Here is a 144,179-nt window from a genome sequence, read left to right on the forward strand (position 1 = left end):
AATACTGCCCCCTAGGTACAACAATATAACTACTATAATACTGTCCCATGTACAAGAATATAACTACTATTATACTTCTCCTATGTACAAGAATATAACTACTATAATACTGCCCCCTATGTACAAGAATAAAATTACAATCACACTGCTCCTATGTACAAGACTATAACTACTATAATACTGCCCCTATGTGCAAGGATATAACTACTATAGTACACATTGGATATGTTATGGTCTTCTTCCTGGAGGTCTTAAACTGGTCAATAAGTTCATCTTCTTTCTTATACCTGCCCATTCCTCCAGATAGAGTGTTGTGCAGGACGTACTGTGGAGCGTTACTGTGATATTATATTTTCTATAACCTCTTATACCACTTTCAGTTTTCACATAAACATCTACATTCCCAGTATAAAAACATTCCTCATCTTCAATGGAGCGGCTCTGCCCCTATGTAGTTGGACTGTCTTATCATCCCCTCTGATCATTACTCCGGGGACCCTCATTGCCCCCTTATCAGCCTTCATCCTATTTGTCTGAACCTTTTTACTTAGTCTATAAAATATGAAAACTTTTCCTGTGTTTACCAAAGACTCAAATACCTCTCCAATTGTAAAGCACAGAAATGACTATTTCTGCAGTATGTTGACCTGTGCGGTATGAAATGTCCTGGGTGGTCTCCTGATAGGGGTCTTACATTGGCTGCAGAAATATTTACAGTGTGAAGAATGCCATGTTATTGGTGTCTCTTTCGGTCATCGGCTCTGCTGGCACCAGAGATGTTTAGTGAGAGTCTGATGAGCGGCCCGCTCTGCCGATGTTCCCTACTCCTCAATGTAGCAATGATTAGACATATAGATACTTCCATCCTGACACTGGCGGCCGTATGTCTGGAGTACAGAGCCCCTGATGACACTTGTTGCGCTGTATTTAGACTTTTACGCAAGACAGTAAAATATGACATTACTAGCTTGGCCCGTGCAAAATTTTCGTACGTTGGTCGTCGGGGGCGCAGGCAATTTCATAAAAAGCAAGCTGGTCAAATGTAAATGTATTTCATGAGCTGATGAACACAGACAGGTATTTATATATGTGGATTGGTAATACAATAAATTGTTTTGATAAGTAGAGGCTAAAAATTGTTTTCCGGCTGAGGTGCCACCTGCAGGTCCTTGTGTCTTTCTGCAGGTTTATGAAAATGAATGTTTAAACTGTATTTAGTGATAAAACCATGAATGTGTGGTTTGTTTGGCTGTTTTCTTGCTGAAGGGAGTAAGTTTACCTTTCAAATGGTGTATCATGTGTGTGTGTGGGGGGCGAAGTAATGAGCGAAAAAGCAGTGCATGTTAACAAATGTGTTGGTAGTGTGCTTTGGGGTACTGTGGTGCCACCTGCAGGTCATTTTTCCTTACTGCAGGTTTATGACAATTAATGTTTAACCCCTTCACTCCCAAGGGTGGTTTGCACATTCATGACCGGGCCAATTTTTACAATTCTGACCACTGTCCATTTATGAGGTCATAACTCTGGAACGCTTCTATGGATCCCGGTGATTCTGACATTGTTTTCTCGTGACATATTGTCCTTCATGATAGTGGTAAAATTTCATTCAAATAACTTGCGTTTATTTGTGAAAAAAATAGAAATTTGGTGAAAATTTTGAAAATTTCGCAATTTTCCAACTTTGAATTTTTATGCCCTTAAATCACAGAGATATGGCACACAAAAAACTTGATAAGTAACATTTCCCACATGTTTACTTTACATCAGCACAATTTTGGAACCAAAATTTTTTTTGTTAAGAAGTTATAAGGGTTAAAAATTGACCAGCGATTTCTCATTTTTGCAACACCATTTTATTTTTACGGACCACATCACATTTGAAGCCACTTTGAGGGGTCTATATGATAGAAAATACCCAAAAGTGACACCATTCTAAAAACTGCACCCCTTAACGTGCTCAAAACCACATTCAAGAAGTTTATTAACCCTTTAGGTGCGTCACAGGAATTTTTTGAATATTTAAAAAAAAAATGAATATCTAACTTTTTTTCACAAAAAAATATTCAGGTTCAATTTTTTTTATTTTACCAAGGGTAACAGGACAAATTGGACTGCAAAAGTTATTGTGCAATTTGTCCTGAGTACGCTGATACCTGATATGTTGGGGGGAACCACTGTTTCGGCGCATGGCAGAGCTCAGAAGGGAAGGAGCGCTGTTTGACTTTTTCAATGCAAAATTGGCTGGAATTCAGATGGGACGCCATGTCACGTTTGGAGAGCCCCCACAAGTGACCCCATTTTGGAAACTAGACCCCCCAATGAACTTATCTAGATATGTAGTGAGAACTTGGAACCCACAAGGGCTTCACAGAAGTTTATAACGTACAGCGGTACAATTAAAAAATCATATCTTTTCCACAAAAATGATCTTTTCACCCCCAATTTTTATTTTCCCAAGGGTAACAGGACCCTAAAAGTTATTGTGCAATTTGTCCTGAGCATGCTGATACCCCACATGTGGGGGTAAACCACTATTTGGGCGCATGGCAGAGCTCGGAAGGGAAGCAGCGCCATTTGACGTTTTTGGCTGGAATTGAGATCGGACACCATGTCGCGATTGGAAAGTCCCTGATGTACCAAAACAGTGGAAACCTCCCACAAATGACACCATTTTGGAAACTAGACCCCCCAAGGAACTTATCTAGATGTGTGGTGAGAACTTTGAACCCCCAAGGGCTTCATAGAAGTTTATAACATACAGCCGTACAATTAAAAAATCATATTTTTTCCACAAAAATGATCTTTTCACCCTCAATTCTTATTTTTCCAAGGGTAACAGGGCCCTAAAAGGTATTGTGCAATTTGTCCTGAGTATGCTGATACCCCACATGTGGGGATAAACCACTATTTGGGCGCATGGCAGAGCTCGGAAGGGAAGCAGCGCCATTTGACGTTTTTGGCTGGAATTGAGATCTGACACCATGTCGCGTTTGGAAAGCCCCTGATGTACCAAAACAGTGGAAACCCCTCACAAATGACACCATTTTGGAAACTAGACCCCCAAGGAACTTATCTAGATGTGTGGTGAGCACTTTGACCCCTCCAGTGCTTCACAGAAGTTTATAACGCCCGGGCGTGAAAATAAAAAATTTGTATTTTTTCCACAAACATGATCTTTTAGTCACCAATTTTTTTATTTTCCCAAGGGTAACAGGAGAAATTGGACCCCAAAAGTTGTTGTCCAATTTGTCCTGAGTACGCTGATACCCCATATGTGGGAGAAAACTACTGTATGGCACATGTCGGGGCTCGGAAGGGAAGTAGTGACATTTTGGAATGCAGACTTTGATGGAATGGTCTGCGGGTGTCATGTTGTCTTTGGAGAGCCCCTAATGTACCTAAACAGTGGAAACCCCCACAAATGACCCCATTTTGGAAACTAGACCCCCTAAGGAACTTATTTAGATGTGTGGTTAGCACTTTGAACCCCCAAGGGCTTCACAGAAGTTTATAGTGCCCGGGCATGAAAATAAAAAAATCGTATTTTTTCCACAAACATGATCAATTAGTCCCCATTTTTTTATTTTCCCAAGGGTAACAGGAGAAATTGGACCCCAAATGTTGTTGTCCAATTTGTCCTGAGTACGCTGACACCCCATTTGTGGGAGAAAACTACTGTATGGGTGTTAGGCGTCGGATTCCTGGCACTGCACAGCGGGAATCCAGAGCCAGACATCCTGCGGTCTCCCATTCCTCTCCGACCGCTCGGACTCGTGCTCAGCAATCTCGGCTGGCCAGGCATCTCCCTCTGACTCGTTCTGTGAGCCTGGATGTTGCAGCCACCTCTGGTGCAGCAATGGTGATGCAACCTGCTTTGCAGGGAACTGCTCCCGAGGCTAAGTCCTCATGCCGTGCTACTAGGCATGCCTACAACTTGTCCTCTCAGTGGAGAGCAGGGGTCACATGTGCAGGTCCTATGTCGGATCTGATTGGTCCTTCCTATAGTACTGGAAGGTCCCGGAAGCGCATGGCTATAAAAAGCCCGCATGGCGGCTCGGCCATGCGCTAGTGTAGCATATTATGCTGTGTGTGTATGGTGATGGATGCATGGACTGGTGACTGACTCATTTGAAACCCCTTCCCTCGGTTATTACGAATGGTGACAGATTGTTGGGTAGTCAGCTCCAGGTTGTGACCAGCTACATGCCACTGTGCCTCCTGCACGACACACTAGCGTCCGACGGTGCTCGGTCGTTCCGGCGCCGTCGCTCAGCAGCGATAGTTATTGCCGCGCTGCGGTTGCAGCGTTCTTGGCGTCTGCGGTTGCAGCGTCATTCGCTGGGTATCCTGTGAAGTAAACAGGGCCAGCGTCCTCATACAACTCTGTTGTTTTAGTGACTCTGTGTGTGAACAGAGCCGTACTTAGCGTTCGGGTGACGTTAACCCGAGCGCAGTACCTCACCTTTCGGTGCATCCGCCATTACTCAGCAGCGGTCTTGTCACCTACCGCACAGTGGACCCCGGGCGGCGAACGCACCTCCTATTATTTATATCTGGTGCGTTCCGCCGACCCTAACATTACACTAGCGCCAGGGTCTGGCTAGTAATGGCGGATGAACAGCGACTGCTGCAGCACATCCGGCAGCTGCAGGGCAGGTTGGCGGCTCTCGAGCGTTCAGCCTCAGCTGCGGATGTTACTGCAGTCGCTGTTCAGGCAGCCACAGAGGCTGTTTCCCGGGTGACCACTGCCATCCCTGCCCCGACTTTGTCCCACCTCCCGCTGCCCGAAAAGTTCTCGGGTGATAGTGCAGCTTGTAGGGGTTTCGTAAGCCAGTGCTCTATACAGCTGGAGCTGCTGGCCTCCCGATTCCCCTTCGAGCGGGCTAAAGTGGGATTTATTATTTCCCTTCTGTCGGGCAGGGCTTTGGAGTGGGCCACACCGCTGTGGGAGCGTGGTGATCATGTGGTGCAGGGTGCTTCGCGGTTCTTAGACACTCTGAAACAGGTCTTCCTGGGACCACGAGTCACCCATGACACCGCGCTCCGGCTGCTGGCACTGTCACAGGGCTCGTCCATGGTCAGTCACTTCGCCATCCAGTTCCGGACGCTGGCCTCAGAATTAGAGTGGCCAGATAAGGTCCTCATTCCGGCATTCTGGAGAGGTTTGGCTGGCCATGTGAGGGACGCTCTGGCCACCAGGGAGATTCCCGCTACACTGGAGGAGCTTATCTCTGTCTCCACCCGAATCGATCTTCGCTTCATCGAGCGAAGGTTGGAACGGGACCAGTGTAGGCAGAGGTTTAGGTTGGCACCTTGTTTTTCTAGACCTCTGGAATCCCCCGATCGGGCGTCCGAGCGTCAGGGGGCTTCCCGTGAGGGATCTAGACTCCGGTCCGCTCGAGCTCCTGTGAGCTGTCATATTTGTAGGCATGCCAGTCACCTCGCCAACCGGTGCCCACAGCAGCAGGGAGAACGCTCGCGCCTAGTGGCCGTAGGAGGCGGCGCACTAAAGCCAGCAACGTTTTCCTCCAAGCTGTCCTTTAAAGGGACTCTTGGGTTTAATTCTTCCACTTTGGCGGTGGAGGTTTGCGTGGATTCCAGGGCGGAGGGCAATTTTATGTCGTCAGCCTTCGCCCAACGGCACGCTATACCTCTGGTTATGATGTCTACACCAGTCACCGTCAGAGTGGTAAACGGCACCACTCTACCCTCGCAGATAACTCACCAGACCGTCCCCTTGGTACTCTCTGTGGCTCCGTCTCATCAGGAGACGATATCCCTCCTCGTCATGCCCGAGGGTATTGACCAGGTTCTTCTAGGGGTTCCCTGGCTGCGGTATCACTCCCCCCATATAGAGTGGTCCTCAGGGAGGATTATTGGGTGGAGTAAGTCATGTGAGGGTAGATGTCTGAGGGAGTGCGTTCAGGTTGCCTCCACCGAGGTTCCCGCTGATCTCTCCTCGCTCCCCAAACACTATCGGCAGTATGCAGTCGTGTTCTCCAAAAAGGCGGCAGAGACCCTTCCACCGCATCGCCCCTATGACTGTCCTATTGACCTCTTGCCTGGTGCTGAGCCTCCCCGGGGTCGAGTCTATCCCCTATCTCTCCCGGAGACTGAGGTCATGTCTCAGTACATCAGGGAGAATCTGGCAAGAGGATTCATTAGGAAGTCAGTGTCACCAGCGGGGGCGGGATTCTTCTTCGTCCAGAAGAAGAGTGGGGAACTACGTCCTTGCATTGATTACAGGGGTCTTAACGCCATCACCGTTAAGAATAAATATCCACTGCCCCTGATATCAGAACTGTTTGATAGGCTACGAGGAGCGAGGGTATTTTCCAAACTTGATCTGCGGGGGGCTTACAACCTGATTCGCATCCGTGATGGGGATGAATGGAAGACGGCATTTAACACCAGGGACGGGCACTATGAATACCTGGTGATGCCCTTCGGGCTCTGTAATGCCCCGGCCGTCTTCCAGGACTTTGTGAACGATATCTTCCGGGATATGCTTACCACCTCGGTTGTAGTCTATCTGGATGATATCCTCATCTACTCTCCAGATATTGACTCCCACCGGAGAGAAGTTTGCAAAGTTTTCGATCGCCTGCGGGCGAACTCCCTCTATGCCAAGTTGGAGAAGTGTGTGTTTCAGCAGGAGTCCTTGCCTTTCCTGGGCTATATCATCTCGGCCCAGGGATTGGCCATGGATCCTGCCAAGCTACAGGCGGTGATGGATTGGCAGGAACCTCATTCTCTCAAACCGGTGCAGCGCTTTATGGGGTTCATAAATTATTATCGCCAATTCATCCCCCCACTTCTCGACTTTGGTAGCACCCTTGGTAGCCCTCACCAAGAAGGGTGCAAATCCCAAGTTGTGGTCGGAACCGGTCTCCAAGGCGTTCTCCACCATTAAGTCCCATTTCGCTAGCGCTCCCATTCTACATCGCTCCGTTGTAGACAAGCCCTTCATTCTGGAAGTGGATGCCTCTTCCGTCGGTGCTGGAGCAGTCCTGTTCCAGAAGGACACGCAAGGTCGGAAGCATCCATGCTTCTTTTTCTCCAAGACCTTCACACCGGCGGAGAGGAATTATGCCATCGGGGACAGGGAGTTGCTAGCGATGAAGTTGGCCTTCTCGGAGTGGAGACACCTCCTGGAGGGGGCTCGTCACCCTTTCCAGGTGTTCACCGACCACAAAAACTTGGTGTATTTACAAACAGCCCAGCGGCTAAACTCTCGCCAGGCTAGATGGTCCTTGTTCTTTTCCCGGTTCCATTTCACCCTCCACTTTCTCTCCGGGGAGAAGAACGTCCGGGCCGATGCTCTCTCCCGCTCCGTGGTGTCATCGGAGGAAGAGGAGGAGGAGCCTCGGCTGATCGTCCCATCCGAAAGCCTGAGGACTGTGGCTCCGGTTGCCCTTGAGTCTGTGCCTCCGGGCAAGACATTTGTCCCTGCCCGTCTGCGACCGGAGGTCCTCTCTTGGGCTCACTCGTCCAGAGTGGGTGGACATTTTGGGACAAAACGGACCTCCGACCTTTTGGCGAGGACGTACTGGTGGCCACATATGGCCCGTGACGTCAAGGACTATATTCAGGCATGCGTCTCTTGCGCCCGGAATAGGTCCTCTCGGCAGCGGCCCACTGGGCTTCTTTTCCCTCTGCCGATAGCAGACAGGCCCTGGGAGATGGTCGGTATGGACTTTGTGGTGGGGATACCCAAGTCCAGCGGCAGCACGGTCATTTGGGTTGTCACCGACCATTTCTCTAAGATGATGCACCTGGTACCTCTCTCCCGGTTACCATCAGCGCGGGGCCTGGCAGTCTTGTTCATCAAGCACGTTTTCCGCCTGCACGGCATGCCGGACAAGATTGTCAGTGACCGAGGTCCTCAGTTTGCTTCCCGGTTTTGGAGAGAGGTCTGTTCTCTACTCAGCATTGAGCTGAATCTCTCCTCAGCCTATCATCCCGAGACGAATGGGTTGGTAGAGAGAGCCAACCAGACCTTGATAACATATCTTCGACATTTTGTTTCAGCCAGGCAGGACGACTGGGCATCCTTGCTGCCGTGGGCAGAGTTCGCGTTGAACAATGCTGTGGCCGACTCTACCGGTCAAACCCCATTCCTCCTAAATTACGGTCAGCATCCGCGCGTTCCTGTGCCCATGCCCGTGTCTTCCACCGACTCCAGGGTGGCAGACTGGGCGGTGGAGGCACGTGACATTTGGGATCGCACCCAGGATGCTATCCGAGCTTCCAAGGAGAGAACGAGGATCTCCGCTGACGCACACCGGCGTCCTGCTCCAAGCTTCTCCCCTGGCGACATGGTATGGCTCTCTACCCGAAACATTAAACTGCGGGTTGAGTCGCCCAAGTTCGCGCCACGATACATTGGCCCATTCAAGGTCCTTGAGCGACTTAGCTCGGTGGTCTACCGTCTGGCTCTTCCCCCACATTTGGCCATCTCGGACGTGTTCCATGTGTCCCTCCTCAAACCAGTTCACATGGCCCGGTTTTCCGAGCCATCTGCCGGGTCATCAGACTTATCGTTTGAGGTTAATGCCATCGTGGGGCGCAAGTTTGTCCGTGGCAAAAATTTTTATTTGGTGGACTGGAAGGGTCATGGTCCCGAGGCTCGGACCTGGGAGCCGGTGGAAAGCATTCACGCACCACTCCTGATCGCGGCTTTTGAGCGCAGTGAGGCTCAGAGGGGAGGGGGCCCTGGGAGGGGGGGTGATGTTAGGCGTCGGATTCCTGGCACTGCACAGCGGGAATCCAGAGCCAGACATCCTGCGGTCTCCCATTCCTCTCCGACCGCTCGGACTCGTGCTCAGCAATCTCGGCTGGCCAGGCATCTCCCTCTGACTCGTTCTGTGAGCCTGGATGTTGCTGCCACCTCTGGTGCAGCAATGGTGACGCAACCTGCTTTGCAGGGAACTGCTCCCGAGGCTAAGTCCTCATACCGTGCTACTAGGCATGCCCACAACTTGTCCTCTCAGTGGAGAGCAGGGGTCACATGTGCAGGTCCTATGTCGGATCTGATTGGTCCTTCCTATAGTACTGGAAGGTCCCGGAAGCGCATGGCTATAAAAAGCCCGCATGGCGGCTCGGCCATGCACTAGTGTAGCATATTATGCTGTGTGTGTATGGTGATGGATGCATGGACTGGTGACTGACTCATCTGAAACCCCTTCCCTCGGTTATTACGAATGGTGACAGATTGTTGGGTAGTCAGCTCCAGGTTGTGGCCAGCTACACGCCACTGTGCCTCCTGCACGACACACTAGCGTCCGACGGTGCTCGGTCGTTCCGGCGCCGTCGCTCAGCAGCGATAGTTATTGCCGCGCTGCGGTTGCAGCGTTCTTGGCGTCTGCGGTTGCAGCGTCATTCGCTGGGTATCCTGTGAAGCAAACAGTGCCAGCGTCCTCATACAACTCTGTTGTTTTAGCGACTCTGTGTGTGAACAGAGCCGTACTTAGCGTTCGGGTGACGTTAACCCGAGCGCAGTACCTCACCTTTCGGTGCATCCGCCATTACTCAGCAGCAGTCTTGTCACCTACCGCACGGTGGACCCCGGGCGGCGAACGCACCTCCTATTATTTATATCTGGTGCGTTCCGCCGACCCTAACAATGGGCACACGTTGGGGCTCGGAATGGAAGTAGTGACGTTTTGGAATGCAGACTTTGATGGAATGGTCTGCGGGTGTCATGTGCATTTGGAGAGCCCCTAATCTACCTAAACTATTGAAACTCCCCACAAGTGACCCCATTTTGGACACTAGACCCCCCATGGAACTTATCTAGATGTGTGGTGAGCACTTTGAACCCCCAAGTGCTTCACAGAAGTTTATAACGCCCGGGCGTGAAAATAAAAAAAATCATTTTTTCCACAAAAATGATATTTTTGCCCCCAATTTTTTATTTTCCTAACGGTAACAAGAGAAATTGGACCCCAAAAGTTGTTTTGCAATTTGTCCTGAGTAGGCTGATACCCTACATGTGGGGGTAAAACACTGTTTGGGCGCATGGCAGAGCTTGGAAGGGAAGGAGCACCATTTGACTTTTTCAACTCAGAATTGGCTGGAATTGAGATCAGACGCCATATTGCATTTGGAAAGCACCTGATGTGCCCAAACAGTGGAAACCCCCAATTCTAACTCCAACCCTAACGCCAACACACCCCTAACCCTAATCTCAGCCCTAACCCTAACCCTAACCCTAGCCCTAACCCTAACCCTAATGGGAAAATGGAAATAAATACATTTTCTTTTAATTTTATTATTTTTCCCTTACTAAGGGGGTGATAAAGGGGGGTTTGATTTACTATTTATGGCGGTATTTATTTTTGGCGGCTGTCGCACGCTAAAAGACGCTTTTTATTGTAAAAATAGTTTTTGCATCACCACATATTGAGAGCTATAATTTTTCCGTATTTTGACTCACTGAGTCATATGAGGTCTTATTTTTTGCGGGACGAGTTGATGTTTTTATTGGTACCATTTTCGGGCACGTGACATTTTTTGATCGCTTTTTATTACGATTTTTGGGACGCAGAATGAACAAAAACCAGCGTTTCATGAATATCTTTTGGGGGGGTGCGTTTACACCATTCCGCGTGCGGTAAAATTGATAAAGCCCTTTTATTCTTCAGGTCAGTACGGTTACAGCGATACCTCATTTAGGTCGTTTTTTTATGTTTTGTCGGTTTTATGCAATGAAAACTATTTTATATAAAAAATAATTATTTTTGTATCGCTTTATTCTGCAAGCTATAACTTTATAACTTTTTTTCGCTGACGATGCTGTATGGCAGCTCGTTTTTTGCGGGACAAGATTACATTTTCAGTGGTACCATGGCCATTTATATGCGTCTTTTTGATCGCGCGTTATTGCACTTTTTGTTTGGCGGTATGATAATAAATCATTATTTTTTGCTTCGTTTTTTATTTTTATTTTTTAAGGGGTTCGCTAAAGGGGTTAACTAATAGGATAGTTTTATAGGGCAGGTCGTTACGGACGCGGCGATACCTAATATGTGTACTTTTATTGTTTTTTTCTTTTTTATTTAAAAAAAAAATGGATTTATTGGGGGAATATTTTTTTTTTTTCTAATTTATTTGGCGATTTTTTTAAAATTATTTTAACACTTTTTTTTAACTTTATTACATAGTCCCAGGTGGAACATCACTGTCCTGTGACAGATTGCTGATCTGTAACATTGCAGATCACTGTTACAGATCAGCAATCTGTCACAAGCAGTTCTGCAGACTTCCTCATGCCTGCGCTTTGCAGGCACTGAGGAAGTCAGCTCCCTACAGGCCCCCGAAGGCCCCCGTCGCCATCTTTGATTCGGGGGCCTGTAGGGAAAGAGACCCCCGCAGCAGCGCTGCACATTGCGCTGCCGTGGGGGGCTCAGGGAAGCACGGAGGGAGCCCCCTCCCTGCCGATGCTTCCCTTTAACCCCCGGTACCCCGCGATCATGTTTGATCGCGGTGTGCAAGGGGTTAACGTGTCGGGGGCGTCCGTGACCGCCCCTGACACATAGTGCCGGGTGTCAGCTGTGATAATCAGCTGACACCCGGCCGCGATCAGCGGCGCTCACCACGTGGGCGCCGCTGATCGCGATAGACGTACTATCCCGTCCATGGGCATAGGGGCCTGGGTCCCATGGACGGGATAGTACGTCTGATGTCAGGAAGGGGTTAAACTGTATATTGTGATCAAATCGTGGATGTGTGATTTGTTTGGCTATTTTCTTGCTGAAGGGGGCAAGTTTACCTTTTAAATGGTGTATCATGTGTGTGTGTGGGTGGAGTTTGAACGGAGATATAAAGGAATCACCGAAAAGCAGTGTTTAGAAATAATAGAATAGATTCTGTATTTAGATAATGATGATTCTGCTCAGAACATAGTACATAGAAGTTAGCAAATGTAGACCATGCCGGTATAACCCGTGTCTCTCCTCTATGTAATTCTATATGTACAGCTGGTTATAACCTGGGAATCTCCTATATATAATAATACATACACAGCTGGTATTTCCTGGGCATCTCCTCTGTGTAATTCTATATGTACAGCTGATATAACCTGTGTATCTGCTGTATATATTTATATATGTACAGCTGGTATAACCTGGTCATCTCCTGTATATAATAATATATGTACAGTTGGTATAACCTGGACATCTCCTGAATATAATTATATATGTACAGCTGGTATAACCTGAGCATCTCCTGTATATAATAATATATGTACAGTTGGTATAACCTGGACATCTCCTGAATATAATTATATATGTACAGCTGGTAAAACCTGGGCATCTCCTGTATATAATTATATATGTACAGTTGGTATAACCTGGGCATCTCCTGTATATAATTATATATGTACAGCTGGTATAACCGGGCTATCTCCTGCATAGAATTATATATGTAAAGCTGGTATAACCTGGGCATCCTCTATATATAATTATATATGTACAGCTGGTATAACCTGGGCATCTCCTGAATATAATTATATATGTAAAGCTGGTATAACCTGGGCATCCCCTGTATATAATTATATATGTACAGCTGGTATAACATGGGCATCTCCTGCATTTAATTATATATGTAAAGCTGGTATAACGTGGGCATCGTCTGTGTTACAGAACCCCCCAACACCCCGAATAGGAGATGCATGTATGATAGGTGCAATGTGAGATGCATACCACTAATGTAGCAACCGACCGGCTGTGACCCCTGGGCAGAGGTAAACGAGATATCCCACTTCTGACCTGCCCCCACCTTTGTAAATCCCACGGTAAATGATCAGGTGGTCGCCGGCCACCTGCGGCTATTGTAATGTACGTCTGGAGTCTTAAGCCTGGAGCCTGTTATCTACTGGCCCGCCACATAGTGATTGTCCTGTCCTCTGTATGTATATATATTCTGAGACCAATGAGTAAAATGTTGTCACACTGGAAATACGTGGAGAAGCAGTGATCTTTTATATGTTCCCATGTTAAAAAGACTTTCGAGCCAGCGTCCTTCATTCAGAAGTGAGGAAAAGCAGAGTGAACCTCCTGAAACACGGGGTGGTAATGTAACAGGTATTACAGCACAGAAGACCCCGTTACAGCCTGTATACAATTATATATGCACAGCTGGTATAACCTGGACATCTCCTGCCTTTAATTATATATGTAAAGCCGGTATAACCTGGGCTTCTCTGTGCATAATTATATATGTACAGCTGGTATAACCTGGACATCTCCTGTACTATGAAGCAATAAACATATACGGTACTTGTATTTGGTCCTACGATAGGGAAATGAGCACTAAATATCTGTAATTAAAAAAAAAAAACAACTCAGTTGACTATAAGGTAATGGTATAGGAAGGACCTGTAAGTTGAGGCAAATGAGGGGAGGAGATATCCCTACGCGTTTCACCAACAAACCTTTGGCTTCCTCAGGTGTAAAGTCTACCCCCGATGAAGCTACGTGTCTAGGTAAGTGGATGTGACTTATATCCTTTATGAAGCAAGTTGGGGTATGCGGAATAGAGCCGATTGTGCTCCACATTCGGCAGATTCAGCCTAAATTAAATAGCCGCCATCTGTGTTAACAGCCATAACCGGGGTTGAGCTTCACTTGCGGCTGTTAACCATTTAAATTCCACTGTCAATCTCTGACATCTGCATTGAAAAGCGCACTGGCTCCCTGTGACGCAACTGCGAGAAACTGATAGATTTCCATGGCGGACGGGTCCTGCTAAGACTCCTGCCACTGCCATTATGGGACACAAATGTAGCTCCCTCATTAAAAAACAAACAAATTAAAAAAAGAAAATATAACCATCTGGTATTGCTGTGTCTGTAAAAGTCCAAACTATCAAAATATAAAATTAGGTAAGGCTGGTTTCACATTCGCGCTTTTGAGCGCAGCGACAGCCTGCGCACGGCCGCCGCTAAGCCCCGCCCCCTGCCCCCGCCTCCACCGGTATCTCCGCCTCCGGGCACATGACGTTGCATGCGTCGTGCGTCCCCTATCTTCATCACAGAGGGCGCAGGCCATGCGCAGTCTGCGCACAGTCTGCGTTTGGCGGCGCATGCGTCCTTTTGACGGTGCGCCGAGCAGCGCCAAACGCAACCTGTTGCATTTTGGTTGTGCTCGGCGCACCGTCAAAAGGACGCATGCGCCGCCAAACGCAGACTGTGCGCAGACTGCGCACGGCCTGCGCCCTCTGTGATGAAGATAGGGGACGCACGACGCATGCAACGTCATGCGCCCGGAGGCGGAGATACCGGTGGAGGCGGGGCAGGGGGCGGGGCTTAGCGGCGGCCGTGCGCAGGCCGTCGCTGCGCTCAAAAGCGCGAATGTGAAACCGGCCTAACCCATACAGTAAAAACTGTGAAGAGAAAAAAAACATAAAACACTAGAATTAAATTTTTTTCGGGCCTTACATTTCCTTAGAAAAATACTAGTCTCTGAAATAACGACTGAAACAACTTTTTTTATACAAATGTCTACATTTTTTTTTGCACCACTTAAATAAAATAAATCTATGCAAGCTCAGTATCACTGCATTTGGGCTGATACTCACTTGCGAGACATACGGACAAGTGCAATCCGATAAAAAATCAGATTGAACTCAGATCAATGTTATTTAATAGGTGATATCTCATTTGCGATTTTTTTTCTCAGCCAAAAACGGACTGAGAAAAAAATCAAACCATGCTGTGTATTGCTGCGATTCTCGGATGAGACTCACCAATGGAAGTCAATGGATGTAAGAAAAAAAAAAAATCGCACAGCACTTGCACCATGCGAGTGCTGTCCGATTTATACGCACCGGTGTCCTTTGAAAAGCTGGCAATTCATGTCTGGCTACTATAAAATCACACTGACAGCTCACAAAACATTACATATACACATAGAATATATATATATTATATATATACGGTGTAAATGTTATATATATAATATACACAACCGTTCAAAAGTTTGGGGTCGCCCAGACAATTTATGTGTTTTCCATGAAAACTCATACTTTTATTAATCAAATGAGTTACCAAATGAATTTAAAATCTAGTCCAGACATTGACAAGGTTCGAAAAAAAGATTTTTATTTGAAATATTAATTTTCTCCTTCAAACTTTGCTTTCATCAAAGAATGCTCCCTTTGCAGCAATTACAGTATTGCAGACCTTTAGCTTTCTAGCAGTTAATTTCCTGAGGTAATCTGGAGAAATTTCACCCCATGCTTCCAGAAGCACATTGGCTTGGCTTGATGGGCACTTGTTGCGTACCATACGATCAAGCTGCTCCCACAACAGCTCAATAGGGTTGAGATCTGGTGACTGCGCTGGTCACTCCATTACAGATAGAATAACAGCTGCCTGCTTCTTCTCTAAATAGTTCTTGCATAATTTGGTGGTGTGCTTTGGGTCATTGTCCTGATGTAGGATGAAATTGGCTCCAATCAAGCGCTGTCCACAGGGTATGGCATGGTGTTGCAAAACAGAGGGATAGACTTCCTTATTCAAAATCCCTTTTATCTTGTACAAATCTCCCACTTTACCAGCACCAAAGCAACCCCAGACCATCACATTACCTCCACCACGCTAGACAGATGGCGTCAAGCACTCTTCCAGCATCTTTTCAGTTGTTCTGCGTCTCACAAATGTTCTTCTGTGTGATCCAAACACCTCAAACTTGGATTTGTCTGTCCATAACACATTTTTCCAATCTTCCTCTGTCCAATGTCTGTGTTCTTTTGCCCATATTTCTTATCCTTTGATTTGCCAGTCTCAGATATGGCTTTTTCTTTGCCACTCTGCCCTGAAGGCCAGCATCCCGGAGTTACCTCTTCACTGTAGACATTGACACTGCTGTTTTGCCAGTACTATTTATTGAAGCTGACAGTTGAGGACCTGTGAGGCGTCGATTTCTCAAACTACAGACTCTAATGTACTTGTCTTGTTTCTCAGTTGTGCAGCAGGGCCTCCCACTTCTCTTTCTACTCTGGTTAGAGCCTGTTTGTGCTCTCCTCTGAAAGGAATAGTACACACCGTAGTAGGAAATCTTCAGTTTCTTGGCAATTTCTCGCATGGAATAGCCGTCATTTCTAAGAACAAGAATAGACTGTCGCATTTTACATGAAAGTTCTTTTTTTCTGTCCATTTTGAGAGTTTAACCCCTTCATGACCCAGCCTAGTTTGACCTTAATGACCTGGCCATTTTTTGCAATTCTGACCAGTGTCCCTTTATGAGATAATAACTCAGGAACGCTTCAACGCATCCTAGCGATTCTGAGAATGTTTTTTCCCAACATATTGGGCTTCATGTTAGTGGTAAATTTAGGTTGTTAATTTCTGTGTTTATTTGTGAAAAAAATGGAAATTTGGCGAAAATTTTGAATATTTTGCAATTTTCAAATGTTGAATTTTTATTCTGTTAAACCAGAGAGTTATATGACACAAAATAGTTAATAAATAACATTTCCCACATGTCTACTTTACATCAGCACAATTTTGGAAACAAAATTTTTTTCTTGTTAGGAAGTTATAAGGGTTAAAAGTTAACCAGCGATTTCTCATTTTTACAACAAAATTTACAAAACCATTTAATTTAGGGACCACCTCACATTTGAAGTCACTTTGAGAGGGTCTATATGGCAGAAAATACCCAATAGTGACATCATTCTAAAAACTGCACCCCTCAAGCTACTCAAAACTACATTCAAGAATATTATTAACCCTTCCGGTGCTTCACAGGAATTAAAGCAACGTGGAAGGAAAAAATGGACATTTTAATTTTTCCAACAAAAACTTTCGTTTAGCATCAGTTTTTTCATTTTCACATGGGTAACAGGATAAAATGGATCCTAAAATTTGTTAGGCATTTTCTCCTGAGTACAACGATACCTCATATGTGGTCATAAACCACTGTTTGGGCGCACGGCATGGCTCAGAAGAGAAGGAGCCCCATTTGATTTTTTGAATGGAAACTATGCTTGAATATTTAACGGTTGCTATGTCGCGTTTGGAGAGCCACTGTGCGCATAAACATTGGAGCTCCCCCACAAGTGACCCCATTTTGGAAACTAGACCCTCCAATGAGTTTATCTAGATGCATAGTGAGCACTTTGAACCCCTAGGTGCTTCACAAATTGATCCGTAAAATAAAAGTACTTTTTTTCATAAAAATTTTATTTAGCCTCAGTTTTTTCCCTTTTGCATGGGCAACAGGATAAAATTGATCCTAAAGTTTGATGGGCAATTTCTCCTGAGTACACCGATACCACATATGTGGTCATAAACCACTGTTTGGGCGCACAGCAGGGCCCGGAAGGGAAGGAGCGCCATTTGACTTCTCGATTGGAAAATTAGCTCCAATCGTTAGCGGACACCATGTCACCATGTCGCGTTTGGAGAGCCCCTGTGTACCTAAACATTGGAACTCCCCCACAAGTGACCCCATTTTGGAAACTAGACCCCCGAAGGAACTTATCTAGATGTGTGGTGAGCACTTTGAACCCCCAAGTGCTTCACAGAAGTTTATAAAGCAGAGCAGTGAAAATAAAAAATCATTTTTTTTTGCTCAAAAATGATTTTTTTAGCCCGCTATTTTTTATTTTCACAAGGCTAACAGGAGAAATTGGACCACAAAAGCTGTTGTCCAATTTGTCCTGAGTACACCGATAACCCATATGTGGGGGGGACCACTGTTTGGGCGCACGGCAGGGATTAGAAGGGAAGGAGCGTCATTTGACTTTTTGAATTGAAAATTAGCTCCAATCGTTATCGGACACCATGTCGTGTTTGGAGAGCCCCTGTGTGCCTAAACTTTGGAGCTCCCCCACAAATGACCCCATTTTGGAAACTAGACCCCCAAGGAACTTATCTAGATGCATAGTGAGCACTTTAAACCCCCAGGTGCTTCACAGAAGTTTATAACGCAGAGCCGTGAAAATAAAAATATTTTTTTTCCCTCAAAAATGATTTTTTAGCCAGCTATTTTTTATTTTCACAATGGTAACAGGATAAATTGGACCCCAAAAGTTGTTGTCCAGTTTGTCCTGAGTACGCTGGTACCCATATTTGGGGGGGACCACTGTTTGGGCACACGTCGGGGCTCGGATAGGAAGTAGTGACGTTTTGAAATGCTAACTTGATGGAGTGGTCTGCGGGCGTCATATTACGTTTGCAGAGCCCCTGATGTACCTAAACAGTGGAAACCCCCCACAAGTGACCCCATTTTGGAAACTAGACCACCCAAGTAACTAATCTAGATGTGTGGTGAGCACTTTGAAACCCCAAGTGCTTCACAAAAGTTTATAAACGCAGAGCCATGAAAATAAAACATTATTTTATTATTTTTTTTACCTGAAAAATGATTTTTTAGCCCACTATTTTTTATTTTCCCAAGGGTAACAGGATAAATTGGACCCCAAAAGTTGTTGTCCAGTTTGTCCTGAGTACGCTAGTACCCCATATATGGGGGGAACCACTGTTTGGGCGCACATCGGGGCTCGAAATGGAGGGAGCATTGTTTGACTTTTTGAACGCAAAATTGGCTGGAATAAATGGTGGCGCCATGTCGCATTTGGAGACCCCTTGATGTGCCTAAACAGTGGAAACCTCTCAATTCTATCTCCAATCCTAACCCCCAACACCCCCTAACCCTAATCCCAACCCTAACCACAACTCTAACCCCAACACACCCCTAACCCTAATCCCAACTCTAACCCTAACCACAAGCCTAACCGTAATCCCAACCCCAACCCACCCCTAACCCTAATCCCAATCCTAATTACAACCCTAACCCTAATCCCAACCCTAATTACAACTCTAACCTTAACCCTAATTCCAAGCCTAACCCTAATCCCAACCCTAACCCTAATTCCAACCCTAACCCTATTTCTAATGCTAACTCTATTTCTAGCCCTAATCCTGTTTCTAACCCTAATTCTAACCCTAACTCTATTTCTAACCCTAACCCTAATTCTAACCCTAGCCATAACCATAACCCTAGCCCTAACCCTAATGGAAAAATAAAAATATTTTCTTTATTTTATTATTTGTCCCTACCTATGGGGGTGATAAGAGGGGCGGTGATTTACTTTTTTTTTTATTTTGATCACTGTGAAAGTTTATCATACTGATCAAAATAAATGAATGAATCTGCAGCGTTGCAGATTCGAGCCGGCGCACTGCGCATGCGCCCGCCATTTTCGAAGATGGCGGCGCCCATGATCCGGGATGGCGGGACACCAGGACGGCCAGAGGGACTTCAGAGGCACCGTGCATGGTGAGAGGGGGTGATCAGAGGGCAGCGGAGGGAAGGCGGGGGGAGCAGATTATGACAGCGGCTGCCGATCGGCGCTGTCAGTTAGTGGCGGCGGCCGATCGGTGCCATCAGTCGGTGTAGGGGGGGGTCGGGTCTCGGTCTCCAGCCATGTCCGATGCTATTTCAGCATCGGCCATGGCTGGATTGTAATATTTCACCAAATTTCATTGGTGAAATATTACAATCGCTCTGATTGGCTGTTTCACTTTTAACAGCCAATCAGAGTGATCGTAGGCATGTGGGGGCTAAGCCACACCCCCTGGGGTTAACTATCAAGTGTCCTGTGTGTGCGGGTCAGGTGACCTTTCAGTGACCCCTGTCACTCGACCCGCAGGAGGGCAATTAATTCATGACGCCACATAGGCGTCATGGGTCGTATTGGCACGACTTTTCATGACGCCTATGTGGCGTCAAAGGTCGGGAAGGGGTTAATGGAACCAACAAATGTAATGCTCCCATTCTGACAGTTACCGCTGATGTCATTTAGGCTGCGCAGACTCCCCGCCTGACCTGAGTTGAACTCGACAGCTTGGGAAAATGTTCAGAAACTTTCCCACGAAAATGAGTTCATGTCCGGACGGGCGGGGAGGCTGCGCAGGCAGCTTTTCATTCATTCCTCCATGGTTTACAGCCGGGACGGTAGCATTAGCACCGCTCTCGGCTGTAAGGCCGGAGTCACACTACAGCGAGATACGGCCGAGTCTCGCAGGTTAAAACCAAGCTCTGGCGCCGGCACTCCGGAGCGGAGTGTGCAGCTGCACAGCAATACATGGAGCTGCACGCTCCGCTCCGGAGTCATGGTGCCAGAGCTTGGTTTTAACCTGCAAGACTCGGCCGTATCTCGCTGTAGTGTGACTCCGGCCTAAACTATTTAACCCCTTGAGATGGATTGCAGCATGGAACATGACTGTACGGCGGTAGGTATGGGATATTGTTGCTTTTTTATTTTGGATTTTATACAAGAGAGCAAGGGCTTTGATTGGATTGGGAGTTTAATAAAGATGGCAAAAATGTGTTTAATTATTTCATTAAAATTCTTTATTCTTAATGTCTGTATGTTTTTTTAACCCTTTCAGACTAGTGGCTTAATAAAGAATAGGTGTCTTATTGACACCTCTCCATTATTAACCATTATTACAATAGCAAGGTGACATTAACCCCTTATTACCTCATATGCCACCCGCTACAGGGCGATGGGAAGAGAGAGGCTAAGTGCTGGAATAGGCGCATCTGTAAGATGCGCCTTTTCTGGGGTGGCTGGGGGCAGATGTTTTTAGTCAGGGGTGGCAATAACCATGGTCCCTCTCTAGGCTATTAATATTTGCCCTCAGTCACTGGCTTTCCCTCGCAGAGAAAATTGCGTGGAAGCCCACGCCAGTTTTTTCCGTGATTTAATTCTTTAATTTAACACCTACAGCTCCAATATTTTACACACACATACATATACACTAATAACATTGCTAGTGAAGGACATATATAAATCTAACGGATATGCAATGGTTTACTGTATGTAAACCATGTCTCATATCCTGTCGGGTTCTACAATGATTTTACAGATGCTAACAATTGAATTATCGGCTATTCTGCTATCTAGCTCTGTATGAAATATATGTACTGCATATATATATATATATAAGTATGTGTCTCACTGACATATATTGTATATATATATATATAGACTGTATATATGTTTCCACGAATATTTGAAGCCATGGATCCATTATATGTCTGTCATGTCGGACACTGTTCACACCAGGGTGTCCGGCAGACAGCGGTTATACCCTGTTGGGTATTCTGTTCCAGTCGGGATAGGGTTAACCAGGTTGTCATGCTGGCTGAGGGCTGGGCCACGCCCTTGGTCTTTAAATAGTTCGTCCTGACTATGGGCGTCACCGACTATAGCTTTAGCCTAGTGCTAGCAATACCGGTCAGCAGTGGTGGTTTTGGAGCGTCTGATATCTGGTGCAGTATATCCCTCAGTGGTTCTTTCTCCAATCTGTTATATATATATTTGGTTGCCCTTGCACATTATTGTATTCCCTTGTGTATTAACTGTGTGGTGTTTCTTTTACCCCTGTCCATACGTATTTGTGGGGTCTGGTGTCTGGTCCCCTCACTGGGTGGAGGGAGGTGGGTTCAGCTTAAGGCTGGACAGGAGACAGGGACAGGGTGGAGGCTCAGGCAGGCACACCTTCAGTGTAAACCCTGGGTAGAGGGACAGACAGGGTTCCCCTAGTCTGAGGGACATCGCAGGGGTCCCGGGGTTTCTGCCTAAAGTAACCTAGGCATACCATGACAATGTCCATTTTGCAAGCCGGTGAGAAAATCTCGCCTTACGAATGGCATACGGATGCCATACGGATGTCACACGGATGCTTAGATGCGAGAAAATTGCATCCTCGCATTGCACATGGATGACATACAGATCACTGTTCAGGGAACATTTCTGTGATTCGCATCCGTATAAACCGGACCGTATTTTTATACGTTGTGTGTGACTCCAGCCTTAGTAGTGTCCTGGACTATCTCGTTTCCGGCTCCTTGTTGCTGTGCAATGAACACTTAGGCAAAATTGCATTTCTTTTCACCTTTTCTTCCCACTTGGGATTTTTTCATTGTTTTACAGTATATTATATGATAAAGTGAATGATGCCAGTAAAAACTACAACTCGTCCTGCACAAAAAACAAAACCATCATATGTCTATGGTGATCGGGAAAATAGCAAAATACCAAAGTTATGGCTCTTGGAAGAATGGGTGGAAAAAAACTAAAGTGCAAAAATTAAAAATCACCCTGGAGTTAAGGGGTTAAAGATGCTGATGAACTGTGCCTTTATGGGGCATTTGTGGAGTGCCTGAGAAAATGCCTGGAAAAACAAACAAACAACTTTTCTGTTTTTACATGCAAAATTCCAGCATTTCTGCACTAAAAAAACATTAAAAAAAACCCTGCTTCAAATTTGCACCAAAACATCTAAAAAATGGGGGAAAAAGTGGTGTTGCCACAATTTTTTTTAAAAAACAGGCTTTTTTTTTTTTTGGAAAAATGAAGGTAAAAAGGAAATCACATCATAGGATCTTAGAGTTAGCATATTGCTATTAGATATTTGTAGTGCGGTCAAAAGTATACGTAGAATAAAACGCAGAGTTTTGCACATGGGAACATGGCCTTACGCTCCATTGGACATATCATAAGTCTTGTATCGGGGGGCTGGATTTCTTGCTCCTCATTTTGCACAGTGAGAAATACCTGCCAGTGGCACAAACAGGATTAGGAGCACCTGCTGCTCGCACCATTGCTGGCAGAGTCACCACCCTCTGCTGATCTTAATTAGAGTCGCGATGGACGGCTGCTCCAGGCCGGGGCAAACAGCGAGTCGTCCATTTTATCCCACCAGTAGGAGATACACATTCTTCTCCTTTTATACAAAGACTTGTGGAATTTCTGGTTTTCGCTTTGTAGATTCTACCTGGTCTGTAATCAGGTTTGAAATAAGAATTATCCATAAAATGTCAAAGTTGCAGTCCTTGGGACAGAAGTCTGTGGTGGTCTGAAAATAAGTATTTCTAAAAGTGTAAACTCCAAAAAAATCTCTGCTTGCTGTCAGCCCTGCAATTGCCCTTAAGACTATAATGGACACATACAGAAGAGGCCCCTGTACAAGAACAATATAGGGGTCCTTTACAGTCCAATAGTTCAGCATAATGCACAATTCCTCCTGCTTTGGAGGTGGATGTGGCCCCCTGACCTCTTGGATTCCCTGTTCGGCTGCACAGGTTGCACCAATGATGGTCTTAAGACCTTATTACAATGTATTAGTGCAGGTAAGTCAGTTATCGCAAGGGGATGACCTGCCCGGATACATTGGAGCAAACACAGCAACTCTCTGAGCATTTTAACCTTAGAACCGATTTCCCTTCTCCGAATAGAAATTGTTTTCCCATTCACTGACAACCAGATGAGATATTGAATATGGTGCAAAATGTAAGATTTTACAATTCTGATGACATAATACATGTACACGAGAGGCGCGCTGATTCCTCACTGGATCAACTAAAATTCATAATTGACATTTATCTATCCTAAAATCTGCAACTACTGATTTATGACAATTTGTACAGTACTAAAACTTCAGTGGACTCGGCCTGCAAATAATGAACTATTGTAAACCTGCAACAATCTTCTTTTAGGATGAGAATGACCCCAGACCATTCTCACACCTGGACATATTCACATTGTAGTCAGGTGTAAACTAATTGCAATCAATGAGAACAGGACAGTGATCTCTATCAGGAGAGCAACATTGGAGCTATGACCTCTTGAAACACCTAGACTTATCTCCTCACCTGAGTTCTTCCAACAGACTAAAAATATAAGTTCAGACGTCCGGATTTCAAGGTTTGTAAGTTCTTGACCTTAACTTATAGCCTCATAACTATATAGAAGGCTGTAAGTTACGGTCAGGAGACCCACAAACAGTTCAGGTTGCAGTTCATTTATTGACCAGGAAATCCAGCTTTCTACACCCAGAAAACTATTTCATATTATGTTTAGGAAGGAATATAAAACTGGGAAGGGATAGGATAAAAGAAGTGAAAGCCGATGGGAAGAAGAAAAGAGGAAGAAAGAATGCAAACTAAGGAGGGTAGAAAATTTAGGAGAAGGTAAAGAGGGGAGAAAGGAAGAACTGCGGAGGAGAAGCAGAAAAGAATAAAAGCAAGAATGGAAAAGAAGTGACGCAAAAGGATAAGAAACAGAAGGGAAAGAAGAATGGAAGACAAAAGGAGAAAAGGGTGAAAAAGAAGTAGAAGGGGAGGAAAAAGGGAATGTAGAGATGGGTAGTTTTGAAAATAGGGAGGAAAAAGGGAAATAAAAGGAAGGTGGGAAGGAAGGAACAAGAGAAGGAAAAGAGGGGAAGGAAAAAGCATCAGAATAAAAGCGTAGAGAGGAGAGGAGTGAAGGAGCAGGCCAGAGCGGAAAAGGAAAGAAGGAAGAAAGGACAAAAAGAGAAAGGGAAGACAAAGCCGAGTTAGAGAGAGAAAGGAAAGAAAAACAAAAAAGAGGCAAAAAGGTTGGGGAGAAGGAAGGATAGATAATAAAGACTGGAAGGAGAGAGAAAAGGTGGGAAGTGGGCAGGAAGAAAAGAGGGAAAAGAAAGAGGAAGGAAAAGGTTGATAGGAAATGGATGATGAGAAGAGAGCAGCAGATAATGTGAAGAGAAGGAGGAATATAGAGAGGACTTTCTTATCATGTCAGTACAAATATCCACAGACGGGTGACCCCTCAGTAATGATCTACAGGCTGATTTATTGCCCCTCTCCGATCTGTGCTGTGCTTCATCACATAATACCACGCCTGCCTGACACCATTACCTGGGCCGGACACATTTCACCAGTTTATGGGTCTGTCTTCCCGATTACTTGCGCCGATGTCCCGGCCGATCCTCACAAAAATGACAGATGACATTTCAGCGTCCATTAATGAGCAGCTGTCAGTCACATCTTCTACCCTCCATCATGAGGCCTGCACGTCTTAATGGCCACCATTTCCCAGAAATTATCCACCTCTTCACCTGGTGTTTTTGGCAACGAAAGAGTGACTGTCATCTTGGACTGTGTCCAGCCTGAACCAATAGTTTGAGCCAGACAAGGATGTGATGGTTTAATAGGATTTAGTTAACATCTGGATGAGTTCCAGTCGGCTTCAAATCCCCCCCAGAAAAGATTCCCTCAGATCTTCTTGTTTTCTCATGGATAAAACCTTATGATAGACGGTCAGTCAACTGAGCAGACTGATATCTCTCATTGTAATCCCTAGGAATAGTGTGTAGCCCTTGTGTCTGCGATATTCCCACTAGTCATCATGTGGTCATCCGAGGGCATGGAAACAAAATCATGGGCATGCCATACTCCATGGAACTGAAATTCAGCTGCTGAATTTGTCGTACAGCACTGGAATTGATCATGGTGGAAATCCAGAATAACATCTAACATAGTAAATGATATATAGAAATAATTCATGAATTGCCTAATCCTTATGACATCACAATTCTGCTAGTGTATATGGAAAACAGTCAGCAAGCTTGTTCACCCACTGCCCACTCATAACCGAGTTTATACCAGGATCCTACATGAGATGAATAAAATGCATGGTGTAAAATCCTTCCTAGAATTCAGATCGTCATAGCAAGCTCTCTGCAGACACTGAACAAGCAGGGAATGCTGAGAGATTTCAACTCTGAGGCTGCAGAATTGTGATTGCCGCTCAGGCATGTAATACAGGCTGGAACTGAAACATTACAGGACAAGCAATGTAAAGTGACTGCGGGTTCAAGCAGATGAATCCTATTTTTACAGTTTTTTTATTTCACAGCACTTTATAGACATTGAAATGTGCAAGCAAAAAATTAGATTAAAAACATTGTATCAACACGTTTCTAGTGCAATAACAAAGCATCATAATTAGGAGTGCTATTGCACTAGAAATGCGTTGAAATGATGCTTTTAATTTTATTTTTTCCTTGCACATTTTAATTGTATCATGTACGTGGCTATTTTTTTCCACTGAATAAACTATCTTGCACCTTCATGGAGCTGAACACATTCTCCTTTTCCATAGAATTACAGTAGTTATATTATTGTACAGGAAGAGCAGTATTATAGAAGTTATATTCTTGTACATAGGGCAGTATTATAGTAGTTATATTCTTATACATAGGGCAGTATTATAGTAGTTATATTCTTGTACATAGAGGGCAGTATTATAGTAGTTATATTCTTGTACATGGGAGCAGTATTATAGTAGTTATATTCTTGCACATAGGGGCAGTATTATAGTAGTTATATTCTTGTACATAGGGGGTAGTATTATAGTAGTTATATTCTTGTACATAGGGGCAGTATTATAGTCATTATATTCTTGTACATAGGGGCAGTATTATAGTAGTTATATTCTTGTACATAGGGGCAGTATTATAGTAGTTATAATCTTGTACATAGGGGCAGTATTATAATAGTTATATTCTTTAGTAGTTATATTCTTGTACATAGGAGCAGTATAATAGTAATTATATTCTTGTATATAGGGGCAGTATTATAGTAGTTATATTCTTGTACATAGGGGCAGTATTATAGTAGTGATATTCTTGTACATAGGGGCAGTATTATAGTAGTTATATTCTTTAGTAGTTATATTCTTGTACATAGGAGCAGTATAATAGTAATTATATTCTTGTATATAGGGGCAGTATTATAGTAGTTATATTCTTGTACATAGGGGCAGTATTAAAGTAGTTATATTCTTGTACATAGGGGCAGTATTATAATAGTTATATTCTTTAGTAGTTATATTCTTGTACATAGGAGCAGTATAATAGTAATTATATTCTTGTTTATAGGGGCAGTATTATAGTAGTTATATTCTTGTACATAGGAGTAGTATTATAGTAGTTATATTCTTGTACACAGGGGCAGTATTATAGTAGTTATATTCTTGTACATAGGGGCAGTATTATAGTAGTTATATTCTTGTACATAGGGGCAGTATTATAGTAGTTATATACTTGTACATAGGGGCAGTATTATAGTAGTTATATTCTTGTACATAGGAGCAGTGTTATAGTAGTTATATTCCTGTACATAGGAGCAGTATTATAGTAGTTATATTCTTGTACATAGGAGCAGTATTATAGTAGTTACAGTTGTGCTCAAAAGTTTACATACAACGGAAGAATTTTTGCTTTCTTGACCTTTTTTTGGAGAATATGATTGATAACACCAAAACTTTTTCTCCACTCATGGTTAGTGGTTGGGCAAAGCTATTTATTGTCAAACTACTGTGTATTCTCTTTTTAAATCCTAATGACAACCCACAGCATCCAAATGACCCTGATCAAAAGTTTACATACCCTGGTGATTTTGGCCTGATAACATGCACAGAAGTAGACACAAATGGGTTTGAATCGCTACAAAAGGTAACATCCCCACCTGTGACCTGTGACAAATGCCAGGACAATTGCTCAGGATGTAAAGAAAAATCCACAACTCTCTGAAAACTAGTGGTGTGGCTGTTTCAAGATGCACAATAAGGAGGCACTTGAAGAAAAATGGGCTGCATTGTCATTATGATTTAAAAAGAGAAAACACAGTAGTCTGACAATAAATGGCTTCACTCGACCACTAACCATGAGTGGAGAAAAAGTTTTGGTGTTATCATTCATATTCTCTGGAAAAAAAAAGGCCATGAAAGCAAAAAATTTGCCAGGGTATTTAAATTTTTGAGCACAAGTGTATATTCTTGTCCATAGGGGGCAGTATTAGGCTGCGTTCACAAGTTCAGGTTTCTTCGCGTTTTCGCGGCGGTTTTTACCGCGCGATTTTGCCGCGAAAACGGGAAAAAAACAGCACCCATGCAATCCTATGGGATTCCGCAATGCTGTGCTAATGCTGCGGATTTTCCCACAGCGGAATCGCACAGCAGAAAAATCCGCAGCATGCTCATTAATTTGCGGAATCGCGGCAATTCCGCCCACATAGGAATGCATTGTTCCGCTTATTTCCCGCATGTGGCTGCGCCCACCATGCGAAAAGTAAGCAGAACATTTGCGGATGGTACCCACGGTCCGGAGGAGAGGAGACTGTCGTCCGGGCTGTGGGTACCATATCCCTGTAAAAAATAGAATTGAAATAAAAAATCGGGTTATATTCACCTTCCGACGTCCCATGCAGCGTCGCCAGGCCTCCGCGTGACACGTGGCAGCTCCATTCCCAGTAATGCATTGCGATGGCCTTTGCTGACGTCGCGTCTCACGATGCTGTAGCGGTCTCGCGAGACCGCGACGTCATCAAAAGTCATTGCCGCAATGCATCACTGGGAACGGGACCTGTCGGAGCATCACGGAGGCCTGGGGACTCTGTGCGGGAGGTCGGAAGATGAATATAACCCGATTTTTTATTTTTTTAATTATTTTTTACATCCTACCTTTTACTACTGATGCTGCATATGCGGCTTCAATAGTAAAAAGTTGGTCACACTCGTCAAACACTATGTTTGACGAGTGTGACCAACCTGTCAATCAGTTCTCCAATTGATGCTACAGATCGCTTGGAAAACGCTAGCATTCTGCAAGCTAATTACGCTTGCAAATCGCTATTTTTTCCGCGGGAAAATCGTGGGAATTTAAAATGCGATTTTCCCGCGGAATGGAATTCCGGAATTCTCGCGGTAACTTTCGCAGGAATTCCGCTACGTGTGAACCCAGCCTTATAGTAGTTCTATTCTTGTACATAGGGGGCAGTTTTTAGTAGTTCTATTCCTGTACATAGGGAGCAGTATTATAGTAGTTATATTTTTTTACATAGAGGCAGTATTATAGTAGTTATATTCTTGTACATGGGGCAGTATTATAGTAGTTATATTCTTGTACATAGGGTCTGTACTATAGTAGTTATATTGTACATTGGGGCAGAATTATAGTAGTTACACTACTGTCCAAACGTTTAGGGTCACTTATAAATTTCCTTATTTTTGAAAGAAAAGCATAGTTTTTTTCCAATGAAGCTAACATTGAATGATTCAGAAATACACTCTATACATTGTTAATGTTGTAAATGTCTATTCTAGCTTAAAACGTCTGGTTTGTAATGCAATATCTTCATAGGTGTATAGAGGCCCATTTCCAACAATCATCACTCCAGTGTTCTTATGGTACTTTGTGTTTGCTAACTGTGTAAGAAGGCTAATGGATGGTTAGAATACCCTTGAAAACAATTGTGCAAGTATGTTAGCACAGCTGAAAACAGTTTGGCTGATTAAAGAAGCTATAAACTTGACCTTCCTTTGAGCTAGTTGAGAATCTGGAGCATTACATTTATTGGTTCAATTAAACTCTCAAAATGGCCAGGAAAATAGAACTTTCATTAGAAACTCGACAGTCTATTCTTGTTCTTAGAAATGAAGACTATTCCACGCGAGAAATTGCCAAGAAACTGAAGATTTCCTACAATGGTGTGTACTACTCCCTTCAGAGGAGAGCACAAACAGGCTCTAACCAGGGTAGAAAGAGAAGTGGGAGGCCCCGCTGCACAACTGAGCAACAAGACAAGTACATTAGAGTCTGTATTTTGAGAAATAGACACCTCACAGGTCCTCAACTGGCAGCTTCATTAAATAGTACACCCAAAACGCCAGTGTCAACATCTACAGTGAAGAGGCAACTCCGGGATGCTGGCCTTCAGGGCAGAGTGGCAAAGAAAAAGCCATATCTGAGACTGGCTAATCAAAGGAAAAAGATTAATATGGGCAACAGAACACAGACATTGGACAGAGGAAGATTGGAAAACAGTGTTATGGACAGATGAATTCAAGTTTGAGGTGTTTGGATCACAGAGGAAGAACATTTGTGAGAAGCAGATCAACTGAAAAGATGCTGGAAGAGTGCCTGACGCCATCTGTCAAGCATGGTGGAGGTAATGAGATGATCTGGGGTTGCTTTGGTGCTAGTAAAGTGGGAGATTTGTACAAGGTAAAAGGGATTTTGAATAAGGAAGGCTATCACTCCATTTGGCAACGCCATGCCATACCCTGTGGACAACGCTTGATTGGAGCCAATTTCATCCAACAACAGGACAATGACCCAAAGCACACCTCCAAATTATGCAAGAACTATTTAGGGAAGAAGCAGGCAGCTTGTATTCTATCTGTAATGGAGTGGCCAGCGCAGTCAGCACATCTCAACCCCATTGAGCTGTTGTGGAGCAGCTTGACCGTATGGTACGCAAAAAGTGCCCATCAAGCCAAACCAACTTGTGGGAGGGGCTTCTGGAAACATAGGGTGAAATTTCTCCAGATTACCTCAGGAAATTAATTGCTAGAATGCCAAAGGTCTGTAATGATGTAATTGCTGCAAAGGAGCATTCTTTGACAAAAGCAAAGTTTGAAGGAGAAAATTATTATTTTAAATAAAAATCTTTTTTTTCGAACCTTGTCAATGTCTGGACTAGATTTTAAATTCATTTGGCAACTCATTTGATTAATAAAAGTATGAGTTTTCATGGAAAACACAAAATTGTCTGAGTGACCCCAAACTTTTGAACGGTAGTGTATATTCTTGTACATAGGAGCAGTATTATAGTAGTTATATTCTTGTACATAGGGAGCAGTATTATAGTAGTTATATTCTTGTACATAGGTGGCAGTATTATAGTAGTTATATTCTTGTACATAGGAGCAGTATTATAGTAGTTATATTCTTGTACATAAGGGCAGTATTATAGTAGTTATATTCTTGTATATAGGAACAGTATTATAGTAGTTATATTCTTGTACATAGGAGCAGTATTATAGTAGTTATATTCTTGTATATAGGAGCAGTATTATAGTAGTTATATTCTTGTACATAGGAGCAGTATTATAGTAGTTATATTCTTGTACATAAGGGCAGTATTATAGTAGTTATATTCTTGTATATAGGAACAGTATTATAGTAGTTATATTCTTGTACATAGGAGCAGTATTATATTAGGTATATTCTTTGCATAGGAGGAGTATTACAGTTTATGATTTGGCAGTGATATTAGTATCTTTTTTTAATAGAATTAGATGTACGGTATTCATTGGATGTTATAATTTCTTTTCCCAGTGAAATCCTCTGCTGATTTTTGCATTTCTGTTGTTTAGGAATGATAATGCAGTTTGGAGGTTTGGGGATGAGCCCTTAGATATCTCAGGTCTCTGGTATTTCTCTGCTGCAGTATTCCCCTTGGGTTGGAGGGATGTGTGGGGGAAGGGAACAAGTATCAGTTCTAAAACTAAAACATATGCAAACATCACAGGAAATACAATGAAAAACTAAGAATTTACCTCAAAGTATAAAAAACCCTTGATACTTAAGCAGACTCAGATTTCATTATTTACAGCGTTTGGATGGAATCCAATAATTGCAATGACATCTGTCCTTAAATGTTCTGCTTTATTACATGTACCGCGTGCGCACCATACGGGCCTAAGCACAGCCGCCGTCTATTGCAGACAGCGTTGTGCCACAAGTCATTTATTCTTTTAGCTTTTAACATGATTTTATTATTCTGTTTGTTTTACCTGATTTATGGGTTGGGTGGGTTCAGACCACGTCCACATTTATAACCACCAAAATGTTTTACTCTTCCCCCTAAGCATATAACATATAATATTAAGTCCTAATAATAAAAAAACACCTTCTACCATATTTTGTATACAGCGGCAACACAAAGCTCTGTTAAAAATTACAGTCTATGACTGCTCTAATCCTGCAGTCAAAATTACAGGAAACTTATCAGGGGAATGATTTATCTCAAACTTCTGTATGTACTGGGGCTTTCATGCTGATTAAATCCATGTATTGATTGTAGGAATCCGTTTTGTCGTTTCTGAGAAATCCAGCATTGACATCATATGCAAATGAGCTGCAAATGCTCCAGGGTGCACATTGCACTTGCCGCTCCCCTGCCCTCCCTCTCCATTTACCTGCATTTAGACCGGGTTCACATTAGCGCAGTGTATACCTTCAAACTGATCCACATGCGTCTTGCGTACATATCTTTAACATTGTGTATGCAGGGACATGCGTTTGCATGCATCATTTCACAGTGTGCTGTGAACGCAACATGTTGCATTTTTGAGGCTTCAATTTCGCGCAGACCTACGCATGCATGGGTCAAAACAACGCATTACTGTCCATGGGAACGCATTAGTACGCAAGGACTTGCGTACGCATGCGTTCGATACGCATGCGTTCTTCACACTAGTCATGTCCAGGAAATTATTTCACCACCTGCAAAATCTTGTGTGTGGCTTTTGCCAAGGAAATTCTCCTGGAACAGCATTTTCCGCATTACAAAATTGGTTGAAAATTTGAATGCATACGCTGAAAAAAAAATCCCGCAAACGCATGCATTAGCAATCACTTGCTGTCAGGGGCGTAAATACCTTGGTCCCAGTGATCGCCATCAAGCCCAGTGGGTGAGGGGCCCACCAACGCCATTTAATACTTCAGCTGCATGTGCAACTGTATTGTATTACGGCGAACAGGCCCTTTGGGTCCATGCGCAGCAAAACACACTGCCGGCCAATCAGAAGCCAGCAGCTGACGTCGACGTGCACATGACTGGGGGCACATAGAAATGACGTCATGTGCTCCCGTCGCTCGCATGCTGATGTCAGCTGCCTACTTCAGAACAGGACGCTGAGAGGTCGGGAATGGATGGAAGATGAGTATAATGGTTTATTTTTCTTTAATTATTTAGTACACAATGGCCATACTACTACAGTGTGTCCGTTAAGTCATGGTGCACTTTTGACCAGTCACAGGAAAGCAACAAAAGACGGCAGAAATGTGAAATCTGCACCAAATAAAAGGAAAGCCCTCCCGTTTCTGTAGGATGATGTGGCAGCATGTGCACATGCGCAGATGATGACGTGACACCATGTATACAGCGGAGCAGCCCAGGCCAGTTGAGATGTGGACGGTACAGAGGAAAGTTCAGTGTGTTCTGTGGCTCGCTAAATTCGAATCCGTGACCAAAGTGCTACATGAATATCGTCACGTTTATAACAAAGCGCCACCACATAGGAATAACATTACGCGGTGGGATAAGCAGTTGAAGGGAACCGGCAGTTTGGTGGAGAAACCCCGCTCTGGTAGGCCATCAGTCAGTGACGAGACTGTAGAGGCTATATGGGATAGCTACCTAAGGAGCCCTAAAAAATCTGTGCGTGCATGTGCTCGACAATTACACCTAAGCAAGACTACAGTTCATAAGGTGTTAAAGAAACGTCTCTGTTTTACAGGGTACAAATTGCGGCTGTTGCACACTATCAAACTGGCGAATAGACCCACACGATGCGCGTTTGCTACAGATATGCTTCATGAGATCGACAATGATGCAAGATTTTTGCAGAAGATTGTGTTTAGCGATGAGGAGACCTTCCATATCTGTGGACATGTTCATAGCCATAACGTCCGAATATGGGCTGCTGAACATCCTCATGCCTATGTTGAGTACGAATGTAACACCCCTAAAGTGAATGTGTGGTGTGGCCTGATGCATGATAAGGTGATAGGCCCATTTTTTTTCGCGGAACAGTCTGTGACGGCAAACATGTATCTTGACATGTTGGAATTATATGCAGTGCCACAATTTCCAGAAGGTATCATCTTTCAACAGGACAGTACTCCTCCACACTACGCCACCATTGTTCATGAGTTTCTGGATAGAACATTCCCCGACGGTGGATAGGCAGGGGTTCTGTCAAGCCATGGCCACCACGATCCCCAGATCTGACGCTCTTAGACTTTTACTTTTGGAGTTATGTGAAGCAACATGTGTACATTGAACGTATCAACGACATTAATCACAGAGAATGACAGACGTTATTCACTCTGTTACACCAGACGTCCTTACCCGTGTGTGGCAAGAACTTCACTATCGTTTGGATGTGTGTAGGGCAACAAATGGAGCCCACATCGAACTGCACTGAATAGGTATGAAACTGGGAGAGTTCTTTTATTTGGAGCAGATTTCACATTTCTATCGTCTTTTGTTGCTTTCTAGTGACTGGTCAAAAGTGCACCATGACTTTACGGACACACTGTATATGGATGACTATGGGTTGTGCATTATGCTGTATGGAGGACTATGGCTGTGCATTATACTATATGGATGACTATGAACTGTGCATTATGCTACATGGAGGACAATGGGCTGTGCATTATACTGTATGGATGACTATGAGCTGTGCATTATGCTACATGGAGGACTATGGGCTGTGCATTATACTGTATGGATGACTTTGGACTGTGCATTATGATACATGATACATGGATTACTATGGGCTGTGCATTATACTACATGGATGACTACAGGCTGTGCATTATAGTAAAATGGATAACTATGGGCTGTGCATTTTACTACATGGATGACTATGGGCTGAGCATTGTAGTACATGGATGACTATGGCCTGTGCATTATACTGCATGGATGACTATGGGCTGTGCATTATACTACATGGATGACTATTGGCTGTGCATTATACTGTATGGATGACTAGGCCCAATTCTCTCAGATGAGAGACTACACGCTCGTCTGCACCTATCCTTACTAGGGTCTTCTCTCATCTGCAGGAGGTGGAGATCAACAAGGCACATTACAGCCAACACCCTGTCCTCCTGACCTTCCTTCATTCACACTCATATTTGACGCATCCAAGCATATTTGTGTTCTAATTTAAAGGAAAAAAGCAGCAAGGTGGCAGTAAGTACAAAGGATCGGTCATGTTGGATTGCAACATGTCCAATCCTTTCTTCTTTCTCCTGATATCTGCTGTTAAATCAGAGTTGGGACCCCCCATGCATATTAGATGGTCTTACAGCCCTGCAATCTGTGTTTGGTCACCTTCATTAAGTTATTTTTAATTACAGGCTTGCAGACCATTGCTGAGCGCTCACACCTTCCCGTCAGAGTGCAGATGACTGTGAGTCATTGGGGTGATTTGAGTGCTCAGCACTTGGGCGCCTCTCGGGCTGCGTAAAAGTCACAAAAAAACTCCACTTAATAAAAAGTTCCAAGTCGTTGAACCTCGTGCACAATTTATGATGCTTTGCTATTGCCTTGTATCAAGCCATGACACAATGTAACACATCATAAATCGCCGGCGGGGGCGTCGGAGTAGAAATTGCGTATCTGTCTGGTTCTCGTTCCCTGGGTGCGTCCAGGCCCGGAGCTCTGTGCACTCATATGGACAGGTGTGCGCCAACACGTCCAAACACCTGGGCTATTGGTTACGGGAATCCGGTTCATTAAGGCAGCCTTTGCTTATCCTGGCACTGCCAATCATCATGACATCAATGGTTTCTGGCCTCTGCGTGTTACGTCATTGGCGCTGGAAGACTATCGCGACTTCTTATTGTCAGGGAGAACCACAACAGGTGAAGGACGGCAATACTTATACAGCCCCTTGGAGACTTGTAAGTAAATGCAGGTTAGGCCGGGTGATTTATGGGCATGGAATTAATGAAAGGCCTTATTTACTAACCCGTCTGGTGCCAGAATATGGGGTCTGAGGCTTAGCCTAAAACTCTAGGGCCTTGGCGCAAAAGCCTCATGTTCTCCACTCCCGCCATGAATACCAGAGGTGATGACGCTGCCGAGTCTAAAGTCATCACATTGTATGGGCGCTAGATACACTGTCATATATGTCAGTTGTGTAATGAAAGCCTCAACAGCTGAGGGTTTGTTGCAATGTATTGTGCATGTGCAGGGAAAAGACTTGTTTGCTTCTTCTCTGATACATTGTAACAAACTGCAGCCCTGTATGACACATGATCAGGATCGCTTTCCAGCCTTCCAATGCATTCAACGTCTGTTTCGGTTCACCAACAGCAAGCAGAGATCTTGAAAAACGTGCCCAGTACTCTGGAATAAGTGCAAATATTTTTTTTTTTTTTTTTGTGATAACAAGTAGAGTTGAGCGACGTTTGGTTTTTTAGGGTCGCGTTTCGTTTCGTGAAACCCGACTTTTCCAAAAGTCGGGTCGAGCAAGATCGTCCGATTATAGGGAAAAGTCGGGGTCATCCCGAAACACGAAACCCAATGTAAGTCAATGGGGAATAAAAGTCGGCAGTGAGAGGAGGACAGGAAACACACCTACAGTGCCCATTTGAATGCCAAAAGCATCAATTCTTCTTACTTAAGCTTGTCAACCTTAATTAACTTCATAATACAAGTTACGCACTGAAAAATGGGGGTTATTTGGCTAAAGTTGTGGGGGGGGAGGGCTGGCTGCAGGTTTTCATGTGCCCTGGGCGAAAGAGCGCCCCTTTAACACATACCACAACTCATCATGCTCCGATACGGCAGATAAATAGCGGTATAGTACAATGAAAAATACCTCACTTTTTACATCTCATGACGAGGCCCATCTATTTCTCCATACAGAATCATTGGTCCCATATAATGTTTGAAACAGTATATGATGAGCTCCACATAATGCTACAGTATATGTTGGTCCCCATGGATAAAGCTCCACTGTCTTATGGGCCCAAATAATGCTCCAAACATAATGGGCCCCATTTCTAATGCTCTAGTGTATAATGGGCCCTGTAAATGCTGCTCCAGTGTCTGATGTCCACCTTTGGAATGTTCCAGTGTATGGTGGGCCCCATCTATCATTCTCCAGAGTATAGTGCTCCCCAAAAATTGCTGTCCCAACATTGAAAACAATCAAATAAGTCTCCTCGCTAGGGAATCCCTGTACTAGTCTAGACTCCTCGTTGTCCCCATCTTCCATCTCACTGCACAGTATTTCAACTTTGCAAGTGCTGTGATCCTGGGCAAGCAGGGGGGGCCCACTCGTTGGCGACGGCACTGGCACAGGGCCCCTGATAGTACGGTGGTGTGTCTGATGGCGGGTGGGCCGAACCTGCACTTTCATCTGCAGCTTCCTCTTTGTCACCGTGTAAGATGGAACTGTATATGGGAAGGGTAACCTGAGTTTCATCAGGGTCAGATTCAGGCCGGGTAGCGTGCGAGGGGAATGTAGTGGTCTGGGTCAATGTACCAGCAGATTCATCGAGCAGTGGCTGGGCATCAGTGCACTTGTGTCGCCCCCAGGAGTACGGTCGCCACAGTGGCATTACCTTCTTCCTAGGGAGTGTGATGTCATGCTTGGGAGCAACGAAGGATCTCTCTAGCAGGTTAACTGATTGGGCGGCGTTATTCCCACGAGTCATGACCCTCCAAACAGCGTTCATGAAGGCAAAGTGTTTGTTTTACGTGGGCAGTATGGTTGCAAAGCTGAAACTTAAAGGAATGTCCAGAAGGGCACCACCAGTAGTGGAGCCTACGGTTAAATTCGACTCCACCTGGGAAACCTCAACCATGCCAGCTACAGAACAGATGCACACATTGCAAGCTTAATTCCGTTAACGAACGAGACTCCGTCATGCCCCGCGGTCCGAGTCCGGCTTACTAGAGGGACACGTGAGGCTCTGGCACATGAGATTGGCCAATAACTGGTGTGTCATGCCCTTACATGTCCGTGGCTGCATGTGCGCTACACTGAAAAGGCCAGCGTTTGTCGTTTACAGGTGCAGATAACCCGCTGAACAACATTAGTGATGGGGATCACTGATTACAATTATTACCCGCGAACAATGATTTCCCAGTAAGTGCAGGTCAACCGCAGTTCCGGAATTAGGCCTAACCGTCATTCCTGAAAAAATGAAAAACTTACGTGTGCAAACCACAGGTGCTGTAGCTTGCTTAACAGCTCGCCAGCCGTTCTCACGCCCAGTATGGATTACACGTGATTGCACAAAGGTGAGAAAGGGTACCGTATCCCCGGATAACATGTATGGATAGCGTACACATTCAAAATATATGTCTCAGGAGGCAGGCTCAGACGGTGTTAGGCCCAGTATGGATTGCACGTGATTGCACAAAGGTTAGAAAGGGTACCGTATCCCCAGATAACATGTATGGATAACGTACACATTCAAAATATATGTCTCAGGAGGCAGGCTCAGATGGTGTTAGGCCCAGTATGGATTGCACGTGATTGCACAAAGGTTAGAAAGGGTACCGTTTCCCCGGATAACATGTATGGATAGCGTACACATTCAAAATATATGTCTCAGGAGGCAGGCTCAGACGGTGTTAGGCCCAGTATGGATTGCACGTGATTGCACAAAGGTTAGAAAGGGTACCGTATCCCCAGATAACATGTATGGATAGCGTACACATTCAAAATATATGTCTCAGGAGGCAGGCTCAGACGGTGTTAGGCCCAGTATGGATTGCACGTGATTGCACAAAGGTTAGAAAGGGTACCGTTTCCCCGGATAACATGTATGGATAGCGTACACATTCAAAATAGATGTCTCAGGAGGCAGGCTCAGACGGTGTTAGGCCCAGTATGGATTGCACGTGATTGCACAAAGGTTAGAAAGGGTACCGTATCCCCAGATAACATGTATGGATAGCGTACACATTCAAAATATATGTCTATACATCAGGAGGCAGGCTCAGACGGTGTCAGGCACAGTATGGATTTGACGGCCCAGATTACACAGCGGTGGAGCAGGGAGAGGTAAAGATTGCAAATGCTGGGGCCCTGCCCAAGCAAGGGGGGCCCACTCGTGGGCGTCGGTACTGGCACTGGGCCCCTCATAGTACAGCGGTGTGTCTGACGGCGGGTGTGCACCACCACCGTCAGAGACACTTGATTGCACTATGAGGGACCCTGTGCCAGTGCCCGCGCCCAAGAGTCGGCCTACCCACCTGTCCAGGGCAACGGCACTCGCACGGTGTCGTGCGCTAGGTGGTGACCCCGGCCATGGGGGGGGAGGCAGCATAGTTAGGGAGTTTTAGAAAGTGGCATATGTTGATGTTGGACATTCAGCTGATGCAAAAGGCGAAATAGGTGAAGTCCCAGGAAGAGGTGGACCAAAGCAAGCCATTTTTCTGTCACCCTATGTGTCATCAGGGGAAGGTGGGACAAAATCCTTGGAAACCCATGCATGGTTCATTTTAATGAAAGTTAGATCATCCACATTTTGGGTTGACAGACGGGTCCTTTTTTCTGTCAGGATTGATCCAGCTGCACTGAAGACTCTTTCCGATAGCACACTTGCAGCTGGGCAAGCGAGCTCCTGTAAGGCATATTGGGCCAATTCAGGCCAGGTGTCCAGTTTAGCGGCCCAATAGTCAAAGGGGAATGACCTGTGTGGGAGAACATCGATATGGGAGGAAAAGTAGTTTGTAACCATAGTTGACAACTGCTGTCTCCTGTCACTTTCCATCGATGCAGTATTACCAGTTGTGTGAGCGGTATTTGAAAAATCAGTCCACAACATTGTCATGAAACCCCTGTCTCCAACGCCACTTCTGCTGTGTGCACCACGAACACCTCTGCCAAGCTGCCCCCGGCCCGTACGGCTCGTGTGAGAATCATCACCGCTGCTGTGTGCTGGGAATGCCTCAAGCAACCGATTTACCAGAGTTGCTTGTTTATTAGCCAATATTAGGTCAAGGTTCTCCTGTGGCATGATGTTTTGTAATTTGCCTTTATAGCGTGGATCCAGGATGCTGGCCAACCAGTAGTCGTCATCGTTCATCATTTTGGCAATGCGGGGGTCCCTTTTTAGGATCTGCAAGGCATAATCTGACATGTGGGCCAATGTTCCCGGTGTCAATGAGTGCCAGCGAGTGCTGGGTGGAGGAGCACTTTCTGGCAAATCCACATCCCTCCAGTCACGCACAAACCCTGTACCAGACCTTGCCACGCCAACATTTTCACTTGCCCCACGAGATGCATCCTCCTCCCCTAAGTAATCATCCCCATCATCATCCTCCTCCTCCTCTTCTTCCTCCACCTCGTCCAGGAGAGGTCCCTGAGCAGACAATGGCTGAATGTCACCAAGGATTCCCTCCTCCTCTTCCTCCTCATCAACATTGGCTGCAGACGCCTGCTCCTTAAGGTGCGTCAAAGTTTGCATGAGCAGACGCATAAGTGGGATGCTCATGCTTAGGATGGCGTCGTCTGCGCTTACCAGCCGTGTGCATTCCTCAAAACACTGAAGGACTTTACAGAGGTCTTTCAGCTTCGACCACTGCACACCTGTCAACTCCATGTCTGCTCTCAAAGTGCCTGGCCGTGTATCCTCCCACAAATGCATTTTGGCCTGCCTCTGCTCGCACAGCCGCTCCACCATGTGCAGGGTGGAGTTCCACCTTGTTGCAATGTCGATAATGAGGCGGTGGTTGGGAAGGTGGAGCAATCGCTGCAGCTTCTGCATACGAACGGAGTGTACAGGCGACCGGCGGATGTGCGCGCACAGTCTTCGCACCTTCTGGAGCAGGGCTGTTAACTCCGGATAATTTTTGAGGAAGCACTGCACCACCAGGTTCAAGGTGTGAGCCAAGCAAGGTATGTGGCTGAGTTTTGAAAGGGCAATGGCTGCCACAAAATTACGGCCGTTATCACTAACTACCTTGCCTGCCTCAAGATGTACACTGCCCAGCCATGACTCAGTTTGTCGCTTCAAGTACTCGGCCAGCGGTGTGTCTGTTGCCCAAACACATCATCTGCAACACAGCCTGCTGACGCTTTCCACTAGCTGCTCGATAGGGGGACACATCATGTGCAACAGTGGCAGCTGCAGATGGAGTGCTCGTACGACTGCGCTCTGTGGACGAGCTTTCGCTTCTGGAGGAGGAGGAGGAGGGTCGAACGCCTACAGCCAACTGTTTCCTATACCGTGGGCTAGGCAGCACTGTCCCACCACCGCTGTCCCCTGTGGACCCTGCATCCACCACATTAACCCAGTGCGCAGTGATGGACACGTAACGGCCCTGGCCATGCCGACTGGACCATGCATCAGTTGTGAGGTGCACCTTTCCGCTCACTGACTGCTTGAGTGCATGGACAATGCGGTCTTTCACATGATGGTGGAGGGCTGGGATGGCTTTGCGAGAGAAGAAGTGGCGACTGGGTAGGTCATAGCGTGGTACTGCATAGGCCATGAGTTCGCGGAAAGCTGTGCTTTCCACCAACCGAAAGGGCATCATCTCAAACGAGATTAGTTTGGCAATGTGGGCGTTCAAACCCAGTGTACGCGGATGAGAGACTGAGTACTTTCTTGACCTACTCATAGTGTCTGGGAGGGTGAGCTGGACTTGAGAGCTGCATATGGTGGAAGTAGCGGTGGACAGGGCGGACAGAGAGGGTTGATGATGGTGATGGAGTTGGTGTTCTTTCTGATGGCCTAGAATCAGTCTTTCGTTGATATAACAGTGGGATTCCCTGACTGCTGTGGCCTTGCAACGACACCTCAACATTTGCTGCTGTGCTAACCGGTGGGCTTACAGTGGGGGAAACAATGTAGCATTGCTGACTACCTTCGTTGTGATCAGTTGCACATGTGGCACTTGAGGTTTGGTGTTGTGTCCACGCTTGCAATTGCATGCTGGTTAAATGTCTAAGCATGCAACTGGTATTCAAATTTTTCAGATTTTTCACTCGGCTAAAGGTCTTTGCGCGAGTGAATGTACCAGCAGAATCATCCATCAGCGGCTGTGCATCAGTGCACTCCATGTCAGATTCATCTTGGCCTGGGTAATTCACCATTTGACTTGATAATCCAGGCATGGTATGTGAAAACAGCTCCATGGAGTAATTAGTAGTATGGCCTGCGTCATCCTTCAATCTTGGTTGGGGTGAAGGACACAAGGAAAGGTGTGGTTCATGAACATGAGCCTCCAATGACGACTCAGTGCTTTTACTTTTTACAACTGAAGAAGAGGAGGCGATAGAGCTGGAGGCTGAGTCAGCAATGTAAGACAAAACTTTTTCCTGATGCTCTGGCTTTAAAAGCGGTTTGCCAACTCCTAGAAAACTAAGCGTTCGAGGCCTTATGTAGCCAGACGATGACGCAGGCTCAACACCTCCTGCATTCGGTCCTATTTTGCTCTTGCCACTACCATCAGATCCACCACCAACACCATCATTACCAGCTGCCAACCCCCGCCCAATTCCACGGCCTCTTCCACCAGCCTTCCTCATTTTTGGTAGAAATGTAGACAAAATCCAACAAACTATATAGTAATGTAAAACAAGGTACAAGGTGTCTATAGGACAGGGGAGATTTTGAATTTCTGCAGACACTTGTGGACACTGGACACTTTTGGATTGTGTGAGGCCCACTGATATCTGAGCGCTATGTGACAGGCTCAATGGCACAGCTGTGACCAAAGTGACTAGAGGATAAGGGAGATTTTGAATCTCTGCACACACTTTTGGACACTGGACACTTTTGGATTGTGTGAGGCCCAATGAATATCTGAGCGCTATGTGACAGGCTCGATGGCACAGCTGTGACCAAAGTGACTAGAGGATAAGGGAAATTTTGAATCTCTGCACACACTTTTGGACACTGGACACTTTGGGATTGTGTGAGGCCCACTGATATCTGAGCGCTATGTGACAGGCTCGATGGCACAGCTGTGACCAAAGTGACTAGAGGATAAGGGAGATTTTGAATCTGTGCACACACTTTTGGACACTGGACACTTTTGGATTGTGTGAGGCCCAATGAATATCTGAGCGCTATGTGACAGGCTCGATGGCACAGCTGTGACCAAAGTGACTAGAGGATAAGGGAGAGTTTGAATCTCTGCACACACTTTTGGACACTGGACACTTTTGGATTGTGTGAGGCCCACTGATATCTGAGCGCTATGTCACAGGCTCGATGGCACAGCTGTGACCAAAGTGACTAGAGGATAAGGGAGATTTTGAATCTCTGCACACACTTTTGGACACTGGACACTTTTGGATTGTGTGAGGCCCAATGAATATCTGAGCGCTATGTCACAGGCTCGATGGCACAGCTGTGACCAAAGTGACTAGAGGATAAGGGAGATTTTGAATCTCTGCACACACTTTTGGACACTGGACACTTTTGGATTGTGTGAGGCCCAATGAATATCTGAGCGCTATGTGACAGGCTCGATGGCACAGCTGTGACCAAAGTGACTAGAGGATAAGGGAGATTTTGAATCTCGGCACACACTTTTGGACACTGGACACTTTTGGATTGTGTGAGGCCCACTGATATCTGAGCGCTATGTCACAGGCTCGATGGCACAGCTGTGACAAAAGTGACTAGAGGATAAGGGAGATTGGATTGCTTTTAAAATAGCAGTTTGCGGAGCAGTGAGTAAACAGCAATGCCAGCCTGTCAGGAAGCCTTAAAAGGCAGCCCAACAACCAACAACACTGATACACCACAATATAGCCTCCCCTTGCACTGCACACACAGTGACTGGTGTGTTGTGCAGGCCAAATTGCTAGCAGCAGAAGCAGTTTTTTTTTCTTCTCAGCAGGACAAAAAAAAAAATTGGGATTGCTTTTAAAAAAGCAGTTTGCGGAGCAGTGGGTAAACAGCAATGCAGGAATGTCAGGAAGCCTTAGAAGGCAGCCCAACAACCAACACCACTGATACACCACTATATAGCCTCCCCTTGCACTGCACACACAGTGACTGGTGTGTTGTGCAGGCCAAATCGCTAGCAGCAGAAGCAGTTTTTTTGTCTTCTTCCCTGCCTAACGCTCTCCCTACAGAATCAGCAGCAACCTCTCCCTATACTGAGATCGGCAGAAGTAAGATGGCGGTCGGCGTGCACGCCCTTTTATACCCCCTGTGACGCCCACCAAAGCAAGCCAATCACTTGCATGCCCTTCTGAAAGATGGTGGTGACCCCTGCCTATGTCATCACGTTGCCCACAGTGTCCGTGGATCCTGATTGGCTGAAAAAGAGCGCAAAACAAACTTTTGAAACGCGACTTTGGCGCGTAAGTCGCCGACCTCGTGGCCGACCTCATCCTAGGGTCGGGTTTCGTTTCATGAAACCCGACTTTGCCAAAAGTCGGCGACTTTTGAAATTTTTCGACCCGTTTCGCTCAACTCTAATAACAAGGATTTCAAGGAACTCTCCAGACAAAACTAATACAAGATGTAATATCTAGTGTAAGCCCTAGGGGCAGTGTACGGACCGTGCATTAGACAAAACATTCCGTGATCCTTAAAGGGGCTGTCGGGACACACCTGGGGACAGGTATTTTAGAGAATAACCCTTTATTACCTGGGGGACAGGTGTCCAGGATCCTCACCTGTTGGCCAGAATGGAGACTGGTTACAAAGAGCGCCTCTTGCTCTGGAGGACCCGACTTGTCCTACATTACACAGACAACCCATTGATTAACATAGACAACATGTAATACTTCATTATGCCTGTGGAGGTGCTGCAGGGAAATTGAACAGTTACTGCCAGGTTTCTACAATAAAAGCAGACGATCACTTGTGATCCCAGCAAGTAGGGATTGTCTTGAACTGTGTGGCGGTGACAATTTACATTGCTGCCATGTGGAGGATATAATCTGGCATTTCACACTATGTTTCACCTGGAAGCTCCAGACTCTGATGCCATCCATGTCTCCAGCTCTCACTGTTCATTTTTAACATGGAGCAGAAAAGGCCTGATGTCTCAGCAGGAGCTTTCCCGAGAAGCTGATAGCAGTGCATTATGTACAGGCTGGGATTTATGTGGTGCCACTCACATACTTCAAGTTTTTTTTCCCCCCAATTAATGACACTTTTGGAGAAATATGTGCTGGGCTGTTTGAACTATAAACAAGCTGTTAATGAGGTCGGAGTGCAGGATCCAGCTGGCTGCAAGTCACAGCTCCTGAGCAAAGTAAATCAGAAGGAAGCTAAATAACATGTATGACATGTGGGGGGAAAACGTCCTGGTGGGGTTCTCATCAAATTAGTTGTGGAGCAGCTATGACTGCACAGGTTAATACCGCCATTCAGAAAGCAACAGCAAAGTATTGCTCATTATCAATACCATGGTAGTCATACATTACATTACTAATCCTGTGTTATACTCCAGAGCTGCACTCACTATTCTGCTGGTGCAGTCACTGTGTACATACATTATATTACTGATCCTGAGTTACATCCTGTATTATACTCCAGAGCTGCACTCACTATTCTGCTGGTGCAGCCACTGTGTACATACATTACATTACTGATCCTGAGTTACCTCCTGTATTATACTCCAGAGCTGCACTCACTATTCTGCTGGTGCAGTCACTGTGTACATACATTATATTACTGATCCTGAGTTACATCCTGTATTATACTCCAGAGCTGCACTCTCTATTCTGCTGGTGTAGTCACTGTGTACATACATTACATTACTGATCCTGAGTTACCTCCTGTATTATACTCCAGAGCTGCACTCACTATTCATCTGGTGCAGTCACTGTGTACATACATTACTGATCCTGAGTTACCTCCTGTATTATACTCCAGAGCTGCACTCACTATTCTTCTGGTGGAGTCACTGTGTACATACATTACTGATCCTGAGTTACATCCTGTATTATACCCCAGAGCTGCACTCTCTATTCTTCTGGTGCAGTCACTATGTACATACATTACATCACTGATCCTGTACTGATCCTGAATTACCTCCTGTATTATACCCCAGAGCTGCACTCACTATTATGCTGGTGCAGTCATTGTGTACATACATTACATTACTGATCCTGAGTTACATCCTGTATTATACCCCAGAGCTGCACTCACTATTCTGCTGGTGCAGCCACTGTGTACATACATTACTGATCCTGAGTTACCTCATATATTATACTCCAGAGCTGCACTCACTATTCTTCTGGTGCAGTCACTGTGTACATACATTACTGATCCTGAGTTACATCCTGTATTATACTCCAGAGCTGCACTCACTATTCTTCTAGTGGAGTCACTGTGTACATACATTACTGATCCTGAGCTACATCCTGTATTATACTCCAGAGCTGTATTCACTATTCTGCTGGTGCAGTCACTGTGTACATACATTACATTACTGATCCTGAGTTACATTCTGTATTATACCCCAGAGCTGCACTCTCTATTCTGCTGGTGCATTCACTGTGTACATACATTACATTACTGATCCTGAGTTACATCCTGTATTATACTCCAGAGCTGCACTCACTATTCTTCTAGTGGAGTCACTGTGTACATACATTACTGATCCTGAGCTACATCCTGTATTATACTCCAGAGCTGTACTCACTATTCTGCTGGTGCAGTCACTGTGTACATTCATTACATTACTGATCCTGAGTTACATTCTGTATTATACCCCAGAGCTGCACTCTCTATTCTGCTGGTGCATTCACTGTGTACATACATTACATTACTGATCCTGAGTTACATCCTGTATTATACCCCAGAGCTGCACTCTCTATTCTGCTGGTGCAGTCACTGTGTACATACAATACATTACTGATCCTGAGGTACATCCTGTATTATATCCCAGAGCTGCACTCACTATTCTGCTGGTGCAGTCACTGTGTACATACATTACTGATCCTGAGTAACATTCTGTTTTATACCCCAGAGCTGCACTCTCTATTCTGCTGGTGCATTCACTGTGTACATACATTACATTACTGATCCTGAGTTACATCCTGTATTATACCCCAGAGCTGCACTCTCTATTCTGCTGGTGCAGTCACTGTGCAAATACATTACATTACTGATCCTGAGTTACATCCTGTATTATACTCCAGAGCTGCACTCTCTATTCTGCTGGTGTAGTCACTGTGTACATACATTACATTACTGATCCTGAGTTACCTCCTGTATTATACTCCAGAGCTGCACTCACTATTCATCTGGTGCAGTCACTGTGTACATACATTACTGATCCTGAGTTACCTCCTGTATTATACTCCAGAGCTGCACTCACTATTCTTCTGGTGGAGTCACTGTGTACATACATTACTGATCCTGAGTTACATCCTGTATTATACCCCAGAGCTGCACTCTCTATTCTTCTGGTGCAGTCACTATGTACATACATTACATCACTGATCCTGTACTGATCCTGAATTACCTCCTGTATTATACCCCAGAGCTGCACTCACTATTATGCTGGTGCAGTCATTGTGTACATACATTACATTACTGATCCTGAGTAACATTCTGTATTATACCCCAGAGCTGCACTCTCTATTCTGCTGGTGCATTCACTGTGTACATACATTACTGATCCTGAGTTACATCCTGTATTATACTCCAGAGCTGCACTCACTAGTCTGCTGGTGCAGTCACTGTGTACATACATTACTGATCCTGAGTTACATCCTGTATTATACCCCAGAGCTGCACTCTCTAGTCTGCTGGTGCAGTCACTGTGTACATACATTACTGATCCTGAGTTACATCCTGTATTATACTCCAGAGCTGCACTCTCTATTCTGCTGGTGCAGTCACTGTGTACATACATTACATTAGTGATCCTGAGTTACCTCCTGTATTATACTCCAGAGCTGCACTCACTATTCTTCTGGTGCAGTCAATGTGTACATACATTACTGATCCTGAGTAACATTCTGTATTATACCCCAGAGCTGCACTCTCTATTCTGCTGGTGCAGTCACTGTGTACATACATTACATTACTGATCCTGTACTGATCCTGAGTTACATCCTGTATTATACCCCAGAGCTGCACTCGCAATTCTGCTGGTGCAGTCACTGTGTACATACATTACATTACTGATCCTGAGTTACATCCTGTATTATACCTCAGAGCTGCACTCACTATTCTGCTGGTGCAGCCACTGTGTACATACATTACATTACTGATCCTGAGTACATCCTGTATTATACCCCAGAGCTGCACTCGTTATTCTGCTGGTGCAGTCACTGTGTACATACATTACTGATCCTGAGTCACCTCCTGTATTATACTCCAGAGCTGCACTCACTATTCTGCTGGTGCAGTCACTATGTACATACATTACATTACTGATCCTGAGTCACATCCTGTAGATCTTTTGTTATAAAAATGGAAAACATAACAATAATACTGTAGAAACAAAACAGAAATATAAGCCAGAAAATAATCAGTATACCGAACAGTGGTCTAGCTGCTCATTCTCTCCTCACACACATATTATATGTCAGAGACACCGCACTACACTTGCTCATAGAGCCAGTGCGCGTGTCCTGAGTACAGAAGCAGTGCTAAGAGTACCTGGGGAGCAGGGCAGCAGAGGTGACAAAGCGTGCTACAAGCTAATAGTGTCAGGGTCCAGTCAGCGCTGGAAAGTAAAGAGGCACGGGACCTGCGGACACTGAAAATGAACAAGCTTGCACGGGACCTATGGTCATGTGACTGCAAGGGGGCGGGGCTTAACGTCCTGCTTTCGGATATGACAGGACACCATACAACAACTCAGAGTCAGGCAAAACGGAGGTCACAACAGTACGGGCAAACGGAGTACAGGAGGGACAAACAGACGGGAGGTCAGACAAAGCCAAAGGTCATACACAGGATCACAGTACAGTACCAGGGATGAGACAGAGCGGATAATCAGGGCCAAGCAGAGATCAAAACCAAACAGACATATAAGGTACCAGGCAGAATCCAAAGCGATATCCAGAGAACAGACCGAGTCATACACAGAGAATCAAGTAACCAGAACACAGCAAAAACACACTCAGGGGTCACCACACAATGCCAAGGGCAAGAGTATAACTGACAGGGATGGGAGCATCCTGAGGCTATAAGAAGCCTCCCCCAGAATCAGGGAGAGGCCACAATCATAGCCCCAGGTGTGCAGGTAAGCCTGCACCGGGATCACAACCTTTAACCCCAGAAATGCCAGTCATCAGCACTGGTTCCAGACATTAACCCCACGTGTGCGAGTCAAACCCGCACTGAGATCATGACATTATATGTACAGAATTATAACTACCGTATATACTTCTGTATAAGCTGAGTTTTTCAGCACATTTTTGTCCTGAAAACGCCCACCCTAGGCTTATACATGAGTCAATTGTCCCAGAGGGCCGGTGGAGCAGCGGGTCACAGGAGGCAGTAGCCGGCGCTGTAACTGTGCCCGCTGCTAAGGAGAAATTAATATTCATTTCTCTTTTAACACGCACAGTGACACCCGCAGCCGCTGGTTTCCAGAAGACATCCTGCTCACCTTCCTGCGTGCTCTCGCTGAATCTCGTTGGTTCCGACGCCAGCACCATTTCTGGCTGAGCGATCACATGGCCCCGCTCATTAAGGTAATGAATATGCACGCCTCTCCACTCCCATAGGCGTGGAGTGAATATTCATTACCTTAATGAGCGGGGCCACGTGAACGCTTGGCCGGAAATGCTGCTGGCGCCGGAACCAACGAGATTCGTCGAGGGCGCGCAGTCTAGGTAAGGCCTGTTTCACACTTCAGTTTTTTTGTGTCAGTTAAAATCCGCCAATATGGCGGAAAGCGGATCCGTTGCTAACTGATGTGAACGAATGCCACCGGACCGTTTTTTTTTTTTTACGGATCCGATGAATGAAGAATTTTAAAGGAACCGCAGCCCGGGGAGGAGAGAGAGAGAGAGAGAGAGGGAGAGAGAGAGAATTTTTTTTTCAGCCGCCAGAACAGACTTTAGGGTTAAATTTCCGGCTGAGTGAATACTTTCGGGCATGCGTAGTGTGAAGTGCGGATCCTGCCGGCCGAAAAAACGTTACATGCTCCATTCGGGCATGTCGGCGGACGGCAAAATTTTGACGGATCCGCAAAAACACGGATCCAACGGATGGCCATCCATCAAGATCCGCCGGTAATGCAACTCAATGGGAAAAAAAACAGATCCGCCAAACAAAATGGCGGATGTTTTTTTTGCAAAACGGCAGATCTTGACTGATGGACAAAAACTGAAGTGTGAAACAGGCCTAAGTAGGATGTTTATTTTTTTTTAATAGGAAACATGCATACAAGGATAGAGGGTAAGGAGCCATGCATACAATGACAGCGATGGGGGAGCCATGCATGCAAGGACAGGGACCAGGGAATCATGCATGCAAGGACAGCGATGGTGGAGCCATGCATACAAGGATAGGGACTGGGGAGCCATGTATACCAGGATAGCGATGGGGGAGCCATGTATATCAGGACAACAATAGGGGAGGCATGCATGCAAGGATAGGGGATAAGGAGCCATGCATACAAGGACACGGATGAGGGGACAATGCATGCCCGTCTTATACTTGAGTCAATAAGCTTACCCAGTTTTTCGTGGCAAAATTAAGTACCTCGGCCTATGCTCGGGTTGGCTTATACTCTGGTATATTCAGTAATAATAACTCTTTACACCTTCTGGCCCGCAGGGCTGTGGAGTCGGTAAGCCAAACCTGCGACTCCGACTCCGACTCCTCAATTTCCCTTACACCGACTCCGACTCCAACTCCGACTCCGACTCCCACACATATTGCTTATATTTAAGTGAAAAATTTATTGTAGTACAATGTGAACCTCAGACATTTAATCATTTTTATGATCCAATAATCAAGATGTTTAGATAGAACAGAATATATATTGGTGTACTACCCGGTTTTCATTCTTTTTGGTACAGATACGATATGGATAGACAGATATGGATATATAGATAGAGCAGATTTCTAATCTGCTTTTGCTATTGAAAACATTAGCTATGAGCTCAAAAACCTTTCAGGTGATGCAGTTTTTTAAAAAGATGATCAGCTTTTGCAGCTGAAAAACGTATCCTCAAAAAACACAGGAAAAACGCTGTGTGTGAATGTAGCCTTAGATCAGGAATAGAACAGTCATTTATAGGACATTTCATAACTTTCCCAAACTCCTATGAAAAAATATTCAGCACATCCTGCATTGAATTACTGTACCCAATTTATTATATATTTTAGGAGTCGGAGTCGGTCCATTTTATACCGACTCCAACTCCGACTCCGACTCCACCAAAATGAGCACCGACTCCGACTCCGACTCCACAGCCCTGCTGGCCCGATCACCAGACAAAATAATAACCACAAAAAAAATAAACAATAGCAATCAAAAACTATATGCATAAACTTTTTTTTTACATATATACACTACTGTTCAAAAGTTTGGGGTGACCAGACAATTTTGTGTATTCCATGAAAACTCATACTTTTATTAATCAAATGAGTTGCCAAATGAATTTAAAATCTAGTCCAGACATTGACAAGGTTTGAAAAAAAGATTTTTAATTGAAATAATAATTTTCTCCTTCAAACTTTGCTTTCGTCAAAGAATGCTCCCTTTGCAGCAATTACAGCATTGCAGACCTTTGGCATTCTAGCAGTTAATTTGCTGAGGTAATCTGGATAAATTTCACCCCATGCTTCCAGAAGTTGGTTTGGCTTGATGGGCACTTTTTGCGCACCATACGGTCAAGCTGCTCCCACAACAGCTCAATGGGGTTGAGATCTGGTGACTGCGCTGGCCACTCCATTACAGATAGAATACCAGCTGCATGCTTCTCACTAAATAGTTCTTGCATAATTTGGTGGTGTGCTTTGGGTCATTGTCCTGTTGTAGGATGAAATTGGCTCCAATCAAGCGCTGCCCACAGGGTATGGCATGGTGTTGCAAAATGGAGTGATAGCCTTCCTTATTCAAAATCCCTTTTACGTTGTATAAATCTCCCACTTTACCTGCACCAAAGCAACCCCAGACCATCACATTACCTCCACCATGTTTGACAGATGGCATCAAGCACTCTTCCAGTATCTCTTCAGTTGTTCTGCATCTCACAAATGTTCTTTTGTGTGATCCAAACACCTCAAACTTGGATTCGTCTGTCCATAACACTTTTTTCTAATCTTCCTCTGTCCAATGTCTGTGCTCTTTTGCCAATATTAATCTTTTCCTTTTATTAGCCAGTCTCAGATATGGCTTTTTCTTTACCACTGCCCTGAAGGCCAGCATCCCGGAGTCGCCTCTTCACTGTAGACGTTGCCACTGGTGTTTTGCGTGTACTGTTTAACCCCTTAACGACCGCCGATACGCCTTTTAACGGCGGTAATTAAGGGTACTTAAACCACAGCGCCGTTAATTCACGGCGCTGTGATTTAAGTGAATAGCGCCCCCCAGTGTCGGATTTTCTCCGGGGTCTCGGCTGCCAGGGGTAGCCGAGACCCCAGAGAACATGAATCGGTCGGTTTTTACCGACCCCCGCTTTTGCGATCGCTGTTATTAACCCTATAACGGCGACCGCATAAAAAAAAAAAAAAGGCGCGATTTTACATTTAATTTCTCTTTCCTCTGATGTGATCGCACATCAGAGGATAGAGAAATAGGGTCCCCAATCCCCCCGGTCCCCTCCCGGTACCTCTCCCTTGTCCTCCGTCCTCTCCCGGTGGTCCCGCGCCCGCCGGCGTCATCCGATGGGCGCCGCCATCTTGAAAATGGCGGGCGCATGCGCAGTGCGCCCGCCGGGAATCTGCTGGCTCCGGCTGGCAGATTCCATTCATTATTTTGATCACTATGATAAACGATCATAGTGATCAAAATAATAAAAATAGTACATAACCCCCCCGTTTATCACCCCCTTATATAGGCACACATAATGAAATAAAAAAAATATTTTTTTTTCAGTTTTCCATAAGGGTTAGGGTTAGGCTAGGGTTAGGGTTAGGCTAGGGTTAGGGTTAGGCTAGGGTTAGGGTTAGGCTGGGGTTAGGGTTAGGCTAGGGTTAGGGTTAGGCTTAGGCTAGGGTTAGGCTAGGGTTAGGGTTAGGCTAGGGTTAGGGTTAGGCTAGGGTTAGGGTTAGGCTAGGGTTAGGGCTAGGCTAGGGTTAGGGCTAGGGTTAGGGTTGGGCTAGGGTTAAGGGTTAGGGTTGGGCTAGGGTTAAGGGTTAGGGTTGGGCTAGGGTTAGGGCGAACTAGGATTAGGGTTAGGATTAGGGATTAGGGTTGGGATTAGGGTTAGGGGTGTGTTGGTGTTAGGGTTGGAGCAAGAATTGAGGGGTTTCCACTATTTACCAACTTTGGGGGTCTAAAAATTGGGGTCTAAAAAATCACTTTTGTGGAAATAAAAAAGACTTTTTATTTTCACGGCTCTGCGTTTATAAACTTCTGTGACGCGCTTGGGGGTTCAAAGTGCTCACCACACATCTAGATAAGTTCCTTAGGGGGTCTAATTTCCAAAATGGGGTCACTTGTGGGGGGTTTCCACTGTTTAGGCCCATCAGGGGCTCTGCAAACGCAACATGATGCCCGCAGACCATTCCATCAAAGTCTGCATTCCAAAATGGCACTCCTTCCCTTCCGAGCTCTCCCATGCGCCCAAACAGTGGTTCCCCCCCACATATGGGGTATCAGTGTACTCAGGACAAATCGCATAATAACTGTGGGGGTATGATTTCTCCTGTTACCCTTGTAAAAATAAAAATTTGGGCACGAAAAGATCATTTTTGTGGAAAAAAATGGATTTCTTATTTTCACGGCTCTACGTTATAAACTTCTGTGAAGCACTTGAAGGTTCAAAGTGCTCACCACACATCTAGATAAGTTCCTTCATGGGTCTAGTTTCCAAAATGGAGTCACTTGTTGGGAGTTTCCACTGTTTAGGCCCATCAGGGGCTCTGCAAACGCAACATGATGCCCGCAGACCATTCCATCAAAGTCTGCATTCCAAAATGGCACTCCTTCCCTTCCGAGCTCTCCCATGCGCCCAAACAGTGGTTCCTCCCCACATATGGGGTATCAGCGTACTCAGGACAAATCGCATAATAACTGTGGGGGTATGATTTCTCCTGTTACCCTTGTAAAAATAAAAACTTGGTGGTGAAATGATCATTTTTGTGGAAAAAAAAATGGATTTCTTATTTTCACGGCTCTACGTTATAAACTTCTGTGAAGCACTTGAAGGTTCAAAGTGCTCACCACACATCTAGATAATTTCCTTCATGGGTCTAGTTTCCAAAATGGAGTCACTTGTTGGGGGTTTCCACTGTTTAGGCCCATCAGGGGCTCTGCAAACGCAACATGATGCCCGCAGACCATTCCATCAAAGTCTGCATTCCAAAATGGCACTCCTTCCCTTCCAAGCTCTCCCATGCACCCAAACAGTGGTTCCTCCCCACATATGGGGTATCAGCGTACTCAGGACAAATCGCATAATAACTGTGGAGGTATGATTTCTCCTGTTCCCCTTGTAAAAATAAAAATTTGGGGGTGAAAAGATCATTTTTGTGGAAAAAAAAATGGATTTCTTATTTTCACGGCTCTACGTTATAAACTTCTGTGAAGCACTTGAAGGTTCAAAGTGCTCACCACACATCTAGATAAGCTCCTTCATGGGTCTAGTTTCCAAAATGGAGTCACTTGTTGGGGGTTTCCATTGTTTAGGCCCATCAGGGGCTCTGCAAACGCAACATGATGCCCGCAGACCATTCCATCAAAGTCTGCATTCCAAAATGGCACTCCTTCCCTTCCAAGCTCTCCCATGCACCCAAACAATGGTTCCTCCCCACATATGGGGTATCAGCATACTCAGGACAAATCGCATAATAACTGTGGGGGTATGATTTCTCCTGTTACCCTTGTAAAAATAAAAATTTGGGGGCGAAAAGATCATTTTTGTGGAAAAAAAAATGGATTTCTTATTTTCACGGCTCTACATTATAAACTTCTGTGAAGCACTTGAAGGTTCAAAGTGCTCACCACACATCTAGATAAGTTCCTTAATGGGTCTAGTTTCCAAAATGGGGTCACTTGTTGGAGTTTTCCACTGTTTAGGCACATTAAGGGCTCTCCGAACGCAACATGGCATCCGATCTTAATTCCAGCCAATTCTGCGTTGAAAAAGTCAAACGGTGCTCCATCCCTTGCGAGCTCTGCCGTGTGCTGAAAAAGGGGTTTACCCCCACATATGGGGTATCGGCGTATTCAGGAGAAATTGTACAATAAATTTTGTGGTTGATTTTCTCTTTTAACACTTGTGAAAATAAAAAAAATTGGTTCTGAAGTAATTTTTTTCCAAAAAAAAGTTAAATGTTAATTTTTTCCATCCACATTGCTTTCGTTCCTGTGAAGCACTTAAAGGGTTAATAAACTTATTGAATGTGGTTTTGAGCACCTTGAGGGGTCTAGTTTTTAGAATGGTGCCACTTTTGGGTATTTTCTGTCATGTACACCCCTCAAAATGACTTTAAATATGGTCCCTAAAAAAAAATGGCTTTGTAAATTTTGCTGTAAAAATGAGAAATCGCTGGTCAACTTTTAACCCTTATAACTTCCTAACAAAAAAAAATTTTGCATCCAAAATTGTGCTGATGTAAAGTAGACATGTGGGAAATGTTATTTATTAAGAAATTTATGTGACACATCTCTCTGATTTAAGGGCATAAAAATTTAAAGTTTTAAAATTGCAAAATTTTAAAATTTTTTGCCATATTTCTGTTTTTTTCATAAATAAACACAAGACTTATCGAATAAATTTTACCACTAACATGAAGTACAATATGTCACGAAAAAACAATCTCAGAATCAGCAGGATCCATTAAAGCGTTCCAGAGTTATAACCTCATAAAGGGACAGTGGTCAGAATTGTAAGAATTGGCCTGGTCATTAAGCTGCAAACTGGCTCTGTCGCTAAGGGGTTAATGAAGCTGCCAGTTGAGGACCTGTGAGGCATCGATTTCTCAAACTACAGACTCTAATGTACTTATCTTGTTGCTCAGTTGTGCAGCGGGGCCTCCCACTTCTATTTCTACTCTGGTTAGAGCCTTTTTGTGATCTCCTCTGAAGGGAGTAGTACACACCGTTGTAGGAAATCTTCAGTTTCTTGGCAATCTCTCGCATGTAATAGCCTTCATTTCTAAGAACAAGAATAGACTGTGAAGTTTCACATGAAAGTTCTTTTTTTCTGGCCATTTTGAGAGTTTAATGGAACCAACAAATGTAACGCTCTAGATTCTCAACTAGCTCAAAGGAAGGTCAGGTTTCTAGCTTCTCTAATCAGCCAAACTGTTTTCAGCTGTGCTAACATTCTTGCACAAGGGTTTTCAAGGGTATTCTAACCATCCATGAGCCTTTTTACTCAGTTAGCAAACACAAAGTACCATAAGAACACTGGAGTGATGGTTGTTGGAAATGGGCCTCTATACACCTATGAAGATATTGCATTACAAACCAGACGTTTGCAGCTAGAATATTCATTTACCACATTAACAATGTATAGAGTGTATTTCTGAATCATTTAATGTTAGCTTCATTGGAAAAAAACCTGTGCTTTTCTATCAAAAATAAGAACATTTCTAAGTGACCCTAAACTTTTCGGTAGTGTACATACAGACACAAACTATACAAATATATACAAGACTAAACCAACCACCCCACACTCAAGCCCACCATTCCCAACCCCCGCACTGACCTGAGAGCTGGTCCTGCGTCTCATGCCTCAGTCCATGCCCAACGTCCATAGGCCAGATCAGGCAGTGCCAGTGTTTCCCCAAACACTCCAGTGTCCCATAGTCCCACAAGATAACCCCACCTCCCCCCTTTTCCAACCACCCAACCTAACAGCTAAACTCAAATCTATATCCCTATATACAATATACAGTGGGGCAAAAAAGTATTTAGTCAGTCAGCAATAGTGCAAGTTCCACCACTTAAAAAGATGAGAGGCGTCTGTAATTTACATCATAGGTAGACCTCAACTATGGGAGACAAACTGATAAAAAAAAATCCAGAAAATCACATTGTCTGTTTTTTTTTCATTTTATTTGCATATTATGGTGGAAAATAAGTATTTGGTCAGAAACAAGCAATCAAGATTTCTGGCTCTCACAGACCTGTAACTTCTTCTTTAAGAGTCTCCTCTTTCCTCCACTCATTACCTGTAGTAATGGCACCTGTTTAAACTTGTTATCAGTATAAAAAGACACCTGTGCACACCCTCAAACAGTCTGACTCCAAACTCCACTATGGTGAAGACCAAAGAGCTGTCAAAGGACACCAGAAACAAAATTGTAGCCCTGCACCAGGCTGGGAAGACTGAATCTGCAATAGCCAACCAGCTTGGAGTGAAGAAATCAACTGTGGGAGCAATAATTAGAAAATGGAAGACATACAAGACCACTGATAATCTCCCTCGATCTGGTGCTCCACGCAAAATCCCACCCCGTGGGGTCAGAATGATCACAAGAACGGTGAGCAAAAATCACAGAACCACGCGGGGGGACCTAGTGAATGAACTTCAGAGAGCTGGGACCAATGTAACAAGGCCTACCATAAGTAACACACTACGCCACCATGGACTCAGATCCTGCAGTGCCAGACGTGTCCCACTGCTTAAGCCTGTACATGTCCGGGCCCGTCTGAAGTTTGCTAGAGAGCATTTGGATGATCCAGAGGAGTTTTGGGAGAATGTCCTATGGTCTGATGAAACCAAACTGGAACTGTTTGGTAGAAACACAACTTGTCGTGTTTGGAGGAAAAAGAATACTGAGTTGCATCCATCAAACACCATACCTACTGTAAAGCATGGTGGTGGAAACATCATGCTTTGGGGCTGTTTCTCTGCAAAGGGGCCAGGACGACTGATCCGGGTACATGAAAGAATGAATGGGGCCATGTATCGTGAGATTTTGAGTGCAAACCTCCTTCCATCAGCAAGGGCATTGATGATGAAACGTGGCTGGGTCTTTCAACATGACAATGATCCAAAGCACACCGCCAGGGCAACGAAGGAGTGGCTTCGTAAGAAGCATTTCAAGGTCCTGGAGTGGCCTAACCAGTCTCCAGATCTCAACCCTATAGAAAACCTTTGGAGGGAGTTGAAAGTCCGTGTTGCCAAGCGAAAAGCCAAAAACATCACTGCTCTAGAGGAGATCTGCATGGAGGAATGGGCCAACATACCACCCACAGTGTGTGCCAACCTTGTGAAGACTTACAGAAAACGTTTGACCTCTGTCATTGCCAACAAAGGATATATCACAAAGTATTGAGATGAAATTTTGTTTCTGACCAAATACTTATTTTCCACCATAATATGCAAATAAAATGAAAAAAAAAAACAGACAATGTGATTTTCTGGATTTTTTTTTATCAGTTTGTCTCCCATAGTTGAGGTCTACCTATGATGTAAATTACAGACGCCTCTCATCTTTTTAAGTGGTGGAACTTGCACTATTGCTGACTGCCTAAATACTTTTTTGCCCCACTGTATGCAGAACTTAACACTACCATAGCCACAAAACACAAAGCCCAAGTGTAAGGGGGTGAAGAGGAAGAAGAGCCCAAAAGGGGTTACCTCTCCAGCTCCGTGTCCGGAACCGCCTAGCCAGACAGCAGGGTTGCCGGGGGGAAGACTTTCTGGCCTGGACAGACTGTACCATGTGACCGTGGGGGGCAGTGACGAAAGGGAAGAGGGGGTGGACAGGAAGCTGTGCAGAGTGAGGGAGCGAAAGCAGAGCGCGGAAGACGCAGAGCGCACGGACAGGGATCAGGCTGCAGCACAACGCTCACAGAGAAAGAGAACCCCCCGTCAAGGGACTGAGACTGAAGGACGAGGTGCTGAGAGCGCCGTATGTATGTGGTCCCGGTAGCCTTCGTGACTAGAGGAGACTTCCCCCCTGACAGTGCAGAGACAGTGACATGAGAGGGCAGTCCCAGGGACCGCAGTGACAAGCCAGAGCCCCTGAGTGCAGTAAAGAAACTTCCCAGTGTGTGCGCATTGTTCCTGCGGAGAGACAGACGGGGTATCATACAGAGACTCTGAGTAGGGGAGACTCGGGTTCGCAGCGTCTCCCTGCTCCTTGCTTTAACCCCTGAGGTCCTAACTTCATTCAGTGTTGAGACTCTAGAGACTGCAAGCACCGCTGTCGTCGGTGCCAACGTGGGAGAAGTAGACTCTTCAATCAAGCTTTCCCGGACTGATAAGTTACAATTACATGAGTTTAACAATTTCAACGCCTGCATAACTGTTTTACTGCTTTCTTCAGTTTCCATTGTGCTGTTTTACTGTATTCTACTGTCACATTTATCCCCCTACTGCTCCTTCCTGTGTGGAGAGAAAATCCCTGTAAATAAACCTTTAACTCTTGGTTTGTCTCGGATCAGTGGCGACATTCTCAGTACCTGTGTTTTATTGCACAAGTGATCCTGAGTTACATGCTGTATTATACTCCAGAGCTGCACTCACTATTCTGCTGGTGCAGTCAGTCATTGTGTATATACATTACATTACTGATCCTGTAGTGATCCTGAGTTACTTGCTGTATTATACTCCAGAGCTGCACTCACTATTTTGCTGGTGCAGTCAGTCATTGTGTATTTACAGTACATTACTGATCCTGTAGTGATCCTGTGTTACTTGCTGTATTATACTCCAGAGCTGCACTCACTATTCTGCTGGTGCAGTCAGTCACTGTGTACTTACAGTACATTACTGATCCTGTAGTGATCCTGAGCTACTTGCTGTGTTATAACTCCAGAGCTGCACTCACTTTATCACATATTGTTCCACTGATGATTATTCTGAATATCCAATAATCTAGCACCTCGTCCGGCTCGCAATAATATTCTTATCTCTGTTGTCGCCATCGTTATCCCGCCGCCATCGTGAGTTTTGCTTTCTAGCACATGTAAACATAATAAAGCTAATGATTTATCCAGATCGGCTGGGAAGAAGAGGGAGATTTATTTTCTGAGATTTCTTCCAAGACTCTATCCGTTACTCAAACACATCTAATTTTTCTTTGGCCTCCACATGTGAAAACAATTGTACTTACAAGATCATGTAAACAGCGGCTCATGTTTATTGCACATGTAAACAGTGAGATGGAGCTACCGAGCGTGGAGGCCGCTAACGCGTCTTGGGCCCGGCGTTTCCTTCCCCCCAGTCTGTGGAGATGAATCTGAGCTCCAGGATTGTCCATGACCATAGACTCATGGTCTGATCTGCTGGTGTTTGGCATCGGCATCAGAGCAACATTTATTTTTCTTTTTTTTTTTTTTTAAATTAAACGTGGATGGCGATTAGGAGATCAACACTTTCCTTTTCACCAATCTTCAACCTCACTTGGACTCGAGATTAATAAATAGGGATGATTCCTCCCACTTTTCTGCCAATGTGCCCGAAAAGGGGCGACAAAACCCCAGAATGTTGTCACTTTTGTAAGCAAAATTCCCCCCTCCCTCTCGCAACGTGCAGTCAATGCATGTGGAAGAGATCCTGCAGCTGCATCCCCCTCCTCCTCATCTACTTATCCTACTTTTTCTAAGTGGCTGAAGTTTAAGAACTTAACATTTTTCCAAATTTCAAACCTAGATTGGGTTTAGGATTCACAGGATGTGCCATCTCCTTCCACTTTTCTGCCCATGTGCCAAAAATAGGGGCAAGAACCAGAAAGTGATGACTTCCCCCTTCCCTCTCACAGCATGGGAGTCAAATCGGAGGGAGGGATGTTGTCATGTGACTTTCACTCTCATCTCACAGCATGAGTCTCTAAGACGCAGAGGAGCAGATTCTACAGCTGCATCCCCCTCCTCACCCCCCTACTATATTTGGATTACTGCTGGAGGATTCTTTTAGTCAATGAAGAGTTTACTATAGAAATGATTGTAAATTGTCTTTTGATAGGAAAATGGGAGCATTGTAAGAGTATAACCCTCATTATGTTCCTCTGTCTTTAAAAAAAATACAACTTTTATATAAGGAATTCTGGTTGAGAGTTGTCCCAATCTTTTTTTTTTTTTGGCCTCACCACCACTGTTCCATATCTGCCGGTAAATGGGTTGAGTTGTCTCCTTTTCTTGGATATGACTTGCATTTTGGTGTTACTGGCTGTCTCTTCGCCGGTGACCTCACTTATAAAATGCGTCCAACCTAAAGACTCCCTGACACTCCGTCCACACGTCTCAGAGGGTCCAGCCCTTTCTTGCCGGGAAGAGATGAATCATAATTTTAATAGGAAAATAAGGTAATTGGAAATGGCAGAGTGGCGCTGCAGCGGATGTGTGCAAAGCGTCGTCGTTATGCAGCGGGTGTTTGCTCTGCGCCCAGGTCAGCTAAGGTCTAAAAGGTTTCCACCCAGTCATTAGATATATTATTATTGTGCCTTATAATTACCAGAATTCCTACTTACCTGCTTCATATAGAGCTCTGCAATCCAGTCATCATTATAGATTGTAAGCTCCTGTGGACAGGGCCGTCTTCAAAGACGTGACCCAAGTCGGTGGCTTCTTTGCTGATGTCCCATGTTTATGCTGCTGTTGCACCTGGATCGTGCTTGAACCCAACCTTGAAATTACAAAAGTGCATAAAACTTAATTTCAGGGCTTTCTTGCAGCCAGCTGGCATTGTGCTGTAGGCCATAATTGAGAAGGCTTTTTCTGATAATAGTGTGTTGTCCACGTCTAATCACAACCATGCCAGGTTGATGAGACCGTCCAGGTCCATCCCCCCACAATGCCGTTTCCACATACGTTTTACATAAAAGCTCATTATTAATACTTTTGCCAAAAGCCCTGCAGATGGTTAGAGTTTTGGACGGCTGGAGACCGAGGACGGATGCCACAACCAATCCCATCGCTGCACCCTCCCATTCCTTGAGCTATAACGTGCGATGTTAAATTTTTTTGGCGTTTCATATTTTTCCAATTTTTCACATGAAAGCAGAAGGGGGCACAGGAGTCAGGGGGTGAGGACGGACTACTCCTTTAATTGCAGGCAGGTGTTGGAGCGCAGCATTTCTCATGTATCAGCCTCTGTCAGATAATCACTTTAAGGAGAGCTAGAAAGAATTTTCCAAGCAGTGACCCAGGGGCATTAGCGGGGTCAAAGGTGTCAGGCGGATGAACCTAAACCAATGGATGCAACTCATTAGTTAAAAATACTGTTATTCTTATTCCTAATGCCTCTCCTCTTAAAATAACCATTTCTTCTTAATGTTGTGTATGTAGCACATTTATACCGAGTGCATAATATAGTAGGTAAGAGCACAAATCAGGGACGACTGTCACATATCACTGGCAGACACAGCAGACATAAAAGGGCCCTGTGCAAGAACATTATAGGGGTCCTTTGCAGGCCAATAGCTTCTCATAATACACAATTCCACCTGCTTTGTGGGTAGAAATGGGCCCTCTTACCTCTTGGGCCCCTGTGCAGCTGCATAGATTGCACCAATGATATGTCTACCCCTGTCATATCTACAGCCTCACAGGAGCCCTGCAAGCAAGGGGCCACTGAGACCATAAAGCTGTGGAATCGCCGTGAAAACGCAAAGAAAGGATTGCACGGGATGCGCTATGGGATTCCGCAATGCTGTGCTAATGCTGCGGATTTTTCCGCTGCGGAATCGCATAGCGGAAAAATACGAAACAGGCTCATTCTTTTTGCGGAATCGCGGGAATTCAGCACCCATAAAACTGCATTGATCCGCTTACGTTCCGCATGTGGCTATGCCCACCATGCGCAAAGTAAGCGGATCATGTGCGGATGGTACCCAGGGTCTGGAGGAGAGGAGACTGTCCTTCAGGCCCTGGCTACCATAATCCTGTAAAAAATAGAATAAAAATAAAAAATAGTGAAATACTCACCCTCCGGCGGCCCCCGGAGTCCTTCCCACCTCTCACCACGCTCCCGGCATCTTCCAGTCCCAGTAATGCCTTGCGCGAATGACCGCGATGACGTTGCGCTCTTGCGAGTGTGACGTAATCTCAGGTCCTTCTCGCAAAGCATTACTGGGACTGGAATATGCCGGGAGCGCCGCGGAGCAGATCGGGGGCCGTCGGAAGGTGAGAATAACAATAGTTTGTATTTTTTTATTATTTTTAACATCCTATCACATTTCCAAGCGATGCTTGAAATCACTTGGAATGCTTGCAAAACGCTTGTTTTTGCCGTGAAAAATGCATGCGAATTCGCATGCATTTTACCGGCGGCGGGAGTTGCGGAAATGTTGCAGAAATTTCCGCAGCATTTCTGCACGTGTGTACATAGCCTAAAACCAGACGGAATTATCTTAAGGCTATGTGCACACGCTGCTGATTTTGCTGCGGATCCGCAGCGTTTCTGGCCCTGCGGGTCTGCAGCAGAATCTGCTGCGTTGTACAGTACCATTTTACCCTATGTAAAATGGAAACCGCAGTGCACATGCTGCAGAATTTTCCACGCGGATTTGTGCGGTTTCAAATCCGTAGAAAGAAATGACATGTGACTTCTTTTCTGCGGACTCTGCTGCGGTTTACCATCTCCTCATTGTAGAGGTGATAAACCGCAGGGGAAAACCACAGGGTAATCCGCAGGTAAACCGCAGATCTTTAGACCTGAAATTTACCTGCGGATTTTACAAAATCCGCGGGGAGAAATCCGCAGCTCCTAAAAACTACATGTGCACATTCCCTAACATATATGGATTGGATGAAAGGGACTAAACTAAGTATATGAAGTCTTATATATAATTACTGCCATGGTAATAGTGCTGATACAATACTGCCATAGTAATAGTGCTGTAATAATACTGTCATATTAGTAATGCTATTATTATACTGCCATAGTAATAGTTTTGTAATTATACAGCCATAGCAGTAGTGCTGATATACTGCATTGTAATAGTGCTGTTATAATACTGCCATAGTAATATTGCTGTATTTATACTGCCATAATAGTGCTGTAATAATACTGCATTGTAATAGTGCTGTTATTATACTGCCATAGTAATAATGCTGATATAATACTGCCATAGTAATAGTGCTGATATAATACTGCATTTTAATAGTGCTGTTACAATACTGCCATAGTAATAGTACTGATGTAATGCTACCATAGTAATAGTTCTGATATAATACTGCCATAGTAATACTGCTGTAATAATACTGCATTGTAATAGTCTGTCATAATACTGCCATAGTAATAATAGAGCCGATATAAAACTGCCACAGTAATAGTGCTGTAATAATACTGCCACAGTGAAAGTGCTAAAATAATACTGCCATAGTAATAGTGCTGATATAATACTGCATTGTAATAGTGATGCTAAAATGCTGCCATAGTAATAGTACTGATGTAATGCTACCATAGTAATAGTGCTGATATAATACAGCCATAGTAATAGTGCTGTAATAATACTGCCATAGTAATAGTGCTGATATAAAACTACCATAGTAATAGTGCTGATATAATACTGCCATAGTAATAGTGCTGTAATAATACTGCCATAGTAATAGTGCTGTAATAATACTGCCATAGTAATAGTGCTGATATAATACTGCTATAGTAATAGTGTTGCTATAATACTGCCATAGTTATAGTGCTATAATAATACTGCAATCGTAATAGTGCTGATATAATACTGCCATAGTAATAGTGCTGATATAATACAGCCATAGTAATAGTGCTGACATAAAACTACCATAGTAATGGTGCTGATATAATACTGCCATAGTAATAGTACTGATATAAAACTACCATAATAATAATAATAATAATAAATTTTATTTTTATAGCGCCGACATATTCCGCAGCACTTTACATTTCAGAGGGGATTTGTACAGACAATAGACATTACAGCATAACAATAATCACATACAGTAGATTATAACAAATACCAAGAGGAGTGAGGGCCCTGCTCGCAAGCTTACAGTCTATGAGGAAAGAGGTAGACACGAAAGGTGGGTGGTAACAGTTGCCCTGATTGTATGGACCAGCCATAATGTTAAGTGTGTAACAGTACAGACACAGAGGGCTAATGGATGCATAAAGCATGTGGGAACATGATGCTGGGAACCTGGTTATGGTAAAATTTTTGGCTCTGCCACACAGGGATAGGTTAGGTTAATGTGTTGAGGCGATAGGCCAGTCTGAATAAATGCGTTTTCAGGACACGCTTAAAATTGTGGGGACTGGGGACTAATCGTATTGACCTGGGAAGTGCATTCCAAAGAATTGGCGCGGCACGTGTAAAGTCTTGGAGACGGGAGTGGGAGGTTCTGACTATTGAGGATACTAACCTCAGGTCATCAGCAGAACGGAGGGCGCGGGTAGGGTGGTATACTGAAACAAGGGAGGAGATGTAGGGTGGTGCTGAGCCATGGAGGGCTTTGTGGGTGAGGGTAATAAGTTTATACTGAATTCTGGAGTGGATGGGTAGCCAGTGTAATGACTGGCACAAGGTAGAGGCATCGGAGTAACGATTGGTGAGGAATATGATCCTGGCTGCAGCATTCAAGACAGATTGGAGAGGGGAGAGTTTTGTAAGAGGGAGACCGATTAGAAGAGAGTTACAATAGTCGAGACGAGAATGAATAAGAGAAACAGTAAGAGTTTTTGCAGAGTCAAAAGTAAGAAAAGGTCGAATTCTAGAAATGTTTTTGAGGTGCAGATGACAAGAGCGAGCCAGTGATCGAATGTGGGGGGCAAAGGAAAGCTCGGAATCAAGTATGACCCCAAGACAGCGGGCATGTTGCTGGGGAGTAATAGTGGAACCACAGACGGAAATGGCAATGTCGGGTGTAGGTACATTAGTAGCGGGAGGAAACACAAGGAGTTCAGTCTTTGATAGGTTCAGTTTCAGATATAGTGAGGACATGATATTAGACACAGCGTTTAGACAATCGCCAGTGTTTTCTAGAAAGGCTGGCGTGATGTCAGGAGAAGAAGCGTATAATTGGGTGTCATCAGCATAGAGATGGTACTGGAAACCAAATCTATCTACTATTACCATAGTAATAGTGCTGATATAATACTGCTATAGTAATAGTGTTGCTATAAGACTGCCATAGTAATAGTGCTGATATAAAACTACCATAGTAATAGTGCTGATATAATACTGCCATAGTAATAGTGCTGATATAATACTGCTATAGTAATAGTGTTGCTATAATACTGCCATAGTTATAGTGCTATAATAATACTGCCATAGTAATAGTGCTGATATAATACTGCCATAGTAATAGTGCTGATATAATACTGCCATAGTAATAGTGCTGATATAATACTGCCATAGTAATAGTACTGATATAAAACTACCATAGTAATAGTGCTGATATAATACTGCTATAGTAATAATGCTGATATAATACTGCCATAGTAATAGTGCTGATATAATACTGCCATAGTAATAGTGTTGCTATAATACTGCCATAGTAATAGTGTTGCTATAATACTGCCATAGTAATAGTGTTGCTATAATACTGCCATAGTAATAGTGCTGATATAAAACTACCATAGTAATGGTGCTGTAATAATACTGCCATAGTAATAGTGCTGTAATAATACTGCCATAGTAATAGTGCTGTAATAATACTGCCATAGTAATAGTGCTGTAATAATACTGCCATGGAATAATGGAATAAACAGCTCGTGACATACAGTTCTCAGTCTATACTGCCATAGTAGTATGCATGAATACCAGCTGAGCTGTACCCTGGGACCGGGTGGAGGAGCCCGTACATGACCTGCCCCTTCTGCCGCTGCCACCGTTTGGGCTGCTCCCGCGTGTGTCCCCTCTGCTCCTGTATACAATCAGTACCAGCTGGGGGCAGTGCTGAGCCCCTTCTCGCGCTCCTCCTGCCTTCTTATTACGTCCGCTGCCCCCGGAGGACTCTGGTCTAAGGTGAAAAAATGACTTGTCTGATTCTGTTAGGATCACTTTTAACCACAACGTCCCTGTTGCCTTTTTTCTCTCCCTTTACCTAATAATGGAGATGTTTGTGATGTGAAACCCCGGGGCCGCATTCCTGAGTGCGCGTCGTCTGCAGAGCGGTGCTTCTTCCTGAGTGCGCGGTGTCTGCAGAGCGGTGCTTCTTCCTGAGTGGCAGTCGGACGCCATTGCTCAGCATGGCACCACATGGGCTCGGCTGATAGGTGGGAAAATTAGTCATCTCATCAATGTATCTGCCTCACAATTCTGTACAATGTGCGGCCTCTGCGACTTTCACACATCATTTCCTGGCCGAGGCACGGATTTCCACCTTAGTATGTGGGCTGTCATGTGGCCATTTCCATCTGCCTAGATGTTTTAAAGGGAGTAGTTAGGACTGGAAAATGTTGCCAAAACCAGCGCCACCCTTGCCTACAGGTTGTGTCTGGTATTGCAGCTCAGCCCTATTGCAGGGAACTGTGCGGAGCTGCAGCACCACACACAATTTAATGTTTTTGGAAGACGGAAGCCATTTTTTCTAATCCTGAAGGGCCCGTTTACCCATTTTTTTTTTCTTGGTCAGTGAACAATCCTTGGATTACTCTCCCAATTAAATAAAAATCCCCCCATCCTGCCTTCATTACTGCCCACTGGGTGCACGGGTAATTGTATATGTCGTTTGCCAACCGTCCTCATGACACAGCAGCTGGGAATGTGGCGGATGCGGTGGTCACATGACCATACAGTCAGATTACGTGGCCGCCCCAGGCTCCTATACGTCGGGTAAAAGGCGACTTGATCTGGACTTTCAGCATCATTTCTCGCACCTTTCAGATCCAATGAACTGGAAACTACAAAACAAAACAGAAAAGGAACTTGTGAAGAGTGGAGGCAGAAAAGGAGGCGCAGACCCTTGCCATGAATCTGTGATGAACAGACAGAGGCGACCCAGCAGTGAGGGTGGGTGCAATGTCATTATTGTTGGTTTAAGTCATTTTGTCTGGTTCACTTGGCCTCTGAGAGCTTCTTTATTCGGCAGCTTTCTCTAACAAGCTCCTATTGCTCTGGGCGGCCTGGTCGCAGAGATCAGTAACAATAGCGTCTTTCAGCCTTAGACGCTGCTCGCCGCTCCATAATATTTTAGTCTGGGGAGTTCACTGAAGATGGAGGTTTTCACAACACTTTGTAAAATAAAAATAATAAAACATAAAAACCATTTACCTTCACTTTACAGGAAAATCTCCAGAAGTTCTGCGCAGGGTTTAAGGAAGGAGGAGGACGCAAAAATAGAAATGCTGAAGACGCGTATTGTTATCCACTCGACTGCTGCACATGTCATCGATATCACTGCTGCAAAGACCGTGTAACATCACTGCACTTGGTGACATCATCAGTCAATCACACTCACCTGGTGACATCACTGCAATTGGTGACATCATCAGTCAATCACAGACTGAGCTGGTGATATCCCTGCACTTACTGGGTGACATCATAAGTCACTCACACACTGACCTGGTGACATCACTGCACTTGGTGACATCATCAGTCACTTACACACTCACCTGCTGACATCACTGCACTTGGTGACATCATCAGTCAATCACACTGACCTGGTGACATCACTGCAATTGGTGACATCATCAGTCAATCACAGACTGAGCTGGTGATATCACTGCACTTACTGGGTGACATCATCAGTCACTCACACACTGACCTGGTGACATCACTGCACTTGGTGACATCATCAGTCACACACTCACCTGGTGACATCACTGCACTTGGTGACATCATCAGTCAATCACACTGACCTGGTGACATCACTGCAATTGGTGACATCATCAGTCAATCACAGACTGAGCTGGTGATATCACTGCACTTACTGGGTGACATCATCAGTCACTCACACTGACCTGGTGACATCTGCACTTGGTGACATCATCAGTCAATCACACTGACCTGGTGACATCACTGCAATTGGTGACATCATCAGTCAATCACAGACTGAGCTGGTGATATCGCACTTACTGGGTGACATCATCAGTCACCCACACACTGACCTGGTGACATCACTGCACTTGGTGACATCATCAGTCAATCACAGACTGAGCTGGTGATATCACTGCACTTACTGGGTGACATCATCAGTCACTCAGACACTGACCTGGTGACATCACTGCACTTGGTGACATCATCAGTCACTTACACACTCACCTGGTGACATCATCAGTCAATCACACTGACCTGGTGACATCACTGCAATTGGTGACATCATCAGTCAATCACAGACTGAGCAGGTGATATCACTGCACTTACTGGGTGACATCATCAGTCACCCACATACTGACCTGGTGACATCACTGCACTTGGTGACATCATCAGTCAATCACAGACTGAGCTGGTGATATCACTGCACTTACTGGGTGACATCATCAGTCACTCACACTGCCCTGGTGACATCACTGCACTTGGTGACATCATCAGTCACACACTCACCTGGTGACATCACTGCACTTGGTGACATCATCAGTCACTTACACACTCACCTGGTGACATCACTGCACTTGGTAACATCATCAGTCACTCACACACTGATCTGGTGACATCACTGCACTTGTCATAAACCTAGCACTCAACTTAGATGCATGAAAAAATGAATTTATTGTAGCACACGAAAAAACGTTTCGGTCTGTTGTGACCTTCAGTTACGTGTTACACTCAGTATGCAAGGTACGAGAATATCTCCTGATGTGCTTTATAATATAATGGAGATCTGTGTTGGAAGCTGAGCATATAGAGCTGCAAATTATCTTAGTTGTGCATGAAGATCGGGCACTTGTGCCACCGGACACAGTATCCACTGCAAGTCTTGAGATCTTCATGCACAACTAAGATAATTTGCAGCTCTATATGCTCAGCTTCCAACACAGATCTCCATTATATTATAAAGCACATCAGGAGATATTCTCGTACCTTGCATACTGAGTGTAACACGTAACTGAAGGTCACAACAGACCGAAGCGTTTTTTTCGTGTGCTACAATAAATTCATTTTTTCACGCATCTAAGTTGAGTGCTAGGTTTATACTTAATTTACATATGGTTTGGGAACCTAGCCTTAGTACCACCCCATAGTTATGCTCACGGAGTTTTTGTATCACTGCACTTGGTGACATCATCAGTCACTTACACACTCACCTGGTGACATCATTGCACTTGGCGACATCAGTCACTCACACACTGACCTGGTGATATTACTGCACTTGGTGACATCATCAGTCACTTACACACTCACCTGGTGATATCACTGCACTTACTGGGTGACATCATCAGTCACTCACACTGACCTGGTGACATCACTGCACTTGTTGACATCATCAGTCACACTGACCTGGTGACATCACTGCACTTGGTGACATCATCAGTCAATCACAGACTGACCTGGTGTTAACACTGCACTTACTGCGTGACATCATTAGTCACTCACAAACTGACCTGGTGACATCACTGCACTTACTGGGTGACATCATCAGTCAATCACAGGCTGATCTGGTGACATGACTGCACTTGGTGACATCCATCAATCACAGACTGGCTTGGTGACATCATTGCACTTAGTGGGTGACATCAGTGACACACACACTGACCTGGTGACATTACTGCACTTACTGAGTGACATCATCATTCATGTCATTCACTCACACACTGACCTGGTGACATCACTGCACTTACTGGGTGACATCATCAGTCAATCGCAAACTGATCTGGTGACATCACTGCACTTGGTGACATCATCCGTCAATCACAGACTGGCTTGGTGATATCACTGCACTTACTGGGTGACATCAGTGACTCACACACTGACCTGGTGACATCACTGCACTTGGTGACATCATCATTCACTCACAGACTGACCTGGTGACATCACTGCACTTACTGGGTGACATCATCATTCACTCACCGACTGACCTGGTGACATCACTGCCCTTGCTGGTTGACAACATTATTCACTCACAGACTGACCTGGTGACATCACTGCACTTGGTGACATCATCAGTCAATCACAGACTGGCCTGGTGACATCACTGCCCTTGCTGGGTGACAATATTCACTCACAGACTGACCTGGTGACATCACTGCACTTACTTGGTGACATCATCAGTCACTCACAGACTGGCCTGGTGACATCACTGCACTTACTGGGTGACATCATCAGTCACTCACAGACTGGCCTGGTGACATCACTGCACTTGGTGACATCATCAGTCAATCACAGACTGGCCTGGTGACATCACTGCCCTTGCTGGGTGACAATATTCACTCACAGACTGACCTGGTGACATCACTGCACTTACTTGGTGACATCATCAGTCACTCACAGACTGGCCTGGTGACATCACTGCACTTACTGGGTGACATCATCAGTCACTCACAGACTGGCCTGGTGACATCACTGCACTTGGTGACATCATCAGTCAATCACAGACTGGCCTGGTGACATCACTGCCCTTGCTGGGTGACAATATTCACTCACAGACTAACCTGGTGACATCACTGCACTTACTTGGTGACATCATCAGTCACTCACAGACTGGCCTGGTGACATCACTGCACTTACTGGGTGACATCATCAGTCACTCACAGACTGGCCTGGTGACATCACTGCACTTACTGGGTGACATCATCATTCGCTCACAGACTGACCTGCAGCAAAAGACTGTGACATCCTCAGCCAATCATAAATTAACCTGCCATATAGACTGTATGATCTCACGGGAGTCACCTTGTGACATCATCATCTAATTTCAGACATACACACTACGCAGGCTCTGTGATATGATAATCTTTGCTACATCACTGCATCCATTAGGACTTCATGATCCAGGCGAAGACTGACCTGCCTTGAAAACTTACAACACCTTCCTTGTGACATCATCATCCAACCACAAAGTGACTTGATACATTAACTGTGTGATGGCACTGCACTTATTATGACGTCACCTGGTTGCAGACTGTTCTGCTTGTAAACTCACTGCACTCACCCTGTGACATCATTTAGTCACAGACCTACAAGTGTGACCTGACTGCACTCATTCTGTGACATCACCCAGTCATGGACCTGTCTGTGTGACATCACTGGGCATCGCCTCTTGACATCACAGTCATGTTTCCTGAGCTCCAAAACTGCACTGCTTAGTATTAGTTTTTTGTTTTGTGGCTGTATGTAATATTCCCCACAACAGCTGGGGACCCCGCACCGCCGCCATCGTGCCTCCCCCATATTATCACTCAGTAGTGTGCACAGGGCCACTTCCCTGACCCATTATCCCATATATAGGCTGTTTATTTTGGGGCCGTTGCGCTCGGCTCGCGGTTGCGCTCGGCTCACGGCTGCTCTGTGCTATAGGCACAGCCTGGGATTCATGGCTTATTTAGCAGACTGCTCGCACTTTGGAGGCTGCTGACAGCCCAGCAATGATGTTATATATAGTGTGGAAGGAGTCTCCTTACGGTTCACTGGTTCTCAGCTGATCCAGAGGAAAGAGAATATTAAACAGTGTAAAGTAGTACTTACCCGCTCTGTATAAACACAGCCTGCCGCAGTTTACATAGCTGTCAGGAGAGCTGCAGGCCGGCGCGATTGCTTACACTGTCCCATGTAATGCACGAAATAACCGCAAGACACACCATGAAAATGAACGCTGCATACGAGGCGCGTCAGGAAAACGAACGCTGCATACAAGATGCGTCAGGAAAACGAACGCTGCATACAAGATGCGTCAGGAAAACGAACGCAGCACACTAGATGTACCAGGAAAACGAACGCAGCACACTAGATGTACCAGGAAAACGAACGCAGCACACTAGATGTACCAGGAAAACGAACGCAGCACACTAGATGCACCAGGAAAACGAATGCAGCACACTAGATGCACCAGGAAAACGAACGCAGCACACTAGATGCACCAGGAAAACGAACGCAGCACACTAGATGTACCAGGAAAACGAACGCAGCACACTAGATGTACCAGGAAAACGAACGCAGCACACTAGATGTACCAGGAAAACGAATGCAGCACACTAGATGCACCAGGAAAACGAATGCAGCACACTAGATACGTCAGGAAAACGAACGCAGCACACTAGATGCACCAGGAAAACGAACGCAGCACACTAGATGTACCAGGAAAACGAATGCAGCACACTAGATACGTCAGGAAAACGAACGCAGCACACTAGATGCACCAGGAAAACGAACGCAGCACACTAGATACGTCAGGAAAACGAACGCAGCACACTAGATGTACCAGGAAAACGAATGCAGCACACTAGATACGTCAGGAAAACGATCGCTGCATACTAGATGCACCAGGAAAATGAACGCAGCACACTAGATGTACCAGGAAAACGAATGCAGCACACTAGATACGTCAGGAAAACGAACGCAGCACACTAGATGTACCAGGAAAACGAACGCAGCACACTAGATGTACCAGGAAAACGAATGCAGCACACTAGATACGTCAGGAAAACGAACGCAGCACACTAGATGCACCAGGAAAACGAACGCAGCACACTAGATGTACCAGGAAAACGAATGCAGCACACTAGATACGTCAGGAAAACGAACGCAGCACACTAGATGCACCAGGAAAACGAACGCAGCACACTAGATACGTCAGGAAAACGAACGCAGCACACTAGATGTACCAGGAAAACGAATGCAGCACACTAGATACGTCAGGAAAACGATCGCTGCATACTAGATGCACCAGGAAAATGAACGCAGCACACTAGATGTACCAGGAAAACGAATGCAGCACACTAGATACGTCAGGAAAACGAACGCAGCACACTAGATGTACCAGGAAAACGAACGCAGCACACTAGATGTACCAGGAAAACGAATGCAGCACACTAGATACGTCAGGAAAACGAACGCAGCACACTAGATGCACCAGGAAAACGAACGCAGCACACTAGATGTACCAGGAAAACGAATGCAGCACACTAGATACGTCAGGAAAACGATCGCTGCATACTAGATGCACCAGGAAAACGAACGCAGCACACTAGATGCACCAGGAAAACGAACGCAACACACTAGATGCACCAGGAAAACGAACGCAGCACACTAGATGCACCAGGAAAACGAACGCAGCACACTAGATGCACCAGGAAAACGAACGCAGCACACTAGATACGTCAGGAAAACGATCGCTGCATACAAGATGCACCAGGAAAACGAACGCAGCACACTAGATACGTCAGGAAAACGATCGCTGCATACAAGATGCACCAGGAAAACGAACGCTGCATACAAGATGCGTCAGGAAAACGAACGCAGCACACTAGATGTACCAGGAAAACGAATGCAGCACACTAGATACGTCAGGAAAACGAACGCAGCACACTAGATGTACCAGGAAAACGAATGCAGCACACTAGATACGTCAGGAAAACGAACGCAGCACACTAGATGCACCAGGAAAACGAACGCAGCACACTAGATACATCAGGAAAACGAACGCAGCACACTAGATGTACCAGGAAAACGAATGCAGCACACTAGATACGTCAGGAAAACGATCGCTGCATACTAGATGCACCAGGAAAACGAACGCAGCACACTAGATGTACCAGGAAAACGAATGCAGCACACTAGATACGTCAGGAAAACGAACGCAGCACACTAGATGTACCAGGAAAACGAACGCAGCACACTAGATGTACCAGGAAAACGAATGCAGCACACTAGATACGTCAGGAAAACGAACGCAGCACACTAGATGCACCAGGAAAACGAACGCAGCACACTAGATGTACCAGGAAAACGAATGCAGCACACTAGATACGTCAGGAAAACGATCGCTGCATACTAGATGCACCAGGAAAACGAACGCAGCACACTAGATGCACCAGGAAAACGAACGCAGCACACTAGATGCACCAGGAAAATGAACGCAGCACACTAGATACGTCAGGAAAACGATCGCTGCATACAAGATGCACCAGGAAAACGAACGCAGCACACTAGATACGTCAGGAAAACGATCGCTGCATACAAGATGCACCAGGAAAACGAACGCTGCATACAAGATGCGTCAGGAAAACGAACGCAGCACACTAGATGTACCAGGAAAACGAATGCAGCACACTAGATACGTCAGGAAAACGAACGCAGCACACTAGATGCACCAGGAAAACGAACGCAGCACACTAGATGCACCAGGAAAACGAACGCAGCACACTAGATGCACCAGGAAAACGAACGCAGCACACTAGATGCACCAGGAAAACGAACGCAGCACACTAGATACGTCAGGAAAACGATCGCTGCATACAAGATGCACCAGGAAAACGAACGCAGCACACTAGATACGTCAGGAAAACGATCGCTGCATACAAGATGCACCAGGAAAACGAACGCAGCATACAAGATGCACCAGGAAAACGAACGCAGCACACTAGATGTACCAGGAAAACGAACGCAGCACACTAGATATGTCAGGAAAACGAACGCAGCACACTAGATGCACCAGGAAAACGATCGCTGCATACAAGATGCACCAGGAAAACGATCGCTGCATACAAGATGCACCAGGAAAACGATCACTGCATACAAGATGCACCAGGAAAACGAACGCAGCACACTAAATGTACCAGGAAAACGAACGCAGCACACTAGATGTACCAGGAAAACGAACGCAGCACACTAGATGCACCAGGAAAACGAACGCAGCACACTAGATGCACCAGGAAAACGAACGCAGCACACTAGATGCACCAGGAAAACGAACGCAGCACACTAGATGCACCAGGAAAACGATCGCTGCATACAAGATGCACCAGGAAAACGATCGCTGCATACAAGATGCACCAGGAAAACGAACGCAGCACACTAGATGCACCAGGAAAACGAACGCAGCACACTAGATACGTCAGGAAAACGATCGCTGCATACAAGATGCACCAGGAAAACGATCGCTGCATACAAGATGCACCAGGAAAACGATCGCTGCATACAAGATGCACCAGGAAAACGAACGCAGCACACTAGATGTACCAGGAAAACGAACGCAGCACACTAGATGTACCAGGAAAACGAACGCAGCACACTAGATACACCAGGAAAACGAACGCAGCACACTAGATGCACCAGGAAAACGAACGCAGCACACTAGATGCACCAGGAAAACGAACGCAGCACACTAGATGCACCAGGAAAACGATCGCTGCATACAAGATGCACCAGGAAAACGATCGCTGCATACAAGATGCACCAGGAAAACGATCGCTGCATACAAGATGCACCAGGAAAACGAACGCAGCACACTAGATGCACCAGGAAAACGAACGCAGCACACTAGATACGTCAGGAAAACGATCGCTGCATACAAGATGCACCAGGAAAACGATCGCTGCATACTAGATGTACCAGGAAAACGAACGCAGCACATTAGATGTACCAGGAAAACGAACGCAGCACACTAGATGTACCAGGAAAACGAACGCAGCACACTAGATACGTCAGGAAAACGAACGCAGCACACTAGATGCACCAGGAAAACGAACGCAACACACTAGATACGTCAGGAAAACGAACGCAGCACACTAGATGCACCAGGAAAACGAACGCAGCACACTAGATGCACCAGGAAAACGAACGCTGCATACGAGATGCATCAGGAAAATGAACGCAGCACACTAGATGCACCAGGAAAACGAACGCATCACACTAGATACGTCAGGAAAACGAACGCTGCATACGAGATGCATCAGGAAAACGAACGCAGCACACTAGATGCACCAGGAAAACGAACGCAGCACACTAGATGCACCAGGAAAACGAACGCAGCACACTAGATACGTCAGGAAAACGAACGCAGCACACTAGATGCACCAGGAAAACGAACGCAGCACACTAGATACGTCAGGAAAACGATCGCTGCATACAAGATGCACCAGGAAAACGATCGCTGCATACAAGATGCACCAGGAAAACGAACGCTGCATACAAGATGCGTCAGGAAAACGAACGCTGCATACAAGATGCGTCAGGAAAACGAACGCAGCACACTAGATGTACCAGGAAAACGAACGCAGCACACTAGATGTACCAGGAAAACGAACGCAGCACACTAGATGTACCAGGAAAACGAATGCAGGCACACTAGATGCACCAGGAAAACGAATGCAGCACACTAGATACGTCAGGAAAACGAACGCAGCACACTAGATGCACCAGGAAAACGAACGCAGCACACTAGATGTACCAGGAAAACGAACGCAGCACACTAGATGTACCAGGAAAACGAACGCAGCACACTAGATGTACCAGGAAAACGAATGCAGCACACTAGATGCACCAGGAAAACGAATGCAGCACACTAGATACGTCAGGAAAACGAACGCAGCACACTAGATGCACCAGGAAAACGAACGCAGCACACTAGATGTACCAGGAAAACGAATGCAGCACACTAGATACGTCAGGAAAACGAACGCAGCACACTAGATGCACCAGGAAAACGAACGCAGCACACTAGATACGTCAGGAAAACGAACGCAGCACACTAGATGTACCAGGAAAACGAATGCAGCACACTAGATACGTCAGGAAAACGATCGCTGCATACTAGATGCACCAGGAAAATGAACGCAGCACACTAGATGTACCAGGAAAACGAATGCAGCACACTAGATACGTCAGGAAAACGAACGCAGCACACTAGATGTACCAGGAAAACGAACGCAGCACACTAGATGTACCAGGAAAACGAATGCAGCACACTAGATAAGTCAGGAAAACGAACGCAGCACACTAGATGCACCAGGAAAACGAACGCAGCACACTAGATGTACCAGGAAAACGAATGCAGCACACTAGATACGTCAGGAAAACGATCGCTGCATACTAGATGCACCAAGAAAACGAACGCAGCACACTAGATGCACCAGGAAAACGAACGCAGCACACTAGATGCACCAGGAAAACGAACGCAGCACACTAGATACGTCAGGAAAACGATCGCTGCATACAAGATGCACCAGGAAAACGAACGCAGCACACTAGATACGTCAGGAAAACGATCGCTGCATACAAGATGCACCAGGAAAACGAACGCTGCATACAAGATGCGTCAGGAAAACGAACGCAGCACACTAGATGTACCAGGAAAACGAATGCAGCACACTAGATACGTCAGGAAAACGAACGCAGCACACTAGATGTACCAGGAAAACGAATGCAGCACACTAGATACGTCAGGAAAACGAACGCAGCACACTAGATGCACCAGGAAAACGAACGCAGCACACTAGATACGTCAGGAAAACGAACGCAGCACACTAGATGTACCAGGAAAACGAATGCAGCACACTAGATACGTCAGGAAAACGATCGCTGCATACTAGATGCACCAGGAAAACGAACGCAGCACACTAGATGTACCAGGAAAACGAATGCAGCACACTAGATACGTCAGGAAAACGAACGCAGCACACTAGACGTACCAGGAAAACGAACGCAGCACACTAGATGTACCAGGAAAACGAATGCAGCACACTAGATACGTCAGGAAAACGAACGCAGCACACTAGATGCACCAGGAAAACGAACGCAGCACACTAGATGTACCAGGAAAACGAATGCAGCACACTAGATACGTCAGGAAAACGATCGCTGCATACTAGATGCACCAGGAAAACGAACGCAGCACACTAGATGCACCAGGAAAACAAACGCAGCACACTAGATGCACCAGGAAAACGAACGCAGCACACTAGATACGTCAGGAAAACGATCGCTGCATACAAGATGCACCAGGAAAACGAACGCAGCACACTAGATACGTCAGGAAAACGATCGCTGCATACAAGATGCACCAGGAAAACGAACGCTGCATACAAGATGCGTCAGGAAAACGAACGCAGCACACTAGATGTACCAGGAAAACGGATGCAGCACACTAGATACGTCAGGAAAACGAACGCAGCACACTAGATGCACCAGGAAAACGAACGCAGCACACTAGATGCACCAGGAAAACGAACGCAGCACACTAGATGCACCAGGAAAACGAACGCAGCACACTAGATGCACCAGGAAAACGAACGCAGCACACTAGATACGTCAGGAAAACGATCGCTGCATACAAGATGCACCAGGAAAACGAACGCAGCACACTAGATACGTCAGGAAAACGATCGCTGCATACAAGATGCACCAGGAAAACGAACGCAGCATACAAGATGCACCAGGAAAACGAACGCAGCACACTAGATGTACCAGGAAAACGAACGCAGCACACTAGATATGTCAGGAAAACGAACGCAGCACACTAGATGCACCAGGAAAACGATCGCTGCATACAAGATGCACCAGGAAAACGATCGCTGCATACAAGATGCACCAGGAAAACGATCACTGCATACAAGATGCACCAGGAAAACGAACGCAGCACACTAAATGTACCAGGAAAACGAACGCAGCACACTAGATGTACCAGGAAAACGAACGCAGCACACTAGATGCACCAGGAAAACGAACGCAGCACACTAGATGCACCAGGAAAACGAACGCAGCACACTAGATGCACCAGGAAAACGAACGCAGCACACTAGATGCACCAGGAAAACGATCGCTGCATACAAGATGCACCAGGAAAACGATCGCTGCATACAAGATGCACCAGGAAAACGATCGCTGCATACAAGATGCACCAGGAAAACGAACGCAGCACACTAGATGCACCAGGAAAACGAACGCAGCACACTAGATACGTCAGGAAAACGATCGCTGCATACAAGATGCACCAGGAAAACGATCGCTGCATACAAGATGCACCAGGAAAACGATCACTGCATACAAGATGCACCAGGAAAACGAACGCAGCACACTAGATGTACCAGGAAAACGAACACAGCACACTAGATGTACCAGGAAAACGAACGCAGCACACTAGATGCACCAGGAAAACGAACGCAGCACACTAGATGCACCAGGAAAACGAACGCAGCACACTAGATGCACCAGGAAAACGAACGCAGCACACTAGATGCACCAGGAAAACGATCGCTGCATACAAGATGCACCAGGAAAACGATCGCTGCATACAAGATGCACCAGGAAAACGAACGCAGCACACTAGATGCACCAGGAAAACGAACGCAGCACACTAGATACGTCAGGAAAACGATCGCTGCATACAAGATGCACCAGGAAAACGATCGCTGCATACTAGATGTACCAGGAAAACGAACGCAGCACATTAGATGTACCAGGAAAACGAACGCAGCACACTAGATGTACCAGGAAAACGAACGCAGCACACTAGATACGTCAGGAAAACGAACGCAGCACACTAGATGCACCAGGAAAACGAACGCAACACACTAGATACGTCAGGAAAACGAACGCAGCACACTAGATGCACCAGGAAAACGAACGCAGCACACTAGATGCACCAGGAAAACGAACGCTGCATACGAGATGCATCAGGAAAATGAACGCAGCACACTAGATGCACCAGGAAAACGAACGCATCACACTAGATACGTCAGGAAAACGAACGCTGCATACGAGATGCATCAGGAAAACGAACGCAGCACACTAGATGCACCAGGAAAACGAACGCAGCACACTAGATGCACCAGGAAAACGAACGCAGCACACTAGATACGTCAGGAAAACGAACGCAGCACACTAGATGCACCAGGAAAACGAACGCAGCACACTAGATACGTCAGGAAAACGATCGCTGCATACAAGATGCACCAGGAAAACGATCGCTGCATACAAGATGCACCAGGAAAACGAACGCAGCACACTAGATGTACCAGGAAAACGAACGCAGCACACTAGATGTACCAGGAAAACGAACGCAGCACACTAGATGTACCAGGAAAACGAACGCAGCACACTAGATACGTCAGGAAAACGAACGCAGCACACTAGATGCACCAGGAAAACGAACGCAGCACACTAGATGCACCAGGAAAACGAACGTAGCACACTAGATGCACCAGGAAACGAACGCAGCACATTAGATACGTCAGGAAAATGAACGCAGCACACTAGATACGTCAGGAAAACGATCGCTGCATACAAGATGCACCAGGAAAACGAACGCAGCACACTAGATACGTCAGGAAAACGATCGCTGCATACAAGATGCACCAGGAAAACGAACACTGCATACAAGATGCGTCAGGAAAACGAACGCAGCACACTAGATGTACCAGGAAAACGAATGCAGCACACTAGATACGTCAGGAAAACGAACGCAGCACACTAGATGCACCAGGAAAACGAACGCAGCACACTAGATGCACCAGGAAAACGAACGCAGCACACTAGATGCACCAGGAAAACGAACGCAGCACACTAGATGCACCAGGAAAACGAACGCAGCACACTAGATACGTCAGGAAAACGATCGCTGCATACAAGATGCACCAGGAAAACGAACGCAGCACACTAGATACGTCAGGAAAACGATCGCTGCATACAAGATGCACCAGGAAAACGAACGCAGCATACAAGATGCACCAGGAAAACGAACGCAGCACACTAGATGTACCAGGAAAACGAACGCAGCACACTAGATATGTCAGGAAAACGAACGCAGCACACTAGATGCACCAGGAAAACGATCGCTGCATACAATATGCACCAGGAAAACGATCGCTGCATACAAGATGCACCAGGAAAACGATCACTGCATACAAGATGCACCAGGAAAACGAACGCAGCACACTAAATGTACCAGGAAAACGAACGCAGCACACTAGATGTACCAGGAAAACGAACGCAGCACACTAGATGCACCAGGAAAACGAACGCAGCACACTAGATGCACCAGGAAAACGAACGCAGCACACTAGATGCACCAGGAAAACGAACGCAGCACACTAGATGCACCAGGAAAACGATCGCTGCATACAAGATGCACCAGGAAAACGATCGCTGCATACAAGATGCACCAGGAAAACGAACGCAGCACACTAGATGCACCAGGAAAACGAACGCAGCACACTAGATACGTCAGGAAAACGATCGCTGCATACAAGATGCACCAGGAAAACGATCGCTGCATACAAGATGCACCAGGAAAACGATCACTGCATACAAGATGCACCAGGAAAACGAACGCAGCACACTAGATGTACCAGGAAAACGAACGCAGCACACTAGATGTACCAGGAAAACGAACGCAGCACACTAGATACACCAGGAAAACGAACGCAGCACACTAGATGCACCAGGAAAACGAACGCAGCACACTAGATGCACCAGGAAAACGAACGCAGCACACTAGATGCACCAGGAAAACGATCGCTGCATACAAGATGCACCAGGAAAACGATCGCTGCATACAAGATGCACCAGGAAAACGATCGCTGCATACAAGATGCACCAGGAAAACGAACGCAGCACACTAGATGCACCAGGAAAACGAACGCAGCACACTAGATACGTCAGGAAAACGATCGCTGCATACAAGATGCACCAGGAAAACGATCGCTGCATACTAGATGTACCAGGAAAACGAACGCAGCACATTAGATGTACCAGGAAAACGAACGCAGCACACTAGATGTACCAGGAAAACGAACGCAGCACACTAGATACGTCAGGAAAACGAACGCAGCACACTAGATGCACCAGGAAAACGAACGCAACACACTAGATACGTCAGGAAAACGAACGCAGCACACTAGATGCACCAGGAAAACGAACGCAGCACACTAGATGCACCAGGAAAACGAACGCTGCATACGAGATGCATCAGGAAAATGAACGCAGCACACTAGATGCACCAGGAAAACGAACGCATCACACTAGATACGTCAGGAAAACGAACGCTGCATACGAGATGCATCAGGAAAACGAACGCAGCACACTAGATGCACCAGGAAAACGAACGCAGCACACTAGATGCACCAGGAAAACGAACGCAGCACACTAGATACGTCAGGAAAACGAACGCAGCACACTAGATGCACCAGGAAAACGAACGCAGCACACTAGATACGTCAGGAAAACGATCGCTGCATACAAGATGCACCAGGAAAACGATCGCTGCATACAAGATGCACCAGGAAAACGAACGCTGCATACAAGATGCGTCAGGAAAACGAACGCTGCATACAAGATGCGTCAGGAAAACGAACGCAGCACACTAGATGTACCAGGAAAACGAACGCAGCACACTAGATGTACCAGGAAAACGAACGCAGCACACTAGATGTACCAGGAAAACGAATGCAGCACACTAGATGCACCAGGAAAACGAATGCAGCACACTAGATACGTCAGGAAAACGAACGCAGCACACTAGATGCACCAGGAAAACGAACGCAGCACACTAGATGTACCAGGAAAACGAACGCAGCACACTAGATGTACCAGGAAAACGAACGCAGCACACTAGATGTACCAGGAAAACGAATGCAGCACACTAGATGCACCAGGAAAACGAATGCAGCACACTAGATACGTCAGGAAAACGAACGCAGCACACTAGATGCACCAGGAAAACGAACGCAGCACACTAGATGTACCAGGAAAACGAATGCAGCACACTAGATACGTCAGGAAAACGAACGCAGCACACTAGATGCACCAGGAAAACGAACGCAGCACACTAGATACGTCAGGAAAACGAACGCAGCACACTAGATGTACCAGGAAAACGAATGCAGCACACTAGATACGTCAGGAAAACGATCGCTGCATACTAGATGCACCAGGAAAATGAACGCAGCACACTAGATGTACCAGGAAAACGAATGCAGCACACTAGATACGTCAGGAAAACGAACGCAGCACACTAGATGTACCAGGAAAACGAACGCAGCACACTAGATGTACCAGGAAAACGAATGCAGCACACTAGATAAGTCAGGAAAACGAACGCAGCACACTAGATGCACCAGGAAAACGAACGCAGCACACTAGATGTACCAGGAAAACGAATGCAGCACACTAGATACGTCAGGAAAACGATCGCTGCATACTAGATGCACCAGGAAAACGAACGCAGCACACTAGATGCACCAGGAAAACGAACGCAGCACACTAGATGCACCAGGAAAACGAACGCAGCACACTAGATACGTCAGGAAAACGATCGCTGCATACAAGATGCACCAGGAAAACGAACGCAGCACACTAGATACGTCAGGAAAACGATCGCTGCATACAAGATGCACCAGGAAAACGAACGCTGCATACAAGATGCGTCAGGAAAACGAACGCAGCACACTAGATGTACCAGGAAAACGAATGCAGCACACTAGATACGTCAGGAAAACGAACGCAGCACACTAGATGTACCAGGAAAACGAATGCAGCACACTAGATACGTCAGGAAAACGAACGCAGCACACTAGATGCACCAGGAAAACGAACGCAGCACACTAGATACGTCAGGAAAACGAACGCAGCACACTAGATGTACCAGGAAAACGAATGCAGCACACTAGATACGTCAGGAAAACGATCGCTGCATACTAGATGCACCAGGAAAACGAACGCAGCACACTAGATGTACCAGGAAAACGAATGCAGCACACTAGATACGTCAGGAAAACGAACGCAGCACACTAGATGTACCAGGAAAACGAACGCAGCACACTAGATGTACCAGGAAAACGAATGCAGCACACTAGATACGTCAGGAAAACGAACGCAGCACACTAGATGCACCAGGAAAACGAACGCAGCACACTAGATGTACCAGGAAAACGAATGCAGCACACTAGATACGTCAGGAAAACGATCGCTGCATACTAGATGCACCAGGAAAACGAACGCAGCACACTAGATGCACCAGGAAAACAAACGCAGCACACTAGATGCACCAGGAAAACGAACGCAGCACACTAGATACGTCAGGAAAACGATCGCTGCATACAAGATGCACCAGGAAAACGAACGCAGCACACTAGATACGTCAGGAAAACGATCGCTGCATACAAGATGCACCAGGAAAACGAACGCTGCATACAAGATGCGTCAGGAAAACGAACGCAGCACACTAGATGTACCAGGAAAACGAATGCAGCACACTAGATACGTCAGGAAAACGAACGCAGCACACTAGATGCACCAGGAAAACGAACGCAGCACACTAGATGCACCAGGAAAACGAACGCAGCACACTAGATGCACCAGGAAAACGAACGCAGCACACTAGATGCACCAGGAAAACGAACGCAGCACACTAGATACGTCAGGAAAACGATCGCTGCATACAAGATGCACCAGGAAAACGAACGCAGCACACTAGATACGTCAGGAAAACGATCGCTGCATACAAGATGCACCAGGAAAACGAACGCAGCATACAAGATGCACCAGGAAAACGAACGCAGCACACTAGATGTACCAGGAAAACGAACGCAGCACACTAGATATGTCAGGAAAACGAACGCAGCACACTAGATGCACCAGGAAAACGATCGCTGCATACAAGATGCACCAGGAAAACGATCGCTGCATACAAGATGCACCAGGAAAACGATCACTGCATACAAGATGCACCAGGAAAACGAACGCAGCACACTAAATGTACCAGGAAAACGAACGCAGCACACTAGATGTACCAGGAAAACGAACGCAGCACACTAGATGCACCAGGAAAACGAACGCAGCACACTAGATGCACCAGGAAAACGAACGCAGCACACTAGATGCACCAGGAAAACGAACGCAGCACACTAGATGCACCAGGAAAACGATCGCTGCATACAAGATGCACCAGGAAAACGATCGCTGCATACAAGATGCACCAGGAAAACGATCGCTGCATACAAGATGCACCAGGAAAACGAACGCAGCACACTAGATGCACCAGGAAAACGAACGCAGCACACTAGATACGTCAGGAAAACGATCGCTGCATACAAGATGCACCAGGAAAACGATCGCTGCATACAAGATGCACCAGGAAAACGATCACTGCATACAAGATGCACCAGGAAAACGAACGCAGCACACTAGATGTACCAGGAAAACGAACACAGCACACTAGATGTACCAGGAAAACGAACGCAGCACACTAGATGCACCAGGAAAACGAACGCAGCACACTAGATGCACCAGGAAAACGAACGCAGCACACTAGATGCACCAGGAAAACGAACGCAGCACACTAGATGCACCAGGAAAACGATCGCTGCATACAAGATGCACCAGGAAAACGATCGCTGCATACAAGATGCACCAGGAAAACGAACGCAGCACACTAGATGCACCAGGAAAACGAACGCAGCACACTAGATACGTCAGGAAAACGATCGCTGCATACAAGATGCACCAGGAAAACGATCGCTGCATACTAGATGTACCAGGAAAACGAACGCAGCACATTAGATGTACCAGGAAAACGAACGCAGCACACTAGATGTACCAGGAAAACGAACGCAGCACACTAGATACGTCAGGAAAACGAACGCAGCACACTAGATGCACCAGGAAAACGAACGCAACACACTAGATACGTCAGGAAAACGAACGCAGCACACTAGATGCACCAGGAAAACGAACGCAGCACACTAGATGCACCAGGAAAACGAACGCTGCATACGAGATGCATCAGGAAAATGAACGCAGCACACTAGATGCACCAGGAAAACGAACGCATCACACTAGATACGTCAGGAAAACGAACGCTGCATACGAGATGCATCAGGAAAACGAACGCAGCACACTAGATGCACCAGGAAAACGAACGCAGCACACTAGATGCACCAGGAAAACGAACGCAGCACACTAGATACGTCAGGAAAACGAACGCAGCACACTAGATGCACCAGGAAAACGAACGCAGCACACTAGATACGTCAGGAAAACGATCGCTGCATACAAGATGCACCAGGAAAACGATCGCTGCATACAAGATGCACCAGGAAAACGAACGCAGCACACTAGATGTACCAGGAAAACGAACGCAGCACACTAGATGTACCAGGAAAACGAACGCAGCACACTAGATGTACCAGGAAAACGAACGCAGCACACTAGATACGTCAGGAAAACGAACGCAGCACACTAGATGCACCAGGAAAACGAACGCAGCACACTAGATGCACCAGGAAAACGAACGTAGCACACTAGATGCACCAGGAAACGAACGCAGCACATTAGATACGTCAGGAAAATGAACGCAGCACACTAGATACGTCAGGAAAACGATCGCTGCATACAAGATGCACCAGGAAAACGAACGCAGCACACTAGATACGTCAGGAAAACGATCGCTGCATACAAGATGCACCAGGAAAACGAATGCAGCATACAAGATGCACCAGGAAAACGAACGCAGCACACTAGATGTACCAGGAAAACGAACGCAGCACACTAGATACGTCAGGAAAACGAACGCAGCACACTAGGTACGTCAGGAAAACGATCGCTGCATACAAGATGCACCAGGAAAACGATCGCTGCATACAAGATGCACCAGGAAAACGATCACTGCATACAAGATGCACCAGGAAAACGAACGCAGCACACTAGATGTACCAGGAAAACGAACGCAGCACACTAGATGTACCAGGAAAACGAACGCAGCACACTAGATGCACCAGGAAAACGAACGCAGCACACTAGATGCACCAGGAAAACGAACGCAGCAAACTAGATGCACCAGGAAAACGAACGCAGCACACTAGATGCACCAGGAAAACGATCGCTGCATACAAGATGCACCAGGAAAACGATCGCTGCATACAAGATGCACCAGGAAAACGATCGCTGCATACAAGATGCACCAGGAAAACGAACGCAGCACACTAGATGCACCAGGAAAACGAACGCAGCACACTAGATACGTCAGGAAAACGATCGCTGCATACAAGATGCACCAGGAAAACGATCGCTGCATACAAGATGCACCAGGAAAACGATCACTGCATACAAGATGCACCAGGAAAACGAACGCAGCACACTAGATGTACCAGGAAAACGAACGCAGCACACTAGATGTACCAGGAAAACGAACGCAGCACACTAGATGCACCAGGAAAACGAACGCAGCACACTAGATGCACCAGGAAAACGAACGCAGCACACTAGATGCACCAGGAAAACGATCGCTGCATACAAGATGCACCAGGAAAACGATCGCTGCATACAAGATGCACCAGGAAAACGAACGCAGCACACTAGATGCACCAGGAAAACGAACGCAGCACACTAGATGTACCAGGAAAACGAACGCAGCACACTAGATGTACCAGGAAAACGAACGCAGCACACTAGATGTACCAGGAAAACGAACGCAGCACACTAGATACGTCAGGAAAACGAACGCAGCACACTAGATGCACCAGGAAAACGAACGCAACACACTAGATACGTCAGGAAAACGAACACAGCACACTAGATGCACCAGGAAAACGAACGCAGCACACTAGATGCACCAGGAAAACGAACGCTGCATACGAGATGCATCAGGAAAATGAACGCAGCACACTAGATGCACCAGGAAAACGAACGCATCACACTAGATACGTCAGGAAAACGAACGCTGCATACGAGATGCATCAGGAAAACGAACGCAGCACACTAGATGCACCAGGAAAACGAACGCAGCACACTAGATACGTCAGGAAAACGAACGCAGCACACTAGATGCACCAGGAAAACGAACGCAGCACACTAGATACGTCAGGAAAACGATCGCTGCATACAAGATGCACCAGGAAAACGATCGCTGCATACAAGATGCACCAGGAAAACGAACGCAGCACACTAGATGTACCAGGAAAACGAACGCAGCACACTAGATGTACCAGGAAAACGAACGCAGCACGCTAGATGTACCAGGAAAACGAACGCAGCACACTAGATACGTCAGGAAAACGATCGCTGCATACAAGATGCACCAGGAAAACGATCGCTGCATACAAGATGCACTAGGAAAACGATCGCTGCATACTAGATGTACCAGGAAAACGAACGCAGCACACTAGATGTACCAGGAAAACGAACGCAGCACACTAGATGTACCAGGAAAACGAACGCAGCACACTAGATACGTCAGGAAAACGAACGCAGCACACTAGATGCACCAGGAAAACGAACGCAACACACTAGATACGTCAGGAAAACGAACGCAGCACACTAGATGCACCAGGAAAACGAACGCAGCACACTAGATGCACCAGGAAAACGAACGCTGCATACGAGATGCATCAGGAAAATGAACGCAGCACACTAGATGCACCAGGAAAACGAACGCATCACACTAGATACGTCAGGAAAACGAACGCTGCATACGAGATGCATCAGGAAAACGAACGCAGCACACTAGATGCACCAGGAAAACGAACGCAGCACACTAGATGCACCAGGAAAACGAACGCAGCACACTAGATACGTCAGGAAAACGAACGCAGCACACTAGATGCACCAGGAAAACGAACGCAGCACACTAGATACGTCAGGAAAACGATCGCTGCATACAAGATGCACCAGGAAAACGATCGCTGCATACAAGATGCACCAGGAAAACGAACGCAGCACACTAGATGTACCAGGAAAACGAACACAGCACACTAGATGTACCAGGAAAACGAACGCAGCACACTAGATGTACCAGGAAAACGAACGCAGCACACTAGATACGTCAGGAAAACGAACGCAGCACACTAGATGCACCAGGAAAACGAACGCAGCACACTAGATGCACCAGGAAAACGAACGCAGCACACTAGATGCACCAGGAAAACAAACGCAGCACACTAGATACGTCAGGAAAACGAACGCAGCACACTAGATACGTCAGGAAAACGATCGCTGCATACAAGATGCACCAGGAAAACGAACGCAGCACACTAGATACGTCAGGAAAAGGATCGCTGCATACAAGATGCACCAGGAAAACGAACGCAGCATACAAGATGCACCAGGAAAACGAACGCAGCACACTAGATGTACCAGGAAAACGAACGCAGCACACTAGATACGTCAGGAAAACGATCGCTGCATACAAGATGCACCAGGAAAACGAACGCAGCATACAAGATGCACCAGGAAAACGAACGCAGCACACTAGATGTACCAGGAAAACGAACGCAGCACACTAGATACGTCAGGAAAACGAACGCAGCACACTAGATACGTCAGGAAAACGATCGCTGCATACAAGATGCACCAGGAAAACGATCGCTGCATACAAGATGCACCAGGAAAACGATCGCTGCATACAAGATGCACCAGGAAAACGAATGCAGCACACTAGATGTACCAGGAAAACGAATGCAGCACACTAGATGTACCAGGAAAATGAATGCAGCACACTAGATGTACCAGGAAAACGAACGCAGCACACTAGATACGTCAGGAAAACGAATGCAGCACACTAGATGCACCAGGAAAACGAACGCAGCACACTAGATGCACCAGGAAAACGAACGCAGCACACTAGATGCACCAGGAAAACGAACGCAGCACACTAGATACGTCAGGAAAACGAACGCAGCACACTAGATACGTCAGGAAAACGATCGCTGCATACAAGATGCACCAGGAAAACGAACGCAGCACACTAGATACGTCAGGAAAACGATCGCTGCATACAAGATGCACCAGGAAAACGAACGCAGCATACAAGATGCACCAGGAAAACGAACGCAGCACACTAGATGTACCAGGAAAACGAACGCAGCACACTAGATACGTCAGGAAAACGATCGCTGCATACAAGATGCACCAGGAAAACGAACGCAGCATACAAGATGCACCAGGAAAACGAACGCAGCACACTAGATGTACCAGGAAAACGAACGCAGCACACTAGATACGTCAGGAAAACGAACGCAGCACACTAGATACGTCAGGAAAACGATCGCTGCATACAAGATGCACCAGGAAAACGATCGCTGCATACAAGATGCACCAGGAAAACGATCGCTGCATACAAGATGCACCAGGAAAACGAACGCAGCACACTAGATGTACCAGGAAAACGAACGCAGCACACTAGATGTACCAGGAAAACGAACGCAGCACACTAGATGCACCAGGAAAACGAACGCAGCACACTAGATGCACCAGGAAAACGAACGCAGCACACTAGATGCACCAGGAAAACGAACGCAGCACACTAGATGCACCAGGAAAACGATCGCTGCATACAAGATGCACCAGGAAAACGATCGCTGCATACAAGATGCACCAGGAAAACGATCGCTGCATACAAGATGCACCAGGAAAACGAACGCAGCACACTAGATGCACCAGGAAAACGAACGCAGCACACTAGATACGTCAGGAAAACGATCGCTGCATACAAGATGCACCAGGAAAACGATCGCTGCATACAAGATGCACCAGGAAAACGATCGCTGCATACTAGATGTACCAGGAAAACGAACGCAGCACACTAGATGTACCAGGAAAACGAACGCAGCACACTAGATGTACCAGGAAAACGAACGCAGCACACTAGATACGTCAGGAAAACGAACGCAGCACACTAGATGCACCAGGAAAACGAACGCAACACACTAGATACGTCAGGAAAACGAACGCAGCACACTAGATGCACCAGGAAAACGAACGCAGCACACTAGATGCACCAGGAAAACGAACGCTGCATACGAGATGCATCAGGAAAACGAACGCAGCACACTAGATGCACCAGGAAAACGAACGCAGCACACTAGATACGTCAGGAAAACGAACGCTGCATACGAGATGCATCAGGAAAACGAACGCAGCACACTAGATGCACCGGGAAAACGAACGCAGCACACTAGATGCACCAGGAAAACGAACGCAGCACACTAGATACGTCAGGAAAACGAACGCAGCACACTAGATGCACCAGGAAAACGAACGCAGCACACTAGATACGTCAGGAAAACGATCGCTGCATACAAGATGCACCAGGAAAACGATCGCTGCATACAAGATGCACCAGGAAAACGAACGCAGCACACTAGATGTACCAGGAAAACGAACGCAGCACACTAGATGTACCAGGAAAACGAACGCAGCACACTAGATGTACCAGGAAAACGAATGCAGCACACTAGATACGTCAGGAAAACGAACGCAGCACACTAGATGCACCAGGAAAACGAACGCAGCACACTAGATGCTCCAGGAAAACGAACGCAGCACACTAGATGCACCAGGAAAACGAACGCAGCACACTAGATACGTCAGGAAAACGAACGCAGCACACTAGATACGTCAGGAAAACGATCGCTGCATACAAGATGCACCAGGAAAACGATCGCTGCATACAAGATGCACCAGGAAAACGATCGCTGCATACAAGATGCACCAGGAAAACGAACGCAGCACACTAGATGTACCAGGAAAACGAACGCAGCACACTAGATGTACCAGGAAAATGAACGCAGCACACTAGATGTACCAGGAAAACGAACGCAGCACACTAGATACGTCAGGAAAACGAACGCAGCACACTAGATGCACCAGGAAAACGAACGCAGCACACTAGATGCACCAGGAAAACGAACGCAGCACACTAGATGCACCAGGAAAACGAACGCAGCACACTAGATACGTCAGGAAAATGAACGCAGCACACTAGATACGTCAGGAAAACGATCGCTGCATACAAGATGCACCAGGAAAACGAACGCAGCACACTAGATACGTCAGGAAAACGATCGCTGCATACAAGATGCACCAGGAAAACGAACGCAGCATACAAGATGCACCAGGAAAACGAACGCAGCACACTAGATGTACCAGGAAAACGAACGCAGCACACTAGATACGTCAGGAAAACGATCGCTGCATACAAGATGCACCAGGAAAACGAACGCAGCATACAAGATGCACCAGGAAAACGAACGCAGCACACTAGATGTACCAGGAAAACGAACGCAGCACACTAGATACGTCAGGAAAACGAACGCAGCACACTAGATACGTCAGGAAAACGATCGCTGCATACAAGATGCACCAGGAAAACGATCGCTGCATACAAGATGCACCAGGAAAACGATCGCTGCATACAAGATGCACCAGGAAAACGAACGCAGCACACTAGATGTACCAGGAAAACGAACGCAGCACACTAGATGTACCAGGAAAACGAACGCAGCACACTAGATGCACCAGGAAAACGAACGCAGCACACTAGATGCACCAGGAAAACGAACGCAGCACACTAGATGCACCAGGAAAACGATCGCTGCATACAAGATGCACCAGGAAAACGATCGCTGCATACAAGATGCACCAGGAAAACGATCGCTGCATACAAGATGCACCAGGAAAACGAACGCAGCACACTAGATGCACCAGGAAAACGAACGCAGCACACTAGATACGTCAGGAAAACGATCGCTGCATACAAGATGCACCAGGAAAACGATCGCTGCATACAAGATGCACCAGGAAAACGATCGCTGCATACTAGATGTACCAGGAAAACGAACGCAGCACACTAGATGTACTAGGAAAACGAACGCAGCACACTAGATGTACCAGGAAAACGAACGCAGCACACTAGATACGTCAGGAAAACGAACGCAGCACACTAGATGCACCAGGAAAACGAACGCAACACACTAGATACGTCAGGAAAACGAACGCAGCACACTAGATGCACCAGGAAAACGAACGCAGCACACTAGATGCACCAGGAAAACGAACGCTGCATACGAGATGCATCAGGAAAACGAACGCAGCACACTAGATGCACCAGGAAAACGAACGCAGCACACTAGATACGTCAGGAAAACGAACGCTGCATACGAGATGCATCAGGAAAACGAACGCAGCACACTAGATGCACCGGGAAAACGAACGCAGCACAGTAGATGCACCAGGAAAACGAACGCAGCACACTAGATACGTCAGGAAAACGAACGCAGCACACTAGATGCACCAGGAAAACGAACGCAGCACACTAGATACGTCAGGAAAACGATCGCTGCATACAAGATGCACCAGGAAAACGATCGCTGCATACAAGATGCACCAGGAAAACGAACGCAGCACACTAGATGTACCAGGAAAACGAACGCAGCACACTAGATGTACCAGGAAAACGAACGCAGCACACTAGATGTACCAGGAAAACGAACGCAGCACACTAGATACGTCAGGAAAACGAACGCAGCACACTAGATGCACCAGGAAAACGAACGCAGCACACTAGATGCTCCAGGAAAACGAACGCAGCACACTAGATGCACCAGGAAAACGAACGCAGCACACTAGATACGTCAGGAAAACGAACGCAGCACACTAGATACGTCAGGAAAACGATCGCTGCATACAAGATGCACCAGGAAAACGAACGCAGCATACAAGATGCACCAGGAAAACGAACGCAGCACACTAGATGTACCAGGAAAACGAACGCAGCACACTAGATACGTCAGGAAAACGAACGCAGCACACTAGATACGTCAGGAAAACGATCGCTGCATACAAGATGCACCAGGAAAACGAACGCAGCATACAAGATGCACCAGGAAAACGAACGCAGCACACTAGATGTACCAGGAAAACGAACGCAGCACACTAGATACGTCAGGAAAACGATCGCTGCATACAAGATGCACCAGGAAAACGAACGCAGCATACAAGATGCACCAGGAAAACGAACGCAGCACACTAGATGTACCAGGAAAACGAACGCAGCACACTAGATACGTCAGGAAAACGAACGCAGCACACTAGATACGTCAGGAAAACGATCGCTGCATACAAGATGCACCAGGAAAACGATCGCTGCATACAAGATGCACCAGGAAAACGATCGCTGCATACAAGATGCACCAGGAAAACGAACGCAGCACACTAGATGTACCAGGAAAACGAACGCAGCACACTAGATGTACCAGGAAAACGAACGCAGCACACTAGATGCACCAGGAAAACGAACGCAGCACACTAGATGCACCAGGAAAACGAACGCAGCACACTAGATGCACCAGGAAAACGAACGCAGCACACTAGATGCACCAGGAAAACGATCGCTGCATACAAGATGCACCAGGAAAACGATCGCTGCATACAAGATGCACCAGGAAAACGATCGCTGCATACAAGATGCACCAGGAAACGAACGCAGCACACTAGATGCACCAGGAAAACGAACGCAGCACACTAGATACGTCAGGAAAACGATCGCTGCATACAAGATGCACCAGGAAAACGATCGCTGCATACAAGATGCACCAGGAAAACGATCGCTGCATACTAGATGTACCAGGAAAACGAACGCAGCACACTAGATGTACTAGGAAAACGAACGCAGCACACTAGATGTACCAGGAAAACGAACGCAGCACACTAGATACGTCAGGAAAACGAACGCAGCACACTAGATGCACCAGGAAAACGAACGCAACACACTAGATACGTCAGGAAAACGAACGCAGCACACTAGATGCACCAGGAAAACGAACGCAGCACACTAGATGCACCAGGAAAACGAACGCTGCATACGAGATGCATCAGGAAAACGAACGCAGCACACTAGATGCACCAGGAAAACGAACGCAGCACACTAGATACGTCAGGAAAACGAACGCTGCATACGAGATGCATCAGGAAAACGAACGCAGCACACTAGATGCACCGGGAAAACGAACGCAGCACACTAGATGCACCAGGAAAACGAACGCAGCACACTAGATACGTCAGGAAAACGAACGCAGCACACTAGATGCACCAGGAAAACGAACGCAGCACACTAGATACGTCAGGAAAACGATCGCTGCATACAAGATGCACCAGGAAAACGATCGCTGCATACAAGATGCACCAGGAAAACGAACGCAGCACACTAGATGTACCAGGAAAACGAACGCAGCACACTAGATGTACCAGGAAAACGAACGCAGCACACTAGATGTACCAGGAAAACGAATGCAGCACACTAGATACGTCAGGAAAACGAACGCAGCACACTAGATGCACCAGGAAAACGAACGCAGCACACTAGATGCTCCAGGAAAACGAACGCAGCACACTAGATGCACCAGGAAAACGAACGCAGCACACTAGATACGTCAGGAAAACGAACGCAGCACACTAGATACGTCAGGAAAACGATCGCTGCATACAAGATGCACCAGGAAAACGAACGCAGCATACAAGATGCACCAGGAAAACGAACGCAGCACACTAGATGTACCAGGAAAACGAACGCAGCACACTAGATACGTCAGGAAAACGAACGCAGCACACTAGATACGTCAGGAAAACGATCGCTGCATACAAGATGCACCAGGAAAACGATCACTGCATACAAGATGCACCAGGAAAACGAACGCAGCACACTAGATGTACCAGGAAAACGAACGCAGCACACTAGATGTACCATGAAAACGAACGCAGCACACTAGATGCACCAGGAAAACGAACGCAGCACTCTAGATGCACCAGGAAAACGAACGCAGCACACTCGATGCACCAGGAAAACGATCGCTGCATACAAGATGCACCAGGAAAACGATCGCTGCATACAAGATGCACCAGGAAAACGATCGCTGCATACTAGATGTACCAGGAAAACGAACGCAGCACACTAGATGTACCAGGAAAACGAACGCAGCACACTAGATGTACCAGGAAAACGAACGCAGCACACTAGATACGTCAGGAAAACGAACGCAGCACACTAGATGCACCAGGAAAACGAACGCAACACACTAGATACGTCAGGAAAACGAACGCAGCACACTAGATGCACCAGGAAAACGAACGCAGCACACTAGATGCACCAGGAAAACGAACGCTGCATACGAGATGCATCAGGAAAACGAACGCAGCACACTAGATGCACCAGGAAAACGAACGCAGCACACTAGATACGTCAGGAAAACGAACGCTGCATACGAGATGCATCAGGAAAACGAACGCAGCACACAAGATGCACCAGGAAAACGATCGCTGCATACAAGATGCACCAGGAAAACGAACGCAGCACACTAGATGTACCAGGAAAACGAACGCAGCACACTAGATGTACCAGGAAAACGAACGCAGCACACTAGATGTACCAGGAAAACGAACGCAGCACACTAGATACGTCAGGAAAACGAACGCAGCACACTAGATGCACCAGGAAAACGAACGCAGCACACTAGATGCACCAGGAAAACGAACGCAGAACACTAGATGCACCAGGAAAACGAACGCAGCACACTAGATGCACCAGGAAAACGAACGCAGCACACTAGATACGTCAGGAAAACGAACGCAGCACACTAGATACGTCAGGAAAACGAACGCAGCACACTAGATGCACCAGGAAAACGAACGCAGCACACTAGATGCACCAGGAAAACGAACGCAGCACACTAGATACGTCAGGAAAACGAACGCAGTACACTAGATGCGTCAGGAAAATGAACGCAGCACACTAGATGCACCAGGAAAACGAACGCAGCACACTAGATGCGCCAGGAAAACGAACGCAGCACACTAGATGCGTCAGGAAAAGGAACGCTGCATACGAGATGCGCCAGGAAAAGGAACATTGCATACGAGATGCGCCAGGAAAAGGAACGTTGCATACGAGATGCGCCAGGAAAAGGAACGTTGCATACGAGATGCGCCAGGAAAAGGAACGTTGCATGCGACATGCGCCAGGCAAAGCAAAGTTGCATGTGAGATGCGCCAGGAAAACGAACGTTGCATATGAGATGTGCCAGGGAAACAAACGCTGCATATGAGATGTGCCAGGAAAACGAACGTTGCATATGAGATGTGCCAGGGAAACAAACGCTGCATATAAGATGTGCCAGGAAACGAACGTTGCATACGAGATGCACCAGTAAAAAACGTTGCATACGAGATGCACCAGGGAAACAAACGCTGCATACGAGATGCGCCGGGAAAACGAACGTTGCATGCGAGATGCACCAGGAAAACTAACGCTGCATGAACGATGCGCCAGGAAACCGAACGCTGCATACGAGATGCGCCAGGAAAACGAACGCTGCATGTGAGATGCACCAGAAAAACGAACGCTACATGTTTGATGCGCCAGGAAACGTACGTTGCATTCGAGATGCACAAACAAACGAACGCTGCATACGAGATGCGCCAGGAAAACAAACGTTGCATGCGAGATGTGCCAGGAAAACTAACGCTGCATGAGCGATGCGCCAAGAAAACGAACGCTGCATGTGAGATGCACCAGGAAAACGAACGTTACATGCGAGATGTGCCAGGAAAACGAACGTTGCATACGAGATGCGCCAGCAAAATGAACACTGCATGCGAGATGCGCCAGGAAACCGAACGCTGCATGCGAGATGCATCGGGAAAATTTATGCTACAGGCGAAATGCGCCAGGAAAGGAATGCTGCATACGAGAGGCGCCAAGAAAACGAACGCTGCATATGAGATGCGCCAGGAAAACGAACGTTGCATGCGAGATGCGCCAGGAAAACTAATGTTGCATACGAGACATGCCTGGAAAACGAATGAGCGAGAGATGTTCAGATGATATAGTGTAGGTGGGATAACAGTTGTGTTACAGAGAGATGGAATGAGATGTTTCTGGAGTTCTTACATTTTTTCACGCATTGTTTCCCCATCCGGATAACCTGGGGTTGAATATCCCATGACCATTGTTATTGCTGCGTTCTACACATTAGAGGCCTGACTTATCTTGAACTTACTTTTATCTATGTTGCGATTTTCAGTCACCTTACGACCATCATTAAAAACAAAAGACGGTCACTTGCAACTTTTTTTTACAATTGTTGCAGACGTCCCGGTAATTCTTCACTTTTACTGCGACTCGCATGCCTTGTCATGCAGCCCTGGAAAGAAAACCCGACAGAAACTGTGCCATAAAGTTTTTACCCACTAGGGCCAAGCCAAAAATATTCCTTCAGGAAAATTAAGGCTGGCATTACCACCAATGAGGGAACCAAGTCAATGGGCCGTAAAATCCGGACTGATGGAACTTTTGAGCGGTCATGTGGCCGAGAGCTGAGGTCATGTGGTAGCCTTAGCTGACCAGTTCACACAATGTGATTGGACCTCTGAGAGGCATTTTAACAAGTCCTCCAGGCACCATGTTCCTCCATCTGGCTGGCAGATCGTTGTGGTTCTGTGAAGTGACATCTGCTCTCCAGATGTGAAGGAAGATACTTCAAGTTATCCAGCTGCTCCAAAACATTCACTGCATGGAAAATCCTATTTCTCCATCCTTGGAGCCTATTAAATTTTTCAGATCTGAAGTTCACATTCTTCCATTCCATCTTATGTGCAAATTATTTTGATTTCCTGTAATCCACAAGATTGCGTAATCTTCTCTTCTTTACAAGTTCAACCATCTAAAAGGGGCATTTCTGATTTATGAAATATTGTCATGAGCTGACATTTACTGACGTCCTTCTCCATGCAATAAAACAGTGGCCTCTCTAGGAGGGACATTTTTTTGTCCTACAATATAAAATCATCCAAATTGTAAACTACAGATATCCAAATATATTTAAAATTGACAAATTAACACAAACTAAAATTATTTTTTTTCAATTTTTTTTATTATTACTGATACTTTATTATAAATTGAATTCATTAAAAAAAACTAATAATTTGGTTACTAAAATATTACATGTAGGTTTAGGTGCAGGTTAGGACCCCGAGAAAGCTTTGTGTCAGCCAGTAGTAGAGCTATAAAGGCGGCCATTGGTGATTTTCACCTAATATTTTATTTCATTTTTTCCATTTTTTATTTTTAATTACATTAGTAAAATTGTAGGAATAAATTAGAAAATGAAATAAGTTTAATTTTTTTTATATAAAATTAGTTATGCTTTCTCTATTTTTAGTCTTTGTATAAATGTTCATAAACCCGCAGTTATCAAAAGAAATCAACTTTATGTAAAATAATAGGCTGAATTCACACACCCTTGTTCCACAGAAAAAAACTCGGCCTAACCACTTGCTTCATAGACATATAAGAAACAGCTCAGGTCGAAAGACCCTTCTGATAAGAGTGATCCATGATTTATGTATCTGTGAAACCAGCCTTTGAAGATAAGCCAAAAGGAAGGGAGAGGAGGGAGATGAAGCTGCAGCTTCTTAATCAGATGTAGGAGGAGACGTGTGATTGGCTGAGAGCACTCAGCACTGCTCTGACATCACCCGAGGAAGCTCCCGCCCACTCTGCAGGAATAAAGAGATAGAATCTACAGGTTACACATTTTTTTTAAATCTACATACATTTTCATCTACAGGAGAATTGTTTTATTTCTTCTACCATTCTAAATTTGCACTTGAAAATATTTTATAATAAGGCAAAGGTTTTTTTGTATGTGAAGATGAAGAATGGCACCACCTGGTTTAATGAATAGAAATTAAAGTTCCACCCGTTGGGGCTTCATAGCACTTTTCCTCCTTTGTCCATTTACAGGAATCTGGCAACTTTCCCGAATGAATTGTCGTCACTTTTCCAGTATGTGTTTTCACTTAGGGATACGGTTTAATAGCGTCTCTTATTAAACATTCCTATCGCCGTTATTACAGAGCAACGCACTGGTCTATTAAACGCGTTTCTACAGCAATTTTCAAAAACTTTAAAAAAAATTTTAAATGACCTGAAAATTTGACATCAGAAAAAGAAATTTACACATTTTGAAATGTCCATTGTAATATCACTTAATAGATTCAATACCATTTTAAGCTTTCTTGACATTTTGTTATTTTTGCCAAATTAACACTGAAATTCACAGACATTTTCTTCCTCCTTTCGCAGTCTAATGACATCCTGTAATATCACTCAGCACAAAATGATTCACTATTGTATTTTCCATGTAGGTAATAGATTTTATTAACCATTTCTTGTTTTATTGTATTAATGCTTAAGTTTCCAATGAGAGTGTTGTATCTCAGTATTGTAACTACTATAATACTGCCCCCTATGTACAAGAATATAACTACTATAATAGTGACCCTATGTGCAAGAATATAACTACAGTACTATAATATGGCCCCTCTGTACAAGAATATAACTACTATAATACTGCCCCTATGTACAAGAATATAACTACTATAATACTGCCCCGTATGTACAAGTATATAACTACTATAATACTGCCCCCTATGTACAAGAATATAACTACTATAATACTGCACCTATGTACAAGAATATACCGTAACTATTATACTGCCCCCTATGTATAGAAATATAACTACTATAATACTGCCCCTATGTACAAGAATATAACTACTATAATACTGCCCCTATGTATAAGAATATAACTACTATTATACTTCCCCTATGTACAAGAATATACCGTAACTACTATTTTACTGTCCCCTATGTATAGGAATATAACTACTATAATACTGCCCCTATGTACAATAATATAACTACTATAATACTGTCCCCTATGTACAAGAATAGAACTACTATAATACTGTCCCTATGTACAAGAATATAACTACTATAATACTGCCCCGTATGTACAAGTATATAACTACTATAATACTGCCCCGTATGTACAAGTATATAACTACTATAATACTGCCCCCTATGTACAAGAATATAACTACTATAATACTGCACCTATGTACAAGAATATACCGTAACTACTATTATACTGCCCCCTATGTATAGAAATATAACTACTTAACTACTATAATACTGCCCCTATTTACAAGAATCTAACTACTATAATACTGCCCCTATGTACAAGAATATAACTACTATAATACTTCCCCTATGTACAAGAATATACCGTAACTACTATTATACTGCCCCTATGTACAAGAATATACCGTAACTACTATTATACTGTCCCCAATGTATAGGAATATAACTACTATAATACTGCCCCTATGTACAATAATATAACTATTATAATACTGTCCCCTATGTACAAGAATAGAACTACTATAATACTGTCCCTATGTACAAGAATAAAACTACTATAATACTGCCCCTATGTACAAGAATATAACTACTATAATACTGTCCCCATGTACAAGAATAGAACTACTATAATACTGCTCCCTATGTATAAGAATGTAGCTACTATAATACTGCATTTATGTGCAAGAATATAACTACTATAATACTGCCCCCTATGTACAAAAATATAGCTATATAACACTGCCCCTATGTACAAGAATATAACTACTATAATACTGCCCCTAACTACTATTATACTGCCCCCTATGTATAAGAATATAACTACTATAATACTGCCCCCTATGTATAAAAATATAGCTATATAACACTGCCCCTATGTACAAGAATATAACTACTATAATACTGTCCCTATGTACAAGAATATACCGTAACTACTATTATACTGCCCCCTATGTATAAGAATATAACTGCTATAATACTGCCCCTATGTGCAAGAATATAACTACAGTACTATATGGCCCCTCTGTACAAGAATATAACTACTATAATACTGCCCCCTATGTATAAGACTGTAACTACTATAATACTGCCCCTATGTGCAAGAATAGAACTACTATAATACTGCCCCCATGTACAAGAATATAACTACTATAATACTGCCCCTATGTACAAGAATATAACTACTATAATACTGCTTAAATGTACAATAATAGAACTACTATTATACTGCTCCAGTGTACCAAAATATAACTACTATAATACTCCTCCAGTGTACAAAAATATAACTACTATAATGCTGCCCCTATATACAGGAATATAACTGTGACGAGCGTCAGCTTATCTGTGACGAGCGTCAGCTTACGCTGAGTCGTTTTTCTTCTTCTTAGAGTGAACCCTCTGGGCCGTGGCACCCACCCACCTAGGGCGAGCTGACCTAGTGAGAACCCACCCCCTGTATAGGGAGTGTCAGGGGCAAGACCAAGGGGGTGAGCCACCGCGGCAGCTGGACCAGACGGCCGGCTCAGGGAGACACTATTGAGTGTCTAGCAACAGGACGAACAGGATACGAAACAAAGCGAGGTCACGGTTTCTTCAACAAACGTGGTTTCACACTTTAATCAGATGCAAGGCATAAACAGAGAATCAGGTGCAGGGCACAAACAGTGAAACACGGCAAGGCGCGTGCAAGGGCACGCCAAATGTTCCAGACATAACACATGCTAAAAAACATACCAGGGCAGGGTACGTGTTAGGGGTCACACCAGAGTTCCTAGGAAGGATGCGTGCTAGGGCAAACCAGAGTCCAAGACAAAGTGCGTTCTAGGAGACACGCCAGAGTCCAGGGCACGGTGCGTGCTAGAAGATACGCCAGGGTCCAAGGCAGGTGCGAAGGCATCGGACTCTGAAAGACTGGCAAGGACTGACAGGATCCAGGCATCAGGATGTAGTCATCTGGTTCCGGACCTCTGGCAGCGGTCGGCAGGCTTCGGGAATCCGGCAGACAAACCAGGATACGAGGCAGGGTGCGTTCTAGGAGACACACCAGGGTCACGTTCAAGGACAGAGGCCTGCGCGTGCAGTGGGAATGCCAGGAACAGGTACAAGGACGGAGGCCTGCGCGTGTAGAGGGACACGCCAGGGACAGGTACAAGGACAGAGGCCTGCGCGTGCAGAGGGCACGCCAGGGACAGGTACAAGGATGGAGTCCTGCGCGTGTAGAGGGACATGCCAGGGACAGGTACAAGGAAGGAGGGCTGCGCGTGCAGAGGGCACGCCAGGGACAGGTACAAGGAAGGAGACCTGCGCGTGTAGAGGGACACGCCAGGGACAGGTACAAGGACGGAGGCCTGCGCGTGTAGAGGGACACGCCAGGGGCAGGTACAAGAACGGAGGCCTGCACGTGCAGAGGGACACGCCAGGGTCATTGTTAAAACATACCTCCCAACGTTTGAAGAAGGGAAAGAGGGACAAAGGCTGCGGCTCGCCGCGGCAAATTTTAGGCCACGCCCCAACCACACCCATTTCACAACTAGCCACACCCATGTCCATGCCCAAAACACACCCATTTAGCACTGCTGATCACACTGACTGGTACTGAGGGCACAGTGGCTGGTACTGTGGGCACACTGACTGGTACTAAGGAAAAGAAAGAACAGAGAGAGAAAAAAGAAAACGGGGAGAGAGAAGAAATAACAGAGTGAAAGAAAGAGGGGAAAGAAAGAACAGAGAGAGAGATGGGAAAGAAAGATGGTACAGAAAGAACAGAGAGAGAGAAAGAAAAAGAAAGAGAACAGAGAGAGAGAAAGAACAGAAAGAGAAAGAGGAAAGAACAGAGAGAAATGAAGAACAGAGAGTGAAAGAAAGAGGGGAAAGAAAGAACAGAGAAAGAAAGAACATAGCAAAAGAAAGAACAGAGAGAGATAAATGAAGAAGGGAAAGAAAGAACAGAGAGAAAGAAGAAAGAAAGAAAGAACAGAGAGAGAAAGGAAGAGGGGAAAGAAAGGACAGATAGAAAGAAAGCTACAGATGAAAGAAATATTAGAGAGAAAGAAAGAAACAGAGTGAGAAAGAAAGATTCTATAAAGATACTATAGCAGCCTGGCTCCCATTGTAATGCCCCCCTGAGCCTCCCGGTGCAGGACATATCATGATTCACTCACATGGCTGGCATCCCTGAGTCCAAGGTGATCCTGCTGTCCACGCTATCGGAGGAGGACATGGTGATGGATCTGAAGCATTCCCTGAATTGCCTCCATGTTCCGTCACAATCTCCTCCCGAAATTACTTCATTTCCGGTCAGCTTCTAGCATGTCGCTTCCGGTGGAATGTCACGTGTGAATTTTAAAGTTCTCTTTGGGGCTCCGCCGTGTACTCCTGTGTCCACGGGAAAAGTAAGCTCCCAGCAGGGGACACCTCATACACACACGGTTCCGCTTTGTATGCCTCGTACACACACAATTCCGCTGCATACACCTTGCACACACATGGCTCCACTCGGTAAACCTCGTACACATGCGGCTCTGCTCCATACACCTCGTACACACATGGCTCTGCTCCATAAACACACTGCTCAGCTCTGTACACTGTACACACAGGGCTCTATTCTGTACACCTCGTATAAACACGGCTCCGCTCCATACACTTCCTACACACGCGGCTCCCCGCCGTACACCTCGAATACACGCGGCTCCACTCCTTGCACATATGGCGCCACTCCGCACACCTCGTACATGTGCGGCTCTGCTCTGTACACCTCGTACACGTGCGGCTCTGCTCCGTACACACATGGCTCTGCTCCGTACACCTCGTACATATGCGACTCTGCTCCGTACACCTCGTACTCGTGCGACTCTGCTCCTTACACCCCGTACACGTGCGACTCTGCTCCGTACAGCCCGTACACATGCGGCTTTGCTCCGTACACCCCGTACACGTGCGACTCTGCTCCGTACACCTCGTACTTGTGCGACTCTGCTCCGTACACCCCGTACACGTGCGACTCTGCTCCGTACACCCAGTACACGTGCGGCTCTGCTCCGTACACCCCGTACACGTGCGGCTCTGCTCCGTACACCTCGTACATATGCGACTCTGCTCCGTACACCTCGTACTCGTGCGACTCTGCTCCGTACACCTCGTACACGTGCGACTATGCTCCGTACACCTCGTACACACGGCTCCGCTCCGTACACCTCATACACGTGCGGCTCTGCTCCGTTCATCTCGCACACGTGCGGCTCTGCTCCGAACACCTCGTACACACGCGGCTCTGCTCCGTACACCTCGTACACGTGCGACTCTGCTCCGCACACCTCGTACACGTGCGACTATGCTCCGTACACCTCGTACACACGGCTCCGCTCCGTACACCTCATACACGTGCGGCTCTGCTCCGTTCATCTCGCACACGTGCGGCTCTGCTCCGAACACCTCGTACACACGTGGCTCTGCTCCGTACACCTCGTACACATGGCTCCGCTACGTACACCTCGTACACACGGCTCCGCTCCGTACACGTTGTACACGTGCAGCTCTGCTCCGTACACCTCGTACACGTGCGGCTCTGCTTTGTACACCTCGTACATGTGCGGCTCTGCTCCGTACACCTCGTACATGTGCGACTCTGCTCCGTACACCTCGTACACGTGCTGCTCCGCTCCGTACACCTCGTACACACATGGCTCTGCTCCGTACACCTCGTACACATGGCTCCGCTACGTACACCTCGTACACACGGCTCCGCTCCGTACACGTTGTACACGTGCAGCTCTGCTCCGTACACCTCGTACACGTGCGGCTCTGCTTTGTACACCTCGTACATGTGCGGCTCTGCTCCGTACACCTCGTACATGTGCGACTCTGCTCCGTACACCTCGTACACGTGCGACTCTGCTCTGCACACCTTGTACACGTGCTGCTCCGCTCCGTACACCTCGTACACACATGGCTCTGCTACGTACACCTCGTACACATGGCTCCGCTACGTACACCTCGTACACACGGCTCAGCTCCATACACCTTGTGCACGTGCGGCTCTGCTCCGTACACCTCATACACATGCGACTCTGCTTCGTACACCTCGTACATGTGCGACTCTGCTCCGTACACCTTGTACACACGCAGCTCTGCTACATCCACACTGAAAACGCCTCCTGACCCCACACAAACTTCATCTCATCCAGCACCATGACAACCAGCACAACAGAGTCCTGCAGGCACTCAGGGGCCAGGGCTGTGCACACAGGACCTGTGATGAGGTCACAGGAAGGGAAAGAGTCAGGGGTCACATGATCAGGGGCATCGGACGCCCCTGATCATGTGACCTCTGACTCCTCCCCTCCTGTGACCTCATCACAGGTCCTGTGCGCACTTAAGAACCCAGCGATAGGCGCTGGGATTCATCACTGTGGGGCTGAGGTGGCCGGTGGGTCTGTCTGGGGGGGGCGTGGCGGCTCAGTGAAATGCGGGAAAAATAAGCTACCGCCTGGGACAATGGGACATGCAATCAAAAATGGGACTGTCCCGCCAAATCCGGGACACTTGGGAGCTTTGGCTAAAAGCCATGGAGAGGACACGCCAGGTACAGGCTAGGACCTGTGCCTGCGAGAGGGCACGACAGGGTACATGGCAAAACCTGTGTGTACTTTTACAGAAGCACGGGGAGGTATGCCACGGGGCAGGTGAGGGCCTGCGCGTGCTAAGAGAAGCACGGAAAGCAAAGCTGAGGCACTGGCTAGCTGGACGGACTCCAGTGAACCCGACTGGGGCATAGCAGGCGACACAGCTGTCACTGACCGACGAGCACGGCTGAGGCACAAGCAGGCGGGCACAGCTGAGGCACAAACAGGAGGCTAGGAAGGCCAGGCGCATGGAAAGGGCACACGAAGAAGCAAGGCAAAGCAAGAAACAAAGCAAAGCTAAGCAGGGTATGGAAAACCAGGCAGAGACAAGAAACATGAGAAGTACTACAAGGCTCAGAATAGCAAAGACCAGACATGGTGAAACAGGCTAAGGGAGAGAACAGCGGAAGTACTGCAAGGCAAGGACAAACATGGCACGAGAGACAACACAAGACATGGCACGAGACAGGAGGCAGAGTACAAGCACAGAGCATATGCAGAGACGCACGACAGGGCAGAGTGCAGGGGCACAGAATACAGAGAGCGACCGAGCAGACCAAGCAGCCATGCAGGGAAGCAACACGATACTCAGGCCCTGACCATAGGGAGGGGCGGTCTGATATAGCACCAGTACTTCCGGGTCAGGACCAGGGAGGGACTTTGGGTTCAGATCCTCCAGGATCATAGAGAGCATTGCTAGAATAGCCTGGGTAGAACCATAGAGAAGGTCACATGATCAGTGGTTCCAGGAATACAGTGGATTGCAGAACCAGAGCAGGGCTGGAACATAGGAAAGGTCACATGATCAGGGGTTCCAGGAATACAGCGGATTGCAGAACCAGAGCAGGGCTGAAACATAGGAAAGGTCACATGATCAGGGGTTCCAGGAATACAGCGGATTGCAGAACCAGAGCAGGGCTGGAACATAGGAAAGGTCACATGATCACGGGTTCCAGGAATACAGCGGATTGCAGAGTCAGACAGAGACAGATGGTTACCCAGCAACAGCGTGCAGCCATGAGGTAAGGCATGCGTGCACACTGCTCCAGGCATCTTGCGGCATGACAGACATGGCGGACATGACAGACATGGCGGACATGACAATAACTATTATAATACTGCTCCTATATACAAGAATATAACTGCTATAATACTACTCCTATGTACAAGAATATAACTGCTATAATACTGCTCCAGTGTACAACAATATAACTACTATAATATTCCTCCAGTGTACAAAAATGTAACTACTATAATACTGCCCCTATATACAGGAATATAACTACTATAATACTGCTCCTATGTACAAGAATATAACTACTATAATACTGCTCCTATGTACAAGAATATAACTACTATAATATGGCTCCTATGTACAAGAATATAACTACTATAATACGGCTCCTATGTACAAGAATATAACTACTATAATACTGCTCCAGTGTACAAGAATATAACTACTATAATACTGCCACTATATACAGGAATATAGCTACTATAATACTGCCCCTATATACAGGAATATAACTACTATAATACTGCTCCTATGTACTAGAAGATAACTACTATAATACTGCTTCTATGTACAAGAATATAACTACTATACTGCTTCAGTGTACAAGAATATAACTACTATAATACTGCCACTATATATAGGAATATAGCTACTATAATACTGCCCCTATGTACAGGAATACCACACTTACCACGGAAACCTTCAAAAGAAACCTGAAGACCCACCTCTTCCAGAAAGCCTACAACCTGCAGTGATCCTCAGTCTACTGAACCGCCGCACGACCAGCTCTACCTTCTAGTGTATCTTCACTCATCCCCTGTAGACTGTGAGCCCTCGTGGGCAGGGTCATCTCTCCTTTTGTTCTTTTGTGTGCCTTGTAATGCTCATGTTTATTGTGTTTATCTTTGTTAGGCTGGTTTCACACTTGCGGTTTTTTGCGCTGTTTTTTCATGCAAAAAAACACATGCGTTTTTTTTCCTATTCTTAACATGGGTGCGCATACACATGCGTTTGTACGCGTTTGTATGCGCATGCGTTTTTTGTAGTACGCGCTCGGGTGCACAAAATGCACTCTGTTGCATTTTTTGAGAGTCTGACTTGCCCCCAAAAAACGCATGCGCATGCAATGCGTGTTTTTTCACCCAACCACCCATTATAGTCTATGGGTGCGCTGACGTGCGCATGGTAATGCACACGTCAGCGCAAAAAAACGCATGCGTTTTTTAAAAAAACGCACAAAAGCGCATGATGCGTTTTTTATGTGCGTTTGCACTGCGCACGGTGCGCAGCGCAAAAAAAACGCAAGTGTGAAAGTAACCTAAGCCCCTTTTTCACATGTAAAGCTCCATGGAGTAGATGGCGCTATAAAAATGAATAATAATAATAATATAACTACTTTAATACTACCCTCTATGTACAGGAATATAACTACTATAATACTGCCACATATGTACAGGAATAGAACTACTATACTATATATAACTACTATCTCACTATATAAAAATGAATGAGTGTGTGCGTGCGTGCGTGCGTGCGTGTGTGCGTGTGTGTGTGTGAAGCATCTTTCATTTCACCAGAGCTGTTCAAAAGAAGCTGAGCTGTGATGGATTGCTATGAGCAACAGTTTTCCTTGCAAACAATCACTAACCATCTCTCATTTCACCAGAGCTGGTTAAAAGTAGCTGAGCTGTGATTGGTTGCTATGACCAACAGTTTTCCCACTTGACAACACCTCAGCAGACACTTATATGGTGGGAGAAATCTAGCATCCCCGGGAACATAAGCTCCCAGCCATTGTCTGCCCCCCTGAAAGGAGCAGAGAGCACATGAAAGAAATGAATCCCCCCCCCCGCCCATATCCCCATCACACATCCTCCATCCCGTAGGCACATCTTCCCTCTTAAGGGGATCATTGGTATGGAAGGCAGAGCAAATCCATCCAGGACTTTGATTTTGACCCCAGGCCTCTCTTAAAGGGATCCCCGGTATGGCAGTTAGGACCGTTCCTCTCAGCTCTGTGGTTCTGACCCCAGGGTCTCTTAAAGGGATCATTGGTATGGAAGTTAGGGCAAATGCACTCTGCGCTTTGTTACTGACCCCAGGCCCTTCTTAAAGCGATCTCCGGTATGGAAGTCAGGGCAAATCCATCCAGTGCTTTAATTCTGACCCCAGACCTCTCTTAAAGGGATCCCCGGTATGGAAGTCAGGGCAATTGCCTTCAAATGCTCTGGTACTGACCCCAGGCTCTCTTAAAGGGATCTCCTTTATGGAAGTTAGGGCAAATCCCTCCGCGCTCTGATTCTGACCCCAGGGTTCTATTAAAGGGATCATTGGTATGCAAGTCAGGGCAAATCCATTCAGCGCTCTGGTTCTGATCCCTGTCTCTCTTAAAGGGATCCCCGGTATGGAAATTAGGGCAAATCCACTCAGCGCTCTGGTTCTGACCCAAGTCCCCTCTTAAAGGGATCCTCAGTACGGAAGTGAGGGAAAATCCACTCTGCGCTTTCATACTGACCCCAGGCCTCTCTTAAAGGGATCTCTGGTATGGAAGTTAGGGTAAATCCCTCAGCGCTCTAATTCTCACCCCAGGCTTCTATTAAAGGGATCATTGGTATGGAAGTCAGGGCAAATCCTCTGGTTCTGACGCCAGGCCTCTCTTAAAGGGATCCCCATTATGGAAGTTAGGACCGTTCCACTCAGCGATATGGTTCTGACTCCAGGCTGACGGGATGATGTGGGATATTAGGGGTAGTAGTTCAGTGGCTCTGGCTGACGGGACGATGTGGGATATTAGGGGTAGTAGTCCGGTAGCTCTTGCTGACGGGATGATGTGGGATATTAGGGGGAGTAGTCTGGTTGCTCTGGCTGACGGGACGATGTGGGATATTAGGGGTAGTAGTCCAGTGGCTCTGGCTGACGGGATGATGTGGGATATTATAGTGAATGTGGCTATGGGGAGTGGGAAGGGCTCTACACTCAGCTATATATATATATATATATATATATAGATATAGATATAATCATTATAATTTGTTATAACTAACCGTAGTTAGTTACTATGCCGGGGCAGCACCGGGCTCTTCAGCTAGTATATACTATAATACTGCCTCATGAGTATTTCTTAATAAGGGATTATATTGTGATACGAGGACTATGGAGAGGAGTTCCATCAGTTCTGGCAAAAGCCTTTATTTTAAGGCACACGTTGCGGATTCGTCTGCGGATCCGCAGCGGATTTGGCCCTGCGGATCCACAGCAGTTTTCCAAAGGATGTACAGTACCATGTTATCCTATGGAAAACAAAAACCGCTGTGCACATACTGCGGAAAAATCCGCGCGGAAACGCAGCGGTTTATTTTCCGCAGCATGTCAATTCTCTGTGTGGATTCCGCAGTGTTTTTACACCTATTCCATTCTAGGAATCCGCAGGTGTAAAAACGCAGGCCAAATCCGCACTAAATCCGCAGGTAAAACGCAGGCATTTTGACCTGCGGATTCTGCAGATTCCATGCGGAAAAATCAACAGACGAATCCGCAACGTGAGCATATACCCTAAATCTTTCAGAACTCCTTTACTAGATCAGATTTTATATTAAAATTTTATATTGTATTTATTTATTATATATCTTGTGCTGGCGGGTCCTCTGTGGTTTTTCTATTTTTTGATATATATATTTTTTATGCCATTAATTTTATAGTCAATTATTATTATAGTGTTATTTTGTGCCACAATTTTTAATAAAGGCATTTTAATTTTAACTTCATCTTTTCTTATTGTTTTTTTATTTCCAAACAATTCTGCTTGTCTCCTCATCTACTTCCTTTCCATACCTGGTGGATTGGTTTTTTTGTCTAGGTCAGATTTTGTAGGGAAATTTTGCTATTTATCTCTTTTTTCCTCTTTTATTTCTATGGTGCTGTAGCGCCGGTGACACACATTACTAACTTTGTCGGCAGCCGATTGTGTTCCCGCGGCATGAATTGCAGGTGGAATTACCTGGGCTTGAGTCGTGTAGAGGTCGTCTCCTTGATTATTGGTCCTACCATAGATATTTCTAGACACCTGAATAGCTGCGTTTTATTACAGACAGTGAGGCATTATCAAGTGCTGAGCGCGCTTTCGGCATAATAGTGGCAGGAAAATGACATGTTTTCATTCTGTGCTAATGATTTATGACTAAGAAAGCAAAGCTGGAGAGTTTGGCGCTTGTGTTGGCGCGCGTCCAGGGGAACATCGTAACATTATAGTAAGCAAGTGTTGGTGCCGAAGCTTATTTTCTATGGAGTTATGTCTTGGGGTAATAGGAACACCGGCGAATGTTGTGATTAATCCACAGGAAAGCTGTGTCCCCTATCCACCTCCAAACCTCCGTATTTACATTACTACCCTCATTTTGCCGTCCCGCACTTCACACCGCTCCCAGTATTTATGCAGCCAGAACAATTTTCTCTGACTTGTCACATTGAATTTGCTTCGAGGATAAATGTTCTGGCAATGGAGCCATCCATTATATAGGGTACAATGGAAATCTTTGCTGACTGCAGCGTTACGGATGGTAACTCGAGATCATCTACAATACTGGACAAAACCTATAGTAGCGCCATATTTAGACAAAGATTACACAGGTTATTTCAAGTACTGTCTGAGAAGAGAATGCAATGTACTATACCTCTACCCTCATAGTGATTTCTCCCTCACTCCATGACAAACTGATAGAGAATGTAGCTTGTGAGCCCCAATGGGGACAGCGATGATGATGCCTGTAAAGTGCCATGGTATGTGATGGAGCTATATAAGTGAGTAAAATAAATACTTCCAGCTTCATGATAAAGTCCATCATACTGGAATGTTTCAGGAAATTACACTTTAGCAGCCAATCAGGAGCCGTTTCCGTGAACTTCCTTTTACTGCGCCCATTTCTCTCCTTAGAGATCAGCAACGGAAATATCTGTCTGTATAGCTGGAGTCAGGGGCAGTGTAGGGTTAAATGCCGACAAAGTGATGCCCCCTTTTTGTCCGGGCAAAGCTTTGTTTTACATGTAGTGCCCATCTCGCTTTACGGTTGGTGCATCACCAGTAGTGGAACATATAGAAGGCGCACAAGGACAGCGCGTGCACGCCATCATTAGCTCTGCGGCAGTGATGACCTGCAGTTGCATTTTACCAGAGCATGAGTTCTCTGTAGTTCCCCTGATCTTCTGGTTGTGTTTTTCTAGTTACCGCTGTGCGGAGCGTCTTCTGTCTCCAGCTGCGGCTTCTTCCTGGGAATTGTGCGGCCAACACAATAAATACACAATCATGTCCTAAACTCAGCTGAGTCAGCATGGTGCTGTGCAATGGGATACGCGGTGAATAATACATAACGTGGCATGGACAAGCTGGAAGCCCAATCTTCAGCCACCACAGAGAAGAACAGGATGATGACCGGGCCAGAAAAATCTGAAATGCAATTAGTCCACATAATGTTGTTTAGTTCCTGGGGGCGCATTATGCGGTCGGAGAGTGGCTGTGGCACAGACCCTCCATTCTCTTCCAGTATGATGAATAAGTCATGAGTGCGAACCCTTTAATGCGCTGCTTAGAAGACATCTCAGGAAAACAAGAAAACAATCACATGAACCCCGAATGTTTATATAAGATCTGGCAATGGATAGACCAGCGACAGAAGGGTCACCCCACTGTGCACCCATCAGATTACGGATGGGTCACCCCTCTATTACAGAAGGGTCACCCCACCGTGTACTCATCAGATTATGGAAGGGTCACCCCACCGTGTACCCAGCAGATTACGGAAGGGTCACCTTACCGTGTACCCATTAGATTACGGAAGGGTCACCCCACTGTGTACCTAGCAGATTATGGAAGGATCACCTCACTGTGTACCCATCAGATTACAGAAGTGTCACCTCACTGTGTACCCATCAGATTATGTAAGGATTACCCCACTGTGCACCCATCAGATTACAGAAGGGTTACCCCACTGTTTACCCATCAGATTACGTAAGGGTGACCCCACTATTTACCCATCACATTACAGAAGGGTCACCCCACTGTGTACTCATCAGATTATGGAAGGGTCACCCCACCGTGTACCCATCAGATTACGGAAGGGTTACCCCACCTTTTACCCATCAGATTACTGAAAAGTCACCCAACAGTCACCCCACTGTGTACCCATCAGATTACGGAAGGGTCACCCCACTGTATACCCATCAGGTTACAGAAGAGTCACCCCACTGTGTACCAATCAGATTACAGGAGGGTCCTCCTCTCTTTGTACCCATCAAATTAAGTAAGGGTCACCCCACTGTTTACCCATCAGATTACGGAAGGGTCACCTCACTGTGTACCCATCAGAGTACAGAAGGGGCACCCCACCGTGTACTCATCAGATTATGGAAGGGTCACCCCACCGTGTACTCAACAGATTATGGAGGGTCACCCCACCGTGTACCCATCAGATTACATAAGGGTCACCCCACTGTGTACCCATCAGATTACTGAAGAGTCACCCCACTGTATACCCATCAGGTTACAGAAGAGTCACCCCACTGTGTACCAATTAGATTACAGAAGGGTCCTTCTCTCTTTGTACCCATCATATTAAGGAAGAGTCAACCCACTGTGTACCCATTTGATTACGGAAAGGTGACCCCACTGTGTACCCATCAGATTAAGTAAGGGTCACCCCACTGTTTACCCATAGGATTATGGAAGGGTCACCTCAATGTGTACCCATCAAGTTACTGAAGAGTCACCCCACTGTTTACCCATCAGATTAAGTAAGGGTCACCCCACTGTTTACCCATCAGATCTCGTAAGGGTCACTCCACTATTTACCGATCAGAGTACAGAAGGGTCACCGCACCGTGTACTCATCAGATTATGGAAGGGTCACCCCACCGTGTACCCATCAGATAATGGGAGGGTCACCCCATCGTGTACCCATCAGATTACGTAAGGGTCACCCCACTGTGTACCCATCAGATTACTGAAGAGTCACCCCACTGTGTACCCATCAGATTAAGTAAGGGTCACCTAACCGTTTACACATCAGATTATGGAAGGGTCACCTCACTGTGTACCCATCAGGTTACTGAAGAGTCACCCCACTGTTTACCCATCAGATTACAGAAGGATCACCCTGCTATGTACCCATCTGATTACGGAAGGGTCAACCCACTGTGTACCCATTTGATTTTGTAAGGGTCACCCCACTGTTACCCATCAGATTACAGAATGGTCACCTTACTGTGTACCCATCAGATTACGGAAGAGTCACCCCACCGTGTACCCATCAGATTACGGAAGGGTCACCCCACCGTGTACCCATCAGATTACGGAAGAGTCACCCCACCATGTACCCATCAGATTACGGAAGGGTCACCCCACTGTGTACCCATCAGATTATGGAAGGGTCAACCCACCGTGTATCCATCAGATTATGGGAGGGTCACCTCACGGAAGTGTCACCCCACTGTGCACCCCTCAGATTATGCAAGGGTCACCCCTCTGTGCACCCCTCAGATTATGCAAGGGTCACCCCACTGTGTACCTATCAGATTATGCAAGGGTCACCCCACTGTACCCATCAGATTATGCAAGGGTCACCCCAATTTGTAGCCATCAGATTACAGAAGGGTCACCCCACTCTTTACCCATCAGATTACGTAAGGGTCACCCCACTATTTAGCTAACAGAAGAAAAAATGAAAAAAATAAAAAAAACTTACATATGAAAGGTAGACTCACCAAATCATGACTGATGCACTAGCAGGATGCAGCAGACCTCCATTGATAAAGGCTTAGGGGCAGCACAGGTGCAACCCACTGATGAAGACAGCCAGTAACCAAAAGAAAAAGAGGGGCTCGCTGCCTAGTGGGAAAAATGCACACAGATAAGGCTTGCATAGGACCTAAGTCACACTGATCAGTGTGGTGCAAAGTGTCTGAACAGCCTATTGAACATGCCCATATTATAAGCAGGTGGGCTGCTCAGCACTATATACATGTGGGTCGCCCTCCCAGGGCTGTGGGGTACTCGGTACCGGGCCGGTATCAGTGGGATGTGTCACAGCAGCGGTGACCCGGACCGTGGCCCTGGACGCCCAAGTAATAGAAAGATGTTGTGAATGGTGGAATGTAGTTAGATGAATAGTTTGTGACGCCACCTGTGGTGTTCGGCAAGGGAGGTGTTAAGCCGGTGCTGCAGACAGATCCTCCGGAACAGATGGTGTGGTGCAGCAATGATGTTATAGCCCTCCACAGGCAGGGCTGTTGTCCCAGGGCAGTGTAGATGTGGAGACACTTAGATGGTGTAGTGTTTGGCGCAGGGGATGTAGCAGTGCCAGACGGACGGACGCAGGAAGGAATGGAGGACACCAGGGCATGTAGTTCCAAAGCTTTACTCACAGTCTGTAGTGCCCGCTTCTGTGCCGTGTCCTCCGGGTCAGGGACTCAGTCAACCTCCAGGCAAGATGGAATGCTCCCTTCCACACTCCGCCAACTTATGTGCCTTTCCTGAACATCTCCTCTATAGCGCCTTTAAGTGTGAAGATCTCCTAGTACTGAGTTACACTGGAGTTCCTCATGACAGATGTTCCCAAGAACTCTACTTGTACAGCAGACAGCTGTAGCCTGCTTCTGGGACTCTCTACTCCTAGTCCCGGCTCTCTATCCGTGTTGCTGTTGTGCCCTCAAGTCTTAGATGGGAGTAGTGCATTTACAGCCCACTACTCAACCGGTGTCTGCTGCAGAACCATTAGTGTCCATACAACCTCGGGGACCGGGCCCCGGCCTTGCACTTAGAACTTCTAGGCAGGGTTCTTCCTCTAACCCACGTCCTCTGTGTTCCCTTTTACTCCTACGTTCCGTACTTGTCTTTCTCTCCTATGGAAGCTCAGGCTTCAGTTCAATGTCTTTCTCCTTCTTTCCTTTCCCGTGCCAGCTGGCTCAGATCACTGAGGCAGCTGCAGCACTCCTTCCTCCATCCCTCTTCCAGGGATCCCCACTCCTCTCCGCAATGTGGTTTTGCTGAACTACTCTATTGTGTGGGGTGAGAGTGTTGGAGTGTGGTCAGGAGCCCCCAACTTACCTGGATGGTGGGGCACCACATCTTAGGAGAAGGTGCAGTACCTCTGTGGCGACTGAGCCTCAGGGGCGCCACATATGCATCACACAGAAAAAACAAGCCAACATAAAGAGGCCCGGCTGCATCCTGCAAAAATGATAAAAAGTGCAAAAAGATTAAAAAAATGGGGTATTTGTTACTATTTTGGCAAAAGCAGATAAGCTCTCAATCTGAACGTCAAAGGTCCCCAGATTTCACGAGTCCCTAACTCTAAATCTGAACAGCTAACATAAGAAAAAATTCAAAAAAACTTGCATATGAAAGGTAGACTCACCAAACCCTGACTGATGCACTATCAGGATGCAGCAGACTTCCACTGATAAAGGCTCAGGGCAGCACAGGTGCAACCCACTGATGAAGACAGCCATTAACCAAAAGAAAAAGAGGAGCTGGCTGCCTAGTGGGAAAAATGCACACAGATAAGGCTATTTACCCATCAGATTATGGAAGGATCATCCCACTGTGTACCCATCAGATTATGGAAGTGTCATCCCACTATATACCCATCTGATTACGGAAGGGTTATCTCACTGTGTGCCCATCAGATTATAGAAGGGTCACCCCATTGTGTACCCATCAGATTACGGAAGGGTCACCCCACTGTATACCCAAGAGATTACAAAAGGGTCACCACACCATGTACCCATTAGATTACAGAACAGTCACCCAACTGTGTACCCATCAGATTATGGAAGGGTCACCTCACTGTGTACCCATCAGGTTACAGAAGCGTCACCCCACTGTGTACCAATCAGATTACAGAAGGGTCATCCCACTGTGTACCCATCAGATTACAGAAGGGTCACCCTACTGTATACCCATATGATTATGGAAGGGTCACCCCACCATGTACCCATCAGATTATGGAAGTGTCATCCCACCGTGTACCTATCGGATTACGGAAGGGTCACCCCACCATATATCCAACAGATTACACAAGGGTTACCTCACGTAAGGGTCACCCCACTGTGTATCCATCATATTACAGAAGTGTCACCCCACAGTGTACCCATCAGATTACAGAAGGGTCAGCTCACTGTGCCCCCATCAGGTTACAGAAGAGTCACCCAACTGTGTACCAATCAGATTACAGAAGGGTGTGTACCCATCAGATTACGGCATGGTTACCTAACTGTGTACCCATCAGGTTACAGAAGAGTCACTCCACTGTTTACACATCAGATTGCAGAAGGGTCACCCTACTGTGTACATATCTGATTGCGGAGGGGTCACCCCACTGTATACCCATCAGATTACAGAAGGGTCACTCTACTGTGTACCCATATGATTATGGAAGGGTCACCCCACTGTTTACCCATCAGATTACAGAAGGGTCACCTCACCATGCACCATTCAGATTACAGAATGGTCAACCCACTGTGAGGGATCTCACAGGGGAAGGGGGCATCCACTTTGCTCACCTCGGGGGAAGGGCAGAGAAGGACCTGCAGGGATCAGCTCTCTGGCACCACCACTTGCTCCAGGTCAGTCAGGGAACTGCACCGAGGGCAAATAGCCACCGGAAAGGCTTGCCTTATAGGTACGAATTAGTGAGGCGCTCCCAGTGAGGGGGGGATATATATTACCAGTCCAGGGTGGGGATATATATTTCAGCTTCCCAGAAGTCACTGCCAGAGTTCCTCACTAAAACAAATTGGTATTCTGCCACCAGTTCCTCGTTCGACACAAACCCCGTCCGACAACGGGCTTATATCAGGTCAGAAACTTAATCGGATAGCGTATAATTGACCAACCAAGCATGCGGACGTGGGAATTTGTGAATCGAGATAAAAGAGCAGCCCAAGATTAATTTTATATTTAATCACCGAAAAGGCGCACTACTTTAGAAATATACAGGTATATATTTACAAGAGCAATATACAGGTATACAGTCACAAGTGTAGTACAAGGATAGGGTATAGATAGGTTGCAATTACAGTGTTATGTAGCATGTGACCACAGGGATGGATCACAGGACTAAATCTTAGTTACGTGGTTCCCTTGGCCACGTCAGCTAATGGGTCCTCCTGCCAGTAGAAAAACTAAGTGCAAAATGAGGGACTGCCTTATATCTCCTAGGCTGTTCCCTCCCACACTCTGCTGCCACCCCTGGGCTGGGCTGCCTCCCTCCTCCCATGTCTGAGAATAAGATTTTCTGTCTAGAATCATGGATGGCCCATAACTTTGCGCCCAAACCTCTGAATGGGTTGGTTGTGCCGCCACTGGGTTCCGCTGGATTTTATCTGCGCATAGAGACCAAATATGCCTACCATATGTAATTCCTGTTAGCTATGCTTTGTAACTCCATAATGCAGGGTTATGGAGGTGGCTAAATAATATGGGGTGTGGGGAAAGGAATTACGATTCCGATAATGTGCTCAGCTAGTCTCAGAGATATTGCATTCTGTTATGAATGGGTCACCGAGGAGGAACACCAGAGAGGTTGGTCGCTCAGCGGATTGCAGACCCCTGATCTTAACAACACAACTAGCAGTAGCTGTGGAGCGTTCCTATGTTGCCTTAGACGCCTCATCACAGCCGGAGGACTAACAGCCTGAAGACAGAAGGGTGAAATCTAACCTGCCCCGGAGCAGATCCCCAAAGGAATAGACAGCCCCCAAACATATATTGTCCGTGAGACAAGATGAAACACAAGCACAGACAGAAAATAGACTGAGCAAATGATGGGGCCCACACTGACTATATAGGACAGGACCGAAAAGGCACTGTCTGCAATCACGCAAAAACCCTAACAATTCCAACACGACTGATGTGCAAAAATACTGAGGTTTGCACAAACCTCGCCCCCACTATATCAGCACTCAGGTGTGAACTGGCGGCTAGCAACAGGCTAATACAGCAGGGGACTGAGCAAACAAGCACAAGATACAAAAATACAGGGCAGGAGCCATCAGCCCCTAGGGGAGCAAGTTGACCCCTGACAGCAAGGCAAAATCAGATGCAAAGGGTTTAGCAAATGACACTTAGCTGAAAAATGTAGGATCAGGCAGGAGACAGAAATCCTCAATAAGCAAAGAAAGGAGTATCACCGGCAGCCACTGAGAGAAGTCTGCTCGCTTATGTAGTCCCAGTCACTACCCCCACTCCTCCAATTATCTTCTTCAGCTGTTGGGTTAACATCATGTTGACCAGCTCCACTACCAGCAGTATCCACCAGAGGGAGCCTTGCCTCAGAAGTCGGATTAAGAGAGTTCACAACAGCATTTTGTTATTATAGGTCATTTTCCAGATTCAATACATCAGATCCTGCTGTGACTTGTTGTACCACGGGGTCTCCATGTGCTTCAGTCAGACAAAAGAGCCAGCTGGCTGCAGCTGCAAAAAAAAGTTTGCACCTTGTGTTAAGCGCTTCGAAGAGTTTCTTCCTAGCTCTTTTATTTAAAAGAAAACAAAGATCCTGTGGAATCCCAAGGGTTGGGGCACATTTCAGGAGGGGAGAGACTTTTACTTCGTCCCTCACACCCACCATGTACCCATCAGATTACGGAAGGGTCACCCCACCGTGTACCCAACAGATTACACATGGGTTGCCTCATGTAAGGGTCAGCCCACTGTGTATCCATCATATTACAGAATAGTCACCCTACTGTATACCCATCTGATTACAGAATGGTCTCCCCACTGTTTACCCATCAGATTACTTAAGGGTCATCCCATCAGATTACAGAAGAGTCACCCCACTGTGTACCCATCAGATTACAGAAGGGTCCTCCCACTGTGTACCCATCAGATTACAGAAGGGTCACCCCACTGTGTACCCATCAGATTACAGAAGGGTCACCCTACTGTTTACCCATCTGATTACCGAAGGGTCACCCTACTGTTTACCCATCAGATTATGGAAGGGTCACCCCACTTAGTACTCATCAGATTCCAGAAGGGTTACTGTTACTGTTACAGAACCACTTAGCACCCAGAATATGTTGTGCAGTTATATGTATGTATAATAGGTTCTATGTGAGATGCATGTCCCTAATGCATCAGCCCACAGGCTGCGCCCCTGGGCAGAGGGGACACGATATTCTCCTTTTGTCCGCCCTCCCCCCACCTTTGTAATTCCCACAGTAAACATCGGCAGGCTCCGGCCACCTGCGGCTTTTGTAATGCATGTCTGGCCTGCCGCTTTTCTATTGGCCTGCCCTCTGTATCTGTGTGATATATTCTGTGTTCTGTGAGTAAAGTGTTGTCAGACTGGAAATACGTGGAGAAGCAGTGATCTTTTATATGCGCCCATGTAATCAAGAAATTCCAGCCAGCGTCATTCATTCAGACTCCAGCCAACGCAGAGCGGACCTCCGAAAACACGGGGTGGTACTGAAAGAGGTACCCCAGCCTGGGTAGACCCCGTTACACTGGTGGCAGACAGCGGGATTTGATACCCCTTCTACAGGAGGAAAGGAATGAATGGAAAATAACTACCAGAAGTTAAAGAGAAAACAAAACAAAAAACAAAAATATCCTGAACTAAAAAGTAAAAAATATACTGCAAATAATGCATGAAGGTAATAATAATAATAAGGGTATTTAGTAAACATAATTTTGATCAAAATAATGTACAAGCCATCCCGCCACATCACGGCAACCCTTGTGGGACAGTCCCTACTCTAGTATTTAAAACCTTTTCACTTGCCAAGTGGCGTGAATGTGAATAAGGGTCGAGCGGCTGAACCACTAGTAACAGCTTAGGCCAGACTGGATGGCTTTCCCAGCTCAGAAAGAGGGCGGTCACACCCATGTATGCACTGAATGCACAATGAAATGAATAAAAAACAAATCTGAACTGAGAAAAGTAAGTAAATGTGTATGCACAATGTAAGTGCATATTAACACATGATCATTAACCAGAGAAAACAAAACAAAAAACAAAAATATCCTGAACTAAAAAGTAAAAAATATACTGCAAATAATGCATGAAGGTAATAATAATAATAAGGGTATTTAGTAAACATAATTTTGTTTTTTATTCAGAAGTTAAAGAGGACTACATTAAAAGATCTGGTGGAAGCCCGAGGGTTGATCGCCAGCAGCAAAACAAAAGCGGATTTGATAGCAGCCATCATGGAACACGACAGTGCAGCGCCCCCCAATGTGAATGTGGAGGAGACCGAATTCCAGAGGGAGGTAAAGAACAGACTGGCGTTCTATGGCCTAAACCCTGCAGTAGAGATCATACGAGAGGTGATGGCTGATGTGCGTACTGATCTGAAGGAAAAGATGGCCGAACAGACCAGGATAGAGCTAGCCAAGATGGAGATGGCAGAGCGGACCAAAATGGAGCTGGCCAAGATGAAGATGGCAGAGCAGAGAGAGGAGAGCCAGCGAGCAGGGGGAGCTCTGGCCTTCGACCAGGTACCTTCAACAGTAAGCCACAAAAAGATCCAGTATAATGCCTTCCGACAGTTGGGGGAGGCAGAGGAAGACATTGATGGCTTTCTGCAGGACTTTTAGCGGCAGTGTGCCCTTCATCAAGTGAAGCCGGAGGAACGGGTTTAGATTCTGGCCAGCAAGCTGACAGGCCGGGCAGCGGACGCCTATCGCACGGTACCTGATGAGGACTGTATGGACTATGAGCGGATCAAAGAAGTGATCTTGGCCCGGTATGCGCTGACACCAGATTCCTACCGCCAAAAGTTCCGCAGACTTATAAAACGCGTAACCGATACCCACGCTGAATGGGCCTGTAAATTACGGCGGTCACTGCTACAGTGGGTACAAGGGAGCCAAGCAACCACTAAGGAGGACGTCCTCCAGCTCTTCCTGTTAGAACGATTCTTTAATGGACTAAACCCCGAGACACAGGAATGGCTTCGGGACAGGCGGCCAACGACTCTTGGGGATGCCGTTCGTCTGGCCGATGAACATCATGATGCCAGGAGGCCGCAGTTGTCCGGATCAAAGGTCACTAGGGGCCCGCCCACGGACCTGGAGGGCCCCAAACCACCAAAGATTGTAGGGGGACCAGCTAGAAACCCGGCCTACCACAGTCCCCCTGGGGCGCGATGCCACACCTGTCGTCAGCTGGGCCACCTGCAAAGACAATGTCCCAACCGGACTCAGCATACCCAGTGGCCAAAGGCGGGAACAGCTACCTTCAGCCGGGCTGCTGTACACTGCTACCAAGGCGAAGCTGACCCGGCATTGGGGGCTACGACTAACCAAGGGGTGGAAGAGATGGAGGAAGTGCTGCATGAAGTAGACCCCGTGCAGGCAGCCCGGGCAGATAATCGACAACAGCATCGATAGGTCGTGTGGGTTAATGGGAAACGTATACAGGGACTAAGAGATTCCAGGGCAACTTTGACCCTTGTGAAGCCTCATCTCGTCCGGGACCAAGAGAAGACGGACCGGACAGTGGCAGTCCGTGTAGCAGGGGGAGCTATACATCGACTACCCACTGCCAGGATTCACCTGAACTGGGGAGTTGGGGATGGCCTTGTTGAGGTCGGCTTGATGGAGGATTTGCCTGCAGACGTCTTGCTGGGAAATGACTTGGGGCCCATGTTGTCTGCATTCTCGGTGGCCCCTCTGGCTGAGACCTATCCTGTGACCACCCGGAGACAAGCTCGAGCTGCGGAGGCGGAATCACACTCAGAGGAGGCCCAGGTAAGACATCCCAGCCTTGCACGTATTCCCATAGCCAGACACATTTCTTGGGCCACCCCAGATGAATTTAAGAGGGAGTTACTTGAGGATCCTTCATTAGAGGGATATCGTGGGAAGGCACAGGAGGGGAGAGGAGTACTGGAAGGGGAACAGTTTGTATGGAAGCAGGGACTCCTCTACCGGATCACAGAGCAGCACCACACAGGGACGAGCCCCACTATAAAACAACAGCTGGTAGTTCCCAAGAAGTATAGGCAGGAGTTACTGCGAATCTCTCATGATATACCCTTGGCCGGGCACTTCGGCGTCAGTCGCACCAGGCATCGTCTGACACAAAACTTCTTTTGGCCGGAGGTAACCTATGATGTTCGTCAGTACTGCCAGACCTGTGACAGTTGTCAGCGCATTGGCAAGAGGGGGGATCGATGCAAGGCCAAATTACGCTCCCTCCCCATTGTGGAGGAACCATTTAGCCGAGTAGCGGTCGTTCTGATAGGACCGTTAGCCAAACCCAGTCCGTCAGGGAAAAAGTATATATTGACAGTGGTAGATTATGCCACACGGTATCCAGAGGCGGTTGCGTTACCTAACATACTGGCAGAGACGGTGGCAGCCGCCCTGCTCCAGATTTTCTCACGGGTTGGATTTCCCCGGGAGATTATCTCGGACCACGGTACCCAGTTTACAGCAGAGGTGACCAACCAACTGTGGAAGCTGTGCGGTGTAAAGTCCATTAGAAGCACCCCGTACCACCCGCAAACCAATGGGTTGTGTGAACGCTTTAACGGGACATTAAAACAGCTCATTGGGACTTTTACCAGGACCTACAGGGACTGGGAGAAATTCTTGCCACACCTCCTGTTTGCCTATCGGGAGGTGCCCCAAGAATCCACGGGGTTCTCCCCGTTCGAGCTGGTATACGGGAGGCGGATAAGGGGACCCCTAGACTTAGTGCTGGAACACTGAGAAGGGGAGGGCCTCATAGAAGGGGTACCTATTGTACCCTATGTGCTGGAATTCCAGGACCGCCTACAGGAGCTGACCCAGGTTGTACGTGAGAACCTGCAGGCGACACAGCGACGCCAGCGCGTATGTTACGATCGGAGGGCCAGAGAGCGCACTTTGGAAATAGGACAGAAGGTCCTGGTGTTAGAGCCCACTAAGCAGAATAAGTTTCAAGCTGCATGGCAGGGGCCCTACCAGGTAGTGGGGAAAATAGCCCACACAACCTATAATGTCGCCGATTGTGATGACCCCAGGGTTATCCGCATGTTCCACGTGAATATGCTGAAGCCCTACCGGGAGTGCCCTGAAGAGGTAGTGGCCATCTGTGCACCTGAAGCAGAGGATTTAGCCGGACTTCACTTGCCGGATGTCTTAGGGGAAAGGACTCAGTCTAAAACATGGGACCAGGTACACTTGGGTGAAGACCTAGGCCCCCGGGAGAGACAGCAGGCGGAGGCGTTGTTGAGGCTGCGACAGAGGATGTTTTCAGAGAGACCGGGGTACACTCGCCTGGCACAACACAAGGTTGAGACCCAACATCAGACCCCCCTGCGACAAAACCCCTTCCGCATCCCTGAGTCTGTACGAGAGGGGATGCGACAAGAGATGCAAGAGATGTTGCGTTTAGGGGTCATTGAAGAGTCAGTCCCTGGGCATCCCCCGTAGTGTTAGTGCCCAAGAAGGATGGGACTACACGGTTTTGTGTAGACTATCGTAAGCTCAATAAGAAAACAGAGACGGATTCATACCCCATGCTGCTTGTGAATGAGTTGTTAGACCGGCTGGCGGGGGCAAAGTATTTGACCACCATCAATCTATGCAAAGGCTACTGGCAGATTCCCCTTAGTCCTGACGCTATTCCCAAGTCGGCATTTGTCACCCCGTTCGGCTTATTCCAGTTTCGAGTTATGCCATTCGGGATGAAGAATGCCCCGGCCACCTTCCAAAGGCTGGCTGACCGGCTTCTGGATGGTCTCCAGGACTATGCTTGTGCCTACCTGGACGACATCGCCATCTACAGTGCGACATGGGAAGAGCATCTAAATCACCTAGAGAGTATTGGACAGGACCCACCAGGCCGGAATCACCCTGAACCCAAACAAGTGTCACGTGGGCAAAGCAGAGGTTCAGTATTTAGGGCATTGGGTGGGAAGTGGGAAACAGCGACCAGAACCAGCCAAGATTGAGGCCATAGCCAAATGGCCCATCCCACGCACTAAAACCCAGGTCTTGGCGTTTCTAGGGACAGCGGGGTATTACAGGAAATTTGTTTCCAATTACAGCAGCGTAGCCAAGCCTCTCACTGATTTGACCCGTAAGAACCAACCCCGCCAGGTAACCTGGACCTCAGAGTGTGAGGAAGCCTTCCGCCAACTAAAGGACGCCCTCACCAATACCCCTGTATTGGCCGCACCCGATCCAACTAAACGTTTCCTTGTTCACACAGACGCTTCTATGTTTGGATTGGGGGCAGTACTGAGCCAAGTCGGGCCGGACGGCCAAGAACACCCGGTAGCTTACCTGAGTCGGAAACTACTGCCCCGTGAAGTAATCTATGCGGCCATCGAGAAGGAGTGCCTGGCGGTAGTATGGGCAATCAAGAAGTTGCAGCCATATTTGTATGGACAACAGTTTTTCCCTCCTAACGGACCATAATCCCCTAGTCTGGCTTAATCGGGTCTCCGGAGACAACGCCAGATTGCTACGGTGTAGTTTAGCCCTACAACCTCTGGACTTCACCATCCACCACAGACCCGGCAAACAAAATGGTAATGCCGATGGACTAAGTTGACAAACGGAACTTGTACCAACCCCATAAACTTCGGTCATCCCCAAACTGATCCGTTGAGCATCAGACTGTGTATGCCGATCACGTCGCTGAAAAGGGGAGCCGTGTTACAGAACCACTTAGCACCCAGAATATGTTGTGCAGTTATATGTCTGTATAATAGGTTCTATGTGAGATGCATGTCCCTAATGCATCAGCCCACAGGCTGCGCCCCTGGGCAGAGGGGACACGATATTCTCCTTTTGTCCGCCCTCCCCCCACCTTTGTAATTCCCACAGTAAACATGTGTCCTGTGAGTAAAGTGTTGTCAGACTGGAAATACGTGGAGAAGCAGTGATCTTTTATATGCGCCCATGTAACCAAGGAATTCCAGCCAGCGTCATTCATTCAGACTCCAACGCAGAGCGGACCTCCGAAAACACGGGGTGGTACTGAAAGAGGTACCCCAGCCTGGGTAGACCCCGTTACAGGCAACCCACTGTGTACACATTAGATTACAAAAGGGTCAAGCCCCTGTGTACCCATTATATTAGAGGACAATGGGGGGAGAATAGGCAAAAGGAGGCGCAATAATAGTATAAAATTTAACCACATCCAATGCAAAGGGGAGCAAAATATAAATCCTTTAGAAACTCCCTATATGACACTACCCTATATAAGGAATACCATCCTGCATTAGAGGATGTACTAAATATATCTATCTTCTTACCTACACAACAATGAGAAAAGTATTGGCTGCACATCTTAATTATTCAGATTCGTATTTTGTTGCAGACCCACTTCTTATGGGATATAACATTTGTCCCCATCATTGCCCCCTGGGTGTACAGCCTCCGGCCCACACATGCCGTCTGTGATTACTATTATGTGACAGTGCGGTCGGTGGTCCTGAGCTCACTGATACCAGCGCGATCCTGTAATAGAAGCCATCAGGGTAACAAGTCTGTCCATGAAATTTCTTCCTCTGGAATCTTTCCATCACCTGTGAGTGATATTATGGAGAAGTGGAAGGAACCGCAGCAACTCAGCCACGATGTGGAGACCCCGTAACGTTACAGAGCAGGAGGCAGAGTAATGAGGAGCAGAGGGCAGAAAAGTCACAAACCCTCTGCTGACCCCATAACTGCAGAGTCCAGACCTTCTCTGGTATTATCATCAGCACAAACACTGCGCCCACACCAGGAGCTTCATGGCCGAGCATCTACAAGCACCCATACATCACCAAGCACAATGCCGGGCGTTGGATGGAGTGGTGTAAAGCAGCCACCACTGGACTCCCGAGGAGACAAGTTCTGTGCAGTGACAGATCGCACTATTCTATCTGTAGTAGGGGCCAGATTGGGGGGTGGTCTACTGCTTACCGCGACCAGATGATGCAAAGACGAGACGGAGGCAGATTTCAGTTGTAACAGGTCTGAGTTTATTGGCCGTCCTCCTGACAACCATAGCCATGCACCGCAGTTCCTTTACAGCTCTCCGTTTCCAGGCCCGGGTACCTTTCACCTTTCCTTTAGTCGTGATGACGTCCCTCGCGGATCTTTCGCTGTGGCTGTCCTAGACCAATCTACCGCTAGCGCTTCACCTGCCCGACGTCGTCGTCCAATCGGTACTCCCGGGACCTCGTCTGTCCTGCGATACGTCGGGTCAGGGCCACCCCCCTGACTGTCTCTTTGCTGTCCGTCCCCTGGTCGAGCTCTTCTCTCTTCACTGTCTTCTACCGAGCTCCTCCCTGGACTAGCCTGCCCGGAACCCTACCCAGTCCTATTTATCCCCTCTCTCACCGGGAATTCCCCTCTTGGGTTCCTATCTCCCCACCCCCCATGACTAAGCGTTTCTCAAGCCATAAGCTGATGTTGAGTCCTAAGCTTCTCCCCCCTGCCATCTTGTGGTCATTTCTAGGGACTGCACTCTCCTATCCACCTTTCCCCGCTGTCACCCTTCTATCCTGTCAATCTCCGTCTCTAGTGCACCAACCGTCCCCCTCCTACTACCAGTCACGTCTGTCCGTCAAGTCACCTTCCCCACATATCTGCGACTGATGGAGGAGTCTGTGAAGGTGATTCCAGGAGGACATTACCCCCTGACTGCATTGTGCCCCCTGTACAGATGTTGGAGGATAATTCTATGGGTTCAGCCTCAGCCACTTAGTTCCAGTAAAGGGAATAATTTTATAAATGGATCTGTTTCATGATTCATTACTGAATGAGAGGGACCCCTCACCACAGTGATTATTATGGGTTCCATCTGGGTTGTGTTATGTGTCTGTCTTTTGGGTGAAGGAGAAGAAGCAGAATGCAGAAGTTTCTTCAGTTCTGAAAACTGATACATGGTAAAACCTTGCCAGACCCCATAATAAACATTATAGCTCCTCAGCTTCCTTTTGTATCAGTAATGCAATGGATCCTTTTTTTGACATTTTTCCCGTTTTTTGGAGAACTCTAGTCCAGTGCCGTGTAATTAGTCGATGGCAGACCTCCTAACTGCAAACCGCCTCCTAACAGGCAGAGTCCCCAGCTCCCCTTTTGATTAGTAGGCACGTCGTTATGGTGGCAGCCCTCGCCTACTAATCAGAATAGGCGCCCAGGATGTCGTCCGGCAGCCACAGAATACTGACATGGCCCTTGGACCAAGATCCTGTGAATCTACTCGCTCAGCTTTATTTTTAACCCAATTCAATATATTTTATCTCTTGAAATAATATTAATTTAGAAAATTCTTCACTGTTCTGCTTTTGTAAAGTGGCGGCTTTGTGATACTCAGGGAATGGTGCACAGATGGAGCTGGGCGAGTGCCAGATGTGACATTCCTGCTCCGCCATCTATGGTATCTAAAGAAAAGTGTGTGTGATCTGTGACCAGTAAAAGCCTCTGGGATCCGCTCTTGCCCCTCGGTAATCAGATTGCAGGCGTCACGGCCCGTCTTCGGATTTCCAGCAAACATTCTGCGCTGTGGGACTCGGCAATATTTAGAATGGGGATTTGTTTCCACATCTGATAGATCCGGGTGGAACCAATGGATTGACTCCTTCTTAGCATGTTGCATTTCCTTCCTCTTTCAAGAGTTTTTAAGACAGAATGTATCTATTTTCAATGTTTAAATGTTGTTCTTTGTACGATGCCAGGGAATTTTCCATGGCCGGATTCCTTTGCACTCACAACATGGCCTCGGGTGGCGAACAACAACTGGCAGAACGAGTGTCTAAGGCAGCGCGGGCTCCGCTTCCACCTTCCCGATTCCTTCTCAAACGTTTCCTTTTCATCGTGTTGGTTTAGAAAATTAAAGTGGAACATTAAAAAAAACAACACAGATGTGACGAGATCTAAGTGCACGGATTTACGGCAAATCCCCCTCTCCATTACAGGACACTTTGCAAAGCTTAGGGCATTCGCCTTCTGCAGGGAACGGCAGCTGTTGCAGGAACAGGTTTCCACCAGGCCGGGGCAGATGTACGGATTTACACTTTAACCTCTGCATGGCTTAAGTTGATGCCTTTGTGTAACATGACCCAATGTTCAAGCATTGATTTCACCATCATTAGATTCTATCAGAAGTCCAAGGCTAAGTGTGAACACGCACTGAATGGAGAAAGTGTCATAATGTCTGCAGGGCGGAGGACAGTATCTGCTGCTTATGTGGAAATAGATACCAAGGGTCATCTCATAACATTAGGGGCAGAGATAGGGGGGATCTGATGTTTATCATTCTTTGTGTTTGTAGGACTTGGATGTGCCATGTGGTGACAAGTACTGGAGCTAAGGCAAAGAAGTCACATTTTATCTCTGTTTAGTATAACTTTTAAGGCAGGTATCAGACTAGCTTATGGTATCCAATGCAATAAGCTCATAACACTCGGATCCTACTCTGCTGCGATGTAAGCTGCGGAGGAGACGGAGAAAGTAATTTCTCCATCTCCTCCATGGCCTGACTTGTCGCATATCTGACTGCACTAGGATGACAAGATGACATCAGAGTGCAGCCTGATGTTTCACTCGCAATGTATAGACTTGTATGAGTACTTGAAAACCTATTTCGCTGCCAATCACAATATGCTGCCGAATTGTCTTGAGAAAATAATCATGGATGTGTTCTGCCCCATAGAATATATTATAGCAGTTATATTCTTGTACATAGTGGCAGTATTATAGTAGTAATATTCTTGTACATAGGAGGAGTATTATAATAGTTATATTCTTGTACATAGAAAAATATTCAGAATTGCGAGTCCTCAGTGGTTGATACCTTTTAGGCTAAGTGCACATGTACCGGAACTCTCGCGGAAATTACCGCGAGAATTCCGGAATTCCAGTTCATGGGAAAATCGCATTTTAAATTCCCGCGATTTTCCCACGGAAAAACTAGCATTTTGCAAGCGTAATTAGCTTGCAAAATGCTAGCGTTCTCCAAGCGATCTGTAGCATCGCTTGGAGAACTGATTGACAGGTTGGTCACACTCGACAAACACAGTGTTTGACAAGTGTGACCAACTTTTTACTACTGAGGCCGCCTATGCGGCATCAGTAGTAAAAGATAGAATGTAAAAAAAAATAAAAAATAGTGTTATTCTTACCCTCCGACGTCCCGCGCATCCGTTCCCAGTAATCCTTTGCGAAAATGCCCGTGATGACGTCCGTTCTCGTGGGATCGCGATGTCTCGCGGTAATTCGCGATGACGTCGCGCGAATAACCGCGAGACTTCACGATCCCGCGAGAACGGACGCCATCGCGGGCATATTCGCAAAGGATTACTGGGAACGAGAGCGTGAAGAGAAGCAGGAAGGCTGCGCGGGACGTCGGAGGGTGAGAATAACAATATTTTTTATTTTTAAATTCTATTTTTTACAGGGATATGGTACCCAAAGCCCGGAGGACAGTCTCCTCTCCTTCGGACCGTGGGTACCATCCGCAAATGTTCTGCTTACTTTCCGCATGGTGTGCACAGCCACATGCGGGAAGTAAGCGGAACAATGCATTCCTATGGGTGCGGGATCGCCGCGATTCCGCAAATTAATGAGCATGCTGCGGTTTTTACCGCGAAGCGATTCCGCCGCGGTAAAAACCGCAGCATTAGCACAGCATTGCAGAATCCCATAGGAATGCATGGGATGCTTATTTTTCGCGGCAAAATCACGCGGTTAAAACCGCCGCGGAAACGCGAAAAAAACACCACGTGTGAACTCAGCCTTAATGGCTAACTGAAAAGATGGTAACACATTGCAAGCTTTCGAGACTACACAGGTCTCTTCATCAGGCATAGACTAATACAAAATCTGAAGAGTCACATATTTATGCACAATACAATACAGAACAAATGCAATGGATAAGACAAGTGACGTGAAGCAGAACTATCAATATGGGAGAGGGAGAAACATAAATAAATATGCATAAATATGTGACTCTTCAGATATTGTATTAGTCTAGCCTGAAGAAGAGACCTGAGTAGTCTCGAAAGCTTGCAATGTGTTACCATCTTTTCAGTTAGCCATTAAAAGGTATCAACCACTGAGGACTCTCAATTCTGAATATTTTTCTATCTACTGGCTAACACGGTACAAAGATATACATCTTTCCTGTATTCTTGTACATAGGAGCAATATTATAGTAGTTATATTCTTGTACATAGGGGCAGTATTATAGTAGTTATATTCTTGTACATAGGGGCAGTATTATCGTAGTTATATTCTTGTACATAGGAGCAGTATTATAGTAGTTATATTCTTATACTTAGGGACAGTAATATAGTAGTTATATTCCTGTACATAGGAGGCAGTATTATAGTAGTTATATTCTTGTACATAGGAGCAGTATTATAGTAGTTATATTCTTGTATATAGAGGCAGTATTATAGTAGTTATATTCTTGTACATAGGGGGCAGTATTATAGTAGTTATATTCTTGTACATAGGAGCAGTATTATAGTAGTTATATTCTTGTACATAGGAGCAGTATTATAGTAGTTATATTCTTGTACATAGGAGCAGTATTATAGTAGTTATATTCTTATACTTAGGGACAGTAATATAGTAGTTATATTCCTGTACATAGGAGGCAGTATTATAGTAGTTATATTCTTGTACATAGGAGCAGTATTATAGTAGTTATATTCTTATACTTAGGGACAGTATTATAGTGGTTATATTCCTTTACATAGGAGGCAGTATTATAGTAGCTATATTCTTGTGCATAGGGGACAGTATTATAGTAGTTATACTCTTGTATATAGGGCAGTATTATAGTAGCTATATTCTTGTACATGGGGGCAGTATTATAGTAGATATATTCTTGTACATAGGAGGCAGTATTATAGTAGTTATATTCTTGTACATAGGAGCAGTATTATAGTAGTTATATTCTTGTATATAGCGGCAGTGTCATGATCCAGGCTGGATCTGACAGTTTAAATGGACAAAGTTGAACTTTTTTTTCCTTTGGCTAGGTGCTAAAGTGATGTGATTGCCCCCGGTGGCCATTAGAATTATTACACGTGGTGTCGTTCATTCTAAGTTGCCCGGTGGTGGTGAGTGGTATCGCACTTTAGTTCTTTGGTTATGTGCACTTAATTACAAATCAGGTGTTAGGTTCTAGAAAAGTGAGCCAGGTGGGTTCAATCACTGTTGGTGACATTGTGTGTTAGTCATTCACAAGAAAGCCTGGGTGAATGGAGGAGCTGAACATGAGTCCTGTGCAGCCCAGCCAGAGGGGACGAGTGGCAGCTAGGTGGTCTGCAAGAAGGGCTGGCATGGCGTAGTGGAGTCACAGTTTATGGTGTCGGCAGGAGGTATTTGCATGGCTTGGTGGAGTGGCGACAATGGTGAGAGTTTTTTAGGTTCCTGTTGCGCGCCCGGTGTGAAACCGGCATAGGGGTTGTTAGGAGTGCAGGGACACTGGCTCAGGGGAGCTCAGGAGGTCTCCACTTCCCTATTCCCTATCGCAGGGCCCACCATTGTTAATGTTTCCCAGGTTTCCCTTATTATTTAAATTCGCCTTACTGGAGGCGGGGTTTCCAGATTTACGCGTAATACCTAAATTCGCCTGTTGGAGGCGGCGTATCCAGCTGCACGTGTTTATTATTTAAATTCGCCCCACTGGAGGCGGTGTATCCAGGGACACGTGTGTCATATGGGTTCGCCTTGCGGTACTCGCTGCGTCCAGACACACGTGACCGTGACAGGCAGTATTATAGTAGTTATATTCTTGTACATAGACGGTAGTATTATAGTGGTTACATTCTTGCACAAAAGGGGCAGTATTATAGTAATCATAATTTTGTATATGGGTTTGCAGTGTCTAAAGTGACCAGGATTGTGGTAAGATTAGTTGCCAATTTATTGACCATATTCCTCTTATTAGATAATATAAATGTGTGTTACTCAGTGACGCTGCCCCTGTACTCCTGTATACTCCTGTATATTGTGTATGTCCAGAATCTTTACATATGACCGAGGTCTGGACATAGTAGTGATGAGTATCTTACTTCATCTGGACAATATAGAAAGTTGTATGGTTTCCCTGGAATGTCATAATTTGGTCACTGACAACTGGAGCATGGAGTGAGAGGTGATGGAGAAATTTTAGTGTCTACGTTCAGGAGTCAATTATTAGAGTATTATAAAGATAAATCCCATCAGGATCCTTCTCCCGGAGGCTTTAAACAAACCATCTGAAGCTCTGTCTTTGTGGTGAGATCTCTGCAAGCTTTCAATGCCGGGAAAGTCTATTTCCTCCAACCAAAAACTCAATAAATTAGATGCTTCAGGAATGTAGAATGCGTCTGTTTTTCCTCAGAAACTATCTTCATTTTTTGTAGACTTTCTATGAGTCTTTTATCTCCGCGATTTATGACTGTTAGCAGCAGATTTACTCCCACCCCAGAAACAGCATTTTCTGAATCTGAAGGTGATGAGCCTGAATAAACTAAACCTCTCTTGGACTCCTTTGGGTCTATGTACAGAATTGCTCCAGGATGGAGACATCAGGGCTCTGCACATCATTCTTGGCACATTTTGAGTCACTAGTCACACACCATCCATGTAGTCATCCTCTAGTGTGAATAGTCACAATGTGTTAATAAGAAACTTGTGTCCTTACGGCATCATGAACAATGGTTTGTGTGAGCTGGACTTAAGGGTTTGGGAACCATGTTTATTTTGTTACAGGCTGGAGCACAATAGTGAAGCTCAACCCAACCCGTCTCTTCCCTGCTTGTAATTACAACAAAACTTACTGACATTTGAAGATTCATTGCAAAATCAACAATAAAAGTAAATATTAGAAACTTAATAGTATATCATTGAAATATCCTCTCCAGCCTTGCTTCCTGAACTCATGGTTCACTGCTTGAAACAGATGGACTAGAAGCTCAATGAGGGATCAGGTTACAGCTGCCCATCAAAGTCTATGGTGAGGGGTAGGAGGAAGGCGAAGCAGAGTGAGAGAGCATCACAGACCAATGTTGACACTCTCTACTTTGTTTTGTATCCCATCCTAGTGCTGGATTCACAGCTACACTGCTCTGTTCTGCTGTACAATGTTTTCCATTTTTCTGCTTTCTACTAACTGTTTTATCTCACCCCAGTTCTGGATTCATAGCTACACTGCTCTTTTCTGCTGTACAATGTCACCATGTTTCAGCTTTCTACTTAGGCTCGGACTGGCCGATAGGTAACAGGGGAATTCCCCGGTGGACCCCTGTACAGATCTGGGCCCCCAACCCCACTGTATGTTTAGTACTTGGCATTATTCAATTGATTCACTCTGTACAGAAAAAATCAGCTTCCCATCATTCATTAACCAAACTACCCAAACCATTATTATATAGAGATACAGGTAAATTTGTGACGAGGGGAATGTAATATTTGTATACAGGTGAAAAGTGGGCCCCCCAAAGTCAATGTTAATGGTGGGCCCTTCACACCCCAGTCGGATACTGTTTCATCTCTGTAGAATGTAAACCCACAAGGGCAGGGCCCTCTTCCCTCTGTACCAATGTATCAGTGTTAGTATGTTTACTGTAAGTTATATCTCTATATTGTATGTAATCCCTTCTCATGTACAGCACCATGGATTCAATTATGCTATATAAACAAATAATAATCTCACCCAGTTCTGGATTCACATCTACATTACGCTGATGTACAATGTCTTCCATTGTTTCTGCTTTCTACTAACTTTTCTCACCCCAGTGCTGGATTCACAACTACACTGCTCTGATGTACAATGTCCTCCATGTTTCTGCCTTCTAATAACTGTATTACCGCTGTAGAATGTAAACCCACAAGGGCAGGGTCTTCCCTCTGTACCAGTCTATCATTGTTAGTATGTTTACTGTAAGTTATATCTTTATTTTGTATTAACCCCTTCTCATGTACAGCACCATGGAATCAATGATGCTATATAAATAAATAATAATCTCATCCCAGTTCTGGACTCACAGCTACGCTGCTGTGCTGTACAGTGTCCTCCATGTGTCCACTTCCTACTAACTGTTTTATCTCATCCCAGTGTTGGATTCACAACTATACTGCTCTGCTGTACAAAGTCTTCCATGTTTTTGCTTTCTAATAAATGTTTATCAGACTCCAGAGTTAGAATAACAGCTACACTGCTCTTCTCTACTATGTAATATCATCCATATTTGTTTCCTAGTAACTATGTTCAATGCTATAATCACAGCTACACAGCTCAGTACTGCTACATAATGTCCTCTATGCTGCTAACAGATATACACATGAACACACTGTGATTAACGAACACTTGGGTTCCACTAATGCTATACACATAAAAATGGAAGGCACTTAGTTAATATTTTCTTAATGAAAACATGTATAAGCCATCCAACCATGTCAAGGCGACCTGTGGATTGGATAGTCTCTAACTTTAATGACTTGACTCTCCATTTGCCCAGACCTCATATGATCTGGGATAAAAGCTGTTCTCTACCCACTGCCTCAGAAAACTGAGAATTAGGGAGATCACCTGAGGAGGGGAAAACTGGTGAAAATGCAGGATACAAGTCATATAATAGCCAGAAATAGTGTTATTTCAGGAGCAGACACAGACAAAAGAAGCCTCTGTGCAAGAACAATATATGGGCCCTTTGCTGTCCAATTGCTCACCTGCTTTGGAGATAGAAGTGGCTCCCTTACCTCTCGGGTCCCTGTGTGGTTGCACCAGTGGTATGTCGGCCTCTATGTCATTCTTTGTTTTTATATGATCTCTTATTCTGAAATGTCAGGTTCACTTTTACATCAGATAGTATCAGTTTGGTGAAATATTGATACTCTTGTTATTACCGTTGTAACCGACCAAGAAAGGGTTTCTGGGCCCCCAAATATTTTGTCTTTTCTATTAAATGTTTCTTTGAGGTGGTCACTACTGGCGTTGCTTTCTCTACTAATAAGGGCCATTCCAGCCACCGAAGACCCCTTTCTTGATTGTAGATCTGGCCGTTTGGGCTTGATGGCCGCAGTAGGAGAAAACCTTGATTTGTAGCGGCACAGAAGAACGATGAAGCTTTCATTTGTTTCATCCATCGCTTGGACCACATGTACTTTATGTGAATTTCTGCAAGTAATTTCTGATCTGTTCTTGGGGCCCGTGCTCCTGGCTTTTGTAGACTGACTCATTAAGATGTCTTTGGACTTGGATGGTATCTCCTCTGCATACTTTGGCTGCAGAGAAGATGACATACAAGTAAAAAGTGTCTAAACAGGCGATTTTTCTTCTTTAAAGCATGACTAACAAGGCAAACATCCCCCTCCCTTGCCCGAATACCAGGAAAATATTAATTTTCAGACTCCTAAGTAAATCCAGGCCTGACAAATAAAAACATTTGTACAGCACCTTTCATGGAGAAGACAGAAACCACAGCCGTGCGGAGGAGAAGATATGACGGTCGTGTATAGTGCAGTGGTGCAAAAACCTTTTTTCTACATTTTGAATCTTTGGGGAAAATGTTTTGTGCCATCATTTATGTGGTTAATAAATGCACATTTCTTGGCTTATAAACCACAAAATGATTTATACTGATTAATGCATATAAAGGTGTTTGCAGAATCTTACCGCTAAGTTTTGGCATAAAGGCAGCAGACGGCACAAAACCAAATTTCCCGGTGGCCAGTTGTCTCTCCATGTCACGGGCAGAAGAAGGGTAGCGAAAGGGTGTGAGGGCTCAGGAGCAAAATGGCTTCATGTATCTCAGATTCCCGGACCCATGTGAGTATGACATGGTTGAGAGGAGGAATATTGGGGTTTACTGCAGTCATACGTATCCTGGTAGATTCCATAGGATGCAACGAAATAGTCGTATATTTCACGTCTTACTTTGCAACTGGTGACATCTGCAGGAAAATTTGCCAATGCACGGGTGTCAGACCTCAGCGCGGGGTGATTTTTGCTAATGTGAGAATGAATGTCATGAGATCCCCGGTACCGTGCATACAATTCTCCATATGCAAATCCGCAACTCCTAAATTTGTCCTCGTATTGTTTTAATTTCTCACTTTTTCTCCAATATCTCTGCTTGCTGTCCGGCTTTCCTTGTCCCCAGATGCTGTATATACGTGCCAGTTAATCTGGTACCCGCTGCTGTTGCTGTAGCGGTCAGCACTTTGCAGTGATCCCATCTTTGCTGTATGGCTCTGTTCACATCTGATTTGGAGGCTGAAAAGAACAGAAACATTGTGAATAAATACCGTAAGAAAAATATGAAGATTTGAGAGTCCTCTGTTGTTACCTGTTAACAAATTGTAAGCTTTCGAGACTACTTGCAATTTGTTACCGTCTTTTCATTTCGCCATTAAAAGATATCAACCACTGAGGACTCTCAAATCTTCATATTATTCTATCTACTGGCTGACAAGGTGCAAAGATATTTGTTTTTGCTGAATAAATAAGAACGCTGCGCTATTTTGTTTGATATCATTCGGATTCTGTAATGGAACCCTTTTGATGCACCGTTCCAGCGCTGTAAGGGTACTTGAAGGCTCCGTTCACGTGAGCGTATACAAAAATCATCCAGAAAAAACGGACGATTATGCATATGTTTTGTCATCTGTTTTTATACATCTGTAGGCAATGAAATGTACAAGACCAAAGTTTCTTATGTTAAGAATTGCAACGTATCCAGTTGCTTGCACTTTTTCTGGATACCTGAACCAATGAGGAAGCAGGAGGCGTGTCTCAGACTACCGTAGACTCCCTGCAGTCACTGTAGCTAAGCTGCAGTCACAGATTGCACTCCTACCCTGAGCTGAGCTATGAAGCAGCCTGATCTGAGAAAAATCCACAGCAGGCGATCATTCCCTGTAGGTTCTGCCTTACATTTCATTTTTGAGTTCCTGAAAGGACAGTTGCTTTAAGGGCTCATACTCACTTGCGAGAGACTCGCACGATTCTCGTGCGAGTCTCTCGCATGAAAATCCGGCACCGTCGCCGGCACTCGGACTGTAGCGTGCGACTGCATAGAAATATATGTAGCCGCACACTCCGGTCCGAGAATCGTGCGAGTCTCTCACAAGTGAGTATGAGCCCTAAGGATGATCATGCACGCACCCTAACATTGACAGTCTCTACATCCATTGATTTGACCTACACTGAAACTTTGTACCAAACTCTCAGGATAGAAGAGAGATTTGTGCTTTGCCTGTGATTAGCTCACAGAGTATTGCGTAGATAGACCAAGTATAATTGTAACGAAAACTCAGCTGTGAGAATGGGTTGATTCAAAATTTTAGTCTCCGGATATAAATAAAAATATAAACGTAAGTAGAAATCTTCACCAGTTTAGAAATTAAACAAAAAAAAAATGTGTTGGAATTTTTCGTAACTTTTTCTTATACCGGACGACCATTATTTTAGGAATTGCACAATATCCTCTCTTGGGCTACTTTCACATCAGCGTTTTTTTGTGCAGCGCATTGTGCGCAATAGAAACGCATTCAAAAACCGCATCATGCGTTTGCGTTTTTATGCGCATTCGTTCTCTAGGAGTTAAAACCAGTGTCTACACATTTTTACGCCAAAAACGCATGCGCACTAAAATGCAGACGAACGCATGTCCATGCGCACGCCTGTGTTCCCATAGACTGTAATGCGTTATTTTGTCGCATTCCGTGCGCAAGCTTTTTTTTACGCCTTTTGGCGGACCCAAAAATGCAACAGGTTGCGTCTGGCGCGCCTAGGCGCACATGACGATAAAACGCATGCACACGAAAACACATACAAACGCGTGCAAACGCAAGACCATGCTCCCCCCATGTTAAACATAGGGGTGCATGGCGCATGCGACCGATGGCGCACGATGCGCTGCGCTAAAAAACGATAATGTGAAACCAGCCTTATCCATCATCTCTGTGATCTAGTCATGTAGACGAGTTGTTCCCACCTCTGCGGCTCTCATAGCTTCCTTGCTGATGTATTGTAATTTGGCGGTTTTCATTCTGCCTCTTTGGTGAACACGGGGTTAACCCCTGGTCTGATTATGTGATTTGCCCATGGAAAGTGGATAAGTAATGAGTCCATTTTTTCATGAGCTCAATCCTGGACGATTTTCAGAAACATCTGTCAGCGACATTTTATAGATTTTCATCAGGTTCCATTGCAAATAATGTCAGTAAAATTAGTGGTTCCGCAGTAAGCTCTTGTGGCCACAGGCAGCTCCGAAACTTTGGAAACCGGAACATTGTTTGCTTTGGCCCCCAGCTGCATTGTGCATTCACAGTCATCAAGTACCACGTACAAGGTGTTAAGATCTCACCAAAGTGCTTCCAGCACGAGGCAGTAAAAGCCAATGCGCCACATTCCCTCCCTCCTCCATACACATGCAATGAGTAGCATTACTCCACCTATACTGCTGGATCTTGGAGCAATGCATGAAGAAAGGTTCTACAACGAATATACTGTAATATACTGTATGTAACGCAATGCCTCGGCTGGGTAAGATCTCTGCTTGCTGCAAGTGAATGAGAGCAGTTTAGATTTCATTCAAATGGAGCAAAACTTACTCTGCTATCAGAAGTGAATAACGATCGGGAGGGAGATGTCGCTCCTGCGCTGCTGCTGATGAATCCACAATGGTTTCCAACGGATAAAATCTCTACATATAAACGTGTATGTATGTGTGTGTATCACCAACCAATCACTAAGCATCTCTCATTTCATCAGAGCTGGTTAAAAGTAGCTGAGCTGTGATTGGTTGCTATAAGCATGTTTTCCCACTTGACAACACCTCAGCAGACACTGACATGGTGGGAGAAATCTAGCATCCTCGGGAACATAAGCTTCCAGCCATTGTCTGCCCCCCTGAAAGGAGCAGAGAGCACATTACAGAAATGAATCCCCCCACCCTGCCCATATCCTCATCACACATCCTCCATCCCATAGGTACATCTTCCCTCTTAAAGGGATCATTGGTATGGAAGTCAGAGCAAATCCATCCAGGGCTTTGATTTTGACCCCAGGCCTCTCTTAAAGGGATCCCCAGTATGGAAGTTAGGACCGTTCCACTCAGCTCTGTGGTTCTGACCCCAGGGTCTCTTAAAGGGATCATTGGTATGGAAGTTAGGGCAAATCCATCTAGCGCTTTGGTTCTGACCCCAGGCTCTCTTAAAGGGATCTCCGGTATGGAAGTTAGGGCAAATCCCTTAAGGCTCTGATTCTGACCCCAGGGTTCTATTAAAGGGATCATTGGTATGCAAGTCACGGCAAATCCACTCAGTGCTCTGGTTCTGATCCCAGTCTCTCTTAAAGGGATCCCCGGTATGGAAGTGTGGTCAAATCCACTCTGCACTTTGGTGCTGACCCTAGGCCTCTCTTAAAGGAATCTTCGGTATGGAAGTTAGGGTAAATCCCTCAGCGCTCTGATTCTCACCCCAGACTTCTATTAAAGGGATCATTGGTATCGAAGTCAGGACAAATCCACTCTGCTCTGGTTCTGACCCCAGGCCTCTCTTAAAGGGATCCCTGGTATGGAAGTTAGGACCGTTCCACTAAGCGCTCTGGTTCTGACCCCAGGCTGACGGGATGATGTGGGATATTAGGGGTAGTAGTCCGATGGCTCTGGCTGACGGGACGATGTGGGATATTAGTGGTAGTAGTCCGGTGGCTCTGGCTGACGGGATGATGTGGGATATTAGGGGGAGTAGTCCAGCGTCTGTGATGGGATGATGTGGGATATTAGTGGTAGTTGTCTGGTGGCCCTGGCTGACGGGATGATGTGGGATATTATAGTGAATGTGGCTATGGGGAGTGGGAAGGGCTCTACACTCAGCTTTATATATATATATAGATATAATCATTATAATTTGTTATAACTAACCGTAGTTAGTTACTATGCCCGGGCAGCGCCAGGCTCTTCAGCTAGTATATTAATAAAACAGGTTTACTGGGTGAACGCGTTTCGAGGTTGCGCAGGACCTTTTCATCAGGACAGGTTTTATTCATAATTTTTATCCCTTGGAAACCATTGTGGATTCAGCAGCAGTAGCGCAGGAGTGACATCTCCCTCCCCTCCCGATCGGTTTGCATTGTTTGGTCCTTCTAATGACCAATGTCCTTGCAGCAGCTGATATCTATGTCATGCCACTTACATATTGCTATGTAGCAACTATATAAGGTGAGTGGATCCCCTTCCTTGCCACCTTTTTGTTACCAGTTAAAACCCTATTGCACTTTCTTTCTCAGTTTGATTGTTTGCATCAGAAGTGAATGTAACAGTATCCAGTCTATACAAGGATTGGTGAGCGCAACACAAATATCTCCTGCTACAATGTATCAGTAATGTAATGTATGTACACAGTGACTGCACCAGCAGAATAGTGAGTGCAGCTCTGGAGTATAATATAGGATGTAACACAGGATCAGTAATATAATGTATGTACACAGTAACTGCACCAGCAGAATAGTGAGTGCAGCTCTGGAGTATAATACAGAATGTAACTCAGGATCAGTAATGTAATGTATGTACACAGTGACTGCACCAGCAGAATAGTGAGTGCAGCTCTGGGGTATAATACAGGATGTAACTCAGGATCAGTAATGTAATGTATGTACACAGTGACTGCACCAGCAGAATAGTGAGTGCAGCTCTGGAGTATAATACAGAATGTAACTCAGGATCAGAAATGTAATGTATGTACACAGTGACTGCACCAGCAGAATAGTGAGTGCAGCTCTGGAGTATAATGCAGAATGTAACTCAGGATCAGTAATGTAATGTATGTATACAGTGACTGCATCAGCAGGATAGTGCGTGCAGCTCTGGAGTATAATGCAGAATGTAACTCAGGATCAGTAATGTAATGTACACACTGACTGCACCAGCAGAATAGTGAGTGCAGCTCTGGGATATAATACAGGATGTAACTCAGGATCAGTAATGTAATGTATGCACACAGTGACTGCACCAGCAGAATAGTGAGTGCAGCTCTGGAGTATACACACGTGGTCAAAATTGTTGGTACCCCTCGTTTAATTACAGAAAAACCCACAATGCTGACAGAAATAACTTGAAACTGACAAATGTAATAATAAATAGAAAATCTATGAAAATGAACAAATGAAAGTCAGACATTGCTTTTCAACCATGCTTCCACAGAATTAAAAAAAAAAATAAAACTCATGAAATAGGCCTGGACAGAAATGATGGTAGCCTTAAATTAATATTTTGCTGCACAACCTTTTGAGGCAATCACTGCAATGAAACGATTCCTGTAACTGTCAATGAGAATTCTGCACCTCTCCACAGGTATTTTGGCCCTTTCCTCAAGAGCAAACTGCTCCAGTTGTCTCGTGTTTGAAGGTTGCCTTTTCCAGATGGCATGTTTCATCTCTTTCCAAAGATGCTCAATAGGATTAAGGTCAAGGCTCATAGAAGGCCACTTCAGAATAGTCCACTGTTTTCCTCAGCCATTTTTGGGTGTTTTTAGCTGTTTGTTTTGGGTCATTATCCTGTTGCAAGACCCATGACCTGTGGCTGAGACCAAGCTTTCACACGTAGCGGAACTCCCGCGGAAGGTTACCGCAAGAATTCCAGAATTCCATTCCACGGGAAAATCGCATTTTAAATTCCCGCGATTTTCCCGTGGAAAAACTAGCGATTTATAAGCATAATTAGCTTGCAGAATGCTAGCATTTTCCAAGCAATCTGGAGCATCACTTGGAGAACTTATTGACAGGTTGGTCACACTCGTCAAACATAGTGTTTGACAAGTGTGACCAACTTTTTACTACTGATGCTACCTATGCAGCATCAGTAGTAAAAGATAGGATGTAAAAAATAATTAAAAAAAATAAAAAATATTGTTATTCTCACCATCCGGCGTCCCACGCAGCCTTCCCGCCTCTCTCCACGCTCCCGGCATCTTCCGGTCCCAGTAATCATTTGCGCGAATGACCGCGAGACCGCAACGTCATCGCCGGTCATTCTCTCAAAGGATTACTGGGACCGGAAGATGCCGGGAGCGTGGAGAGAAACGGGAAGATCGCCGGCCGTCGGAAGGTGATAATAACAATATTTTTTATTTTAATTCTATTTTTTACAGGGATATGGTACCCACAGCCCAGAGGACAGTCTCCTCTCCTCCGGACCGTGGGTACCATCCGCAAATGTCCTGCTTACTTTTCGCTTGTTGGGCACAGCTACATGCGGAAATTAAGCAGAACAATGCAATCCTACGTGGGCGGAATCACAGCGATTCTGAAAAAATAATGAGTGTGCTGCGTATTTTACCGCGATGCGATTCCGCCACGGGAAAATCCGCAGTATTAGCACAGCATTGCGGAATCCCATAGGATTGCATGGGATGCTGATTTTTTGCGTTTTCGCGGCAAAATCGCCCGTTTAAAATCGCTGCGAAAACGCTACGTCTGAACCCAGCCCGACACTGGGCAGCACATTTCTCTCTAGAATCCCTTGATAGTCTTGAGATTTCATTGTACCCTACACAGATTCTAGACACCCTGTGCCAGATTCAGCAAAGCAGCCCCAGAACATAACAGAGGCTCCTCCATGTTTTACAGTAGGGACATTGTTTTTTTCTTGATATGCTTCAGTTTTCCGTCTGTGAACATAGAGCTGATGTGCCTTGCCAAAAAGTCCCATTTTTGTCTCATCTGTCCATAGGACATTCTCCCAGAAGCTTTCTGGCTTGTCAAAATGTAGTTTGGCAAATTTCAGTCTGGCTTTCTTATGGTTTTTACAACAATTGTGTCTTCCTTGGTTGTCTCCCATGAAGTCCACTTTGGCTCATACAACGACGGATGGTGC

Source organism: Dendrobates tinctorius, unplaced genomic scaffold (assembly GCF_039654945.1).
Source record: "Dendrobates tinctorius isolate UK_male_01 unplaced genomic scaffold, ASM3965494v1 ptg000086l, whole genome shotgun sequence".
Classification (NCBI taxonomy): domain Eukaryota; kingdom Metazoa; phylum Chordata; class Amphibia; order Anura; family Dendrobatidae; genus Dendrobates; species Dendrobates tinctorius.